At 40.1% G+C, this 144,179-nt stretch overlaps 2 protein-coding genes across 7 annotated transcripts in view; both read left to right on the forward strand.

The window, feature by feature from the left end:
* Positions 1–240: 240 nt before the first annotated feature.
* Positions 241–103,016, forward strand: LOC125311134. Of its 5 annotated transcripts, none has more exons than XM_048268898.1 (8): positions 241–445; positions 41,787–41,872; positions 51,880–51,996; positions 68,852–69,017; positions 76,837–76,938; positions 96,245–96,347; positions 99,515–99,602; positions 102,782–103,016. In XM_048268898.1, exons 1-8 carry the CDS (start codon positions 367–369, stop codon positions 102,800–102,802), a joined length of 762 nt encoding a protein of 253 aa, XP_048124855.1. In that variant the 5' UTR covers positions 241–366; the 3' UTR covers positions 102,803–103,016. The 5 variants fall into 5 exon arrangements, with proteins under 5 accessions (XP_048124855.1, XP_048124854.1, XP_048124857.1 ...); XM_048268897.1 differs by lacking the exon at positions 102,782–103,016 and adding an exon at positions 99,850–101,227; XM_048268900.1 differs by lacking the exons at positions 76,837–76,938; positions 102,782–103,016 and adding an exon at positions 99,850–101,234.
* Positions 103,017–141,047: 38,031 nt separating this feature from the next.
* The window catches only part of LOC125311968 (pro-neuregulin-3, membrane-bound isoform), an 80,837-nt gene continuing 77,705 nt past the window's right edge, over positions 141,048–144,179 (forward strand). Inside the window, exon 1 of one of the 2 annotated variants that reach the window (XM_048270379.1) lies at positions 141,048–141,906. In XM_048270379.1, the coding sequence (XP_048126336.1) occupies positions 141,204–141,906 (703 nt within the window). In that variant the 5' untranslated portion in view covers positions 141,048–141,203. The remainder of the gene's footprint in view (positions 141,907–144,179) is intronic. The other variant, XM_048270378.1, reaches the window with a different exon arrangement.

Consider the following 144,179-nt stretch of genomic DNA (forward strand, 5'->3'; position numbering starts at 1 on the left):
GAGGAAGCACTTTGAAAAAAAAAAAATGAGATTTTACCATTTTTAAGAAATACAAAGGACAAAAATACTTTTCTAAGATGACAACCATGCTAGAACACGTTAAGTGGTTTTAAATATTAATGCTGGATAGAATTGTAGGTTGTCAGCTTGTAGGCTACCCAGAGGTGTCAGAGAGTTGCAAATCAGTTTTGGCCCTCTGACTGTACGTCATAGCGCCGCGCGCAGAGTAGACCTGCCAGTCCCACCGCATCAACGATACCAGAGACGGTTAACTATAGAATCTTTGACCATATCAGGCAGGTTGGGAGAGTTTGGCCGCTAGATTATTAACGTTACTTGCGTCTCCACAGGAGAGTATTTACAAATATGAGTTTAGACACACTATTTAGGCAAATCATAATAACTGAACAGCATGTATCAAATAACTGCCGCCAGCTACAAGAAGGTAAGTTGCCAGCTCGTATAAACATCGAAGTAAATTAACAGTTAGCTACTAACTTTATGGGTTATTAACCCTAGGGTAATGATAGCTAACTTAGCTTTGTATTAAACCCTGCTTAGCTAATGTTAACTGTCAGGACCCTAGTCTACTGGAGTCTTGCATACGGGAAGGAACTGCTGTAGAGCTGTAAGATGTAGCTTATAGAAAACATGGATATATGAAATGTAAAACCTCTAACGTTAATATTAAAACGTACGTCAATGGCGCCGCTGTTGTGTGTGGTTTTTCCCACCTACTGGTTTCCGTGCGCGTGCTCGCGTTGCTCACCGCAGCTGCAGGAGTTGTCAAACATTCACAAACAAGTTGTTTTGGACGTATTTGAAGTCGCATTTCATATCTACACCATGATCACTACACTACAACCACTCGGACAAAAGACATGTAAAATATAGGCTATAGTTTTGTAAACTTTATAGCATTAAACTGGATTCGATCCTGCAATAAATACCAGGCTTATCTATACCGCCGTCTCGACCACTGTCACGTCATCCGGAGAAATAATCTTTGGTCACCGATATTTAGCGATTTGCGGCTCCCATTGAACACATGTAAACAACGCCGCTGATTTATGCCCACTTGGATTAAGCAACGTGAAGAAATCTTGGGAGGACGAAAATTGACGCTGCGTGACGGGGAGTGCTTTTCATTTCCCCTTGTCCACCACACTCTAAAAAATAATGGGGCCAGTACCGGTTCTTCAGAGCGATGCCATAGAAGAACCTTATTCAGTGCTTCAAAGAACCATCGAGGCAACAGTTAGGCAACCATTTAATGAATGGTTCTTCAAAGAACTTGTTTTAGTTCTATGAAGCACCTTTTCAAAAGGTTCTTCCAAGCTCCTATTCCCAAACGGATCTTCAAAGAACCCTCAAACAAGGATCTTCAAAGAACCAGTTGATCTAGTTCTTCAAAGAACCACTATAGGTTCATTATACACACCTCTTGATTTTATGATGGTTGCTTGGTTATGATTTTTTTTTACAACTAAATGATGCATCTATGCTTTCAGAGGAAGAATACAGACAATACTTCACACTTTTGGTCATTTTTATGTTTATTAAAAATCTTTATGTTTACAAGTTCATTAGTGATCATCAACTATACCATTGCGCGCACACATACACATATAAAGCGTTATAATCAACTGATTAAAACAGCAATCAAAATAGCAATAGCAAAAGCAAGGTGCGATCACTCTCTCACAAACACATTAGCAATGTCTTGTTGTTATTAAATTAACTGATCATTTAGACAGAAACACACATACACACACATCAAAATAGCAATGCCTGTGTTGTTATTAAATTAACTGATCATTTAGACACACAGGTGCAATCTCTCACACACACACACACACACACAACACACAACACACAACACACACACACACACACACATCAGTGAAGGGAATTGAACAGCTTCTGCACTGTCAGAGGAACAGCACTTTTCATCTGAAAGACAAAGGCCTCAAGAAAGGCCATTGTCTTTCGGAGAGGTTTGGGATAGTGAACTTGATAGACATGGAAAAGAGAAAAAGACACACCTAAGGCCAAACTGACATCAATGCTACCATCATCTAAAATCATGTTACAACCATCCATCTTCACAGCTACTTCCGTGCTGGACAGGGGGTTGGAGCCGGTCATCACGATGGTGGGTGTGGGAGAAATGGGTTCCTATAAAATCACACTGCATGTTACAAAATATTACAAACTGTTCAACCAAATACAAGCATGCAAACCAACAAACAATGAACCAGCTTTCTTGTAATATCAAATTATATCATGTGATCTACCAGTTCTAGCATTTGTGGCCACTGTATTCTAGACAACGTGGAAACAAAAGTATTCCATGAAAATGCCACATTAAAGCGATACAGTAACACAATTCTACGGACTATTTTCTAAAGAGGCCTTACCTGGTCGTTGACAAAAAGGAATGCAGGATTTTCTTTGAAAAATGATGGCAGCAAGACAATGGCTGCATTGACCATTTGAGCTATAACAAAACAAAATAAAAAACAGACAACCTTTCAATTCCAGAACCCCACATTGTTTAGTCACTAAATGGTATTCTGCTAAATAGCACTCATTTTTACTTTACACATGACATGGGTGACCGTTAACATACAAAGTTTTTTTTTGCTAATTATTGTATACATTTAGGAATATGTTTCATCTGCATACTTGTACATAACATCAGAAAACTTGCAATACAAAAGATGTCAATAATAATCAGATGATGAAGTTTTGTGGGGATATCTATTAGTTGAGGTTTATAATCTATTCCCCTATAATGTAGCTCTCCATAGGTATACTGTATTATAGACATAAACATCCTGATAAAACACTAAAGCTACCCTGAATGCAATGCTTGAGTGGTACAGATGGGCCAAATTTGGCCATCTAGTTCAAAGACTAGTAGTAGGTGACAGGGGGAAAGCATGGCTTAATGAAAAAACATACACACCTTTTCTTTCTTGTTCATCCTCACATGACTGCAGTGTCTGCAGGCAGGTGTCTTTTAAAGTACCTGTAGAAAATCAGTGATACCAAAATGTAATTACTATATTCATATTGTTCTACATATCATTAATGTAAATCTCAAAAAATAAACTGTATTTTGCATTAGAAATCAGCAGTGCTAAATTGTTTGAAAACAAGCATAATTTATTTCAGGCCCCATTTACACGTAAATGGTTATTTTGAAAAACAGACATTTTTCTTCGTTTGCGCCCTTCGTTTACACGCAAAAGGAGAATTCACATCTGAAAGCGATTCTTTCTAAAATCTCCAGCCAGAGTGGAGATTTTGGAAAACTTCGGTTGCATGTAAACTTGTAATGTAATCTTGAATTTCAATGAAGTATCCATCTATCTATCGATCTATCTAAACGGACAAAAACGGAGGTTTAGGCAGCCAACGTCACAGTAGGCCTATGCGCCAGAACTTGCACCTGCGCCAAAAGTGCAACCTATGTTTAGCCTACATTTTCATTTGGCTATGGTGATCATAGATGCATTCAGAGTAGCAGTCGCATTTTATGTTGGTGCAAACTATTTTCATCTGTTTGCAATTGCAATACAGTTTAATAGAGAAAGAGGAAGTGATTTGTTGCTGTTGTTGCTATTTTCGGGATTCTGATTGGCTAACATGGGCTTGAGCTTCTCGTTACACTGCCAACTACAGGTTTGGCATGCTTGAGATGGCATATATACATGGGTTAGTGTAAATGAAAACTTTTCTGAAAACTGACAGGTGTGCACGATGATATTTTTGAAAATGGAGAGGGTGAAATGTCAGTTTATGAAAATAGCCGGCCACGTGTAAGCGTAGCCTCAGTCAATTGCACTGAGCCCTCACAGATACGAGCTCTTTTTTTGAGTCTGCAGAGGCAGAAATTCAGACTGTGCCAATGTCTCCTCATGATCCATAAGAAATTTAAAGTAACATTATCATGCATCACTGACTGCACCTGTAAAAAAAAAAAACCTTTAGGTGCCTTTTCTAACAACTTTGGCGCAAGTTCTCCCATTTTTGTTAGGATGGTTTTATCAGCGTCGATCTGGTAGATTCTTTTCATCTCTCCAAGGAGCTGTGGTAAACACAGAGGAAAATTGATGGCTGCATAAACAAAGTTGGTTGTTCTTGCACTAGACAAACAGCAGATTTATTGTAGGTAGAAGTGGTAGTGTAATCTAGTGTAAGGGGCAGAAAAGTTGTGAAGATGCCATCACTTGCTACCCTTGAGCAAGGCACTTAACACCAAGGCGGGGTCCTAAAGCAATTTACAAATCTAAATCACTTTGGATGAAATGGATAAATGCATAAATAAATAAAATGTATTTATATTCTCCAACACATATACTTACAATATTTGGCTAAGCTAGTTATCTAACGTTCAGTAACATATAACACTCCACCCACACGAAATTAAAGACAGAGACAATGTTCAGATATTGACATTCAATCAAAAAACGTCAAACTGACCGTTGAACATGTAAGCAGCAATAACTTAGAAAAACGTTGATAAAGTTTCAAGACGCAGCTATATAGAAGCTGCTAGCTAACGTTACTCATAAAATGGCGCCCGACCTGATTGCTTTAACGTTAACGTTAGTTATGTTAAAGTTAGCTAAGGATTTTCTTTTGTAAAATTGGGATAAAGACTTCGTTTCGTCAACCCCACAAATCGCTAATGTATTTGCTTGATAATGAGACTAAGCTGGTGTACAACAAGCACTCTTAGAAACACTTACCGAAAAGTTTATATAATCTTCTGGCAGCTTCAAGGAGATGATGTGACCTCCAGCAGAAGTTCAGGCGAAGAGAAAAGACTGAGGATTAACGTTCGTGAGATGGCGGTTGCGCGCTAGAATGTTCGCAAAGATTCTGGAATCTTTGGATCTGAGGCTCGTGTTGACAGACTGAAAATTATCATTTTTGGAGGAAAGTGATCGCACACAAGACACAAAGTATAGCTATTTTTCAAACAATTTCACGCACACAGGCTTTCCCAAACCATTCAGCCTAGCTAGCCCTTTCCCTTCTCATTCCACCCTCCCAAACGAATCATGACCAAGGCTGTAGGGTTATTCAATGCACACACAACCCGCTGCGATCAAACATGTCATTCAAACAAGCGACAAGTCACAAAACAACTTTGTTGTGCCCGAGAGATTGAGGCGAGCCTAGCCCAAGTGTAGCCTGCCAATGCCAGTGGGGTCAGTGGATTGTAGGGTTACAATAAATTAACAATGAACATGAAATGATCGTACATTATGAGATGTTTTGTTTTCATTATTGATCGGTATTGAGGTCAAATTATCATACAAATACGATAATATCTGGCAACACTGGCGAGGCTGCTGCATGCCTGGCTCTAACCATGGAAATAATATGTATTTTATGCCATATTTGTGAAAGGAAAATGATGCACAAACTGTTTTAGAAATATTAACAACTATATCTGGTGACCTGATCACAATGTCCCAATGCCTAATTTGTGCATAGGCTAGTGTTCAGTGTGTGCATCATGACACCACAAGTAGGCTATAACTTCCAAATAACTTGAAATTTGTTGTTTGAGCAGTCAAGATATATTTGTGTAAACATTTGTGCTGTGCAGCCTTCATTGACCACCAAATGGCAAATTTAGCCCGTATGGTCTCTGAAGAACCATTTCCAATGTGAAGAACCTTTTGCCTGATGTCATGGTTCAACACAGAATTTTGACTCTCCGTGGAACCATCCAGAAATTTAAAGAACCATTTAAGCACCTTTATTTTTTAGAGTGCAGTCACGTATAACAGGTTACCATTATCCCTTACTTGTCAGTTAGAGCAGGGGTCCCCAACCTTTTATGTACCATGGACCGGTTTGATTCCTAATTTTTTTTCACGGACCGGCGGCGGGGGGTTGGGGGTTCCATGTTCCATATGTGTTGTGCATGCATTACTTGAAAAGAACTAGCTCCAGTTATGTATGAACAGTGAAGGTAACGATCTCTTGTGAAAAACGTGAACTTGAAGAAGTGAAAATTGAACAATATGAACTATGAATATTGAAGAACTAAACGTGCATTATGAAAATCAGTGGGAGCCCTGCTTGTTTCCCTGCAACAAGAAGCTTCCATCTGGGGGTGATGGAAGACAGTGACACCCTCAGTGTGTTTGAAATGTCCAGTCGTTTGCGCAATTTGTCTAGTTGCAGTCATTGCTAAAAACCCGCCTACCATACATGCGTGTGGGAAACGTTTTCAGCTTTTACGGCTATCTCGGGATATTCTGCTTTGGTTTTGATCCAAAAACCCGCCAGAGAGGTTTACCACAGTCATTTGCAATTTCGATCAACTGCTCTTCCTCCCGCGCTGACAAGTTAGGACTATTGGGATATTGACAAATGGGTTGGACCCACTCATTGGTTTGCCGTGAATCTTTGAAGGATGGAAGTAACACTCAAACTCATTTGAGGGCAACAAGGTGATCAGCACCAGCTGCGTAGGAGAAAGGGCCCTGCCTCAGTCTCCCAAAACCCCACTACTTTTTTGGAACATATCAAATACACCCGGTCCACTCGTCGTCCCTACAAATCAAGCTTGGCTTTAAATGCAGCGACTTTATCTGCCAGTTTAAAGACAGTCGTCATTCTCCCTGGAGTGACAGGTTGAGGTCATTAACAAACCCGAATATGTCACACAGGTAAGTTTAGTTTTGACACCCAATCCTCATCACTAAAATGTGCAGCTCTTGGTGACTTTTTTCTGCTCTCTAACTCAAACACTCTGGCCAGTGACCTGCTAAAGATGCTTGTTTTTTGTTGCTCATTCTAGCAGTTTAGCTAACCCGTGTGACACTACCGTTAGCTTAAAGAACTGATCAAGTGAAGTGAGCTGACCTGAGGCTGCGCAGCGCTGAAGGCAATATGTAAGTGTTGAAGGCGGGACAGACAGACGTAAGAAAATAGACCTTGCAAAATGCAAACATGAGTGCAATCAAACAACTGCATATAAGCCTATGCCATGTAAAAACGTGACATTATTGCGAATTAAATTGAGTTTAGTTTGCATGCATTTTTTTTTTAAACTCATGTCGTAGGCTACGGCCCGGTTAGGAATGTCCTGCGGCCCGGTGGTTGGGGACCGCTGAGTTGGAGTAATTACCAAAGATTCTAGAGCGCTACGCGCAAGATGGATTACTGGCTGGAAAATACGTTGGATATGTTGAGGTACGTTCTATGACTCTTTGGGCACCATTTTAAAGGTCTTATCTCATCGTTTTTTTTATTAATTTTGCCATGGTCTCTAGTATTAATGAATGGCCTGTTAGCCGGTTTTGGAGAAAAAATGCTCTCCTGCGTCTATTTCATGCTGTTCTAGTTTGGTGGAGAAGGTGGGAGGGGAGGAACGACAGGATTTGCCTCTTGCTCATGAATATTCATGACATGTTAATGACCTCGCCTCTGATTGGCTAACAGTACTGTGAAGCTCCCTCCAGTGCGTCCTCATCCGATTCTGCCTGTGCTATGCTCCATATTCAACTTTACAGTGCTAAAACCTGGCTAAAACTCGAGTCAAAACTGTTGCACAAAATGTCTTCGGAGATACAACTTCATGTGTTTGATCCTAGTATCTGAGTAGGAAGAAGAACCGCTTCCTGATTGTTTGTCGGTGAACGTTGGTTTAATAGAATGGTAACAATTGCATGTCAGCTTAAAATTTCTCCTAAAAGAGGTTTGTGGCAATCGATAGATAGATAGATAGATAGATAGATAGATAGATAGATAGATAGATACTTTATTGATCCCCGAGGGGAAATTCAATCGTCATCTTGCATTCAAGTAATAAACAGTTGGAAACGTTTTAAAATAAAGACCTACAGTGGGCAGTGCTTCGACTTGGCCAGCTTCACTTTCATGTCCGCGTGGGATCTGCGGTATCTTAGCGACTTTAATTTGTTTTTTTTCCAGTGAGGCGCTGCAACAACCCAAACAACGGTAGATGGCTCAAGTGAGCAGGGTGCCTCGTAAAAAGAAATGGAGCCTGGAAAACCCTACACAGACTTCACTACAGACTTTAGCAGACTGGTTTAGAAATAATTTAATAGCCAGAAATATGCCTGCCCTGCCCTAATAAAGAAATATTTGGTTAACTGCGAGTGAATCCCGTTTGCAGCCGTAGCAAAAACGCAGGACAAATTAAAACGCAGGACAAATTAAACATTCTGGTTTCCGAGTGCAACGATGATAGACAGACATCATTTGGACAAAATATAGAGCATATTAACCTCCGTTGCTCAGCCAAATGCCTTCATGTTACGTCCTGTTATCACAGAGTTACAAGCGATAAACGATTTTTGATGGTCACAAGTTTACTTCATTAGCGGTTTATTTTTTTGATTTTTTTGATTATTAAAGAGTGTTTTTCATTTAAAGGTTTGACTTCGTGCTTATTCAGTAGAGCATTTAGTGCTCTCCCCAATCCCAGACGTTCACATTGCATGTTTGTTTGTAATGGATGCAACCGCGAGATAGGCTATGCGTTTGACGGCAATGACAGACATGAACCAAGACATATAGCCCAGGAGCAATCTAGGGACTGTTCATTATTTATTGAAGGGGCCACCGGAGAAATTTTGAGTGCTTCAGTCAAAAGTTGCATCATTGCTAGGTTACGGCGACGCTGGCGAGACACACCGCCCTGTCTGGCATCATGTTTTTGTTTGTTTTTATGTAATGTTCGTAATTTTATGTAATGTCATGTTTATTTTTTGTATTGGTTTGTCTAGTTAAATGTTTTCCCTATTTATTTACGCAATTTTTGATAGTTTTCGTGTTATTCTTAGTCCTTTTTACTCCTAAGTCAGCTGATGTCGTTGACATTTGTCCATTGGGAGCTTGCTATGGCTAGCTTTTGCCCTAGCTGGGCATCGGACATCCTTCCATCTATCCGTGAGCGGTGCAGCACTTCACTGTCTGGTCGAGGGGATCTCTTGGAACAGCTGGGCCGAGGCTACTCTGCGAAAGATCTGCCGTGGCCGCCGAGCTGTTACTGACCTGCGAGCTGCCATGCCAACTGCAGACTAACTGGGCCTCTGACATCCTTCCATCCATCCATCAGTGAACAGTGCACTTCACTGTCTGGTCGAGGGGATCTCTCGGGACAGCCGGACCTAGGCTCTACTCTGCAAGAGATCTACCGTGGCCGCCGAGCTGTTGCTGACCTGCGGGCTGCCTTGCCAACTGCAGACTGGCGTTAACGGTGAGGAGCTGCATTCTCACGGAGCGGCAGACGGTCGCTGTTGGGTCCACCGAGTTGCGGATCTGTACGATCGCTCAGTACTTTGGACTGTGCTTCCATCATCTCCAGACTGCAGTCTAGCAGGCCTAGCTTCTGACGTTGGCGTTGTCTCCGGACTGCCAGTGAGTTCACCGGGTTGGTCAGTTACTGAAGAACTTTGTTGGCATTGCATCGGTTGTGAAGACACAGCTCTGTGTCCTTGGACATTTTCGGCTGGTTTGGAGATTGGACTAATTTTAACATCACTTTTTCCCCTTTTAAAATATATTTCCTTTTTTTTATTTGTTTTGTTGTCTGTCTTGTATGTCTTGGTGTCATGGGTACGCTGGCGACTACGCCGCTCCGTCCGGCATTTTTTTTATTTTTTAAATGTATTTGTCTTGTCTTGATGTCATGGGTACGCTGGCAACTACACCGCTCCATCCGGCATCTTTTGTCTTATGTTGTTATGTGTCTTGTTTGTGGAGCGCTTTGGATTGCACTATGTGCATGTTAAATGCGCTTTAAAAATAAATCTGACTTGACTTGACTTGATCCTCCCCTGCCAATTGTCGCTGTCTTCCGCCCACGCTGCTTTGCGCCACAGCCACACACTGTGATAACGTTCTTAAATCAATCTTTCCCGTGAGCTTGCATGCTACCAGTCCTTCCTTTTCAAATGTGTTGCGCCTGTTTGCACAATTTCACAAATAATCATATGTGATTAATAATATGACAAATAATCCCTGTGCACGGGGACCGAAATAATGCATGCCAACTTTTTCTGTGTTTATCACGTATTTTAACTTTCCCCCGTCTTGCCGTTTTAACGTTTTCCCGTAGAATATCCCATATTTTAATACTCTCATAACAGCCCTGCCATCGGGCCTGTCTCTGTGTTGCCCTGTTGCTACCCCTTGCCCTTCCAACGAAACGGATGTCTTCAAATCATCGTTTTCCTTGCTTGAAGGCGAACTTAGAGTGATGTTAACCTATTTAAGTTTAACGGCGTGATTGTGGTCAGAGCACGATTCATTGGCGCTTGCATGTTCGGCCTTATGTTTATGTGCGCACCTGAAGCTACTAGAGAAATAATTTCCCCTGTTTGTATGTTCACTCCCAGTTTGCCTACCATAACTTACCAACTCTGCACTGTAAACCCTAACTGGCTATTTATATTTTTCTGTGAAATAAGCAAATGTATTTGTTCAACTTTATGAAGCAGAATTACGCACTAGGCTACTTGGAACATAACACATTTGACAAAGGACAGATGTATGTTATAGTGACAAAATATTAACTTTCAGTGTTTTACGATGTCTTTGTCATGGGGAAGTTTTTTTCCCATGAATTTATTCTAGGCTACCGTCAGTGACTGCTGTGAGAGAAGTGGGTTCTGTGTTTCGTTCATGTCAGTGACTGATGCGAGAGAAGCGGGGTCTGTGTTGTGTTGCGTTAATTTATTTTCAATTGGGCATGCCGTGCCATGTCGTCCACAGCTCTTCAGTTCTGACAAAGCCGAAATTACTACTTTTGAAACAATGAGTGCGCGCGTTTGTATGGTTATATTGCTTGACAGGGGGGGATCCCAAGCAGCTTTCAGCCATAAGGCTACTTTGAGAACATTTCCTAATTCACCCGACACTAATATTCAAAATGTTGAAAACTATTTCGGCATAGCCTATAAGCAGTTTAATTAAATGTAATGTTAGTTGTAAAGAAATGGGCTACTTGGTGAGGCTTGGCCTCACAGATGCGCTCGTGCCTTAGATGGCAAGAAAAATCTTCACGATATAGGCCTATTAACTGACCACCCGATTCACGTTGACTGGGGGCAAGGGGGGGCCATCAGACATTTGATCCCAGTTAATCCAGCCCTGCCCCCAACAAATCACACCTTCCCACTAGCTGTGACAGCTTAAAAGAAGTCGAGAGGACTCCTAACTCAGACCTATTCACAAACCGGTTTTGTGGCATTTCGCCTGTTTTGAAATCCTATGCGGCTACAGGAGCTTCCAATCGTGAGGAAGCAATTTGCATTGTAGGCATAACTAACATGCAATAACGCCACCAACAACAACCAAAACTAGGCTACTCATTGTCAACATGTAAATGAAATGTAACATTATTGTGAATCAAATTAAAATGTTCTCTTTTGCAAACGTAGGCATAGGCATAGTAACAGATTAATTTAATAATGTTACAAAGATACTACATCAATCCGTATGTTTCATTAGGCTACTAGGCCAGGGGCGGAGCCAGAGGGGTGGCTTTGGGTGACACAGGGCATCCTTGAAATTCGATTGGCCACCCCAGGTGCCACCCCGAAATCCTAGTCTACGATTGGCCATTATGACGGTCTAAGGCGGGACCTTTCTTGACGCATTTGCAGCGCTAGTTTGAAGTGTCAGACAGACTTGACTTTAGCATGTGAGTTTAGGCCTACAGGCTACTGCTTGTGCTAACACGCAAAGATATCTATTTACCTATTGCATCCGCCAGTGCCTATTTATCTAGGCCTAATCACACACACAAGTAGCGTTTGTTGAATCACGTCATCCTAGACTAATTTTCCTACCTGCTTATTGTACCTAGCCTGCCCAGCCAACATTTGCTAGGTCATTAAGTGTTAACTGTGGGCCTACTTTTGTAAAAGCGTTTAATGATAATACTGTCCTAATCAAGGTTTGAAAATCGGAGGTGCATCCGACTAATAGCGATTTTCATTTAGTCAAAATAATCTTAGCATTCATAGTGCAAATTAATTTAGTCTTTTACGCAGTGGAGAAAGTGACAGCGCACGGCAAGAAAGAGCATCCAAATTCACCCATTCTTCTCTGTTGAACTACTCGCGAAGTAGCTCAGCACACAGACATTACATGTATCACATCACATGAAAGAGCTTTTTCTTAGCTTTTAAACGATGTTAGCCACTAGCTGCTGTGATAAACGGTTCGCGAGAAAAGTAACTTTAATTTAATCATATTATTATACAGTTCTGCGCCCATCTCCCTACCCATTCATCTCGGTGGAATGCTTTGCGAACTCTTCCCATATACAAACAATACATACAATCATATCAGAATAAACAGACCTTACCGAACACAAAGGTGTAAAGCATCCCCCTGTACAGATAGCAATTCCAGAGTAATCCGGTTTTGAATTTGCAGCAAATTTCTACATGCAGGTCTTCAACTTTGGGCTTTAAATTTCATAGCAGGCCCAATAAAACATAAATGTTAAATACAGCCTAGATATCTGTAAATATTAAAATCAGATGATTTACAGTTCTATGTACAGTAATATGCCATGTTTCATGTTTTTGTCATGTTTCATACAGTGATGCAGGTCTACTGCTGTGAATAGGCTAAATACAACTTTGATCATTTTTATGTATAGTTAACTTTGGCCTTGGTGCCCTGACGTGTGGCCTTTGTGCCCCCTGCCAAACATGCCCACCGATTGTGTTTCTACGTTTTCTTCTTCTTATTATGACCGGCAGAAGGAAATTTGGAGCAGCGAAAAAGAAAAAAAAAAAATAGGTTTAGTTTAGATTTTTTTTTTTTTTCTTTTTCGCATGCCCAAATTTCCGTCAATGATTCCCGGGACACTGAAAGACCGGGGGTACCACGAAACTTGGTGGGCATGTAACCCCACATGGATGGCATGGAACCATCGTTTTTCGTTTTGATCTGTAGCCCCCTGCTGAATTGGACCCCGAAAGGAGGGTAGGGCAGACACAGTTTTCTGTGAATATCTCGAAAACCGTAGGGGTTTAGGAGGACCATTTTTTTTGTATGTTGATCTCAAGGGGCCATGTCAACCCATTCCATAACCACTCATTTCATGTATAGCGCCACCTAGTTAAACACAAAAAGTAAAAAAATGAGGTGGTGTAATTGAAGGTATCTGTGACCTAACATAGTCAAAACTGCACGAAATTGGAAATGTAGGATCATTATGACACCCTCTGTATGCACGCCAAGTTTTGTGGAATTCCGTTCATGGGGGCCACACAATAAATTAATTTATGTTATTATACACCAACTGGCCTGTAGGTGGCGGAGACAGTTTTCTGTGAATATCTCGAGAACCGTGGGGCCTAGGAGGTCCACCTTTTTTGTATGTTGGTCTTAAGGGGGCATGTCAACCCATCCCATTACCACTTATTTCATGTATAACGCCACCTAGTTAAAATTAAAAAGCAAAAAAATTAGGTGTTTTCATCACAATATCTCTGGCTGACAAGGTCAAAACTGCACTAAATTAAAAGTGTAGGATCATTATGACACCCTCCGAATGCATGCCAAGTTTTGTGTACTTTTGGTCAATGGGGCCCTACAATAAAATAACTTATGTGTACATTTAGTGACGTACACCAACAAGGATTCCGGGACACTGAAAGACCGGGTACACAAAACTTGGTGGGCATGTACCCCCACATGGATAGCATGGAACCGTCATTTTTCGTTTTGATCTGCAGCCCCCCCGCTGGACTGGACCCCCCGAAAGGAGGGTAGGGCAGACACAGTTCTCTGTGGGCAGACACAGTTCTCTTTTATGGTATGTTGGTCTCAAGGGCCCACATCAACCTGGCTCATAATCACTCATTTGTGATTTGCACACCCCCCCCGGTAAAAAATGAAAATGCAATATTATTCTGCTTTAATCGCCCCTATCTTCAGTTAAGATGTTCAGAACTGCACCAAATTTTATGTGTATGATTGACCTGGCATTCTCTGGGGGTCTGGGGGTATGCCAAGTTTCGTAGAATTTCATCCATGGGGGGGTCTAAAAAAATTAGGTTATGTGTACATTTAGTGACTGTACACTCATTGGCCTGTAAATGGCGGTGCACACATATAAACATGCACACACACAGGCACCCACATACTATCGGTATTAGAACGGCCGATACATAATTACAAATTCAGTAGGATCAAAAGAAAGCCAAAATAAATATTCATCATCATCATCATGGCTGCATTTTCAGTATTGGCGATAAGTAGTCGTTTGTCCACTAGATGGCGCATCGTTGCAGTGAGACGTAATTTTGTTGGGAAGTTAAAAGTGGGTTGGGGAAAAACAATGGACACTTCCTACAAGGACTGTAATTTACGCAGCTTAACATCTAATAAGGACAGGACGATGTTCACATGAAGTGTAATTCCCATTTCTTCTTGAAGCCGAAATAAATCTGAGGAAGTTTATCGGACATGCTTGGTTTTTACTGCAGGTACGTTAATCTTGTGATATCAGTAAGGACCTAGGTAATGTTACCGTTAGCGTTGGTTGAGTGATGGAGGCCAATTTGATTGATTGCATTTGTAGAAAACTATAAATGCGGTTATACCAAGCAAATTGATAGCAGCACTGTTTGTATCTTTCGACTGTCATTTATTGCACGTGCTACAAAATCATTCTGTGCAATGGAAGATTTACCAACGTTACACCGGTCTGATACAGTTTTGCCTATACATGCGTGAGACTGAGACGCCTGTTTATTTTGTTTTAAGTGCGTGCAGGGTGTGAGAGGGGAATCGATGTGCTTTGATTCCAGCTTGGTAGCTGTAGTCTGTGAAATTAAAAAGCACGTGTGTGTGAAGTATCCAAACAATGACACCTTCATTTCATTATGGCTGCTTTTAGCAACACACCTTAAGCTACTGTGTAGTGGGTCCCATTTAGAAGTGGCTACTTCATTTGGCTTTCCTTGACTCATGGAGCTGCGTGAATGTTATTACAACTTTTCGCCCACGATATGGCAGTTTAAGTCCGCTTGATACTGTAAATTCGTAAGCCATTGGTTTCCAAAGGAGATTTTATTTGTGTCGCCAGCATAGCCTATTGACAATTTATGTTGTAAATAGGCCTACCTTATAATCCTACCTGTAGCTTAGGGAAGCTAACAGATTTCTATTAGGATCTAGTTTGTTAGTTACAGTTTTGTCATAACTCCCTAATGCATTTTTGGGTGGATGACAAATAAGCCTGAAAAAAGGAATTTAAAAAAACTTCAAATATCATCCCTAAAAAGTGTTTATATGTGTTGCTGTATCTCTAAACTTGACTAATATATATATATTTTTTTTTTTTTTAAAAAAGTGAAATATATATTTATATGTCAATTTGTCATGTTAGTGCCTAAAATTGTCATATGGTGTGACGTGAAAATAATTTGAAATAAAATGAAAATTAGATACTTTTTTCTACTTTAATTTATGTCACTGTACATTTTAATCACGTTTGCTTTGATGTGCAACATTTCCTTGTGAATATTTAGAAGAAAAACCTAAAATTTAACAAGTTATTTTGTCAAGGTGGAGAATGCTCCTAAATGTAACCAGATATTTTAGCTTAATTCTAATATTTCTTGTAAGAACTCACTCAAAATTCTTGAGGTTCTTGCAGATACCATTTCCTTTGTGTGCTATTGATGTTTTAATGATTTTTCAATTATAAAGTCTTTTTTGTGACATTATTTAATGTCACACCAAATGACATGGTGTCACGCCATATGATGAACTGCACCACTCCACCATGTGTCAGAGCAAAACAGGGTTTTTAATGACAATAAAATCATTAACAATGAATTTTGAAGTCACTGTATGAATGGTGTATGCGTGTAACAGCAAAATAGATGAAAGTTTAGTATTTATTTTTTAAACTTACATGGCATGGTAACATAAAAGAAAAAAGTATGAGAAATATGAATTGTACAGATACATTTTTTTTCCCAATTATCACAGATTTAACAAAAAACATATAATATCTGAATTTAAATAATGTTTTTACAAGAACTTTTATGTAAAAATGCAATTTGGTCATATGGTGTGACAGAAATGTCATATAGTGTGACTTGAAAAAAGCTGTCACACCATATGATGCAGCATCACACTATATGCCATTTTGACAGTTAAGCTAATTTTCTAGACAGTTAAATACAGCTAACTATTATTTAGCATGCAACTGACCACATGGCAGCAGTGCTTTTTAAGAATTCATGAAGAATATTTGTGGAAAATAGCTACTTTTTAGGCAAATGATGTCACACCATAAGACACTAAAATTTGGCCACGATTGATGATGTCCAATTCAAAGCTTTTTATATAAAAATCCAAAAAGCAGAACTCGCCTCTTGACCATGCCAATTACTCCTGACATTCTATTGTTACTTCCTGATTAAGCAGGGTCCTCTTCCCAATAATAATGTCCAAATGAATGCCCGGTCAAAATATACTATATAGTGTCACGCTATATGACAACCATTTTATGGACAAAATATATTTGATTATAACTTAGTTGGACAGCATGCATAAACATCAAAACTTTCTGTGGTTGTAAAAAACATCCAATTATTTTATATGCATGGTAAAACTTTAAAGTAATTATACTTTTTATGGATATACACTCTTTTTAGGAAGTTCGCACACATGGTGGACAGTCACACCATATAACATTTTTTATGTTTGGATGATTATTTTAAGTCAAAAGTGAAATAAAAATCCAATAAATTGAATATGACAGAACTTGAACCTACCAGACCTACAACATTTCCATATCAATTCTTAACAATTGCCATTTTTTATAAGTGTGTGACACACGGACAGTCTGAATTCTGCTATTTGTCATCTACCCTTTTGCATTTAGAATAGCCAGAGCGTGTATATCTCAATCTGAAAATTAAACAATATCGGGTGCCTATGGACTAGGCTGGGTGAACCCAGCCTGATCTGCCCGCTATTTATTTTTTGATTTCTTAAAAGATTGAGCTTGGTCTGATGAAAGCCAGACTAGCCATGGACCTCAGTTACACAATGCAAGGGAACATGAATCAGCCTATATTTGCACGAACAATAACGGACAGAAGCTCTTCAACTTTGGCCCGTTAAAATGTGTATGAACAGTCTAGCGACGCATTTCATCAAGGCCCATTTGGACATGTCGGTTATTTGCACCACTGGTTAGATGTAAAACAGCATTTCGTTTCAGACTACTGTTACTTAATTTGTGCATTAACAATAACGTTTCAGACTACTGTTACTTAATTTGTGCATTGACAATAAAGTATTACATGAACTAAAGATGACTAAAATCGTATGTAGAAGAAGAAACATTCACAAAAAATCCATCCATCCAAAAATGACCTTTTGTTTTTGATAGCTGTTGAGAACGGCATGGAACTGACAGAGATGTTTTTGTTTATAAATACATAAAAAATAAATGAATAAATAACATTATGCTGATACCTTTTGCTTTTCCCAAATACAATGTAGCCTACAGGTGTAAGTGACCTTTCATCAATCCAGTTGCAATGGATGAACTGTGATGAACTGCCCTACTTGAAATTTTAAAGGTTTTATAACAATGCTACATCTTCTTTGGCTATTCTACAATCTATTCACCTTTTCAGCACCAGTAGGCTACTTTCTGTGCAGCCGCACACACACACTCAGGCATGCCAAACAAGCATACACAAAAGTTTCAAGAGTGGGGGATGGAGTAAAATATGGAGACAAATTGAAGTGTGATTTATTTTCGCAGAATGTACAGGACTGAGCGGCGGTCATATTGTGTACCGCTATGCGGTACATCTAGTTATTATTACGATTCCGTCATTGAAGTCAATGGCAGCCCATAGAACCGTCTGGTGAAAAGTTGTGAAATTTGGCACACTGATTGGGGACAGTCTCATGATTAATTTCACCATGTTTCATACCGGCACCTTGAGCGCTCTAGCGCCACCAATAGGCCAAAGTTGGACGTGCGTTCACGCGCGTAACTTTTGACTAGATGACCCAATTGTCAAAAATGATGTATTGTTAGAATCCTTGGACCAAGCCGAGTTCAACGCATCCTATGACGTCATTTTCCGCCATGATGGATTTTCCGCCATTTTGGATTTAATCAAAAAACACTAAAAAGTTTTCACAGGTCACAAATTTTGTCCAATCGACACCAAACCTGACACGCATGATCTTCAGACCAAGCCTCACAAAAGATACTCCTTTTCGTCTTCGGAACTAAAACCGTTCACCCGTAACAGCCAATCGAAATTTGCGGCAAAGCCGCCAAACAGGAAGTGAGCTCATATCTCAGCAACGCTTTCATGTATCAAAACCAAACTTAGTACATGGTCCTCAGGACCCATCAGGAGGACGCTCAATACATTTGGTGACCTTTGACCTCTAGGGGGCTCTGGAATTGGCAAAAATGTATTTTGGCCTGTAGATTGCTGCATTATTCTGCAATGGAGGTCAATGGCAGCCCATAAAACCGTCTGGTTCATCCTGATGATGACCTTTGACCTCTATGGGGGCATTGAAATCACAGCAAGCATGATCATATCTCAATCGAGCTTTTATTTTTGATGTGAAACTGATGACCGCAAGTTCCATCCAGTTCATTCTAATGCGTGCGTGCAAGGGTGGGATGGGGTGGGATGGGGTGGGATGGGCAGGGGCGGTTGCGGCGGTGGGCTGGCTGGGGGAGGGGGCGGCGACACTCAGCCCTGGTTCAGCCCCACAAAATCAGTTATGTTTTGATGTGAAACTTGACCTTGTAACTCAGCCAATCTTGGGTTGTTTGGCATGGAACTTGCTGTGACTGCTTAATGCTATATGCCTGATGCCACAGCATTGAGTTGCATGGCAAATCTGGACTGCTGAACTGCCTGCTTGGCCCCCACATTGCTGCTTGCAGCTATATTTCTCGATGTATTTTCTTGATTTCGGATTCAGTGATTATTACTAACAACTTAGCATGTGGGACTGTATGGGTGCGTGCGTATGCATAAGAGCAGGGAAGTGAAAATACTCAAGTGACAACACCAGCACCTCCAGTTCCACTATCCTCGTGTGAGCTGCATCCAATGCACCTACCTGATGTAAACAAATAGACAAGTAGAGAAATAATGAAACAGATCACAGCACCTCTTTAAACTCAGTCCATATCAAGAATAGCTTATTTTCCTGATGCTGACATCCTGCTAAACTGTAAACAACAATGCTTATTAATTAATTACGGTACACTACAATTACTGTAGTGTGCAATGATGACATACTGTAGTAAGTTATGAGTGCTGTGACACAAAATAACATCACAATAATCTGTGTTTCAGTAAAAGGTGTATGAAATATAAATGTATGAAATAATCTCTCGTTTAGTTTAAAACAGACACACTAACACAATTTGCTGTCTAAACATAGCTAACATTACTATCTATATCTTTGCTTTGTTACCTAGGGCTATTGGGTCTGTGCAGCACTAGGTAGAGACAAACTCCACGTAGTGCATGTAGGTGGATGGAAGCTAAAATCACGTAAATATCTACTTGAAACAGAGCAGACTGGCACACAGCAGTGCTCTTTGGAGCTGCCCACGGGTTTAAGAAGCGTAAAACACTTAGAGCAACTGAAGCATTCATCTTTAGGTGTTTTTTAAAAGCGATTACAACGAGCGAGAAACGTGTGCCGTTCACCCTCCATAACTCAAACACGAAGTTCGTCTTTCATGTCATGCCGTAGGCTGGTGTATTTATCAGGCATGAAAACTCCTCACCTTTCGGCGAAATTCACCGTTTTGAATCCAAAATAGGGGACTTACGTGGTTCGCGCAGATCTGATCCGAAATATTGTAGGGGTATGGGGTTACAACTGAGTTTACAACTGAGTTTACAAATCACGCACAGACGCGAACGCATCTTGATGCGTTGTAAGACAAGAGCCCAATTAAAAAAACTTGTCTGATCCAGCAACGATTATGTGAATGCAGGCCCTATGCATTTAGCCTATTTAAACAGCGGAAGCTACATTTTGCCGCGGATGCAACGCGAACAGAATGCTTGCGCTGGAATAGCCCCCCTGTCTGTGTAACTACAGATGTGTCTGAAATGTCAGCTGGAATGTGAGCCCGGCGAGGAGAGATGCTTATTGATGTCACAGGTGGGCTAGTTGAAACGTTCAACTTCTGTCAGAAAAAAGACGTTGAGATTGGTGTAGCAACGTAGCATAGGCTGTTGTTAAATTTAGCGATATTGAACAGAAATATAGACATAACAAGTTAATTTGATGAAGAATACGTGCAGTTTGAGCCATCTAGATCGAAAAGGTGAAGCAAATAGGCATACTTTTTCAGTATAGCAAAGGCTAATGTGAATAACTAAATAGTTGATTTAAATGCTCCTAAACTGGGCTGGTGCGTTTTGTCGAGTTCAGAGACAAAAACAGTGTTTGACATGGTAATGCCATCTTTTAAGAAACGCTCAGTGGCCTGACGCACTATCACAATGCCACAATCTGTAAGTAGCCTAGCTGCAGGTTAAAACATTTCAAACCAATTTTACAAATTAAAGCCTAGTCTACCCTACCCAAGTTTATTTATTACCTGGTTTGGTCCAACAAATATTCAGACTTATTCTAATAGTTCTAAGTGTCCTTTAGGCCTATGAAATGTCTGATAACTTCAGGCACAAAGAAATAAATAAATAAAGAAAGAAAACTCATGTAGATTACTGAGGAGGATAGGAGGGCCAGGCTGAAGCATGTTGCCAAACAGCGCAAGTGGGCCTCTTCACACTTAGGCCCAAGCCAAAAAGAAGAAATAATAAGTATTTTTGTGTAAAAATTAGTCATTTTGTAGTTTGTTTTCTTCATAAATCTCTGGTTTTAGGCAACTTCATACTCCATGGAAGCTATGCACTATTGGCAACAATGTCACTCGCCCCTGTTTTGCTATGAAACGGCCATTTCCCACTTCGCGCGCCCTTCTCACCTTTTTCACCCCTGACCCGTTTTCATGCCTGATTTAGGAAAAAGGTGGAAGCTAAAATTGCGTTTAAATATGTACTTGAAACCGAACAGACTGGCACACAGCAGTGCTTCATGGAGCTGCCCACGGGTTTAAGAAGCCTAAAACACTTGCATACATTGTATTTCATACATTTTGGCACAACTGAAGCATTCATCTTTAGGTGCTTTTTAAAAGCGATTACAACGAGCGAGAAATGTGTGCCGTTCACCCACCATAACACAAACATGTACGAAGTTCGTCTTTCATATCAACAGATGACATGATGCGCGTCACTGACATAATGCGCAAATAATATAGCCTAGATATTCCAATATATTCGAATACATGTGTTTATTTTAGAGGGGATATTCGAACGTCATTTTTGAGCAATTTTGACAGCCCTAGTCCACTGTAGGCTACGCCAATCGTCTATTAACACCTTCCACCTAACCCCGGTGAGTGGGGGTCGCTATAATGCGTGTGAAATAGCACCATTGAGTAGCCTATGCGAAATAGCCTTAAAGTCGTTCCGGTGTTGTGTGCCTTCTGGTTTCTCCACCTACTGGTTTCCTTGCGCGTGCATGCGCTGCAGCAGTTGTCAGATATTCACGAACAAGTTGTTTTAGGCGGTTTGAAGTCGCTTGGCCACATTACAGCCACTCGGAAAAAAGTAAAAAATATATGTTTTGAAAACTAGCATTAAACTGGATTCGATCCCGCAAAAGCAACACACGCGTTACTCTCTCCATCCTGATTCCCTACTCTTTGAGCCAACTAATATGTTACGCGAATCAATTAACTATTGTAGGCTACCATTAATTAATAACGTAGGCAACACCCAGGTAACATTTTGTCCAGGCTATCTGAAACAAGGGGTTGCCTCTCATCTACAACAACTGGTTACCTTGGGCTGCTACAGTCGTCAGTGCACTGTGCACAGTAGGCCTATGCTACTCTTTGTGGTTGATCAACTAAAAATAAAAGATGTATTTGGTGATGACGTTATTGTAGGCCTAGTAGACCTAAATTCTGAGAAATTAAATGGTACGAGAAACGATCTACATAGCGCACCAGACCGCGATGTCTTCAAGGGTTGAATGAAGGGAGTTTGCAAAAATTAGTGTATTTTTCAAGTCAATAAACATTCTTAATTTTCAATGTCTTTGTCAGGGAACATCTGACTTTTAAAAACCATAGGCCTGGTAGTCGCTCAGACAAGGAGTTATAAGATAAAGGCAATACCATTTATGTCACCTAATGCAGTTCAGTGAATTAGCAAGATACCATCAGAAGGCAACAATCATAAAGCATAGTGTGCACGCGCTCTCTCCCCTGCGCATAAAGCTGTCTGCGTGTTGTAGGCTAGATTTGCGTGAGTTCTTTCTATCTGCTTTACTTTTGTGAGTTGCGACCACCTAGGCTATATTATAGATGTTCTATGAGGTACCAGTGTTTAGCTGTGTTTCAAAACAATAAGCTTTGTCAGACTACTTTTAAAATGATATTCAGGGCTATATACATTTTAAACATTCGGGGCTAAAGACCCGACAAAGCCTTGCGTTAATTCTTCAGGTGGGAAGTGTCAGGAATTTTCATACGAAAGACGCTCTCATTAGTGGTTAGTATATGAAGTAGGGAATTGACAGCAACATATCTAATCACATTATGAGAGATGCTGAATTTAACATAAACTGCGATGTTTGATTTTAAATGAATGTTTAAATTTAGCCGGGACTGTAAGCTGGCACACGTGGGTGCTCGATGTTTTCAGTGGGTGCCCGAGAGACGGAGCACCCACGGTATCGGCGCCTATGACAAGCGTATCTCGCGGTTGCATCCATTACAAACAAACAAAAAGATGGGGGCCAGGGCTCTACAGTGCGACCATTTCACTCGCACATGCGAGTAAAAATGATGCCGTGCGAGTGCAAAAAAATATTTAGGCGCACTGGTGCGAATGACTTCTAACCATGTCAATGTTTGTCTACAAAATACACCGCAACATCGAGAAACATTACTGGTGCAAACCATAGAATCACGTCGCAGCATACAAACTACACCTCCCATCAACGTTAGCAGTTTCGCGTTGTGACTCGCTAGTAGTCGCTTCTATCAAATCCAAGAGCGCGCAGGATGCAAAGATTGAAGAAATTAGTTCTTCTATCCACCGAATTCATTGGATATAGGAGGAACAGGATGAGATTCTGAGAATGCAGTGAGAGAAGGAACATGCCTTTTAGCCTAGTTGACGTATTGGCTGCAATATGCAAAATATAGCTGTAGCTAACCAGCACAAAAGTAGTCTTCCGTAATACTTGGACATTTTATTCAAAGGTGGAACGCTACTCACAACTCCAGGCTTCCACGCATGCTTGTTTGTTTACACCGAATACAAGCTGAAGTGCAAAACGAAAGTAGGCCAAACATTTGCCTACTGCCATCAATGCAGATATTTCAAATAAAAACTAAAAGTATAAAACATATATCCTTGATTAGCCTATGTTGGGTTTTGTGGAAGAGTAAATGGACTGTTTTAGTAGTAGTATTAGGCAGTATGCATGCAGTCAGATAGGTCACCATGGGCATATTTGGATTAGCTATAGATGGATTCACAAATAAATAAATTAGCCTACATTTGGCAGGATACTTGATATAGGCTAAATGCAAATATGGCAATGTATTATATTATTTTACATTAACAAAATGTAGGAAAATAGAATAGACTGAAAATAAAGTAGGCACTGATCTTTAAAATCCTGTTTCCTGTAGCCTAAATGTTGTCAGTCATTCTTAATATTCATGAATTGGTGCACTGGCATGTTTAACTGTTAGCTGCAGTATAATGTTAGATTATGTGTAAGTTAAGTACAGAACTGATTGTGCGCCCAAATTTTTGTCTGTGCTCCTACATTTTTTAACTTGGGCGCACAAGTGCTCCTGAAAAAAAATGTTAGTGTAGAGCCCTGGGGGCAGTATACCTCCAGAAAGTGAGTTGGTCTACCCTAGAGTTACAACCAAGAAACGTGTATTGCAGTTTGGCTGGCGGTTATGTTGCCCGTGATAACCGCCCCATGGCCTAAACTGGTATTATGACACCTGTCGGGCTGTGGCTAGTAATTTAGCATGCTAATTCAGGTTGATATCTCTGCAGCACTATACCTTGTCATTTTTTTTAATGACATCATCACCCTTATTTCTTCTCATTCTTTTGATGTGTGTAGCTCTTTTTTTGGATATTCTTACCTCAATTCTTACACATGGCACCTTTAATAATCAAAGAAATAAACACTAAGTAAACTTGTGACCATCAAAAATAGTTTATCGCCTGTAACTCCGTGATAACAGGGACGTAACAGGAAGGCATTTGGCTGAGCAACGGAGCTTAATATGCTCTATATTTTGTCCAAATGATGTCTGTCTATCATCGTTGCACTCGGAGAAAACCAGAATGTTTAATTTGTCCTGCGTTTCCTCTACGGCTGCAAGCGAGATTCACTCGCTGTTAACCAAATGTTTCTTTATTAGGGCAGGGCAGGCATATTTCTGGCTATTAAATTATTTCTAAACCAGTCTGCTAAAGTCTGTAGTGAAGTCTGTGTGGGGTTTTCCAGCTCCATTTCTTTTTACGAGACACCCTGCTCACTTGAGACCTCTGCCGGTTGTTGCAGCGTCGTTGCAGCGTCGCTGGAAAAATACAAATTAAAGTCGCGTGATGCCGCGCGCGGACCGCGAGGGAAGCTGGTCAAGTCGAAGCACTGTCCACTGTATGGAGGATGTTTTGAGTGCTGTGTCTCCTCATTAGAAAGTCTCTGCCTGGCCCCAGCAGTGGCACGACTAGCTGGGGCACCTGCACCGTACGCCGGCGACTCGGGTTCGATTCCCGCCCCGTGGTCCTTTCCGGATCCCACCCCGACTCTCTCTCCCACTCACTTCCTGTCAATCTCCACTATCCTGTCTAATTAAAGGCATAAAAAGTTAAAAAAATATACTTAAAAAAAAAAAGAAAGTCTCTGCCTATACGCACACTACGCAAGTTACTTAGGGCCCAAATTAATGAAGGCCCCCTTCCCCGTCTCCCCTTGAGTCAAACTATAGTGACAGACAAGTATACAGTTATAGCGACAGTGCCTCATACATTAAGAAGATGAACATGAAACTGAATTACCATTCAGGGCATGAAAAACAGAAGAAACGTCACGAGAATGAACAGCGGGAACAGCAGTCGGGTAAACTTGCGTTCGTTCCATGGTTTGATGTCAACATGCATCTCTGTTGCTGGCCTAGCCTAGGCCTACCTAACAGGGAAGTGAATCCCCTGATCTGTCTGTGGCTTGCTTGCCAGCCTTTCTCAGTCACAGTACTTCGTAAAGTTGTGAAATTTAATCGCATGTCCGTTTTTTTTAATGCGGGCGACTGGCTAAATTTAAAAAAGACAATAACTTTAAATGCGTTCATAATAACGTGCAGCTCGTTCAGCTTTTTCAGCAGAAACATGCGAGGACCCATCTAAACTAATAGGTGATTTCACTCTTCCCATACATTTTTAAAATAACTAGATTGTTTTACAATATTTCAGTCAAGCTTTAGTTATAGATAGCTTACAACTGAACGTATGCAGATTGGAAAGTAGCCTGTATTAACTTTAATTCGCTGTGCTGCATGGACAATAGATGCACATCGTAAATTAGGCCTTTATGAAGTATTAAAATGATTGTTTAAAATAGTCTACGTTTAAAGGAAACACATGTAAGATTATGGCCAAAACTGGTACTGCAATCACTTTCAAATTAGTAGACCGGTGTATCCCCTCCCCCCCTGACTCGAGGTTGCCAACCCAGATGCTGAAACACTACTGACTTCGTGATTAGTAGATGGAGGGTGGAGTGTGGCGCCTCAGGCCAAAACACGACATGACATGACAAAACACAACATCAACATCAGTTGAGGGCTGCAACTTCACTTTTTAAATGACAATATCCTGGCCGGACTACTGTTGTCAGTGATATAAGTATTTGAAATGAACATGATTTCTTAATGTCTAGTGACATATCAGCGCCATTTTAAGATTAATTCAAAACAGTTCTTACATACGGTTCCTTTAAAAAAAATATTGAAATAATATATAAGAGAATCAGGGGAGCCAGTTCATAGCCTATGTCTTTGGCAAGGAGCATACTACAGACACACAGGTGAAGAACAGTCAGTCACTAGGCTACTAGCACAACCAGACCCTTACAAAAAAAATAAATAACTGCATTACTTCAAGTGTCAAACTGCAGGTTTCTGAGTATGAAAACCGCAGTTTTGGAGAAAATATTTGCAGCTCTTATGCAGGGAATGCAGTATTTTAGAGGCAAAAAACGGCATTGTACTGCATAGTACTGTACCATTTTGGACATGAAAATACTATACTGCAATGTAGCCTACTTTCGTATAAGGGTCAATGACGGATAAGGTTTTTCAACTGGCCAAATTTAAAATTCTAAAAATAAGAATTTCTGTTTCAATTGTTCAAACATTAAGAATGTTGGGTAGATGAAAATCCATATTAAAATTTCAAGTAATGTGATGTTAGTGTTTTTTCATGAGAATGAATTGGTTGCGGCCTTAAAAAATGTAATGTGGTGCGACCATAGATTATCTTAAAATTAAATGTATTTCCTTAACATGCTTAAAAGTTTGTTTACAATTTCTTAATAATATGAACTGTTTAGAAACAAAGTATTTACATTTCTTTACTTTTTGTGGATATTGGACTGATATTTTTGTTCTATACTGTCATGGTCACCTTATAAAATATATTTAGAACCCTTATTTTTCCTGTAAGTTTTATAAAACTGATGGAAAAGTCTGAAAAATAGCATTGATTTAAACATACTATATGACTGATTAATAATTTAACCACAGAAATTTTATTTTTCATTTTGAATTTAACACAGTTATTGCTATTATTGGTTGCACCACATGATGAGTGGTCACACCAAATGACTCAAGGATCTCATATTGTTAAAAATATAGTAGAGTAGAGAGATTAATAAACTGTTATATTTTCATTTCATGAGGGTAATATAGTGCTTGCAAAACAAAAAAAAAACAACAATTAAATAAAAAAATAAAAGTTTTACACAAAGTAAAAGATTTTTAAGTTGCTAATGATGTTGAACATGTCTATATATTGGTAAAGGTATAAAAGATAAGCTTTGTGAGGGCATTTGAAATATAGAAGGTGATGAAAACAAACACACATAGAAAGAAACCGATAAGTGTAGACAGCTTAAGGGAGAAAAGGAGGTAAAAGTGTGTGAGTGATCGAGGGGATAAACAGAAGAAATTCAGGATGTAAAGTGAATGGGATTTAGCAGATGATTTTAAGAGATGGGGCAGGAGAAGATATTAAGATAGACAAAAGTGCATGGTTGGATGGAAAGGAAGAGATAATAAAAGATAAAGAAATTAAAAGATAGACAGACAGACAGACTAACAATGGCAGAATGAAAGCTTTTTTGAGTAAAAGAGTGAGACATAGAAGTTAGGCTAACTACATGGGGAGGCTAGAAGACAGACAGATGATGGATAAAGATAGTATGATAGATAGGTAGTGTGATAGATAGTGATCTGTGATTGATAGTGTGTTAGTGGGATAGTTAGCGTGATAGATATATTGTGATGGATACAGCGATGAAGAGAGTAATAGGCCTAGTGTTTAACAGATAGAGAGAGAGAGTGAGTGTGTGTCTGTGTGTATGTGTGTGTGTGTGAGAGAGAGAGAGAGAGATTGTGTGTACGTGTGTGTGTGAGAGAGAGAGAGAAAGTGATACAGAAATGAAATGGGGAAGTTTTCAGAGCAAACAAATTTAAACAAAAAAAGATGATTAAACAAATTTGATGATGTTGCCCAATCATCACTAATAATATAACAAATAAAAACAATACAATAATGTGAAACAAAACAAAAAAAAAGGTAACAAAATCCTATATTACAGTGTTAATGCCCCTCACCGCCACATACATAGTGATAGCCTATTTTTATGATGTTGATAATAAGTGAAATATATCTTTCTTGCTGAACAGAACACAGTGGGAGGGATAAATGATTAATAAATGTACATTTACCAAAGTAACCTTACATGTAAAATGATTTTTATTTACATTTTTGTCATTATAATGTACCAAGAGTAAATGTAAACGTTTTTTTCTGATATCTTTGAAAATGTACTCTGAATGTAAAAATTGATTCCATATAACACTAAAATAAATTGCATAGGCATATAAATCCTAAATTAAATGTAAAACCACACAAAAAAGCATTTTGTAATAGTCGCACCACATGATGTTTGGTCGCACCACATGACATTTTCAACTTGAGATCAAATTTACAGGCACAAAATTGGCCACCTACTCATAACAAACTTGATTCCTCTAAAAGGTCACTATTTCATTTCTAATCAAAAAATAAATTTGAACAAATAAATTAATATTATATAAAATAATATTCATTGTATTGTTGAGGTCATACCACATGATGTCCAAATTTGGCAACTTCTTGACCGCTGTTATTTAAGCTATGTTTTTCCAAATATAAGAGATAATTACAAACTTGTTTGCTGCCCCAATGGGTGCCTGGCAAACTAGTTTATGAATGCAACTTAAGGTCTTTGAATTAATTTTAAAATAAAAGTCTCAACATGGCAGTTTCCTGATGGTTGCACCAGATGATATTTGATTAAGTTGACATCTTCGGACAAAGTTTGTTTGTATAATGGGATGGACATAAAAAAAAAAAAATGCTGTGTCATTTTCTACAGAGCTACAAAACACTTTTGAAAAAATGCTAGATAGAGCAGAACGCACATTTGAATAGATTCAGTGTAATTTTAAAGAAGTTTCCCAAACAGCAGTCATGGTCGGACAGTCGCACCACATGATATTTTGATACTTCACATAAGAGAAAAATTAAAAATACCTAAAGATTTTTCAAAAGGTAAAGTGGTTACAAATATGGGATTGCTCTCACATATATATGGTGTGTCTTCAGGCATTCAAACCTTTTATAAACTTAAAAAATGCTGTTGGACAGAAAATCTAGACTGTAGGCTACTTTGAAAAAACTGCAGTTATTTTTTGCAAGGGGATATGTACAGCAAGCATCAAAAGCAAACAGCCCAGACCCTTTATAGGGAAAAACACTATATTTGGTAACTTTCATAGACATTCAAAATGGGGTGGGATGATCGTATTGGGAGCACTGATGTGTCAGATGATACTATACTACACTCTAAAAAATGTTGGGTTAAAAATAACCCAAATATAACCCAGCCGCTGGTTAACTATTGGACCAACACCACATTGAGTTATCCTAACCCAATGGTCTGGGTACATTATTAAACCCAGCAGATTGGGTATGATTCTAACCCAAAACACTGGGTTATATCAACACAACGTTAGTTAAATTGGCACAATAGACTGGGTAAAGGTAACCAATGTGCTGGGTTATAACTATATAAATGTTGAGTAAAATTCACACAGTACATTGGGTATAGATTCAACCCAAACCACTGGGTTATATCAACAGAACTGCTAGTTAAAATAACCAGTTGTCGGGTTTTCTAAACCCAGTATTTGGGTTGCATTGAGAGAAAATGGGCAACAAATAGCCATGCAATGAAATAAAACAGTTCGACATTATTATTTATTTGACAGTTTACTTTATTTTTGAATGGATAGCCTATTCTAAAAGCAGCATCAGCATGTGATAAGTTACTTCCATGAAGACAGCAAGATTCCACGGTCCATTTGGGGGTCAGCCCTGTCAATCAAAGAAAGAAAAAGAGTAAATTAATCACTGCTATTGACAGAACTTTAGATCAAGACTTTCACGAACCATGATCAGTGAATGATGTTGACAAACATTACAAATTCGAAGACAAAATATTAGCGCAACACACTCGGAAACCATGACCACCTCATGGAGTTGTTTAACAGCAGACTGACAAACATACGTTCAGTATTATTAACGTTAGTGGCAGTGATAGTTCTACCGTTAGCTAGCTCATGTTAACACATTCAGTTAGTTAAATTCAAGTTGTCTGTAACGTTAATGTTACCACCAAAAACCACCCAGTAAGTTACATGGCTATAATATGAAGCTACCCTGAATGAATTAATATGTTGTTTGGCATGATGTTTACCGTACGTAAAGAGACTACTTCGACTGTATACATTAGCTGACACACATGCTGCACTAACACGAAGCATTTGTTAGAGCTAGAAGCTAGCATACCAACCGTCTGCTAACGTTAACCTAGCCAGCTGTTGGTATGCTAATTTTAGTTCTTTGTAAAAGTTTGTTTTGTTTCTGTTCAGCAGTTCATACCCAGTCAACACAGAACTATGTTTTTAAGAGTCTGTCTTTGTGTAGATTTAACATTAACATGAGCAGTAATTGTAAGACTGTAAATTAATGTTAGCTAACGTTAGCTGGCTTGAATGTCACAATTCTTAACCTGTTTAGGCTGAACGAAATTGGCAGGCAGAATATCCATTCATATCACGAAGGTATCTCTGGGTGTAGGCTACTTTTAAAATCCGTCTGAATAATAATAATAAAAAAGTTAAAAGCAGATACATACCTTCCAAAATCGATTTCCACTACATGTTGAAAACTGCTGGACTGCATGGACGGTTGAAAGAATAACGATTTCCCCCGAACTCTCAAATAACCAAAGATTGTTAAGGCGGAGCAAGATACTTCGTCGTAGTTCATGTCTATGGGCGCGAAATGGGGATCGAATCCTGTCTGCATAAAGAGGCGTGTCGATGGCGTATTGTGGCGTAAATTGCAACCGCCAACAGTAGCGGCAGAAATAACCGGCGCACACCTGATATAAGGTTGATTTTCTCCAGACTGGATTGCTCAAAAATGCTAAAATGTACCTGAAATGTTCAGAAGGGTTTGAGGATCATGAAAATGTGCCCGAAATTCACATTCCTAACTCTATAGAACCAAGACCTTAGCATATGTGGTGAAATTCTGAGCTATGCCCATAGACTTCAATGGAGCAGTCGCTGCCTCTGCTCTGCATAAAGGGGGATTTTGACCCCCCCCCTCGTGCGATCCGGGTTCCCGGAAGTGGCTCCTGATGAAATATCTTGCTCCGCCTTAACAATCTTTGAAATAACTATGCAGCTGTGTTAAAGTTACCCTGGTGCTGAGTAGTGTGCTCACGTCAGGTGGGGGAGAGGAGGGGCGCTGTCCTAAACTATCAACCCAACAAGCTGGGTTACAGAAAATAACCCAACATGAGTAAAAACAACCCCACACAATGACCCAACAGTTTTAACTCAGCGTTTGGGTTGAGAAAATAACCCAGCATTTTTTAGAGTGTATAAAAAAATGGTTACATTTTGGCGCTTAGAGTAGGAGGGCCCCTTAGCAGGATTTTGCTTAGGGCCCCATGGAGGTCTGAACCGGCACTGCATACATCTGAACGCTTTATAGAATAAGATGAAATGTATACGAATAAAAAATAAATGTATTTCAAGTAGACCTAATATAAAATAGCCTATTATTGTTTCAATATGCCTCAAATATTAGGTAAGCTACATCAAATCATGAAAATATATTCAAACAGTTCAAGTTACACCTGTCCTGACCTATCACATCTCCAGGGACCCAATAATGTTGAAAAAGTGAACTGATCAATCAATCAGACCGACGTCACTGCCAAACTTTGACAAGCGCGACAGCACAATGGGTTTTAAGCATAAGTATACTCTTTTGATCCCGTGAGGGAAATTTGGTCTCTGCATTTATCCAAATCCGTGAATTAGTGAAACACACTCAGCACACAGTGAGAGGTGAAGCACAAACTAATCCCGGCGCAGTGAGCTGCCTGCAACAACAGCGGCGCTGGGGGAGCAGTGAAGGGTTAGGTGCCTTGCTCAAGGGCACTTCAGCCGTGTCTACTGGTCGGGGTTCGAACAGGCAACCCTCCGGTTATAAATCTGAAGCGCTAACCAGTAGGCCACAGCTGCCCTAGGAGGGTTTAGGGCCGTCAATGCTATATCATATTATACATAAGCCTAACGTGAAGTAAGCTACTTTTCTATGCTGATTGCTAGCAGTTAGCTAGGCCTACTTACTGTTGTTACTACTAAGCTGTAACGTATGGAACAGGGACGTGTTTAAGAGGGAGGGAGAAAGAAAGGCGCTTACTTTAGGTTACATTGGCAACGTTTTCGCTAGCATATCAAGATTAAACTTAGACAAGAACATGTTTCACCCTGCCATTTCACACATTTTAACCTAATATGGCGTTAACTAAAAAGCATAATAGATTCAAAGCCAACTCTTAACATGCCTCAAACTTGACATTAGGTTTCTAACACGACTAACTTCTGACGGATGAAAATCAACGTGGTGGTGGTTATGTCGCTAATTTGCGCACTTGCAAACTGCTGTTCATTTCTCCTTTGAGTTGTCAGATACATCATCTGTGAAGCCAAACATTATTATGTTTTGGTATAAACGTAGAGCCTTCCATATTTGCAAGTTAGCCTACCTCAGTCTGTCTCATTTGATCTGGCACTTGCTGTTGGTCTGTCGCGTCACTTGGTAACAATGATCGGTTCGCTTGAGTGACTCATGCAACAGCACCTAAGCAGATTTTCTAAAATCGTAAAGTTAACTCCTTAATATCTATGTCAAGTCATTTCAAGTCATTTGTCTCAAGTCTTAAGTCATGAATAGCAAGTCAAAGTCAAGTCTTTTATACATGTTGATCAAGCAAGTCTCAAGTCCTAAAAAATGTGACTCGAGCCCCCCATGTCTGCAGAACAGTGCATTTTCATGCACTGTAATAATAAGAAGATGACTTCGAATAACAGAACAGTGCATTTTCATGCCCTGTAATTAAACTGATCAACTGCCAGCTGCTCAACTAGGCCCCCTCAAAGAGCCAATGCCCGGTTTGCTAGCGTTATTAGCGTTTATGGAAGAATCAGTAAAAAATGGCTAACTTTGGAATTCTTTGGGTCTGGATAGGGTCACCCCTTGTCCATGACTCTATTGTGGTCATAACATAAAACCCATTTAACACTGGATTTTCCCCTTTAAATGCAAGAGTTTTAAACAAATTTGCGCAGCGTGCTAATGATTCTATCCGGATTTGGTAATTTAGCTAGTCATCTTCTATGCATCCTTGCTTTGACGATTGGGAATGTTTTATTTGCATTAAATGTGAATGCTGAGGGGCGTGTCCATGGAGCGAGAGAGAGGGAGAAAGAGAGATCGAGAGAGAAGCATACTTCTAGGCGTATACTGTTTGGCAAAATTGCATGCATAGCTCTACAATGAAAGCTAGAAGAGCTATGAAATTATGATTTTTATTATTTGTGGACAACGTAGGCCTACCGGTAGTTAAGGCGGGATAAGTGTGTTGCTTAGGTCGCTGCCTAATCTTTCGTTATTTGTCATTTATAATAGCCGTCACTTTGGGCGCCATGAAACGTTTTATGCGTATTATGACCTTGCGTATTATTACCATGACTTGCTACTTAAAAGACGCGAGGCATATTGAATATTTACTATTCAAAAAGGCCTTAATGATGAATTTAATCTCAATATTATGTTATGGTTAATTTGATGTTTTCTTTATTTGTTTTTCCTCAAGTAAAGTATTTATTTTTGCCATTTGCTCGTACAACGTACAGGTGCATTGGAATGCTTGTGCAGATCACTCAGTCATATATAAAAAAACAAAAACACTCATTTACCATTCACTAAATTAAAAATCCACTACTATAAAGCAATATAATTAATAAATAGAAAGTAGTGCTGTCAAACGTTTACAATTTTTAATCGCTGAATTCCTATAGTTAATCACGATTAATCACATATTTTATCATATGGTTAAAATTCTATTATTTTGCATTTCTGAACTTTCCAGGAGTCCATATTAACAATGCGCCATGAAACGTTTTATGCGTATTATGACCTTGCGTATTATTACCATGACTTGCTACTTAAAAGACGCGAGGCATATTGAATATTTACTATTCAAAAAGGCCTTAATGATGAATTTAATCTCAATATTATGTTATGGTTAATTTGATGTTTTCTTTATTTGTTTTTCCTCAAGTAAAGTATTTATTTTTGCCATTTGCTCGTACAACGTACAGGTGCATTGGAATGCTTGTGCAGATCACTCAGTCATATATAAAAAAACAAAAACACTCATTTACCATTCACTAAATTAAAAATCCACTACTATAAAGCAATATAATTAATAAATAGAAAGTAGTGCTGTCAAACGTTTACAATTTTTAATCGCTGAATTCCTATAGTTAATCACGATTAATCACATATTTTATCATATGGTTAAAATTCTATTATTTTGCATTTCTGAACTTTCCAGGAGTCCATATTAACAATAAAGCAATTATTGTGTATCTTGATTGGGATTCAAATGAAAGCAAAGCAGGTTACTTTATTAACTGAACTTTAAGACGTAGGTCTATTATTTCAAATCAAATTTCAAAAGATGTGCAGCAGACCTGAGGCAACACAATATATTCTTCAGAAATCTAGCTGTTAAACTGAAATAAATGCCTAGCCTACTAACGGCGCATCATCATAAAGATGCATTTAATCTGCATCACGCCCCATTTTAGAGGAAAACAAGTTAACAATATATTATTGATTCCAATGGGAAAGACAGCTAGTAATCACACGTTGACGTTACATCTATTTTTTAATTCACAGGACATTCAATCATTTTACTAACACGGCAGTTATGAAGAATTATTTTTATGTAACTTACTCATGTCGAAACTATGTACATTACCAACCTAATTCGTTTGCAATACCCCATGTTGAGAACAAATTTAGCATGTACATGTACACTTACCATAATATCCCATGCAAAACGGTTAGCTTGCTAGCTAGCTAACTGTGGAACTTCAGTATAACATAGCCAATTATCTCACCTAGTTGTAGGAAATCGGCTAAGTTCATATTACAAGTAATAGAATGAATGTGTGACTTATGTTTAGTTGATGTTATGACATGTAAAGTTAAGCTTGCTGAACTTAGTTATAGTCAGCCACGGGCAGTTTGAGTGTGCCTATCAATACATTTGTGACACTCCTGTAAACTAGAAAGAGTAAACCATAGGAACATGGTCACATTAATCCCATAAACACACAGATAACTCTTACACCAACTTTATTTTGTGCCTTTTATTTGTTTCAAGATTTAGTAAGTATAAGCCCTTTTTGCTCCCCACTTGCAGCATAGGTTTCCATTATATCAGTCATCTTTTCCCTAAAAGGTGGCAGCACATACAACGTTCCATTCTATTTGTCAGTGCGTGTTGTTTAGTTTCCGGTCTAGCTAAATCCAGTGTGGTGTTGTAGTTGTTCTAACGTTACTAGTTGTTGCAACAGCATGTGAAAAACTACAAAGTTTGTTTAACCAAAAAGAATGTTAATCTCGCGTTAAAAAAATTGACACCGTTAATAATGCGTTTAACTGACAGCACTAATAGAAAGCTTGTCCCTCCAGGGATTACACAGCAAGATGAAGTAGGTGTGTGTGTGTGTGCGTGTGTTCCTCAGTTCATTGTACGGATAGCCACAATGTTAATTAACCAGTGTAATGGCCCACTTTTGAATGGACTGTGTCCTCTCTGATTAAGTGTAGAAAAATATTGAGCTAATATCAATACATTGACTATGAGCCTATAACACAACTGGTCTGACTACCCATTATTTTTAAATGTACTAAATTATGCTTCTGCCTTTTCCTACTCGCAGGCCGTGATGGGAATACCACTTTATAAATGAATGACGTCATTCTAGAGTAGGACCTGATGGGTTAATCAACCAAACTATTTAAGGTTATGGTTGAGGTGAATGTGTGAATTTACCTGATGACGGTCTAAGACCCAAAACTAAATAAATAATTGCTTGCGAAATGGTCAGTGTGCAGGATTCTTTCTAACCTCCTGATCTGCGACATTTGGTCCTATCCAACGCACTTGTCCAACAAAAGAGGTGTGCAAAAAGCCTTCATATATATATATAATACACACATATATAAATATTTTTACCTGTTTACCTGTTTAAAGAGGTTTGTCTCTGCGATTGACTTTTGATAAAAACAAAGTAGTTAATTTGCATTCATGCGTTTTGAACTTCATTTTGCGCTACAGCGTTGATGATGCTAACCTCTAGTGAACGCCGAGCTGAACTGTCATTCGGCCACATGTTGTGCTGCAACAATCTAGTTTGTTCAGATTTGCGTGCAAGTACAGAGGAGAGGAATGGCTCTGTGTCTGTGTGTGTTGTGTGTGCGTGTGTAGAAAATATAAATACAAAATAGAAACGTATAAGTTAGGCCTAAGAATTATTGCATGTTTACAAGGCTGGAAGTTCAACAAATATGGGCCTACTTATGTGAATGAAGTAGCTCAATAAAAAATATTTAATTCATATCAATTCATGCATCAAGTAATGTCAACCTAACATATGCCTGGGTTCCAGGAAAGAACAGTTTATGTGTAATTTATCTAATATTGTGTTGCAACCAGCCAATCATTGACTGATATACCACTGTTGCTAGGCGGCTCCCATGGTGAAAGGGTCCTCTTAAAACATTGAAAATCACAGAATGATCGCACTCCAAAAATCTTTTCTTGCTTTTAATCCATTCAGCAACAGGGGTTAACAAACAAACGTTTCGGCCTGATGGCCTTCGTCAGTGTGACACCTGTCCTCATTAGCTCCGTATGAAGTCAACAGGCGCTCCGACACATCAGGCCTCACCGGCCGTTTATCAGTCGGAGCGCTTGGTGTCTCCAAAGTGCAACACAACATATTGTATACACTCAGAAAACGCAACACCACATATCTTATATACTCAGACAATGATAAACACATGGCAGACAACAAAATGTAAGATATACTCAGAATGACACAATTTCACAGAAATGACAATAAGTCAAAGTCTTCATTCAATCCATCTGGTGACCTAGAACGTTGGCGATACATCCAGAAAGCCTCCCTCTGAAGAAGCTTTCTGTCTATATCTCCTCCTCTGCGAGGTTTCTGTACGTGTTCTATACCAGTGCACTTATATGGCGAGCCAAACAAATCAAAAGCCTGGCCAACACAGACACCACCCATTCAGTTGCACTTTGCGCTATTGAGTCAAGCTGCGCTAACCTAAGACCATCGCGCGCTGTTCAATGTTACAACTGCGCTATCGAGTTGGCCGACACCACCTATTCAATCTGCGCTAACATAACCACAGACCATCGCGCGCTATCCAACAACTGCGCTATCGAGTTGTTTTGTTAATTTGTTTTGTTTTTGTTTAGATCTCCGAGGTCTAATGTAACATTTTAAGTGCATAATAGAATAATAGACAGGGGGACGGAGAGCTTCTGTTTTTTTTCTGATCGTGAGTGGTATGACACAAATACGCGTGCTGCCGCACCCCAACTTCCCACGGCTATGAGTGAGCATAAATCAGCCATTCGTAGGAATGACATAACTTCACCGGTAGCAAGACACTTCATAGAAAAGAATCACACTTTAGAAGATCTTAAGTGTATGGGAGGCCAAACAATTCAAAAGCTTAAGCAAAAAAGGACACCACCCATCCAGCTGGACGGAGCTAGCGACCCAATTGGGCAGCGCGGCGCTATCTGTTCGAACTAAGTTTATGCAAAACAGGACACCACCCATCTAGCTGAACATAGCGAGAGATCCAACTGGGCGGCGTAGCGCTATCCATATTGGAACGTTTGACCATAGCGAGAGATCCAACTGGGTGGCGCGGCGCTATCCACATTGGAACGTTTGGGCGGCGCGGCGCTATCCACATGGGAATGTTTGAACATAGCGAGAGATCCAACTAGGCTGCGCGGCGCTATCCATATTGGAACGTTTGAAATGAATTAATAAAAAAAGATTATAAAATCTTTTCTAAAACGGTTACTATACACATAGTAAAATGTCATAAGAAATAAAGTTACAATAACGACAAATTGAATGGTTTATTCATAGATAATCATTCATTGTTTCACCAAGAAATATTTCCTCTATCAGAGTGGTTGCCAAGCAACGCCTAGACTCATTCAACTTCAAAGACTGGAACTAATCAGTTTTAGGCTAAATTAATTTGGTAAACAACTCTGAACTCACACTACAGTATACTGACTTTGCACACATTCACTCCTCAGCACTCTCAAACATTTCCAAACTCTGACCCCCCCATACACACACCTACAAGACTTTTAGCTCTTTTACATCCCTCTCCATATGCTACAGACCTTTTATTTATTTTCTTATTTCATCACACGTCAAAACACACACACACACACACACACACACACACACACACACACACACACACACACACACACACACACATATCTGACTTTCTCCAACTTTTGCACATCTCCATAGAACTTTTTATTTATTATTTTTGATAAAAATAAGAATATTTATCCTATATGTGACTCATCAGACACACCTCTTTTTATAGTCACTGTATGCACACTGTATTTTATATGAATATTTTGTACAAAAAATACATTATTTCCTATATGAATGGTCCTCTTTTTTCAATACCTCCCAAGTCATGTGATCTAGTGACTCCAAACCAATGCAGAATAGTTATCCTATATGGGACTCATCGGGCACACCTCTTTTTATGATCACTGTATGCACACTGTATTTTTTATGAATATTTTAAAGAAAATACATTTTCATATTAGAAACAGTCTCATTTTTTTCAATACCTCCCAGGTCATGTGACCTAGTGACTCCAAACCAATGCAGAATAGTTATCCTATATGGGACTCATCAGACACGCCTCTTTTTATAGTCACTATATGCACACAATATTTTATATGAATATTTTAAAGAAAATACCTTATTTCCCATAAGAAATGGTCTCCTTTTTTTCAATACCTCCCAAGCCATGTGACCTAGTGACTCCAAACCAATGCAGCATATTTATCCTATATGGGACTCCTCAGACACAACTCTTTTTATAGTCACTGTACTTTATATGAATATTTTGTAAAAAAAAATACATTATATCCTATATGAATGGTCCTCTTTTTTCAATACCTCCCAAGTCATGTGATCTAGTGACTCCAAACCAATGCAGAATAGTTATCCTATATGGGACTCATCGGGCACACCTCTTTTTATGATCACTGTATGCACACTGTATTTTTTATGAATATTTTAAAGAAAATACATTATTTCATATAAGAAACAGTCTCCTTTTTTCAATACCTCCCAGGTCATGTGACCTAGTGACTCCAAACAAATTCAGAATAGTTATCCTATATGGGACTCATCAGACACACCTCTTTTTCTAGTCACTGTTTACACGCTGTATTTTATATGAATATTTTAAAGAAAATACATTATTTCCCATATGGTCTTCTGTTTTTTCAATACCTCCCAAGTCATGTGACCTAGGGACTCCAAACCAATGTAGAATAGTTATCTTATGTGGGACTAATAAGACACACCTCTTCTTAAAGTCACTGAATGCACACTGTATTTTGCCATTATGAATGGTCTCCTTTTTTCAATACCTCGCAAGCTTTTTTCTCGCTAGACATCACAGATCAACATAGAACTGTTCTGCTATGTGATACTAATCAGACACATGTCAATGTGAAATAATATTTTGCATGAACTATTATATTTAATTTTTTTTTAAGAATCATATTTATTTCCTATGGAAAACAGCTTTTTGCTCAATAGCTGCCAAATAAGGGGTCCTAGACAACACAGATCAATACAGAACTGTTCTGCTATGGGGTACTTATCAGACACACCTCAATATGAAAAATGATTTGGCATCTACTATTATATGGAAGGTATTGAGAAAACACAGGAAACAAATGGGTACTATAAAATAGTATGTGCAAAAATTATATTAATTTAAAGTGTGTCTGATTAGTCCCATAAAGGATATTCTGCATTGGTTTGGTGTCCCAACGTCACTTCTTTTGGGGGGGGGGGGGGGTATTGAAAAAGGAGACCATTTCTTATAGGAAACGAGGAATTTTCTTTAAAATATTAATATAAAATACACTGTGCATACAGTGACCATAAAAAGAGGTGTGTCTGATGAGTCCCATATAGGATAACTATTCTGCATTGGTTTGGAGTCCTTAGGTCAAATGGCTTTGGAGGTATTGAAAAAAAGGATTCTGTTTCTTATATGAAATAATGCATTTTCTTTAAAAAATTCATATAAAATACAGCGTGCATACAGTCGCTATAAAAAGAGATGTGTCTGATGAGTCCCATATAGGATAACTATTCTGCATTGGTTTGGAGTCACTAGGTCACATGACTTGGGAGGTATTGAAAAAAAGGAGTGTTTCTTATATGAAATAATGTATTTTCTTTAAAATATTCATATAAAATACAGTGTGCATACAGTGATCATAAAAAGAGGTGTGCCCGATGAGTCCCATATAGGATAACTATTCTGCATTGGTTTGGAGTCACTAGGTCACATGACCTGGGAGGTATTGAAAAAAAGGAGACTGTTTCTTATATGAAATAATGTTTTTTCTGTAAAATATTCATATAAAATACAGTGTGCATACAGTGACTGTAAAAAGAGGTGTGTCTGATGAGTCGCATATAGGATAACTATTTTGAATTGGTTTGGAGTCACTAGGTCACATTATGTCAAAGCTATTGACAAAAAAGACTATGAAGGTAATTCAGAAGGTACTTTTTAGACGGTCCCTAAGGTCGGCTGGGAGCAAGTAGACAGGTCATCTGTTTGTGCATTGTCTGCAAACACGGGGTGAAACCGGCCGCATAATTCTTTTTTTTTTTATATCTGTCGAATATCCGAATATCAAATATCAAATATCAAACTAACTTCACCTCGGTTGTTATGCATATGTTTTGAGTCAATGTGTTCTGTCTAACATGCGATAGGGTCCTTAGCCTGTTTTGACACCCATGTCAGAAGCGTCAATAATTATTAAGTTTTATTAATGTTGGTGTTCAACAGTTTTATATTTCACGTGTTCACCGTCGATTTCGGTGCAAGGCTACAGCAACTTTGTTACCTTACTAGTGTAGCGTCAGATAGCAGACGGTTACTTTGTTTGCGTTAGTATCAATCTGTGGTTTGCGACATTTTTTCTGTAGTGTAGCCATAATGTTCTTGACAGTGATGTATGCCTGTGCTGTGTGTCATGCAATGCCAGTATGCTGTTGTCCAATAACAGAGAAAGGCGTTTAAAAAAATACAATAACTTTTTTACCATTTCAATAAAGCCTATTTTTCCTGGCAAACTACCCCCCCTCCACTACAGCACCCCCAACCAAAACTCACTTCCCACGGCCCTCACAATGTTTTCCCAACATATAATAACTGGCAAGGGCATTGCAAAAGATAAAAACATTAACATGTTAGCCTACCTCAGGCATTGCTTGAGCAGCTGCGCCTCTAACCCCACCGAATTCAGCTCTCCACTGTGGTTGAATGTGGCCATTGTGACGTCTCTAGTACAAATGATAACCGAGCACGAATGATACCCACACTAGAACTTTATTAGTAGAATAAGAAAGATGCCTCCTTATCTTGTTTGACCTGATAGCACATCCATAATTTACTGTATTGAGTTTACAGACCACTATATTTTCACTCTTCCAACAGCAAAAAGTGCCATTGCAACATATTTTGAACAGGTTAAAACACACAGAGAGCAACTGAAATGCCTTGAGGATGAATTCCATCAGGAGGTAAGATCAGAAGGAATTGGCATATTCAAATAATTTTTTGTCATATTGTGTCCTTGCATTCTCAAGAATTGTACAGCATGAGGTCACGTTTGTAAATACATCATTTGGGTTATTCTAAATCAGGGATTAAAGTTTTCTGTTGCTATGACCGATATGTTGCTGGTGCTAGCTAAACTCAAACTGACTTTCACAGTGACATCCATATGAATATGCCAGAGAGAGGCAGCTAAGTTAGTCATGACAAATGGGAGGGTAGCGTGTGTAGGCTAAACTCAAAAATACTAGAGAAATGTCAATAGCGACCTAGCCATTTAAGTGTGTCAAAAGAAAAGTCTGGTGTTCATGTATCCGCTAACGCTGTATTATTTCATGTATGAAGGTTATACTGTAACAGATGTTCCTTTAAGAATTGACCTGTCGCTAAGCGCCACCCTTAGAACGCTGATGAGCCAATGACACACTAAGTGTGACGGCCGCTAACTATCCGTAAAAGCGTACCGTCACACTTTTGTATTTGAATGTTGCTACCTAAGTATTCCAATTGCTGCTTAACAATGGGCTACTACTTGGGCTGACAACAATGGCTAACATGGGCTGACATTGTACATTCTCAAAGTCAAAGGTCTCTCGCAAAATCACTTTGCCACATTTTGTTATGTCCACATTTTGCAGATCTAGTTTATATTATGATTGTGTGGTCGGAATATACATGACAAAAGTATTGGGAAGACGTTTACTTACAAGAGGCTACAGAGGTTGCTAGCTTCACTGCCATATTTCTGAATGTCAGTCATTACACCAAGCACAATAAAACTAGCAAAATAAATTATTTTCTTATATTAAAAATGATGTTATTCAGTGTTAAGTCAAATTTCATGGCCACTGGTGGCTAATTACAGTGAAATGTAAGCACAGGGAATGCTAGAAACAAACTTTGTTTATTCACAAGCTATGTGTAGCTTCGAGTATCGCACGGCTCAGTGAATATCATTTACTACATTCATGACATTAAAAACTTGCCAAAAAAATGCGCACATCTTTATCTTGTCCCATTATAATCACAACTTTATTTGCGTAATAGCAGTGCATCCACCATGTCAGTCATTGCAAAACATTACAGCGACCGGAATCTCGAATTTCATTCATTCAGAAAACCATCGTAGTATTTTACAGACAGTATACAGTATACCATAAATAATATTAGATTAGTCATGGCACATTTGAAAAGGCATTTTTACATCCAATGACTACTCTGATGTGTTGAACCTGCACCTGAGGAAAGTGACTCATCTGACGAGGAGTTGCTGGACAATTTGACAGCTCTGGAGGAAGAGGCGTCGGAGGAGACCGGGGATGTCAACTGGAGGGAAGGAAACTTTCGTCCAAAAGTATCAACTTTGCCAGGTCTTTGTCAGGGATTAGGAAGCAACCTGACAATCCGACGGAGGTGGAGTGTTTTAAAATGTTCATCACTCCCTCCACTGTGGCTACTATTATGACAGAGACCAACAGTTATGCCTAGACACTGAGGGAGAAGTTAAACTATGTTGGAAAGCTGGCAAGGTGGGTGGACACCATGATAGCTGAATTGTACCTCTTTTTGGCTGTGCTAGTTCTCATGGGTCTAGTTAAAAAGAACATCAGAGATTACTGGACCACAAATCCCCTGCTATCCACACCATTCTTTGCCACTGTGTTCTCTCAGGACCACTACCTCTTGCTACTTAGAGCTCTTCATTTCACCAGCATGACCTCAACTAACCCCCTCCAAAAAATTAGATCGGTTTTGACCCCAATTATCACATCTTTCAGCCAGATTTTTTATCCCCACCAAGACCTTTGTATTGACGATGATGAAGTGGAAAGGGCGGCTATCCTTCAAACAGTACATTCCATCAAAACAACATTGATTTGGTATCAAACTGTTTGTGTTGTGTGATGTAAAGACAGGATATGTTCACGGGGAAATCAACAGATATCACCATGTCTGAGGGTGTGGGGGTTTTGGGTCAGTTCTGACACTGCTGGAGCCTTTTCTTGATAAGGGTCACATTCTATATGTGGATAACTGGTACACTAGCCCTGCCCTTTTTAATTTTCTTTTGCAGCGTACAACTGGTGCCTGTGGTACTGTTAGAGCCAACAGTAAAGACATTTCCCAAAAAAAAATGTCTAAAGGTGATGCTGCATTTTTTAATAATGGACAAATGCTGGCTGTGAAATACCATGATAGGTGTGATGTGCATGTTTTGTCCACTGTGCACTCCGGAGACATGGTACCAACGGGCAAAGTGGACTATGCCACAGGACAAGCAGTGGTGAAGCCAGTCTGTGTGGTGGAATATAACAAGAAAATGGGCTATCTGGATAATTTAGATAAACACCTTTGTTGACTGTGCTTGAAAGTCCTTCAACTGGTACAAGAAGCTGTGTTTTTATGTGCTGGATGTGGCTGTTTTCAACAGCAATGTGATCCACCGTGAATTGACCAGGCAAGAGATGACATGCATGGTTTAGGGAGAACTTGGCACGTCAGTTGCTGGAGGAATTCCACACTGCGAGGAGGTCTTCAAGTGGTGGCCGTCCAACACTTGACAACCCAGTCTGTCTCACTGCTCGCCCCTTCCCATCACTGGTGACACACAGACATCTCAGCAGGGTATTCATACAAGGAGGCGTTGCAGGGTCTGCCAGACAACAACCAGGCGTCAACAGCTGCATAAGGCCACCAAGCTCAGAAATTTCCTCTTCAGCATATGGCAGCATGACCTCTTCCAGTATCCTGATGTACTCGAACTGATCCATGATCCCTGGTATGCGGTAAATAGGACCAACACCGTAGTAGGAGAAACATCCCCATTTCATGATGCTTGCACCACCATGCTTAATTGCCTTCACTGAGTACTGTGGCTTGAATTCGGTGTTTGCAGGGCGTCTGACATACTGGAAGAGGTCATGCTGAAGAGGAAATGCCTTTGAGGTGGACCTTTCAACAAGATAATGACCCGAAACACACCAGCAAGCGAGCAAAAGCATGGTTCCATATGAACAGGATTCAACTGATGGAGTGGCCAGCACAATCCCCGGACCTTAATCCCATAGAAAACTTGTGGGCTGACATAAAAAGTGCAGTGCATGAGGCAAAACCAAGAAACAAAGAGGAATTGTGGAATACAGTACAATTAACCTGGGCTGCAATACCTGTTGAACGATGCCAGAAGTTGGTTGACTCCATGCACCACAGATGTGAAGCAGTTATCAGAAACCGTGGTTTTGCAACAAAATATTAGTTTAGGATACTCAGCCAAGTTCACTTATCAAGAATTTCTTAGTTTGTACAGTACATTTTTGAGTTTCCAAGGAAAGATGGCAACGCTGCTATTTCTTTGAACATGGCATTTCTGACTTTCTATGAAATATCGTTATTATTATTTAAGTTTTGATGATTTTGCCCAATTGTTTTGCTTTGGAATAGAATGTACTGTGTCCCCAATGCATCTGTGTTCATGAAAGTACAATTTGTTTGAAGAATTTTGACATTTACTCATTTTTCTAAAGGCACTGCTATTTTTTTGAGCACAACTGTATGTCTTTCACTTTTTCCACTTCTGAAGTATAATCACAGGAAGTAGGCTCACAAATCTCAGCAACACTTTCACACATACAAACCAAACTGGGTATATTGACTTGGGTCCCCATCCTGAGGACACACAATACATTTGGTGACCTTTGACCACTAGGGGGTGCTAGAGTTACAGGAAGTTAGCTCATATCTAAGCACTTTCATTTATCAAAACAAAACTTGGTACAGGGACTGTCTTAAGCGTATTACTTTCAATAGGCCTATTGTATAAAAAAGTACATGTAGCCTACATGTAGGCCTACCATTTGCCTATTAACCATTAGCCTACAGGCTGCAAAAACAAGGTTGCTGTTTTATCCCACAATGGCCCACAACCTGATCTGATGTGTGAAGCTGCTCTTGGCTGGCTACTTTCATGGAAATAAGCTGTCATTGATTCAGTGGATTATAGGGAGGGGAGTGGCGGTGTTTTTAGCACGTCTTCTGAAGCGCAAAAGTCAGCCTCATATGAGGGGGGTGGTAGGCTCCAGCACTGGGGTTGGTGGCTCCCAGCTGAAACAGTTTTTAATTTAGGTACAACAGCACGTTATTTGGGTGCACCTGACATTTTTGAGATGTTTATGTGGCAGATTCAAGAGGGGAAAGTTGTAGCTGACTATGCCACCTAGGTTATTTGTCACCACTAGGAAATAACACGTCACCAATTCACACAAACCTTGCTAATTGGCAACACAGGTTCGACACATGCAGGGCAGAGAGGTTTTTAGAAAATATATTTAAAAATGGAGCTACAGGATTTGACATAAAATAATAGACAGGACAGGGGTTTGATCACTGGTGAAACAGCAGAGAGAGGGAGAGAGCTATCGTCCACACACACAATTTACACTGCACTGCAAACAAGTTATGACACTTCAACACAACTCGCACTCGCACTGCAACGTGACGAAAATTCACGTCAGACACACCAGGTGAAACCAGGGAAACAATTGTTTCATTACAATTGAAACATTACAATTGTTGCACAAAAGAAAGTAAACATCCAGAGACAAAACAGCAGCCCGTTGGTGACGGCAGGCAATGTACCAGGTGGCCAATCTTCTTGAACGATCAAATGTGCCGTCTCTACAAAAATACAAATGTTATAGTTACTCCATATAACTATTATAAAAACTGTGAGTAGGCAAGCATCAGAATGAAGGAGGTTACCTTCAAGCCGCACAGAATAAAATCCTAACGAGGGACCAGCCCTGTTCCAAACTGAACAAATCACGTCACCCAGTAGCCGCAACTCCTTAGCGCAAAACAGCGATGAGCTGGCACCACTTAGCTGTACAGCAGCCCATCAGAAAGCCAACCAGTCAGCCAAACCAGTGCATTTCGCCGACAACACCATGATCAGGTCCCCGGAAGGGGAAAAGGCAGGAGCGCTCTCACGGGAAGCACCTGCCTGCAAATATATCAGTGAAAGGCTTATGACTGGGCGGGTCTGTCAATCATGGTAATCCGTGAGAGACAGACAGCAGAGAGCAGGACCTGCTTACCCTGCCACATTTACATTAAGTATATTTTGCTTGAAACTAGGCTATACGCATCCAAAACGACTGCTGTTCGGGTGCGCGTCTGCAATATATTGGGTAGCCTACTCTTTTCACTGAATGCTTTGACAGTGCTGTGCAAATAATTATACAAATAGGGCTACATAAATTGGCTTTATTACTGCTTCTTCAGTTATGCTTCTCTGTTCAGGATCTAGAGTGAATAGAGTGGCAAATATTAAATAGGCTAAAACTTGGCTGTTTGTATAACACGGTCCAGGCAACAGTTCATATTTCCTGAAAGACGCTATATCTCCATTTCTAGAAAAAAAAAACAGGGATTTTGATGAAAACTAGTCACTGTTTAGCTTGGGATTTCCCAGGAACAGAGGCATGTAGAAATAAACGGTTTGTACCTACTGAGAGCTTAAAGTCTCACCTTTCAAACGAGCCATAGTATGTGTCCATAGCTATAACATAGAATATGCTGTGGCTCTACAAAAATCGTCAACATTTTGCCTTATTCACCCGGTGGCCATTACGAGGCTGAGTGGTACACTTGCCATTACACCTCAGTCCAGCAGATGGTGGTGGTAATGCACTCCGTTTGCAAACTGCTAAAAAAAACTCACTGAAGAAGAACAGGCCAGTGAACCCTTCTTCTTTTTCGGTGAGCTTTTTTTGGCAGTTTTTTGACCATCGACCTATACACTGTGATGATGAAGGTTTTTGAGAGACTTATTAATGATGAAGGTTTTTGAGAGACTTCATAGATGATGCTTTTGAAAAGCATCATCTACTCCTCCATCCCCAACACTATTGACCCACTGCAATTTGCTTATCGATCTAATAGATCAGTGGTTCTCAACCTTTTGTCAACAAACACCCCTGACCACATCATGATTGTCTTTACACCCCCCCCCCCCCCTTTAAAAAAAAAAAAAAAAAACAATTGACCATGCTAAAAATATCACTGCAAATTGAACTCCAAACTTTATGATTGTCAGAATGTTGGAAGCTTATGAGCTGTACGTAACTGTATTATTCATGAGTGATGTATTCTGGTGTAGGAAAGGCCTTTCTGTTTTCTGTTGATATTTTGAATATGATTAGGCAACATAGCATTTAGTCCAGGAAGCATAGAGATAATGTCTTACACAGATCTCTGCCATCCTACAGTCACCCAGACATACTGGACTGTAAACTTGTGCTCAACCCACTAGGGGAATTAATCATACTGTAGCAATCTTATTATGATAAAAACATCTTTGGTTAAGGAAACTCCTCCAAAAAAACAACTTACACTTGCTTAATATCCGATCACTGTCAAATAAAACTGCCTTGGTTAATGAAATTATTACTGACAATCATATAGATGTAATGTGCCTCACTGAAACGAATACTTTCCATTAAATGAGTCTACACCTCCCTCCCATTTGACACCTGGACAAAGAATTTAGCTTTCGCTGGATTTTTGACCCAGGGACATGGTCTGAGATTGGCATTAAAAAAGGAAGCATTAAACCCAAATGACGCCATGTCTATTTCAATTGTGGGGGTGAGAAAAATATTATTTTGGGATGTTTTTTAATCAGGGGGACTTGGTGACTTTCTCAAAGTAAACGGTAACACTAAACAAAAGGCTACATTAAGATTTAGGAGGAAAAGATCAGGCAGTGTGCCGAGAGACCTGCCCAAATAGGCGACATTTGACCATTAAACCACACAATGATCCAAAACATACAGCCAAACAAGGCAAGCAATGGTTAACAGAGAACGATATCAACATTTTAGAGTGGCTCAGCCATAGTGCAGACCTCTATCCATAAAAAAAGTGAGCACAAGGCCAGAGTGAGGAAAAATAATTGTTCCTGCCTCAAAACCCAGATTGCTGCTAAACGGTGAGGTCTAAAATCATTGTGGAAACATGAAGAGGCTTGGTAGGTATTATATAAACCATTTTGAGAGCTGTGATGGCAAATAAAGATAATAATAATAACTAGAAATGCAATTCCAAGGAATTACCAGTGCATGAAAATGCTAAAGTTGTGATGTAAAATATCATGTATAGTTAAAACAGATAATACAGAGATGGTTACTACGGTGATGCTAGGATAGACATGGTGGTTGCATAGCTTAATAAAAGTTGATAGTTTAAAAGTTTAAAAGCTGAATGTAGATAGTTTAAAAGTTGTTGATAGACAGCTAGTTTAATAGATAGTTTAATGATAGTTTAAAAGTAGACTGTTTAAAAGTTGAAGGTAAAAAGTTTAAAAGTTGTTGACAGACTGGAAGTTTAATGAATGTTGATATTCAAATAGTTTAATGGCTGTGTATAGGTAGATATTTGACGATAACTGAAAGTTGGAATGGCTCTAATGTTTGCTAGCAGTTATGCTAAGATTTTTAACTATGCTAACCATGTTACTTAGCTAATGTTTTATAGCAATGCTAACATGCCAACCATGCTACTTAGCTAACGTTTTCTAGCAGTTTTGATAAACATGCTAACTATGTTAGCAATGCTAACTATGTTAACCATGCTACTTAGCTAACTTAACTAACGTTTCTTCCAGTAGCAGCAACTGGAATCCATGCATTTTCACGGAATTATTTTTGGAATCATTCGTTCATTCGTACTAGTCGCTCGACTTATCGTGACTAAATTCAAGATGGCTGCAAACGCTAAACTTCGTGAAGATACTGTCTGTATAAATCGTCTTGTAAGTAAACTACCAGTGCTTTTTCAAAGTTCTCAATGTCTCGTTTTAAATGTCAGGGCCCTCGGAAGTCTACCAATGAAGTGTGGAGATACATTGAGCCTCGTAAATGGTGTAAAACAGTGATTTATTTGCATGGCTAGCCCGATGCCGAAGCACCACCATTGAAAAAGCTGTTGGTAGCATCGGCTAACTAGCTAGCCAGATTTTGAAGTGCAGGGGACAAGCCGAGATGGGCTATGAGACATACGTTCACACTCGGTATCATGTTTCAACACACTTTAGGTCAATATCACACCGGAATTCTCCTTTAAGTCTATGGGGATTTTTAAAAAGTTTTTCTTTAATAGTTTAAAAAGTATAAAAGTTTCAAAGTTGAAAAGACATACCAACCCGATCTGTTTGAAGACCTACGTTACAAAGTTTGAATGAAGTTTCTAAGTTAAACTGTTCAAGATAAATTGCGTACGGAAAAAGTGGTAAGCGGAATAATAATAATAATAATAAGTTGCCTAGGAAGAGCAGTACAGTGCATTTTCATGCACTGTAATAATAATAATAGTAATACATTTTATTTGTTACATAGCGCCTTTCAAAGCACCCAAGGTCACTTTACACACTAGACATTTACGCGTAAGATAAAAGATGCCAGACGGAGCGGCGTAGGTCGCCAGCGTTCCCGTGACATCAAGACAAACAAACAAATTTACAAAATAACAATGACGCACAAGACAAAAGATGCCTGATGGAGCGGCGTAATCAGCACCGTACCCGAGACACCTAACGGTAGACATACAAGACAGACAACAAACAAATTAACAAGTAATAAAATAAATAAATAAGAAATTAAAATAAAGAAAAGCCTGTGTTAACTTGTCCGACTGTCCGACTCAGTCCAATGGCAATGATATGGCATAGCTACAGCTGTGTCTTCAGATCAACCCGGAGGATTTAACGTTAACAGGCCCTACTTGTAAATAATTAGACTGCAGTCTAGATCACTGGAAGCATAACCAAAGATCCTTGATGCTCCGCTTTAACCCTCTCTGGCATAACCGTCTGAAGTCGTGGGCGACCTTGAAGATCAGCAACTCGGTAGACTTGTAACAGTGACAGTTTGATGCTCAGTCCAATGGCAATGATATGGCATAGCTACAGCTGTGTCTTCAGATCAACCCGGAGGATTTAACGTTAACAGGCCCTACTTGTAAATAGTTAGACTGCAGTCTAGATCACTGGAAGCATAACCAAAGATCCTTGATGCTCCGCTTTAACCCTCTCTGGCATAACCGTCTGAAGTCGTGGGCGACCTTGCAGATCAGCAACTCGGTAGACTTGTAACAGTGACAGTTTGATGCTCCGAGAGATTGCAGTACTTTAACGTAGTTTCAAACGTTAGCAGCTAGAAGCTAGTCTGCACAATCCAGACTCCAGGCAAGGCAGATGGCAGCTCGCAGGTCCACAGCAGCTCTACGGCCGCGGTAGATCTTTCGCAGAGTAGCATCTAGGTCCAGGTGTCCCGAGAAATCTCCTTGACCAGACAGTGAAGTGCAGCACCGCTCACGGATGGATGGATGGATGGAAGGATGTCAGTCCAGGGCAAAAGCTAACGTTAGCCATAGCAAGCTCCCAATGGACCAACGTTAACCACATCAGCCGACTTGGAAGCAGTAACGTTAAAAGGGACTAAGAATAACACAAAAATTATAAAAAATAACGTAAATAAAGAGAGAATACATTCAACTACACAGATCAATACAAAAAAATGAACATGACATTACATAAAATTGCGAACATTACATAAAAACAAACAAAAACATGATGCCAGACGGAGCGGCGTGTCTCGCCAGCGTCCCCGTAACATAGCAAGATTTTTTCAGTGATTGTTTAAAAAGGTTATAAATAATTTTGGACATGCCATTTTTCATAATAAATGTTAAAAAAGATAAAAACACTTATTTTTTTGATTCAATGTTTCTACCACATTGTCCTTAAACCTTTTGGCTTGTGGCAGTGTCATTTTGAGTCAGAACAAACATATTGGTCAAAAGAAAATCAACATTAAATAAATATTTGCCAGGGATATGAATAATTTTGTACTTCACTGTGTATGTGTGTGTATATAATATATATATATATATATATATTTTTTTTTCTCGTTTCTAGGGTCATTTTCTTTCTGAGATGATTCTGCAGTGTGATCTTTTAAAAAAGAAGCAAGAACACCTAGAACACAGAAATGATGAGCTTCAGCAACAACAGCAGAGGCTCAGAAATTATCAGGTATTTTCAAACATTTGCAAGTAGTAAGTAATAGGGGTGGGAATCTATTGGCACTTCACGATTCGATTCAATTCCGATTTAGAGGCCAACGTTTAAATTCTGAACCGATTATCGATGCATCTCGAAGCAACACTTTGCCACTTCCGACTTTTGTGATTTATCATTAAAGAAAATCAACAGATGAATTACCTTGGGACGTTGTTAATTTCGAGCCCTGAGCGGAGCAGTCATTAGATGGGCCCTGAACCTTGGCGGAGCTGTTCCTAAAGGTCCTATGGGCTCAGCAGAGCTGCTTCTGCATGGTTCCTGGGGCTAGTTGGAGCCGTCGTTGCCTGGGTCCTGTGGCTTGGTGGAGCCGTCGTTGCCTGGGTCCTGGGGCTCGGTGAAGCTGTTGCTGCATGGGGCTTTGGGCTCGGCAGAGCAGTCATTGCACGGATCTTGGGCCTTGGTGTAGCTGCTGCTGTATGGGTCGTGGAGCTCGGTGTATTTGCTGCATGGTTCTGGGGCTCAGCGAAGCCATCGTTTCATGGGTCGGGGCTCAGCGTAGCTGCTGTTGCATGGTTCTCGGGGCTTGGTGGAGTCGACGTTGCATGGGTCCTGGAGCTCAGCGTAGCTGTTGCTGCATGGCTCTTGGGGCTGAGCAAAGCAGTCATTGCATGGGTCTTGGGGCTCAGTGTAGCTGCTGTTGCATGGGTCCTGGAGCTCAACGTAGTTGTTGCTGCGTGGTTCTTGGGGCTTCAGTAAAGCAGTCGTTGCATGGGTCTTGGGGCTCAGAGTAGTTGTTGCTGCATGGTTCTTGGGGCTGAGCGAAGCAGTCGTTGCATTGGTCCTGGAGCTCGGTGTAGCTTTTGCTGCATGGGTCTTGGGGCTCGGCGGAGCTGTTGTAGCAGGGTTGCAGGAGCTCAGCAGAGCAGTTGCTGTGTGGTTCTTGGAGCTCAGCGAAGCAGTCGTTGCATGGGTCTTGGGGCTCAGATTAGTTGTTGCTGCATGGTTCTTGAGGCTCAGCGAAGCAGTCGTTGCATTGGTCCTGGAGCTCGGTGTAGCTTTTGCTGCATGGGTCTTGGGGCTCGGCGGAGCTGTTGTAGCAGGGTTGCAGGAGCTCAGCGGAGCAGTTGCTGCATGGGTCTCCCTGAAGCTGTTGTTGCATTGGGTCCAAGCTCATTCCGTACTATCTGTGGCAGCCTTAAATAATTCAACCTGGGCTGAAAGAAATCTTTTTAGAATACCATTACCTGATAAAACATGACATATTCAGCATGATACAACATACAACACATAATACATGATAGGCAGATAAGGCATGATAAGGCATGAATAGCATGAATGGTAAGTATCCAGATGGAATGAAATGGCTGTGGCTAATGAATAGCTTTTTCCTCTCACGAATAGCTGGTCGCACCGGTGCGACCTCCGATTTTTTTTAGTCACACTTTTGAAAAATTAGGTCGCATATGCGACCAAATTGGTCGCACTCTGGAGCCCTGCTAGATGGTGATATGCGCCCAAACTCCACACATTCCTCAAACTTTCCATATTAGCTTCATTAGCTTACTTGCTAGCGAACTTTGCATCATCATTGTTACTAGTTAAATAGTTGACATTACTTGCTGAAGATTTTCGTATGGATATTCTGGAGGATGTTAATTTATGTATCAGAGAAGCTGCAACTTATGTCGCATTGTGGCATAATACGTAGGTAGTTAGCTTGCTAATAACTCTGGCAGAAATCTCTGGTGTTCTTGCTCCATGTAGTTTCATGTTGCAGCCACAGGGTTGCAGCAACAGCGCGTAGTCTAGCCTACAGGAAAGCTGCTGCGCATGAACTCATTCAGAATATTTTGAAAGCGTGACAACTATTCTGTCTTCTCATTTTGTAGACGAAAATGAAGAGATTTTATCTTTCATCTTTTATCTTTTATTTTCATGCAAAACATTTTAGTCTTTTTTTTATCAACAATAAGCATGTTAGTCTTAGTCAGTGTTTCAGGACATTGGTGCAGTCTTGTCATCGTCTCGTCTAAGTCATGGATAAAAAGCTTGTTGACATCAATTTTCAATTCAATTTAAATTTATTGTGCTTATATAGTGCCAAAACATTACACATGTATCATGGCGCTTTACAGAATGTAGGCAATCAGAGAAAAAGAAAAGAGGGAGAAAAGAAAAGTAAGAAAGAAAGAAGGAAGGCCCATGGGTAACAGGGGCGAGGAAAAACTCCCTAGAATTGGAGATACATATAGGAAGAAACCTCGAGCAGATCCACGACTCAAGGGCCTGACCCATCTGCCTAGGGTCAATACGGACAGTAAGGTCTGTAAACAATGACAAATGCATATGACAGTAAGGTGTGGAGAATAGGACATGGTGTTTAAAGCACCTGAGGTGAAAGTTACAAGAGGTGGGATGATTACGTATCTGGCATGATAAAGCATTAATCATGATTTAGTGAGAGAAAGTATAATAGTCCGGCGTCGGAATTGTCCAGGAATAGGCAAGGGAGGGGGGGGGGGGTACGGCGTGGCACATGAGAAGTCCATGACAGCACTATGCTATAGCAGCATAACTAAGGCATGGTGAGGGGTAGTCGACACCAGCGCAGGTATGGTCAGTGACCGTGACAATGGGGTGCCAGTCACACGAGGACTCAGCAGGGTGGTCCATTCCAAAATCCCCGAGATGGGTGAAGTTCCACACCGCACCATACATAACTATGGGAGGCAGTAAAGAGGTATGTTTTAAGTCTAGACTTAAAAATAGGAAGGGTGTCTGCTAATCGAATTGAGAAAGGGAGATTATTCCAGAGGAGGGGTGCGCGATAGCTGAAAGCTCTGCCACCTACTGTCGTTTTTGAGATTCTTGGAATTACAAGAAGGCCAGTATTCTGTGATCGTAGCGGTCTGGGCGGGTTATATGGGACTAGGAGATCTTTAATATATTCTGGTGCCTGGCCATTAATGGCTTTGTACGTTAGAAGTAATATTTTGAAGTCAATGCGACTTTTAACAGGCAGCCAATGTAGAGATGCCAGCATATCAACATATTTTGTCTCTTCTCGTCTGACGAAATTAACACTAATATTAGTGTGTGTATACAAGTTAAAGGCGTTCTATGCAAGTTTTTTTCACCTTAATATAACAGTTTTGAAGTCATTTTGATGGTAATAGGGAGAATGGTGTGCCTTCCCGGCTATAGTTTACTCGTCTATGCAGAACCCGCCTTGCAACTTTGCTCTCCCCGACCCCAAGAATCCCCAATGAATTACTTTATTATGGCAATTGTACAATAGCCTACTATTTATAGGAAATTGTGTAATATTGTCAGTCGACATGGCTCTTTGAGATTATCTTCTGCCGCTTTGTAAACAAATCTACATGTACCCTGTCCAGGGGAAAGGTGCAAGCCATGGCAAGCAAGGCATTTATGGCAGTTGTCAACAAGCTAAGCCATTTCGTTGCTAATGCAAGTTTGAGGAATAAGCCATTCTAGCAGCTGAGAAAGTATGTCTTGAAAGTATGAACACTCAGCCCATGCCAGATGGCCAGTCTCCCGCTTTGTCAGATGCCACTTGTGCGTAAGCGTTCTACTAGTCTTTTTGAGCGCACAAGTGCCGTCTGAGAGCCTTGGAGCTGATGTTTTGTTTGGTTGCGTCTCTGCGTTGTTGATGGGTCCATCACTGTAGCCAGAGCACTATTTAAATTGTTTGAGTGTCAAGGGAGGCAGTGTTTGCACTGCAAGAATCCACTAAAGCAGGTAAGCACTCTGCCATTAAGGCCTTGGCTTTGTTGTCAGTGCAGTAGGTACCAGGGTCATAACACTTATTTGGAATACAGGAAAAGACAACTCTGGTGTTTAGGATGATAAAAGAAGAATGTGCTGTTGAGTCTGAATCTGATGTTCTGGGGGCAGGAATTTGTCAACAGTGGTGTCTGGAGCAGTGATCTCCATGAAAAGAATAAAATTATTTTTTGTGCTGAAAACTGCACCAATTCGAAATCATGAGAGAATGATCAATATGTTCAATATCCGGAATGCATGTCTTCGCCAAAAATGACAAAATACGATGTTATATTAATAATGCAAATGAAGGACAACCTCTGAAATATAATCTGAAATGAGATGTTATTATCATTGAGACAACAGGGAACATACAAAAAATTCCGATTGTAGCTTACAGCAGCCAACTATTAGGTTAAGTTTATAACGTTGTGGACGGCCACCAAGCGCCTTCTGGCCCACGGCTGCGCGCCCATCTAGTTTTGTTGGTAAATGGGAAACCCGTCTATTAGATGATGAATAAATGAATGAATAGCCAAAGAGTAAGACAAAACAAATAGCCTAGTAGCCTAATGAAAAACACTACCGATTGATGCAGTATCTTTGCAACATTTTTTAAATTAATCTGTATGAAGACTAGGGCTGTCATTTTACATTCGAAAACCGATTGCACAATCGATTGGACCAACCAACACAAGTTTCAAAAACGAAAATAGGGAATCAATTTTAACCAAATATATACACTTTTAATTTTAAACGAATTAAACAAGTAAAAAAGATAGATTCAACAAAACTCACAACCAAGCAGAAAAAGCAAAATAAAGAATTGGCGTTGCAAAAGCTAAAAAGAACATTTCCACCAATTTTACGCGCCTAGTTTCAATTGGCTGCTGCTGGTGTTTTGCCAAAAAATGGGAGGACAACGGTGATCAATGGCGACATTAAAGACGTGATAACCCCTAATAATATGAGCCCATATAGCATCACAATGAATTTGAAGCTCATGCTAAAAAGTTTACTTGTAAAAACATAAATATGTAGGTGACAAACATTCCTCTGCTGCATTGATATTCCTGAGCTGTCAAAGAGGCTACGGCACCATCACCGCACGCAGCTTCTCTGACGGGAGGTAGCCTAATGTTTTGCGCATAGCCTAGTTGCTTTAAAAATGCCTACTTGCGCTGGGAATCAAAATACTTCAACACTGGCATATGTAACATGTTCAAAAGAATGATTGTGTTTTAAGGGGGAAGACATAATTTATTGAGGCATTTGAGGACACATTGGATTTACTTGAAAGCTGACTCCATACATAAGACTAGGCCTACTTGCAATTGTGTTGTCCATGACCTGGCAGTTCCAAGGCAAGGCATTTTAACATTTAAAGATATGGCAAGCCATCTGCACTGGATAAACTTAAAAGCAGAGGAAAGATTGATTAGGCTACTTCCCATTGTGTGTGCATCCATGGAAGCCATTTTAATATTTAAAGTTATGGCAAGCCATCTGCAATTAGAAATTATGCCTAGAAGAAATGAAACTACAGATACAGTATTGATAATAAACTAAATATAGTTCAATTTCATGTTCAAATTTGTCTTTTCAATCAAAAAAAGCAATTCATGCATTCAACAAAGTACTGGTTCAGGCCCTGTTTTGGCACGGTACCGTTTTAAAAGTATTGATTTAGCACCGGTATCGGATAAAACCCAAACGATACCCAACCCTACCTCCGAGCAACAAGCAGCAGTGGCAGCCGTGATATTTGCCAAAAAAATGTCTAATCTAGAACTAACCACATCTGAGTGGTGCCTGGTTGAACAGGTGGGAGAGACACAAAACTTTTCAAAATCGCCTCCCAAGCATTGTCCACATGCAGATACCCTACATCCTCAGCTGTGCTGCTTCCGCAACATGTACTTTTTTGTCTCAAGTTAAAAAAAAAAAACAGGTCAGAGTGCTTGAGGGAAATGGTCACTAAAATGTTGCCTTGAATTTCCCCTTGGGGATCAATAAAGTATCTATCTATCTATCTATCTATCTATCTATCTATCTATCTAAAATCGAGGCAAATTTTAGCAAATTCTATGATCCCAAAAAGGAAGCGACATTTATGCTTTTGAATAAAGCTGCTTGGATCCTTGGTTTCATCTTTTAATTAATTTATCTGAGGAACAGAAGCAACAAGTGCATACAAACATTAGAGAGGAATTGGCACTGCAGTCTGGCGACAATGACGAACCCGTGGAGCCATGCAGCTCGGAATCAAGCAGGGAAATGACGGCCTTAACAGCAATGGGGTATCTGTTTGGAGTCATCTACACAAGAGGCTACGAAAGAGCGAATGATGTTGAAAGCGACCTTTTACAGCAGATGATGACTTATGAAAAGGAGCCACCATTGCCAGCTGACAGCAACCCGCTTTTGTGGTGGAAGATTGGAAGTACAAAATACCCACACCTTGCACAGCTGGTCTTATTTGCACGTTTCATTATACGCCTGCCTAGCCTAAGTGTCGGTTACGTTCAATTAAAAAAAAAAACACATGGCCTGTTCTCAAGTAAGTCCACTTAAAGTTTTATTTTTGAATAGTTGTCTATATTGGATTGAATCATTACGTAAAATAGTTTTGGAGATTTTTGAATAGCCTAAATCATAAATGCCGCCCTGTTGTAGACTGCACCAGATGTTTCTAGTCCTTTGTCTGATTTGGAGAATGTAGCGGCCCTGCGTGTTTATCTGAGCCGAACTTCACGTTCAAGGTAGGCTAGTCCTTTAGTGAATTTTAAGTTTTATTTTCAATCTCTTTTCAGGGCAATCGCCTACGTAGGCATTTTTTTTGACACTTCTAATAAACACAGCCATGTTGAAGCCTGCAGTAATGTTTTTCATTGATGTTATGGCAGTCCACTCTGCTTATTGTTTTTCGAGGATGTTGCACTCCTGTTTGTCATTGTGCACGAAACTTCACGCCAATCATCACATATTGCTGACTTGTGCGTCTCAAGCGCCCTCTTTCTGTTCATCCTAATGCCTGTTAGTTGTAGGCCTATATGTGGCGTTGAAAATGAAAACGTCTTTAGTAGGGCTGTCAAGCGATTCATTTTTTTTATTGTGATTAATCACTGAATTTCTATAGTTAATCGTGATTAATCACATATTTTATCACATGATTAAAATTCTATTATTTTGCATTTCTGAACTTTCCAGAAGTCCATAATAGCAATATAAAGCATTTATACCAGTTTATCTTGATTGGGATTCAAATGAAAGCAAAGCAAGTTATTAATTTAACTTTAAGACATAGCCTATGTCTATTTGATTATTTCAAATCAAATTTCAAAAGATGTGCAGCAGACCTGAGGCAAAACAATGTATTCTTCAGAAATATAGCTGATATAAACTGAAATAAATGCTACAGCAGAAGTGCACACATTAAAGGGCATAACAAAAAGAAAATACTCCAAATAGCCTATAGATAGATAGATAGATAGATAGATAGATAGATAGATAGATACTTTATTGATCCCCAAGGGGAAATTCATTATCTTTGAGTTCAGTTGAAAATAAGGAACTTTTTATATTGAGAAATATGAAAATATCCCTACCAGTTTGCTTACCAGTCTAACAGATCTGTGGAAGATGCCATCAGCCTAGGAGTTCACTCTATACTGCAACACCTGGAGTCAAGCAACACCTATGCACGCATGATGTTCATTGACTTTAGCTCTGCCTTTAACACCATTGATCCACTCATCCTCTTCTCTAGGTTACAAGCCATAAACATCACTGGATACTGGACTTCCTGAGGAATAGAATTCAATCAGTCAAGGTTAACAATACAATATCATGCCCTCTGACCCTCAACACTGGAGCGCCACAAGGTTGTGTGTTATCTCCTCTTCTGTTCTCCATCTACACCAGGGGTCTCAAAGTACCGGCCCGCAGGCCAAATCCGGCCCAGTTCCGGCCCGCGACTTGATGTCAAAATCATATGTAATTCGGCCCTTGAGGGTATTTTCAATTTTTGTTTTACCCCCACAATAATTATGTTAACAATATTCTTAGATGATAAAAGAAAACGTTTAATTTTAGATAGTTAAAAAAAAAACTATTTCATTAAAAAAATACTTTGGCCTATTTTAAAAATGCAAAATAGCCTAATTGCAGAAGTGCGCAGGTGTGGAACAAAACAAAATTCATGACACGGAGACAACGAGGAGGGAAAGTATGTCACTTTCAAAATCTAAGAGAAAGGTGGATAGTGAGCATAGACAGTTTCAAGAAAAATGGACATCACAATATTTTTTTGTTGAGTTCGGTGGAAATGCGATCTGCCTTATATGTAAAGAGAAACTCGCTGTTTGTAAGGAATACAATCTCAGGCGTCATGATGAGAAAGGGCGATGATGAAAGGAGACAACGAGTCGAGCAGCTACAAAAAGGACTACTATCCCAGCAAGAACTTTTCCACAAAGCCGGTAAGGACGCTGATGCTGCAGTTGAAGCAAGCTATGTGGTCAGTGAATTAATTGCCAAAGCGGGAAAACCATTCACTGAAGGGCAGTTTGTGAAGGACTGTATGTTGCGAGTTGCTGATATTCTCTGTCCTGAAAAGAGGAGCGTATTCAACAACGTTTATCTATCAGCAAACACTGTGGCCGAGCGGATTAATGGACTGTCGGGTAACATATATGAACAATTACAGAACAGAGCCCGCAGTTTAATTGCGTACTCTGTTGCGCTTGATGAAAGTACTGACAAAACAGACACTGCTCAGCTAGCAATTTTCGTCAGGTGTTTGAGGTGACAGAAGAGTTGCTGAGTTTGTGTCCAATGTATGGCCGTACCACAGCAAAAGACATATTTCAGCAGCTGTGCGGTGCGATTGAGCGGCTTGGTGTGCCGTGGAACAGACGTGTGGGCTTTACCACTGATGGAGCACCATCCATGACAGGCAGGAAAAACGGACTTGTAGCGATGGTACAGAGAAAGTTAGAGGATGAAGATGCTGATCCAGCTATTGCTCTTGCACTGCATTATACATCAACATGAACTATGTGCCAAATGCTTGAATTTTGAACATGTGATGTCTGTCGTCCTGAAATGTGTTAATTATATCAGGTCCAGAGGTCACCGTCACTTCCGGGCCTTTTTGGAAGACCTTGAGGCATCGTATGGTGATATGGCAATCACCGTCTGGTATGGGAGCTCTGACATTTGAAATTAGAGAGAGTTGTCACCAAAGCCTCCAACATCACTGGTTGTGAACTTCCATCAGTTCACTCTCTGTATGCTAAACGCAGCTGGAACCGAGCAACCAAGATCATCAGGGACGCCTCACATCCGAGCCATGATCTCTTCCAACTTCTGCCCTCTGGAAGACGCTATAGATCTCTGAAGACAGGAACGACGCGCTTCAACAACCGCTTCTACCCTTCAGCAATTAGACTCCTGAACTCCTGAAGATTGGCAACTCTACTTATCTACCCCCCCACACCGGACTGAGTTATTAGCTATGGTGGCACGTTTATTGTTTGTCTAAGTCTAAGACGCGTAAGCTTCGTAAGTATGAATGTTGTTTAACTGATAGCTACCGACTTGCGTTCCTGGCGTCGTCCTCTCGTTCCAGCTTCTGAAGGGCTGGTGGCAAAGGAGGGCTGACTAGATGCTTTGGACTGTTTATTGGTTCTGGGCGGTATTAGACCGTGCTATTATGTTAATTTGTTATGGGGGGTTTCGAGACGGTCGCAACTTCAGCAATGTAAGGTAGGCCTACCTTCCTTAACTTCGAAAAATAGCTCCGTACAGCTGAAGCCCAGTCTACAATATTTCTAAACTTTCTCTGTGGTCAGTCTTCAATCCTGATTGGCTGCATTTGTGCTAACTAACAAATTAGACGGTGTAGTGGGCGGGACAGTCCTCGACCACAGAGTAGCAAATGCAGGGAGTGAGAGATGCTTTACAGACAAAGTAGCGCGTTTCATTCTTTATCCATTTCAGTATCGGCTTATCGGTGGAAAAAATGACCGATACCAATTATTATAAAAATGCTAAATATCGGCCCGGCCGATAATTGGTCGATCCCTAAAGTGTATTGAGTGTTTTGACTGATTTGTGTTGAATTTGGTGCACTTTTGATCAATTCTGGGTTGACCAAAGGAGAGGAGTTATAAACTTCCTACATAATTATTATTTTTGTAGTCAGTAAAATAGTAGTTTGTGTGTGATTTAAGTCCTTTATTGTTTGTTATAGCTCATTTATATTGTGTGATGTTTTGGCAATAAATTACCTTTAAATAGCCAAAGTAGGCTAGATCAAGGTCAGTGTTCAAATTACTGCATATCAATCACTTAATGCTATGCAGAAGAGCCTAATCTTTAGGTCATCTGATGTAGGATACCCTAGGCCTTCCTGTGTTTATGGGATTTCTTTGACCGTTGCAAAGGGAAAAAAGTGAAGATAGTCTGTTCTGTGCTCCCAGTACTTTAATAAGTACGTTTCAACCACTATTTGGGTCTTAATCAGATAGGCCTACACCATTATTACATTACATTACATTACATTACATTTGGCTGACGCATTTTTAACCAAAGCGACTAACAACATGGTAACAGTTAAGTTTTAAAGCAATTCTCTCAACAATTTTAGGACAATTTAAAGGGACACCAGGCAAGCCTGATGCTTTTTCTCTACAAAACTCCCCCTCGCTCGGTCTGAAGCTCTTTTCCTTTTCTTTGCATCTTCCGTCAAGGGTTTTCGCTGCTTCTTCGCCGGCTCTGCCATTATACACACATTTGCAACAATCGCTAGTGTTTCGTTAGCCTCCCTCTGTGCTGAGGATGCACGATGGAACCTGAAACTGCTTCGGTCGCCGGGTACGATACACTGAACTTCTAAGCGGGATATTCTTCCTACAGGCAGTAGGGGCGGGCGAGAGAGTCTTCATTCGCCCTGTTAATGAGTCATTTAACCATATACCGACTTAAGAAGATGAGTAATTAACACGAAAACATTGCCTGGTGTCCCTTTAAAAACGGTAGAGTACAGTAAGAATAAGTGCATCAGTGAGTGCTGTTTTTAAACAGTTGAGTGTCAGTTCAAGACGGCTGATAAGTGCTAGCATCAGCAAGACTTGTTGTAAGTGGAGCTATGAAAGGAGATGTTCTCTAAAGAGCTGGGTCTTGAGGAGTTTTTTGATGACCCTGCCCTTGTAGGAACTGGCAGTGTGTTCCACCAATGAGGAACAACAGATGAGAAAAGTTTGGATTGGCCTGAGTGTATCTGTTGCAATATCTGTGTGCATTCCTACATTAGGTCTATTTCTTTGATAGTCAACATCATTTGCTACCACATAACAAATACCAATTAACAATACAAATGTTCCTTACAAACCTTCCTGCATACTTCTTAAATTTGCTGCTGTCAGATGCGGCAGTCCTAAAGACCAAGGCCGTAGTCATGATGTCAACATTGGGGGGGACCAAATCTGGTGGGGTCTGAGGGCCATGCAAATATATTATAATATTATATTATAATATATTTGCATGTTATTATTAAAAATCACAAACAAGTTGTTACAACGTTTTTTCCGACTTGTGTGCCATCGCCACATTTGATTTCTATGTTTTGCCTGCATGGATGCGCGATCGAGTGCACATCTAAATAATATGCAAGATGCAACAACCATTTCTAAGAGGCCTATAAACAGGGTAATTCCTGGCATTAGTACTAGCATATGAATGCATTATTTATGTTGAAAGACATGTGAAAGAAATGAATGACACAGGCTTGCACAAATTCATCATTTAAAATAAAACTTTTCACTTTCGCTATCATTGCGAGAATAGGTTACAATATGGAAAATGTTTCAAAGTTCCCTTTGAGTCTGATCGGCTCCAAAAATGTATGGGATTTCCTTAGCCTGTGCTACACCTTTCCAACAAGTTTTGTGAGAATTTCGAGCTTTTGCGATATTGTTGCCAGCCCTACCTCACCGCAGTAGGGTCAGAGAGGGTTAAAGCGGAGCTAGTACAGTAATCAATGATCTTTGGTAGGGTGCAGCAAATGGAAGCTTTTGATGGCGCACGCCACTAACGAAAAACTAGGGTGACCAGATGTGCTCTTTTTCCAGGACATGTCCTCTTTGAGACCTTACAAATCGTCCAGAATTTTGTTATTCTAGAGCCTCAAACGTGTTTACAGCGAAATTGCATTGCGTTTTTCTCTGTCGTTCACAAATAAGTTCAAAATAGCCTTTTGAGGCAGTGTTTTCTCTTATGTAAACAGAAAACCACCAGGTCAAACCACTCAGGGGTGTAGGCTACTCTGGAACCATCACTAGGTCACTAATTTGTGCGTTATTTATGTTTGATTACATTTCAGATGGTGGTGGTTGTTGGTTTCCTGTAGAGTTTTTTTTTTCTTTCTTTCTTTTTCTATGTCCGTATATTGGGGGGACATTTTGTTCATATTTGAATATTGGGGGGCACGTCCCCTCAATGTCTATGGTGACTACGGCCCTGCTAAAGACAACTAGATCTTGAGCATCTATTACCAGTGTTGAATGAGCAGTTTTTGCAGTGATCACTACTGGACATTCCACTGGACAGCACTTGAGTGAGGATAGACTTATTTCCACTTCACAAATAACCATCGCTATCTGCAATAGCTACAGTACAGGGACATTAATCAGTTCATAGCTGAGGATTTGTCCTAGGTCCATTTCCCTTTCAGAATATGCAGTAATGATACACTGGAGAATGTTTCTTTTTGTTGCACTATACAGGATATCTTGTCTAATTTTTTTGCAAATAATGCAATCTCCATAGCACTCTTCAGCAACCCTCATATGCACACTCTTCCATTTTTTTGCATGGCTGGAATTTGAATGATAGGAAAGAGCACCAATGAGATGTTTTAACTAGGCAAGCACAGTCGCCTTTACAGTAAAATACAGTGTAAATCCTTCATAATAGTGACAAAGTACTTTCTACAGAAAAATGAGCAGTCACCTACTATTCTATCAATTTATTATCAAGGAATCTATTTTGCTTCTAAACGTCATACTGAATTTTAACTATTATTTTAATTTATATTTTAATTTTAGCTTATTTTCATTTGCTACTTGAGTCATTGGGGTAATTCTTGGCCTGTCCTACAACATATCTGATACATAAAGAGTATATTAATGCCTTATTTTTTGCAATTCCTATGATATCTGACGGCAAAACCAAAAAGTATGTGAATTATGCTAATTATGCTAATTAGCAAGCTTAAAACTCAAAATTGAGCTTAGTAAACAAAATATTTGAATTCAGCACTCTCAAATTGTGTGAAATAACCCCTTTACCGACTTTTCCTCAAATTTGCCAACAGGACTTTTTCTGAACATTTGTTAGCTATCTGCTCTCCCTCTATTGAGCTGGAGCATGAAACTGATCTTCCCCCATCTAGTGGTAGTCAGACACTACAGGCCTGTCCCGGATAGGCTCAAATGTGTAACCCATGCTATTAAAATTACAAATGTTTGTGCATATAAAATTTGCTGCAGCTGCATTTATTGTTTTTAACGATCTCTATGCTACTCACAAAAATGTAGGCATGGGGACATGATGAAGTAGGCTATCCAACTGTCGTGTGTTAAATTATTGTGATTACGGGCCAGTGGTTTTCAAACATTATGCGTGACTCGGACAACTAAATGCAACAGGCTCATATCGTCCTCACATTTGCAAAATGAGGACCAGTGTCAAATTGCAAATAGCTATTCGTTTTAACAAATTATTATGATAGTATAAAGGGCTTTTTGTATAGGCTACTATCTTAATCTTGGAATATGGGGAGGGAAGTGGCGCGTCTGCAGTCAGCCAAATATGAATGTAATTCTGCGGCATAAAGCAGATGTAGCCTAGGCCTATTTGTACAGAAAAATAAAAATTACATGTCAAGCAGTCAATTGACTACATTGCAGTCAAGAAGTAGGGCAAAATAAGACACTGTTTTGATTTGCGTATTTGCGTTACCCCCAACACTGATAATAACGTAGACAGCAAATTAAGATATTTTTTCGTTTTGTGGAGCGGCACCGGTAGTCAAGCCTTAAGCCATACCCAAGTAGCCTTAATCGAGGTAATGTTTAATTATGCATGATTTATTTTGTTATTGAATTCGTAGCCTGGGATTCCTCTCGGTAACAATTATGTTTAAAGATAGCCTCCTGCTTTTTCAGAAGGGGTGGCAGTCAAGCTACTGACAGAGCGATGTACAGTGGCAGAGCGACGCACAGTGGCTGAAAGTGATACTAAAGCTTCACGCAGCTTCACGCCTCGTAATGCGCGACTGAAGTGGCCATTTGAAAGCGATGCTCACTGTACAATCCTGTTTATGTTGTAGTGTATGTTTTCAGCTACTGGGACCTTGAATTCCCCCTTGGGGATCAATAAAGTCTATCTATCTATCTTGTAGGGGGTTAAGGGTTGAGGCTGCCAGTCTTCCGGTCGTTGTGTTCCTTAAACGTCTGTTTACTAATTAATATAATCACAACAAATGCTAAAAACATACTAAGGCTAACCGCTTAGAGTCCACATCAACGGGGCCTAAGCATTTTGTTAGCCTAAGCACTTGCTAGTAAAGCCTAAAGTTTTTCTGATATGTTGCTGATTGGATCATAAACGACTACAGCAACAAAGAGGAAATGACTGATTATTTTCTATTATTTTGTTACATGTTCCAAATAAGATGTAATTGATTGAAATTAAAAACTTGTGTGTGTGGAGTGTGGCTGGGGTGGGGGCAGCTTCAGCGCCCATTCCCTCTCAGCAATGACTGTAATTAGCATTTGAAAAGCCAACCATCTAACTCCTGTGGCCAGGTATGTTTCTAAGGCCTAGTCCACACGTACCAGACCGATCTTTTTTTCCTCCGTCTTCCCTGGAACCGTATCAAGAATATTTGCGTCCAAACGGATCCATCTCAACTCGATCGACTCAACACGTTACTTCATACCCCAGGCCTATAGGTGGCACTGTTTCTTTACAGAATTGTTTGTGTGGACTGATGGTGAACTGTCAACTGTAGTCAACTGTAAAACTAATACACTTTATTTTACGGTTTGTGAAGGGTGCAGTCCCGTCCTTTATTTGGCTAACGCAGGTAGGCCTACTAATCACCTTTACTTTCTTTGGTTGTAGGATAGTCCATGATTCACATTAGTTTTGGCTATCACCATAGAATTAGGCTACTAAGCGCAAGGCTTACCCAAGTTCTAGGCTATTCTGTCGCCACATTTATAATATTGCTATAAAACCTTCGTTAGTAACAGTCAATACTTTTGCCTGCATCAAATCGTGCATTTGCATTCAGTGTGCTACCATCGGCTTAACGTGAGTTCTAAGTGTTTTTGTATGCTTATATCTGATTTCACTCGACTGTGAATGCATGTATATATGTTGTAAGACATGTAAAATAAATGAATGACACTGGCACTACGCACAAATTAATGTAGCCTAAACTTACACCGCACTTTCCTAATAACTTAAGTTCTCTCGCGTCACTGACAGTAGCTAGAATGCATAAAAAACACCGGGAAAAACAGTGTTCAGTCCACCAAGTCATAAGCTATCGGCGCTGCGCAGCACCAGTTGTGATATTTATCTTACGGAGTGTAATCGTAGGTAATGTCATGTATGAAAACTAGTATTGTTAGGCAATACGATAAGTGCAACTCCAGGGCAGCTGAGGTGTGGCGATGACATTATCCATACGCAAGCAGGATGTGCGGTTTCGCTGTCTAAACGAATTCAAACGGGCTACGGTTTCAGATTTTTCCACTCTGGGACCAGGTTTCAAGAAAGTGGTTTCGGGCAGTGCGTTTACAGGATTCGTTTGGACGCTCGGCCAAGACGAAGCAAAACCTCTGCGTTTAACCCAAAAAGCGTCTCCGTGTGGACAGGCCCTAAAAACGGGTGTATACAGGTGTTGCTGGCCCTGTTTGGAAAACGGGTGTATACAGGTGTTGCTGTGAACCGTTTTTTATATATATTGTATATATAAATACATATTTGGATTAGCTACAGATGGATTCACAAATAAATAAATTAGCCTACATTTGGCAGGATACTTGATATACAGGCTAAATGCAAATATGGCAATGTATTATTTTATTTTACATTAACAAAATGTAGGAAAATAGAACAGACTGAAAATAAAGTAGGCACTGATCTTTAAAATCCTGTTTCCTGTAGCCTAAATGTTGTCAGTCATTCTTAATATTCGCAATTGGTGCACTGGCATGTTTAACTGTTAGCTGCAGTATAATGTTAGATTATGTATACATTGTAGTACAGTAGTACAAGTACAGAACTCACTGTGCGCCCAAATTTTTGTCTGTGCTCCTAATTTTTTAACTTGGGCGCACAAGTGCTCCTGGAAAAAAATGTTAGTGTAGAGCCCTGGGAATATACACCCAGTGCTAGGTTTGACTGCTGTATTTGTGTATCGCGGATGTTTGCAAGTCCGTGTGACAAAGTTTTGTGGGAATTGGAATGCCTCTGCCATTCAGTAGGATAGGCGGACATTTACTTTGTCCTGATACTCCCGGATATACAACTTTTCATGCAGTCTAAGGAGCTAGGCCTGAACATTTCTGGGTTCAATTCCCGGCTTCCACTGTTAACCCCAAGTTGCTATGGGGGCAATGTCCCTGTAATGTAATTGACATCTAAATCACTTTGCAATTCTGCTTCCTGTTTGCTACCTCAATTGAAATGCAAGTGAAATTCAAGAATATAATTGGGATTTAAGAGCCAGTTTCAATTCCATTCTGGAATTTTGCAAAACCCCCTTTGAATAAATGTAAATGTAAATCCAAAGGCATCAACAATAACAAGGCAGAATGCATTTTTACTAATTGCATGGGTCCCAGTAACAGTAAATCTTACACAAGGTAAGACCATTTTAGCCCATGCCAAAGATAATACCTCACAGTGACCACACAGGTCAGCCCTTGGCTTTACTGTGGATTTTTCGTTCTCATTTATGACAAGTTCTTATTTGAAACATTTATGTTTGATTTAAAAGGAGACACAGAAGAATTGGGACATGGAACAACAAAAGATTTTTATAGCGGAAACTAAGGCTTTCAATTGTGAATATTGCCTCCTCCGCCACAGACACACTATTGTCTATCGTCAAGCTTGTGCCGAAATGCTGAGGCTCATGCAAGAAGCAGGGATTTTAAGAAAAGGTGAGTAAAAGTATGGGTAACACTCCATAATAAGATGCCATAATAAATAGCAAACTAGTAATTAGGGCTGTCACTTTTGTGAAAAAATCCTGTTCGATTCTTGAGACATAATTGTTCATTGAATCGATTGTAAAATCGTTTTTCATGTCTAAAGACGTTTCAATTTTCAACGCCAAATATAGGACAATCCACGAACAACTAACAGGCATTAGGCCTAACGCGTAGGGGCTTTGAAGATGCACAATGGCGTGAAGTTTCGCGCACAATGACAAACAGGAGTGCAACATTCTCGAAAAACAATAAGCAGAGTGGACTGCCATAAAATCAGTGAAAAACATTACTGCAGGCTTCAATGTGGCTGCGTTTACAATTAGAAATGTCAAACAAATTTCGCCTACGTAGAACTCACGACTGCACAGTTTGCTTACCGCTTTGTCCTTCTCCATAGTTTGATATACCCAAATGTTATTAGGGCCTATCACTCGTATCTCTCATGTCGCACAGGTTGATGGCGTTGTCCTCAATTTTTTGGCAAAACACTGGCAGCACAGCAGCCGATTGAAAAAGCTGTTTCCGGTGCGTAAAATTGGTGGGAATTTTCTTTTTAGCTTTCGCAATGCTTACTGCACTTCGGAATTCTTTGTTATTTTTCTGCTTGTTCCTGAGTTTTGTTACATGTATCTTTTTCATTTGTTTAATTCGTTTAAAATTAATAGTGTATATATTTGGTTAAAATCGATTCCCTATTTTAGTTTTCGAAACTTGTGTTGGTTGGTCCAATCGATTGTGCAATCGATTTTTGAACGTAAAGTGACAGCCCTAAGTAATTACCTAACCCTTTGTTAATATTTGTTAATTGTTACTAAAATATCTATTTGGCACAAGTTAATCGTTTTTTCCATCATTAATTAAATATTAGTTGTTTGCATAAAATCTGGATGTTAATGCTTTAACAAATCTATTAACTAATATTGTATTAATATTTGTTAATAGTTAACTAAATGTATTTTTGGCACTAATTAACAGTCATTTCTTGCATTTAAATGTTAAATGTTTATTTACAAACTATATTAATATAACTATACTTAACTATATAACTATAATTAACTATGTTAATATAAAAGTTAATGACATATTATTATTTATCTATTTGTTATTAAACTGTGCTTCTGCATATCCCATTATGGTTGCTTAATTAATATAATATATACAGTGCTGGCCAAAAGTATTGGCACCCATGCTAAAGTTGACTGAAAAGAGGAATATAAAATCATCTTTTGGAAATTGATCTTAATGCCTTAAGTGAAAAATGAGGAAATATCTAACCTCTAAGGACACCAATTTTCTTAGTGAATGAATAATGTATCATGAATAAAATATAGCCGCAAGCGGCAATGGCGGGCCCGAGCACCTGCGGGTCGCAACCCGTGACATGTCGGAATCCAACAAAGCACCGACGTGGTGCGTTTGTGAAATGTAAATATTTGATGCGTGTGCTATTTGTTTTTGTATTTGATTTTCTGCCACATGTACTTGCTTGGCCAGGTGGGGGCACAATGCAAGGCAGGCCCATTGGGTGTCATCATAATATATATTAACCTGAGAAATTTCAGACCATTCATTGTAAGCAAAGAACATTTCTGATACACTTTTTGGTTGGCCAGATGGTGGCGCTATGTTAGGCATGGAAATTACACATGTGAATATCATCACAATAATGATATCCAATTTTTTTGTAAACGTTCAGATCAATCAGTTAAGGCATTGTCCATTTTCTGGCACATTTCCTGCTTGACCAGGTGGTGGCGCTATGCCAGGCAGGCCCATTGGGTGTCTGGATATCATCATAATTATAATATCTATTAACATGAGAAGTTTCAGACCATTTATGCAAAGCATAGAGCATTTCTGGCACATTTCCTGCTTGGCCAGATGGTGGCGCTATCCTAGGCCTGTGAATTACGCATGTGAATATCATCACAATAATGATCATTCAATGCACTGTGATTTATGACACATTTTCTGTTTATGTGGTGAGATATTAAAATCATATCAAATATATTACAACATTCCAAAATCCATTCACAATTTAACATCAGCGACATCTTCAAATTGATCATGTGACATCAGGATAATTGTCATTCTTTCTGTTGCCAGTTGGTGGCGCTATGCCAACCACGCATTATGGGCATGTGAATATTATCATTAACATGGTCTTTAATGACCTTTGAAATTTAAAACATTTCAAGCCATGCATGGTGAATTATGACACATTTATTGTTTGTGTGGAACGGTATTAAAATTAACAATTTCGCCATTTTGTCAAATTACAACATATCAAAAAAAGGCTTCACAATTTAGAATCAGGAACATCTCGGCGTCATGTATACCAACTTTGACATGAATCGGATCAACCGTCTAGGAGGAGTATGTTAAAATTGATCATGTCCACAACGCACAAATTTTCAATTACCTCACTTCCTGTGGGCGTGGCTAATGGCATGTTAATACAAAAGTTGTTTGTTTTTGGGAGTTACATACACCCCCCAAATTTGGTGTGTGTATCTAAAACTATATGCCAACCACAAGTCACAATGACATAAGGGAGCGCTAGCGAGTCTCTGGGTCATACCCGGGGCCAAGCTTTTTTACCTAGCTGCTTTGTGTGACACCTGATGTGTGTGCCAAATCTCAAGACTTTTCGATTATGTTAACCACCTCAAAATATTTGCCAACCACGGGATCAGTCACCTAAGGGCGAGTCCCTGGGCCACGCCCGGGGTCAAGCTCTTGTATCTAACTGCGATGCGTGACACCTGACGAGTCCCTGGGCCACGCCCGGGGTCAAGCTCTTGTACCTAACTGCGATGCGTGACACCTGACGTGTGTGCCAAATTTCAAGAGTTTTCGACCATGTTGACCACCTCAAAAACAGGAAAGCAAAAAAGTAGAATAACAATAATACTGAATAATAATAATAATCCTTACAAAAACAATAGGGCCTTGCGCCCTTCGGTGCTCGGGCCCTAAATATAGCCGCAAGCGGCAATGGCGGGCCCGAGCACCTGCGGGTCGCAACCCGTGACATGTCGGAATCCAACAAAGCACCGACGTGGTGCGTTTGTGAAATGTACATATTTGATGCGTGTGCTATTTGTTTTTGTATTTGATTTTCTGCCACATGTACTTGCTTGGCCAGGTGGGGGCGCAATGCAAGGCAGGCCCATTGGGTGTCATCATAATATATATTAACCTGAGAAATTTTATGCTTTGTCACTGCGATGCGTGACACAGCATAATTGCCATTCTTTCTGTTGCCAGTTGGTGGCGCTATGCCAAACATGCATTATGGGCATGTGAATATTATCATTAACATGGTATTCAATAACCTCTGAAATTTTAAACATTTCAAGCCATGGACGATGAATTATGACACATTTACTGTTTGTGTGGAAGGGTATTAAAATTCATAGATTCACCATTTCGTCAAATTACAACATATCAAAAAAAGCTTCACAATTTAGAATCAGAAGCATATTGGCATCATATATACCAACTTTGACATGAATCGGATCAACCGTCAAGGAGGAGTATGTTAAAATTGATCATGTCCACAATGCACAAAATCCATATTACCTCACTTCCTGTGGGCGTGGCTAATGGCATGTTAATACAAAAGTTGATTGTTTTTGGGAGTTACACACACCTACCAAATTTGGTGTGTGTGTATCTAAAACTATCTGCCAACCACAAGTCACAGTGACATAAGGGGGCGCTATGGAGTTCCTGGGCCAAGCCCAGTGCCAAGGCTTTTCCCCTGTGTATTCATGGTACCTCTTGACGTGTGTGCCAAATTTCATGCGGTTTCACCGATGGGAAGAACCTCTTTTGGCATCCCAATTAATGACATTTTAGTCCGCACAAAATCCCAAATACCTCACTTCCTGTTGGGCGTGGCTAATGCATTGTACATACTAAAGTTAAAGTAAAGAGATACACACACCTACCAAATTTGATGCGTCTAGCTGAAAGTATGTGCCAACCACTGCCTCAATCACCTAAGGGGGCGCTACTGAGTCCCTGGGCCACGCCCAGGGCCAAGCTCTTGTACCTAACTGCTTTGCATGACACCTGATGTGTGTGCCAAATTTCAAGACTTCACCCATCTTAACCACCTCAAAAAAGGAAAACGCTCTGAGACAAAGTTAATGTAATAATAATAATAATAATAATAATCCTTACAAAACAATAGGGCCTTAAGCTTATTTTCAGTGCTTTCGGGCCTAATAATAATAATCCTTACAAAAACAATAGGGCCTTGCGCCCTTCGGTGCTCGGGCCCTAATAAATGTTCTTCCTTAAAATACAGGGGTCATAAGTATTGGCACCCCTATGTTAAATTCCCATAGAGACAGGCAGATTTGTATTTTTAAAGGCCAGTTATTTCATGGATCCAGAATACTGTGCATCCTGATAAAGTTACCTTGGCCTTTGGAATTAAAATAGCCCCACATCATCACATACCCTTCACCATACCTAGAGATTGGCATGGGTGTTATTTCAGTTAGCCTATTAGCTGGTTTGATGCTCATTGAGCTCAATGCAAATTAGATTAGGAATATACACAGACAGACAAAGCTTATGACATGAACAATGTTGATACAGTAGCTTATGTCTCACAATCTGACAATCCTAGTACATCCGCACAGGTGAGGTCTAGATTTGGTCGCATTCTCAAGCCAGTCGACAGACTGATTCAAACTATGTCAAGACAAGATATTGTTTACACACATTCGTCTATGCAGGCTATCTGCAGGTCAGTGTTTCAGGTTTTTCATGATTAGACATATTTAGAGTTGAGGTCATACACACGTTTGGTAACATGGTTATGTGGTCCAAGTTTTTGATTAGCTTTATGGAGAATTTATGGTTTATGGCTTTATGGTCTTGTGGGTGTATAAGTCAAGTCAAGTCAGTTTTATTTTTAAAGCGCATTTAACATGCACATAGTGCAACCCAAAGCGCTATAAGTATAAGTATAAGTATATATATATATACATACTCTTTTGATCCCGCGAGGGAAATTTGGTCTCTGCATTTATCCCAATCCGTGAATTAGTGAAACACACACAGCACACAGTGTACACACAGTGAGGTGAAGCAAACACTAATCCCGGTGCAGTGAGCTGCCTGCATCAACAGGGGCGCTCGGGGAGCAGTGAGGGGTTAGGTGCCTTGCTCAAGGGCACTTCAGCTGTGCCTACTGGTCGGGGTTCGAACCGGCAACCCTCCGGTTACAGGTCCGAAGTGCTAACCAGTAGGCCACAGCTGCCCCTAAAGACACATAACAAGACAAACGATGCCGGATGGAGCGGCGTAGTCGCCAGCGTGCCCATGACAACAAGACATGACAAATACATTTAAAAAATAACAAATACAAAAAATGCTGGACGGAGCGGCGTAGTCGCCAGCGTACCCGTAACACCAAGACATACAAGAAAGACAACAAAACAAATAAACAAATAAAAAGTGAAAAAGAAAATATATTTAAAAAGGGGAAAGGTGATGTTAAAATTAGTCCAATTTCCAAACCAGCTGAAAATGTCCAAGGGCAATGATGATCCGTGAAAACTGCACAGAGTGTCTTCACAACCGATATGCCAACAAAGTTCTTTAACGTTAGCAAATGATCAACCCGGTGAATTCACTGGCAGTCTGGAGATCACGTTAACGTTAGGCCTTGTAGACTGCAGTCTGGAGATCACTGGAAGCACAGTCTGAAGTAGTGGGCGATCGTGTAGATCCGCAACTCGGACTTCTAACAGCGACCGTCTGTTACTCCGTGAGACTGCAGCTCCTCACCGCTAGGCTAACGTTAGTCAGCAGTTGGCATGGCAGCTCGCAGGTCAGCAACAGCTCGGCGGCCACGGCAGATCTTTCGCAGAGTAGCTAACCTACAGTAGGTCCAGCTGACCTGAGAGATCCCCTCGACCAGACCGTGAAGTGTACCGTTAACGGATGGATGGAAGGATGTCAGAGGCCCAGTTAGTCTGCAGTTGGCATGGCAGCTCTCAGGTCAGCAACAGCTCGGCGGCCACGGCAGATCTCCCGCAGAGTAGCCCAGGTCCAGCTGTCCCGAGAGATCCCCTCGACCAGACAGTGAAGTGCAGCACCGCTCACGGATGGATGGAAGGATGTCCGATGCCCAGCTAGGGCAAAAGCTAGCCATAGCAAGCTCCCAATTTCAGCTGACTTTGGCAGTAAAAAGGACTAAGAATAACACGAAAACTATCAAAAATAACGTAAATAAATAGGGAAAACATTTAACTAGACAAACCAATACAAAAAAATAAATATGACTTTACATAAAATTACGAACATTACATAAAACAAACAAAACATGATGCCAGGACGGGCGGTGGTGTCAGCGTCCCGTAACCTAGCAACCTAGCACCCTACTGCCAGTGGTTGGTTGTGTGAGAGTTTGCACACCTCTTCTTCCACTTCATCCTTATTGGATACCTTTGTGGTTGGCTGTCCTGTAATTGGTGACCCTCTGTCTAGTGTTTGAAAGTAGTGTACTTTTTGCCTTTGGAAGTACTATTTGGTTGCTGCTCGAATTTGGTGAAATTCAGGGGAGGTGGGTGTAACAGAGTTAGAAATGTAGTTTAGTGTTTGTATGTGATTTTCGCCGTAATTAAGCAGCTTTATTGAGATTGGTGTTTTGGAGCCCCCTTTGGAGAAACGGTATACTGCAGCTCTGCTGCGTTTTGTCCTTGTATTGTTGCCGTACTCGATCAGAAGCGGTATGCTTTGCATTGGGGTAGGTTGACTGTACAAAGCACTCCCCACTTTGTTTTAATTTTGTATCTGTTAAATGTTGTTCAAGTTGAAAACTTCGATATATCACCTGTATTAAATTACTTTACATGTATTGTTAGGATTTGGGTGCAATTCTAGCAACTTAGAGAACGTTTATTAATGTTTTCATTATGACCACGAGTTCATACACATTGAGTCTTATGTGACTAGCTGTAAACTCCGCTAGCAACTTTCTATGCATTCAGTGTAGTTTAGTTTAGTGTGCATGGAAAGTGCAATTTAGTCTAGCAGGAAATTAATATACATTTAGTTTAGCATTATGTTTAGGCATTACCTCCGTATGGTCTACGTCTGTAAATGTTTAACTGTCGTTCTGTGCACCTGAACATTCCATGTAGCATCTCCCTTGCTAGTAGGGCTGACAGTGATGGTATAGGAATGATGCATGTAGCTTAATATAGCCCATTCAACTACTTTTTATTTTGCTTGTGCAGATACTGTTTTATGTATGCCAGTGCCTGAAGGCATGTTTTGTTTTAACTTTTCCTAAAGGAGTAAATGTGATAATCCCGTTTTGGTCTCAGTCCCTTCACCGTCTGACTAATTATATATTACTAAGATATTAATAAAGCTTAACCAACTTTATTATAAGGGTACCACATACTGATAGTTATATATTACTAATATATTAATTAAGCTTAACCAACTTTATTATAAGGGGGCCCAAGCTGACAGCTATATACTGCTAATATATTAATTAAGCTTAAACTTTATTGTAAGGGTCCTGGAGAGTGGTTCATATTGGGATAGGTAGAAGCACAGTTGAATAACAATTAGTTAAATAAATAAGTAGGAGATAACGGCCGCTGAGGTGTCCTGTTATACGGAATTAATGGACGAGGGCGAGGGGCAAAAAACTCCCCGACGCGCAGCGGCGGCGCAGCGTGTTGCCTCCGCCCGAGTCCATTAATTAAACAATGTTTAACTTTGCTTTCAGAAATGCAGTATATGACCCAAACAAATGCACATATGACCTTGAAACAAGAAAATAAAACTGTTCTTCAGTCAAATTTGACACAACTGGAGATTCAACATCGAGGTAGGTTATATTTTACATGGTAAATGAGGTAAATGCAGAGAAGCCTCCAGACTATCTCCAGCAGTCTCAGTCAATTGAAGCCAATGTCTCACCTCACCCACTCTAACAATAGTAAGACAAGGTCTGTGTGTGTTGGTTTTATTTTCATTTGACTAGAATCATGTGCCACTGTATTGTAACACATAAAATACAGGCCAGACTATTGTCATGGACCTTGTTACAACTAGTACTCCCAGTGATGTGGCACTTTTCAGGTGAAATTTTCACTCTTTCATAAAAGCATGAAACTTGGTAAACTTGTACAGTTTGCAGGGATGCAAACAGCTTGCTTTTCAGCGACTCGCTTTTTTCACTTGGGTACGCTTGGGTACTTCAAAGGAGCAGTAGCAGATAGCATCTAAGAAAATATAGGCTTCACATTGTTGGGAGGCAACTCTTAGTTCGTACTAGGCTACATTTCTTACCTCTGCAGTAGTGTTGCACGGTTTATCGATACTGAAAAGGTATCACGATGCCTTCACGCAAAAAACGATACGATTTCCAACGTTTTTAGAATCGATACTTTATTAAAATAATAACGTTATGTTTCTGTCTGAACTGCTGCTCTCACTGCTCCTTGCACACATCTAGGCAAGTGGGTGTGTCAAGCAGGCAGGTCTGAGTGAGTGAGTAAGCAGGCAACGTCAACATAGTTCTTTGCCGACAGTCCTCGGCCTTGTGGATAAAACAAAAGGTGAAATCTGGAACTATTTAGGATACATCGCGAATAGTGAAGGCAAGCCATCAGGTACACAGAGGCCCATTAGTAAAATATGTTTCAAAGTCATTTAAAAGCAGTAGGCTACGCATGGAACTTGGCTAAACACCTCGCAGACATATCCCAACATTTTTAAAGAGTTCAAAGAACAACAGGTTAACGAATATGCTATAGAAAACACGACTACATGGTTAGTGCCAAGTTCTTCTTTTCTGTTTTAGTCTAGCCTAAGTGAAACGAGTATGGTTCTCTGGGATAAAGCGAACCTTCCTTCATCAATGAATTTTGACGAGACATAACGAGCTGTAATCATTTTGATGAGACATAACAAGCTGTAATCATAGGGTGCTAACGTGATGAAAGCGCAATGTTCACGCCAGAATAACATTACCATAACTTGTAAACAATCTATTTCATGTTCGGTGAGTACTACTGGTAATATTTGTCATGGCATGTAGACTACAATTTATTCAATAATTATTGCTCAGATGTAGAATAGGCTACCCGAAATGCACTAATTAAAGCCCACAGCATATAATACCACCAAAGCGTGTTGAGTCCTAAATTGCTATTAAATCCGCTTAGCATCGTGACCATGCTGCACAAATTTGCAGCATTAAAACTGCTACATTAAAGTTAAAGTAAACTCTGCTAAGGTCTTATCACAACATAGTACATTGAGGAGACTGAACTAAGTTAAGTTACAGTATGCAATCAAGCAGTATCTCAAAGCTAACGTTAGAATACTGTTTGGGTGTCAAGTTTAGCATGCTTACTTGCAGCTGCTTATTCGTTACTCATGCAGGGCTCATTTTATTGACTCTGAATGTTTGCAAAATCCCGATGTAAATGGAAAAGTGTTTTCCAACACTCAAAAGTGCTTGTCCAAAGGAGAAGTACGAACCGTTATTTGAACTAACTACGTTATGAATTGCATGCATCCACACATCAGCAGCCTTTAACTGTGTTAATGTTAATTGCAAGGATTCCCACACGAATGTCTTAAAATGACAGGCACTCAATTAGACATACACTACTGAACTTTATTGAATGCTACCTCTGACTAAGAATGCATTACTTTGCACTTGTATAGTCTTTTATTTTGGAATCTTAAGAGCAATAAACATATATTGCAATGTTAAAGAATTCTTTTTTTTTTTCATTCAGATGTGTAAATAAACATGTATAAGTTGCTATTAGTGAATTAATGGGGAGATAATCGAATCTAATCGAAATCGAATCGGTCTGAAAAAATTAATCGTTTAAAAAATAATCGTTTATCCCAGCCCTACAGGTATTGTATCGAAGTCATAATTTTGGTATCATGACAACACTACTCTGCAGTAAATCTAATTCAGCTGGAAGTTTTAACCCGCCACTGTGGACTTGATTAGTTTGTAAGCTTTTGTTCAGCTGACGCTGGCATCTGTGGGGTGTACTACGAATCTCGATTAGTGGGTTAGCGAGGTATGTTGCGCTCAAAGCCAGGCTATGCTGTGACACGAAAGTGGATCTGTTTTAGTGTCGCTGTATCACCATAGTATCTTATGCTGTCAACCAAACCTGGTCAGGAGGAGGTTATGTGCTAAGTTATAGCTGAAATCGTGTAATCTACTGCACACTGACCAATCAATTGTCTTAAAAACGAAGTTCTCTCACGTGTAGGATTCTGTCATATATCTTACAGGTGGAGCTCCGCCTCTACTAACATTGTGGATCTCTAATGTGCTTTAATAGTGCTGTGCGTGCAAATATCCCACTATGGACGTGCATACCATACAACTACTGATGACAATTGATTTATTTGATGTTATAGGTTAGACACAAAAAAATGCCGCAGTGTAGATTAAGCTATCGCTCATGAATGCGGAAGTAATTGTTTTTAAATAGAGGCGGACAAATATATCACATAACTGCAATCGTAGTATCACTTAACGTATACCCCTGAGTCAAGGCTTTGTCAAGCCTCGATATGTCTACATAGCCTAGATATGTCTAACGTGCTTCGTAGTATACCCCACTGGCGTTGGTGCTGCCACCTGATTGTGATCATCCGAACCGTAGGCTACAATAATAAAAATGTTCCACCTATGAGCCTATCAGTAACAAAATTCGATCTGCGCAAATAGCAGTACCCTGTATTCTATTTAAAAAGGGTGTCAACAAAATTAACATAGTAACCGACAACATTTTGTAGCTGAGGCCTAGTAATGTTATGTGGGAATTGCAAGAAAACGAGTAAAAACAATTCCTTACTTTAACCACTCAAGTGCAACGGTAGGAAAACTATAAATCAAAGACGGCGCTGTCCATCAACAAAAACACTATAGAGTTAAATTGTGATTTTAAGGATCTGGCCTGGACTGAATGTGTTTGTGCCATCCTAGTGGCCATTCTCTGTACTTTGTGTTTGTGTCCAGAGGTCCGTTGCACAAAAGCAGAATTAAGACATCCGGGATAAGTTACTGAGCTGCGCTCAATGAATCCAAAACAAGAGCGTACAGGCTTAATTGGTTGCACAACGAGCAAGCCAGGATGAGCAGACACGGATTCACCAAGCCAGGTGAAACCTATCCTGGATAAGTGCGCGCTCACGGCTCCCTCAAATAGACCCCGCCACCGATCACAGATTCACTGATTCACCATGGCAACTAGAGGGGTCATTGCTTCTTCTACGGTGTGAAGTAGGTAGCGATACCCTTTTCATGTCTACCCTTTTCGTTCCCTTGTTTCCATGTGCTTTGTGTTTACCTGTCTGTCATCTGTCTTTGTCTCCACCCATCTCCTTATTTGGTCTGTACTTCCTGTCTTGTTAGTTTTCCCTCCATTTTCTGCTCCCACCTGTTCCCAGTTATTGTCTTGTTAGTCTGGTCCAGTCCTGTCTTTCTGATAATTAGTCTGTGTATTTCAACCCCCCTGTTGCTGTCTTTTGTCGGTTTTGTCGCTTAGGTCCTATCCTGACATTTAAAGGGACAGCGATTACTCAAGACATAGGCCTACATCACAACTGAGGGATGAACATGAAATGCTTTGAATAGCATTCACATTTAAAGCATTCAATAGCCTAAAGAAAGCTTGAATTAAAATAGCCCCACATCATCACATACCCTTCACCATACCTAGAGATTGGCATGGGTGTTATTTCAGTTAGCCTATTAGTTGGTTTGATGCTCATTGAGCTCAATGCAAATCAAACCAGCTAATAGGCTAACTGAAATAACACACATGCCAATCTCTAGGTATGGTGAAGGGTATGTAATGATGTGGGGCTATTTTAATTCCAAAGGCCAAGGTAACTTTATCAGGATGCACAGTATTCTGGATCCATGAAATAACTGGCCTTTAAAAATAAAAATCTGCCTGTCTCTATGGGAATTTAACCTAGGGGTGCTAATACTTATGACCCCTGTATTTTAAGGAAGAACATTTATTTATTTATGATACATTATTCATTCACTAAGCAAATTGGTGTCCTTAAAGGTTAGATATTTCCTCATTTTTCACAAGATTTCCAAAAGATGATTTTATATTCCTCTTTTCAGTCAACTTTAGCATGGGTGCCAATACTTTTGGCCAGCACTGTAGATTAGTTTCCCGTCACTGCTCCACTCCCCTCCCGCCCACACACACATCTTCACTGTCATCACTCACATACATTACATACAGTACTCTGCTTGCAATAGTAAGTCCATGAAGTCCAGAACGAAGTCTAGCTGTAAAGTTACTAACCTATGTGTTGTAGGTGTCATTACAGTGCATGAAAATGCACTGTACTGTTCTTCCTAGGCAACTTATTACAGTGCATGAAAATGCACTGTACTGTTCTTCCTAGGCAACTTCTACTTCTTATTATTATTATTCCGCTTACCACTTTTTCCGTACGCAATTTCTCTTGAACAGTTTAACTTCATTCAAACTTTGTAACGTAGGTCTTCAAACAGATCGGGTTGGTATGACTTTTCAACTTTGAAACTTTTATACTTTTTAAACTATTAAAGAAAAACTTTTTAAAAATCCCCATAGACTTAACATTGCCGACAGACATCATAATACGGCCGTTAAGCAATTAGAATCCTATGGCAGGTGTTCAGGCCACCTGCAGCCTCAGGCTTTAAGCATACAATCTGGGTCAATTAAGACTACACATCCTATTCAACTGTTTCCTCTGCCCAAAACTGTTTCAAAATAAAAGTCCTCACTACAATAATCCACTGTTAAACAATGTAACCCATTAAACTACTGAACTTTTTACATTTAACTTTTAAACTATCATTAAACTATCTATCTATTAAACTAACTGTCTATCAACAACTTTTAAACTATCTACATTCAACTTTTAAACTATACACATTCACTAGCTGTCTATCAACAACTTTTAACTTGTTATCAACTACGTCAACACTTTTCATCAACTATGACTCCTACCCACTGTAGCTAGTTAGCATGGTTAATAAAGTTAGCATGTTAGCATTGTTAGCATTTTTGACAAAACTGCTAAAAATGATAAGCTTGGTTAGCTAAGTCACATGGTTAACATAGTTAGCATTGCTAGCATATTTAACATGTTTAGCAAAACTGCTAGAAAACGTTAGCTAAGTAACATGGTTAGCATGTTAGCATTGCTAGCACTGCTATAAAACATTAGCTAAGTAGCATGGTTAGCAAAATTAAAAATCTTAGCATAACTGCTAGCAAACATTAGAGCCATTCCAACTTTCAGTTATCATCAAATATCTACCTATACACAGCCATTAAACTATTTGAATATCAACATTCATTAAACTTCCAGTCTGTCAACAACTTTTAAACTATTTACCTTCAACTTTTAAACGGTCTACTTTTAAACTATCTATTAAACTAGCTGTCTATCAACAACTTTTAAACTATCTACTGGCTATCAACAACTTGTAAACTATCTACATTCAGCTTTTAAACAGTCTACTTTTAAACTATCAACTTTTATTAAGCTATGCAACCACCATGTCTATCCTAGCATCACCGTAGTAACCATCTCTGTATTATCTGTTTTAACTATACATGATATTTTACATCACAACTTTAGCATTTTCATGCACTGGTAATTCCTTGGAATTGCATTTCTAGTTCATTTTACTCTACAGACTGACATTTTAAGTTTACAGGGTTACAGCTGCATTTCTGTTTATTTGAGAACAATGTGTCATATTGTCAACAACACAGTTCTTGGGGAACTGTCTTGTAAGCTACTGTTCAAGTATGGCATTTACATGTTTATGTGAAAATATTATGCTACTTAATAAATGTGCCATGTTTTGAAATAATTTAAATATTTTTCATGAGTTAATGTCTATTTCTAAAATTTGGATTTTGGATTTGGTAAGTTACATTTATTTTCTTGAACATGCAGACACAAATAAAATATTTAAGAATCAACATAGACAACAAAAATAAAAATGAAAAGTCACATTTTGTTGTGCTTGTAGGTACCTACCCCCATCTTTCAGTTAAAGATGAACTGAACTGGAATTTGAAGTAAAGGTGATATAACAGATGTATTTTATTTCTTCTCATTGGTACAATGATTAAAAACATGGCTGAATTTATTAAAAAGGATAAAATTGTACGTTGAAAGTGGTGGTGTTGTTACACGGGCGCCGCCATGTTGGATTTCAATAATCGGCTACGTCACTGGCATGGTAAGCTACTCTGCACTAGCACTAGCAGCCATAGCAGATAATGAGTCTGAGGCTAGCTGACATGGCTGAGGAAACTAACATTAGGCCTAGCTGAGTTACATATTGGCCATAAGCCATTTATCAGGCTAGCCTACATCACAAAATCTCATACAAAATGAAACCAAACTAGTGAAACAAAGGCGAACACTTTAACAGGGTGAATCATACTGAACGCTATTTTGTCAATGAGCAGAAACACACACGACATTCAAACTATTGATAAGATGTGCACTATGGAAACTGGCCTGTAACTTTGGACGAATAAATGCCATTTACTTGCCATATCCTGACTTAAAAAACCCTTTTCTTGCTTACTTTATCGCAAACTCGGTGGGGCAGCTCTAGTCTTTTTCAATTCATAGAAGGGCGAGCCCACAGTCTATGTGCCATGGAGCCGAAGTTTCAACTTCGGCTTCGTTCACCCAATGCAGTCACTGGTCGCAATTACAAAGTCCGGGAAGATTCGTTCAATCGTTTAAAGTTTTAAGTGCAGTAGCCTATCTTTCCCCTTTGGAATAATATCTCGAAGTAGCCTCAAATGAGGTCCAGTGTTAGATAGGCTACCATACGATCCAGAGTAGGAAGGGCTAGCAGCTAAACACCTTGGAAACACTCTTATGTCAAACTCCACAAGCTAGAACTCCGACCATAGAGAGTATAAACCATGACTCCGACGATATCACAGATCGATAATAATGCTTTTACTAGCTGGTAACTAACAGGGTTCCCGCGGGGTCTTAAAAAGTCTTAAAAAGCCTAAAATTCAGAACTTTAAATTTAAGGCCTTAAAACCATAAGGCCTTAAGGCCATATTTTCATTCCGAGGTCTTAGAATTAATTTAGTCAGGTCTAAAAAATATTTTACCATCGTTCATTTCCAGAAACGCTGGCCGCAGAAAGTAGAAAAAAAGTATTGAATCGTAGCTTGCAAAGCAGAGCTCTAGCGTCTTTGCTACCTTTTGTAACAAAACCAGCAGAATGCTCAGAACATTGGTTCAGTGTGTTGTAGTTCTTTCTGGGGGATATTGGTGTTGGTACGTAGCCTACGCAGTGATAAATCTACAAATCCTGTGATAAATGCAATACCTGCCATAAAATAGCCTACATCTGCGTCTCCTCAGAACTTGTTAAAGTTCATTTCACGTGTGGAAAATGGGAAAGTGTAGGCCTACTTTCAACGAGACATGGCTAGATCCAGTGATGCCGCGTTACTCTATTTTGACCACTTTTTTCGGTAGCGAGTCTAACGCGCTACTATTTCTAGCAATCAGATTTAGGTTACTTATCCAAGTCACTGTGCGCTAGGCCTACTATTTTTGTCATTTACCTTAGTAAAAGATATATTCTTAGCTTTTTTCTTGTCTCGGGGATTAACGCTCACGTTTTCAGCATGATGACGTGTAATACCACGCAGCAACACAAACATAAACAACAATAGAGGGAGGAGAGAGATGCGCATTTTAGCTATAGGCTACAGTCATTATTTTGAGTTTGTGTCCGCTAAACATGATAACATTAAGGTACGTTGTACACTCGTGCTGGTGACAACGTGCTGTCTAGCTAGACATCCCAAGTCTCCCGAAGTTCTGGGAGTCTTCCGATAGCGGCTTCCTGACGCCCGCAATTAGATAAAATCTCCCGGAAACTAGAACGAACAAGAGCACGCAGCCAGACCGGGAATTAAAATCGCATGTGCATCTGAGTTTAGCGTGCAAACGATGGAGAGGGAGAGAGAGAGGGGTGGTGCGTGTGTGCCTGAAGCACATCCAAGACAGAGAACATCCTGGCCTGTTTTGCTAAATCAACCAATCAATTTACAGTGTAGGTGGGCTTTTATCTTTTTTCTCCCGAACTAAATTAATCAGTTCAGTGTATCTAGGAACAGGAGCGTCATGGCAGAGTCAGTGGCCCCCAAAAAGGAACATTTAAGACCCATTTCACATCAGACTACACAAAAGTGTACCCTTGTCTCATAAGAGTAAAACATAATGATAGTCTTGCACACTGCACTGTTTGTAGCATTGCCCATGGCTGCAAAAGACTTGTTGAGGTGAGTTTAACAAGTGTCATTTAATTTGCTATTATTCAGGCCTATACTAAATGGCTAGTTGCCAAGGCTACATGAAAAGCCTTTTCTTTGCAAACACTGCACTCTCCCGTTTGTTCTCTTTTTGAAAATGAAAAGCCCAAACTACCAAAATCTACATATTCTATCATAACAATTTCTATCTATAGGCCTTCCTTATTTGGTGTACTGAATCTGAATTTCAGTATCTAAGTAGGCTAAAGGGCTACCTCCCTAAAATTACTTTTTTTCAGGTTCGGATGTCTGCATTGTTGACATTACTGTTAAAATGCATTTCCAATTAAGTGAGTATTGGCAAAACCGGTTGTCATTTTTATGTTGAGGCGGTGGGGGGTGTTGTCGGCAGCTGCTGAAAGTAACTAATAAAGTAACTTGTAATCTAACTCAGTTACTTTACTGATTACTTGAAGGAGTAATCAGATTACTTTTTCAAGGTAACTGTGGCAACACTGGCTAGATCACAGCGATGTCTGCTGTTGGTTACAAGTGGTACCCAGCTCCAGGTACGAGGCTCGCTGCAAACTTTACAAAAAAACTATTCAATTCTGGGTGTGAAGGCGCTGGAGTCACAAGCCAGGGCCCACTTCCCCGATAACGACGGAGACACGCTCTTAAGAGGGTTTTCTACGATTCATCTTACAATCGTTCGTTTGGTTTTTCCGACTGTTTCCCAAACATGCTCGTAGCGTGAACGCGCATGCACTGCTCTTAAGATGCTCTTAAGGGGAGCTGTCCACGTTAATAGTTCTGAAATATCCTCTGATTTGACGGTGATGTCAGGTGACTGCACGTCACAGCTATCGGATCTACACATTAATTCACATCAATACGAAAATAGAAACACTTTGACATCTGCATGTAAGCATCCCAAGTAGGTTATATACCACACAGAGACATAAATAATTGTAATTATTTTAAGATTAGATTGTTGCACCATGCAATAATTTTTTTGTGGTGCCACTTAAGAACACGTTTGAAGATAAGAAAGAAGTCGAGTAAGAAAGAGAGGAAATGTGTAGGCTTAGATTTTGATGCAGTAGGCTACAGACTAAACCACATGTTGCTTTCTCTGCTTTTTACCTCATAGGCCTAATAAAATATTCACTTAGCAAAGATAATGTCAAACTATTCTGGCAACGTCTCGTTTCATAACTTGATTGCATTTTTGTCCGCTTTTCATCACATTATTATGACCATTAAATGTAGGCTATTTTGCATTCATCACAGGTAAACACAATAAAGAATGGGAACGTAAATTGGATTATGTATTCTAAGTTGTAATTCCTCTGTATGTCCTGTTGGTGACCTCAGTGAGAAGTACTGTTAAGACGCTCTTAGCCGGTAACGAGTACTCTGGAGCACTCGTAGATCTACAAGTGTTTTCACGATGCTCTTAAGCTACGATGGTTTCGGGAAACAGTCGGCAAATCTTAAGACGTTCGTAAGAGGGACTTTACGACGCTCTTAGGCTTAAGATGCTTTCGGGGAAGTGGGCCCTGAGCATGCAGATTACTCCGTGAGCAATTCAACAGAGAATAATGGAAGTGGATTTGGACGCATATTAATACTTTATCTTTAGGAGGGCTTTTGATCATCTTTGGGTGGTTTCAGCTTCAGTGTCCACCCAAAACACACTTTCACACCCAGTTTCAACTCGTCTCATTTTTGACTTCCTTGCTGAAATCTATTCTATTTGAGGGCTAGTTTGTTTTAGATTATTTTCATTTTGGGCTTAAGGTTTAGGGCATTTGGTACGTGACACAGATATTTTTCCTTAGTATACTACAAGTGAGCAATGTAAAAATCAGTTGGGTTGTAGACGTTGGGTGTGGAAGGTTACTAGTTTGATTGTTTTATCTGTAAATGAAATTAAAGGAACCGTATGTAAGAAAAATATTTCAATTAATCATAAAATGTCCCTGATATGTCACTAGACATTAAGAAATCAGGTTCATTTCAAATACTTATATCACTGACAACAGTAGTCCGGCCAGGATATTGTCATTTAAAAAGTGAAGTTGCAGCCCTCAACTGATGTTGATGTTGTGTTTTGTCATGTCATGTTGTGTTTTGCCCTGATGCGCCACCCTCCACCCATCTACTAATCACGAAGTCAGTAGTGTTTCGGCATCCGGGTTGGCAACCTCGAGTCAGGGGGGAGGGGGAGGGGATACACCGCTCTTCAGTATTTTGAAAGTGATTGCAGTACCAGTTTTGGCCACAATCTTACATATGGTTCCTTTAATGCTTTTTCAACGACTTTTCAATGATTTTTTCAGAATTTCTTTAAATTGAATATTTTTTGGTAATGCGTCGTGTAGGTCTTAAATTTCAATCTTTATGGTCTTAAAATGTCTTAAAAAGGTCTTACATTTGACTTATTGAAACCTGCAAGAACCCTGAACTAAACCACAGCGGGTCTGTAAACAGAATCCAATGTCCCTTTCTACTCACCCTGAAGCCAGTTGTTCACCGTCTTAGGGCAGATTGTTGATGCGAGGGAGTTTAACTTCGCCAGTGCTGCTATCCAAGAGACTCGTGCAATATCAACATCCACAAGGTAAAAATCTGCAAACTCTCCACTAAGGTTAGCCTAAAATAAACTTGGGGTAACAAAGTTTTTAACAGTTTCAAGGGAGGGAGAGAGAGAGAGCCCTTGTGAGTTGCTGTTTCGAGTGCCAGTAGTCCATACTGCGTTAGCCTACATTGACGTGACAATGCGTGTTATATAGCTTATTTGTATATGCACCGTAGCCTCTCGTGATAGGCCTAATGTAGTGGTGGTGAGTGAGTATGCAGTTGTGTGGAGGATGTACAGTAGGCAATGTGTGTGTGTGAGGGATGGAGGGAGACAGAGAGACAGCGTGCGTGTTGCTGTCTCAAGCGCCCCTCGTCCAGTTTTCTACATGACCTGTAGGCTAGGTCTACAGCAGCCTATGTTGTGCCGCACAAAATGTATCTATGTTGTACATTGCACAAAATGTATACCCCGAAATAAACACATACATAAATAAACATATTTTTCCCGTAACTTTGGCTTCCTTGAACATTTTTCCCTACGTTTTCGCCACTGCTTTGCAACAGATAGATTCCAGTGTCCATGCTCCGCAGAACTTTTACACAGTCATTTTCACCCAAATGATCCTACTGAAGGTTGAGCTGGAGCCTGAAACCCATCTAGTGGTAGTCAAGACACTACAGGCCTGTCCCTCACAGGCTCAAATTTGTAACCCATGCCATTAAAATTACTAATTTTCGTGTATACATAATATGCTGCAGCTGTTGCCTATAGAACTTCTCAGGTCCTACCATGCCAGTGACGTCATTGAAACTGGCAGCGTTCTAATACTAACAAAGCGCCAATTTTGGTGTTGCTAAAAAAAAGGCTAATTATTGATTTTTTTTAATAATTTTTTTTAGTGTCATTTATTTTTAATTGTCATAATCAACACATTATCAATTTCAGTTCAGTTCATCTTTAAATGAATCTTTTACATGATCAACGTTAAGTATTTATATATTTACAAACCTTTTTCTTATACTTGCACATTTTACAGACATACCTCCTATGTTTATTTATATTCACAAATAATATATATTACGTTGAAGATTAAAATCACTCCTATGTACACATACACACCCACACACACACACACACACACACACACACACACACACATACATACATAGCCTTTAATGAGTACAATTTAAGATGGTAAAGTACTTGTCATTTCCATCACTGAATATTTTCACTAATATTTTGCTATTGTGTATAATTTAAGATGCTTTTTAAACTGTGCAATATGTTTGCAATCTTTGATCTTATCTGGTAAGTTGTTCCACAACTTTACCCCACAGACAGATATGCACCTGCTTTTGAGTGTAGAGTGTACCGTTGGTTGCCTCAGTTTCAGTCTCCCGCTTAAATTATAATCTCCTAGTCTGTCACTAAACCATCTTTGAATGTGTCCTGGAAGTAGGCTGTTTCTTGCTTTAAATACAATTTGTGAAGTTTTAAAATCTTTTAAATCCATAAACTTTAATATTTTTAATTTCAGAAATAATTTGTTAGTGTGTTCATAGTACCCCACATTATTAACTATCCTTATTGCTTTTTTTTTTAATTGTGCATAGGGTGGCTGTAGGGTGCTTTTGTAGGTATTACCCCACACTTCCACACAGTAACTCAAATAGGGGGAAAACAGTGTACAGTACAGTGTATGCATAGCCTAGAAATCTAGATGCACCCTAATGGCAGCAGGGCTAGTCTAGCAACTCTCTGTTGGCTTGTGAGCTCGAAAAATTAAACTTCTATCAGGCCAATCAAATCGTGTATAGAGTCGTTAGGCGGGCTTAACATAATGATTGATGGTAGAGTTGCAACGGTTTGGCTTGAATTCCCTCCTACTTGAAAACAAATAAGATGGATGTTGCTGTTGGCGAACAGTGTGACACAAGTTAAGCTTTTATTAAGTTGGCAAAAGTTTGAACTAGCCAACTAGCTCCGCTGGTGGAAAACGCATGGGACTCATAGCGCTGTCCTATTGTGTGCAGAGGGAATTTGAAAGACAACCGATTATCCTGCCCCTCGGACTGAGCACTGCGAATGGTGAGTGCCCAGACCCTACATTTTAATGTGGGTCTGGCTCGTCAGGCTAGTGTATGCAGTGATTTTATATTCAATATATGTCTTACTTTGACTAGTATCCCTACACATCGTGCCAATTTTGAGTGTACACGGGTGACCTGAGGTTTCCAGCAGAGCTTGTGGTCTATCATTACACCTAGAAAGGAGTTTTCAAACACCCTTATATTATCGATCTTTAGTTCAATGTGTGTGTTTGCTTGTGTGTTACGTTTGCCAAAAAACATAAATTTGGTTTTCTTTACGTTAAGTGATAATCTATTTATATCAAACCACAATTTCAACTTGGTTAACTCAGTAGAGACAACATCCAACAAGGAGGTTCCCTCCTTCACAGAATATATTTGTGTCATCAGCAAAAATCACATTTTTCAGGAACATAGAAGCATTACTTAAGTCATTTATATATATAATGAATAGTTTTGGTCCCAGTATTGACCCTTGCGTCACACCACAGGTAATATTCATTTGGGTGGACCTGTTATCCCCTATCTGCACAAACTGTTTTCTTTGTCCTATGTAGCTTTTTAAGTCCAACCCCTCTGATCCCATAACTTTCCAGTTTGTGTAGCAATATATCATGGTTTATTGTGTCAAATGCCTTCTTCAGATCTATGAAGACCCCTATTGCAAACTTTTTGTTATCTATTGTGCTTGTCAGTTCTTCTACTGTCCATGAGTGCCAATGATGTTGATCGGTTTGTCCTAAAACCGTATTGACTATCTATGAGTAATTCATGTTTGTCTATGAAACTGTCCAACCTAGAAGCAAATATTTTTTCCAAATTTTTGGAAAACTGGGAGAGCAGGGAAACTGGTCTGTAGTTATTGTAGAGATTTTTTTCACCTTCTTTGAAGATCGAAATTACCTTAGCAGCAGGGCTCTCAAGTTTTGAAGTTTGCAAGGAGTGAGACTTTTTTTCTCTGTGCACAGTGCCATGCCCCCTCCCCCCTGATCGAAGTACATGAAAGTCCTACGTCTGCTTGAACTACTCGTGGCGCCACGCCCCCTCCCCCCTGATCAACAGACACACCCTCCCCATGTCCCATCGACCCAGCTTCATGAGAGAGCACAAATTCCATTATTTCAAACACACTATTTTATTTATTCTAGAACCCTATAGTAAATAATAATAAATAATAATAACATAAATTATAATAATAATTTTACCCAAATGGGCCCTTTGAACAGCAGTGGCTCATTCTGCTCTAAACAAACAGAAAACAACCAAATGAGAAAAAGCACATGTAGCCCCAAAATGGTCTCTTGAACAGTGGTGGTTCTGTCCGTGTGTGTGTGTGTGTGTTTATGAATGATGTTGTGTGTTGTAAGTGTTTGTGGCAGATTTTGATGCCTTGATGACTGAACCACAGTGCTTTAAATGGGAGCCCCCAATATCAATGTCAGCCATTTTCACAGTCATGAGGCCATCCATAAAAATATTCTTGTTTTCAGTAACAGCCAAAAAAATAAAAAAATGGGTCGGTAGGTAGGTCAATATTTTTTTTTCAAGATTCAAAGTAAAAAAAAAGTACAGTTTTGGTCATGGTGATTACGTAGGTATGAATTTAAACAAATATGCATATTGTGACATAACTGACTGGGTCCTCAACACGTGCCTTCAGGTGCATCACTGCAAACCTCAATGTAGACCAGCCTTTCTCAAACTTCTTTGACCTGAGGCCCAGTCATGGCAGACTTTGGGGTCATAGGGCTCATTTACACGTACCCAACCCCACTCCCTCCAAATCGAATTGTCATCATCATTATCACAATCATTATTATGCCTATATTGTTATACATGCACTTTCACTTAAATGTTTTGTGACATGCACATCAGAGGACTGCTTTACTAATGTAAGATATAATTAGTTTCATTGCTTTTGCATGGTTGCATGATGCTTGCATAAGAAAAGAAATTATATGGAATTATATGGGTGCTATTGTTTTGGGATGTTTCCCTCATGCAACCATCATACATTGGTAGGAAAAGGAGAAAAAAAACCGTGTTTTTAATTAAGTTTAATTTGAATTCCTGAATGTAAGGATTCAGGAAACACAATACCAGCTTTTTTGGCGAGCAGATGGGCGTAAATCACTGATCTGTTGATCTTTAACAGATAGAAAGAAGGCTACAATAGCTTTTGGCCACGTTATATTCAAATTTGACTATACAATACTCAGTGCTATACAGTGTATTATACAGTCTCTGCTCTGTTTCTATGGAAGTTCCAAAAATCAACATTGTTCTATTAAGTGTCGTTAAACAATTAAATAGCATTCAACAGGTTGAAGCGGAGCTTTGATACCAACGTTATCAATTAGTTTCAGTTTCTCTCCCGCAGACGCCTGCATTGAATGAACGCTCATACCACCACTTTATTATATGGCTCCATGTTTAATGACATCGATAGCAGAAACGTTTGTTTTCTTTTTTTGTCGGTCCGCGGTATCTGCGATCAACTGCGATTATCAGCTGAAGCACCGGGCCTAATTTCACTCCACGACTCCGCGGAACAGCAGTCTCCACGTTGCGGACCCACATCAAAATCTCAACAATCTCAACATCAACTATTTCCTGATTGGTTGAGAACACACACACATTTCAATGACTTCACACGATCACACGCCACACATGGCATTTCTCACTCCGAGAAATTATTAACTTACCCGCACAGAAATTTATAAGGGCTATATTTTACAAACGTGTCACAACGTTGCTGTCTGTGCGCTCATTCAGCTCAGAGAGCTGCTGTTCAGTTACTAACCTATGGGCCAATCAGAAAATAGGATTTCTCAACCAATCAGGAAATAGTTGATGTTGAGATTTTGATGTGGGTCCAAGCGTGGAGACTGCTGTTCCGCTGAGTCGTGGAGTGAAATTGGGCCCGATTGCCCGGCTGATAATCGCAGTTGATCATAAATACCAGCGGACCCAAAAAAAAGAAAACAAACATTTCTGCTATCGATGTCATTAAACATGGAGCCATATAATAAAGTGGTGGTATGGCGTTCATTCAATGCAGGCGTCTGCGGGGAGAGAAACTGAAACTAATTGATAGCGTTGGTATCAAAGCCCGCTTCAACCTGTTGAATGCTATTTAATTGTTTAACGACACTTAATAGAACAATGTTGATTTTTGGAACTTCCATAGAAACAGAGCAGAGACTGTATAATACACTGTATAGCACTGAGTATTGTATAGTCAAATTTGAATATAATGTGGCCAAAAGCTATTGTAGCCTTCTTTCTATCTGTTAAAGATCAACAGATCAGTGATTTACGCCCATCTGCTCGCCAAAAAAGCTGGTATTGTGTTTCCTGAATCCTTACATTCAGGCATTCAAATTCAACTTAATTAAAAACACATGTTTTTTTTTCCTCCTTTTCCTACCAATGTATGATGGTTGCATGAGGGAAACATCCCAAAATAATAGCACCCATATAATTGTTGCTGTTTTCAGAAGTATTTCTTTTATTATGCAAGCATCATGCAACCATGCAAAAGCAATGAAACTAATTATATCTTACATTAGTAAAGCAGTCCTCTGATGTGCATGTCACAAAACATTTAAGTGAAAGTGCATGTATAACAATATAGGCATAATAATGATTGTGATAATGATGATGACAATTAGATTTGGAGGGTGGGGTTGGAATGCGTGTAGATGAGCCCTATGACCCCCAAAGTCTGCCATGACTGGGCCTCAGGTCAAAAAAGAAGTTTGAGAGAGGCTGGTCTACATAACCTGCATCAGATTGAGGTTTGCAGTGATCGCCTGAAGGCGCGGGTTGAGGGACCCAGTCAGTTCGTCACAATATGCACATTTGTTTAAATTCATACCTACGTAATCACCATGACCAAAACTGTACTTTTTTTTTACTTTGAATCTTGAAAAAAAATATTGACCTACCTACCGACCCATTTTTTTATTTTTGGCTGTTACTGAAAACAAGAATATTTTAAGGATGGCCTCATGACTGTGAAAATGGCTGACATTGATACTGGGGGCTCCCATTTAAAGCACTGTGGTTCAGTCATCAAGGCATCAAAATCTGCCACAAACACTTACAACACACAACATCACTCATAAACACACACACACACGGACAGAACCACCACTGTTCAAGAGAACATTTTGGGGCTACATGTGCTTTTTCTCATTTGGTTGTTTTCTGTTTGTTTAGAGCAGAATGAGCCACTGCTGTTCAAAGGGCCCATTTGGGTAAAATTATTATTATAATTTATGTTATTATTATTTATTATTATTTACTATAGGGTTCTAGAATAAATAAAATAGTGTGTTTGAAATAATGGAATTTGTGCTCTCTCATGAAGCTGGGTCGATGGGACATGGGGAGGGTGTGTCTGGGGGGAGGGGGCGTGGCGCCACGAGTAGTTCAAGCAGACGTAGGACTTTCATGTACTTCGATCAGGGGGGAGGGGGCGTGGCACTGTGCACAGAGAAAAAAAGTCTCACTCCTTGCAAACTTCAAAACTTGAGAGCCCTGGTTGCGTGATTAGGCCTGTGAGCAAAACATCCGTCGAAGTAGGCTACCTTGTTTTACGCCATATATCTATCGTAGGCCTATCATCAGTAGGAACATTGCCTGTAAATTGCAAACAGTCACAAACGGGCTGTTGCTTAACCTCATCGTTGGCAACCTAACGTATTACCACCCGCCAGTTAGCAGGTTCATGGCTAGCTACCGGTTGCTAGTTAAAGGGACCCCGTGTGGCAACTTTCCAAAAGGTTGACATGCACCAACCGGACCTTTTTTTGACTGATTGATCTTGCTCGACACACTTTTTTCATATATTGGGAAACTAGTTTTGAGTAGGTGGTACATAACTTTGGCTTGCATTTATGTAAAATTATGAAACAATAATGGTTGGCAGGATTGAAAATTTGTAACATTGTTACAAATAAGCACGTCATTACTGTACACTGTTTTGTGTAAACCAGTAGATTAACACAAACTACATAATTTACATAATTTAAGTCACCACAATTTGCATGACAACAATCCCATGATTCAGTGCAAAATACAGAAACACATTTAAATGCAACAGTAGCACTACTGTAGGCTACTTTTGTAAACAGTAGACTACCACAATTTCCCCCAATAAGTTACCACAAATTGTATGAACTTTTATTTTAATGCCCACAGTGCAAAGCAAACTACAGTAAGACACTGCTTATTAATGACATGGTATTTTACTGGGTATTTAGTGTAAAATAACTGGGAATGTACAGCCAAGTCTAACAGTGTATAGTACAGTTTATGAATGTACTCACCCCTGAAGGTAAATTTGGAGGCATACCTCCTAAGACTTAACCTCTGAGTCTTGTTGCTCTCTATTGGATATTATCCATGGTGGATGAAGTTGAAAACCTCATCGTACCGTTTGTCCATTGCTATGGAGACGTAATTAATTAGGATCCCTTCATTGACCCCCACCACCTCCCCCCAATCACAAACACATCAAACATGATGGACACATTCTGACAACACAGGAGGGAGCGGGAAACACAGACACTCGCGCACACCCACACACACGCGCTCAGACCGGGAAAACGCTTACATTTTTTTATGTATATTAAGGATCTTTGATGGTAGCATAACTCGACGGGTAGCCCAGTTCAACACGACACCGGCAAGTGTTGCCCATTGACAGACTAAATTGTCATTAGTTTTGCAGTATTAGCTATAGTGTGTAATTTTGTTCAATTTTCGGTTGGTGGTGTGATTCTTGTGATTGGTGATTTTTTTTAATGTAAAAAATGTACCGTGGCTCAAAAAAGGTTGGAAAACACTGGATTAGGCTACTTCGCGAGTAGTCCAACAGAGAAGAAGAATTGCCGCTGTGAATGCTAGGATTATTTTGACATGCCAAAGGCTAAATACAAATTGCTATTAGTCGGACGCAAAGCAGAATAAGGGGGCACTAAGGCCACAGTGACCTGTGAACTTCAGATTTTCAAAAAGGGCATCAGAGCCAACACAAGGGGCAGCGAAGGCCATGGCCGTCCAACCCTGGTGAGGATCACTGTCTACTGTCGATAATGGATGTCATAACTTATGTCATATTTTCTCTAGAGTTGGAGACTGAAGTTGAAGAGGCAGCATCTCTGACAAGCTCTCTGAAAGTGGAGAAAACGGCAGTTACCAAGAAACCCGTTTTAGACAAACTTTGCCTAAGGTAATCTGCAGCTGCATTTGAATTCAGCAAAGGTTTGGGCCAATGTTGGTCCTTGAGAGATTGATGAAAAACAGTTGAATATTGTAAGTGGCGATTGCAAGTTTATGAAATTCAGATATTTATAATGGTTTATATTGACTGCTGAATTTAATAAGCTGTTGACTGCCATTTTTAAGAGTGAGCAAAGTCATTTTTTGGCAAGTCCCTCCACTCTGCGGCCATTTTGTAACACTTTTTGGGTACTTATCGGGCATCTATTTTGGCAGAAATGCATGTACACAAGGCTTCACGACACTAACCTTGCTCCAGCAGCGAGATCACAACACATGATTGACATGATGTTTTCACAACACATGATTGACATGATGTTTTCACAACACATGATTGACATGATGTTTTCACAACACACCACATGACTGGCACAACTATTCACAGTCGACACAAACTGACTAATGACCGACAAACCTTGAGGGGAGACAGAGGGTTTAAATACACAGGGGAAGGAGACACAAATACTGAAACAATAATCAGGTACAGGTGAACTTAACAAGGGACTAACAGGACTAATGATAAGAAACAGGTGAGGGGCGGAGACAAGAATAACAAACAGGAGCAAATGGAAAGGGTAAACAAAGGAGCACATGGAACAGGACACAGGAAGTAAACAAAGCAACCAGGAAGACACAAGTGGAGCAGACAAGATGGAAAAAACACGACACAGGGTAAACAAGACAAGAACAGCTCCTTACAGCATGACTGAGCAGCGGTTATATTTTGTACCACTTTGCAGTAAATCTAGTTTAGTAAGTAGTAAGAAAATAAGTCTATATAGGACTTTTTCTATGCACAAAAAACCCAAAGCGTTCCACACACAGACACCAAGACATAAAAACATATTTTAAAACGTGAATATAGACAACACACACACACTCGCTTACATATACATAGCTTGACACCTGACACTCAATCCTCATCATATGTCAAAAGGATGTCTGCCGCCTCTTGTCCGAGAAACCCTCCACCACTGGACTGACTACAGACCTGTGGCCTTGACTTCAGTCACCATGAAGTCCTTTGAATACCTGGTGCTGACCCACCTCAAAAACATCACAGGTCACCAGCTGGACCCCCTGCAGTTTGCCTACAGGGCAAACAGGTCAGTGGATGATGGGAACATGGGGCTGCACTTCATCCTGCAATACCTTGACCAGCCATCTGTCAGTGGATCTCTATCTTCCTGACTGAAAGGAGTCAGCATGTGCGGCTAAGAGATCTCAGATCTGGAACACGGACAACCAGCACTGGTGCACCATAGAGGTGTGTCCTTTCCCCACTGCTCTTCTCCATCTACACAAATGACTGTACCTCCAAGGATCCAAATGTCAAACTCTTAAAATGTGCAGATGACACCACTGTCATTGGGCTCATCCAGTATGGTGATGAGTCTGCATATTGGCAAGATATTGATAAGTTGGTGCTCTGGTGCGGTAAACACAAGCTAGAGCTTGTGAACACTGACTTGAACACGGACTCGAACCTGGACTCGGATTCGAGGCATAGTGACTTGACTACAACACTGCATCAACGTCATCCTTAAAGGCTCACAGGGATCCGTCAATAGACAGATTTCTGTCAATTTGATTTTAGAAATCCCATATTTGAAATCGATGCAGATCCGATGAGAAAAAATGGGGGTCTCTTACCACTTTTTCTTTTTGTAAGGCAACTATAAATATTAGGTTGATTTGAGATGTTTAATGGAGTGGAGCGTGGATAAATGAGCACCAGCTCATAAATATACATGTAATGAGCAGCAGAAACAGCACACTCTGAAAGGGACTGAAATAGAGGGTAATAGAAGTAGGTAAGATTCTTTTCCTACAAGCTATTTCCAGCAAACAACTTCAGAAACATGTTTTCTGGAACTCATAGACCTATTTTAACTTGTTGAAAAATAGTCATAAGTCCATAAGCTATCTTGAAAAGGTGGTTTTTAAGAGCCGTTTTGTATTGTGAGATGGAGTCGAGAGTACGAATGCTTGAGGGGAGTGAGTTCCACAGTTTGGGTCTGTGCTTAATCTGTGCTGCAGTGCTGAGTTTTGAATGAGTTGGAGGCGATGGATGAGTTTGTTTTGGATGCCTGTCAGGATTGCATTGCAGTAGTCAATGCGAGATGTTACAAGGGTGTTGACAAGCACTTCAGCGGAGCATTGTGTGAGTGCAGGGCCCAGTCTGGAGATGTTCCTGAGGTGAAAAAAACGCTGTCCGAGAGACATTATTGATGTGGTTGGAAAATGAAAGGGTCCAGGATAACGCCAAGGCTCTTCACATGTTTGGAGACAGGTATGGTGGTCTCACCAAAAGAGATTGAGGAGATACTGTTTTTTGCAAGCGTAGATGTGGTGCCAATGAGTAACAGTTCAGTTTTCTTAATAGTTTCTTTACTATTTGTCTACTGAATGTAAAATGTACTACTACATGTCTACTTGTTACTACTACATGTCTATTTGTTGAATGTGTAGTTAACACCTACCAAAGTCAAATTCCTTGTATATATTTATACTTGGCCAATAAAACTGATTCTGATAAAATGTTCACTTGTGATGAAGTCTTGGATCTGTTATTCATCTATTCTAATTCTGAAGGAGAATATCTGACTTTGGGAGATGGCTACAGTACGTCCCAATCCTCGGGGTGTTGAACAGAGTAGCTCTTTATGGTGGTCTTCAAGATTTGATGATATCGCTTAATCACACCCTGAGATTGAGGATGGAAAGCAGTAATTAATTAGCAGAAAGTAATTTGTTCAATGCCCAGTTCACACATTACTTCCTGAAATACATTAGACATGCAATTGGTGCCTCAATCAGACTGCAGTTGCCTTGGGAGGTCAAAACAAGAGAAAAAGCTAACTAGAGCATGAAGAATGGGTTTTGCTTTAATATCTCTCAGAGGCACAGCCTCATGAAATCGAATGGTAATATCCATGATAGTTAGCAGCTTAGAATGGTTTGATAGTGACCATTATGAAATTGTGCTAGGTTTTCCCCTGCATATTAATTCTCTGTCTATTACTTAGAGGGCCCAGGCCTCCGCCTCTATATGGCACTTATGCATGGTGTGTTCTACAGATGTTATCAGATTGTATTTATTTGGTTTTATTACAGGCTGAAGGACGAGGTGGGTATGCATAAGGAGGGAAACCTTGAACTTAAGCATCAAATGCTCTCAGCTAAAATTCAGCTTCTGCAAAAGGTAAGAGTAATATATAACAAAGGTAATTTTGCTCTGGATTTGCATTATGAACAGAAACTTAATTAGCCTGACCATGCTCTATTGAGGATTGTTTCCAGTCTTTTCTTTTCTACTGAACGTACACTTGGGTTGACTTTAAAACCATTGGACCTGCCTTTTACTCTCCATAGCAAGTATGGCATTTAGTCTGGAATTCCTACTTTACCAGTAACAGTGCAAACTTATGTTTTGCCCACCCTGTTGGCAGGAAGGAAACCATGGACCTCATTCACCAGTATCTTCCAAATAATAAGAGATAGTCTGTTGTACTCACAACCTAGGGTTTATTAATGGATGATAACGAGTTCAAACATTTGTTTGGGAGCCAGATTACGGTAATTGAAGTTTTGAGCTACACCGTTGCGTGCTCTAGCAACAAAATGCCTGTAGCAGCAGGCATCGAGCCAAGTCAAAATAAATCACTATTTTCAAACCACTACCAAGGCTCTAAATATGCTTACACCCGAAAAACACCAGGTTTGCAACTGAAGTGCTCCATTTGCGTAGCAGAAAAACTGTTTTAGAAGACTGGTCTTATTTTTTCGAATGTACGCGAATGTTCGTCTGATGAGTGCAGGGCTCTACAGTGCGCTCATTTAAAATTATGACATGCGAGTGCAAACAAAAATGTATGCACACTAGTGTTAGTGACTTCTAACCATGTGACCAAGTTGTCTAGAAAATCACTGCAACATCAGAAAACATTATAATGCGAATCATACACTGATGTCGCAAATGCAGCATAAAACTACACCTCCCATAGATGTTAGCGGTTTAGCGTTACCGTACTGTACCTCAAGCTTCTAACTCGTATGGAAAAGCAACAGTTTAGGCTAGCCTACCATGCAGTATAACCAAATTCATTGGGATAGTATATACCAACAATTAATAAAGATACAGAAGGAACAGGAAGGAGATGAGATTCTGGAAATGCAGAGAAGGAAATGGGATACATGTCGTTGAGGGATTGGCTGGATTATAAAAATATATCTGTAGTGCACAGATACAAAAGTAGCCTAATATTTCAGTTTTCTCCAAAGGTAGAATGCTATCAACAACTCCAGACTTTCATGCACACTTGTTAACACAGAATACAAGCTTAAGTAGGCTACAAAACGAAACAACACTTGCCTATTGCCCCCGCCAATGCAGTCAGATATTTCAAATACATATGGATATATTTCAGTAGGCTATTTTATATTTTGTGGAAGTGAAAATGGGCTAATAGTAGTAGTAGGCAGTATGAACTCTGACAGGTTAAGGTCACCATTGACCATCTATTTGGAAAATATGAAATATGCTGTTCTTCTTGTATTTCTTCTTTAGCTTTGGTTTTGACTGGATTCAAGTAAACTTGGCCGTGGCAATATAATGCTGGTGTTTGTAAATATAAATTCTTTGTCTGTTGTGTTAATGTAATTGCTATGTATATTTGTTTTCAACAATCACAATTGAGAGCTCCATTTCAAAATGCAATGTTTGTATGATGCATCGGTTACATCAGGCAATTCAGGAAATAGGCAATTTTACAACCATGTTATTCTCATAAATTAGTTTACAGTAATTTGTTTCTGAAGTTGTTACTGCATTGTGAATTACCCCAGCCAAAGCATTTCTTCATTTAGCTACAAATAAATAATAATAATAATAATAAGCTTTATTTGTATAGCACCTTTCATACACAAAATGCAGCTCAAAGTGCTTTATATTTGGAACATTTCACACAATAATAGAGAAGAAAATAATAATAATAATAATAGATTTTGAGGCTAACACAGCAAGTTGTTGTGGTAGTATATAAGCTTTGCTAGCAAATGCTTACATAACCATACAAACCGCAAGCCCTTGTTGCGGGCCCCCACAAATACCAACAATTTCCTACAACTTCTTCAGTCATTCCTCTTCATTGCTATTGCCGTTTATGATCCAATCAGCAACATATATACCAAGCAATATCAGAAATACTTCAGCAATGCAGTGGTCATGTCCTTAGTATGCTCTTAGTATTTGTTGAGATTACATGAATTTATATACAGACGTTTAAGCTCGAAAACAGGCAGCCTTAACTGTTAACCCCCTACAAGCATGTCATATGGCAACAGTGGCAAGGAAAAACTCCCAGATTCTCCCATAAACTCTCATAAACCTTGAGCTGAACCCAACTTAATGGGGGAGCCCATCTGCTTCTGGCTGGCTGCAGCTCTAATAGCAGCAGTCAAATGTAGAATCATCTGAAAAAGTAGTCTATAAGATAAAACAAGTTAACTAAAGCTCTCGTATATAGGCATGTTTTCTGGTCTTTTTAAAAGATATTCACTGAACTCGCCTGTTTGATGTACAGAGGCAGGGTGTTCCATAGCTTTGGTGCATAATGGATAAAAGCAGCTTCTCCACTTTGCTTGTGGAGCACTTTGGGTACAATTAAAAGATTAGCATCGGAAAATCTAAGTTTCCTTTGTGGTTGATAAGATATTAAAAGCTCAGTGATATATGAAGGTGCTATGCCATTCAGAGTAAGTAATTAACATAACCTTAAAATCCAATTCTATAGCAGACAGTGAGCCAGTGCAGTTCAGCTAACACAGGGGTGATGTGCTCTCTCTTCTTGGTCTTAGTTAAAAATCTAGCAGCAGAGTTATGTATGAGTTCCACTTTCTTTATATGTTTCTGTGGGAGACCAGTAAAAAGTGCATTGCAGTAATCTAACCTAGGCATGGATTAGTTTTTTAAAGTACTTTGATTTTTCGTAATCCTTCTTTCTTATTATTTTGAATAAGAATATCAAGATGATCAGTGTGATTTTGGTCTTACTACCCTTAGTTTCCCTTAATTAAAAAAAAAAAAAGAAATATCGCAACTATTTTCACAATTTTCACTTCCTCCCGCAAATTCTTTGCAACAAACGCCTAAAAACACTGGCACAATATCAGGCATTTTGGGCCGCAACGATCTCAAAAAAGGCCCTTGAAATCCTGGAGGGACTGTTTTAAAGTGTCATAAAATTGTATGAACTCGCCATATCTAATTCTGTGATATTCAAGTTGTTCCTCTGAATTATCACATATTATGTCAAGTATTGGCTCTTCAATTAAACATGTTGTTTGTAAAACACAGTTGTAGACTGTATGTATTCATCCTAGAAATTGCGCCAGAAGATTTGAACATACTGAAGAACAGTGGAAGGCAATGTAAGCAGCATTCAGAGTATACATTTGAAAGATCAACAAATTTCCCAAGGAACATACTTTGGACAATTTACATGTTATGTCTAAAGTGGACTCATCTTGAATTTTATTTTAAATGTTTATTGTTATCTATATATGTTATCTTGTATGAGATGGGCTAAATTAATCAGTAGTGTTTCAACATCAGTCATGTACCTACATATATGTTAACAATAAATGTTTTGACATTATTTAAATCCTTTCTTTGCAGTGCAGTGTGTGTGTGTGTGTGTGTGTGTGTATTATTGTTATTATTAGATGGTCCTTGACTTTATGGTTACTTACTGTAGCAGACACTTTTGACATCATAACATTAAGCAATGCACTGAAACAGTAAGAACATCAATCATAGTAAAACAATTATTAGAAATTGAAAATAGGATAATAATAATTATAATAGTAAAAACAGGGGAATTAAAGTGGAATCATAGTGTTCAGATAAGATGGTGCTGATCCAGTGGTTATCCAAGTGTGAGGGAATTTAATTTATTAAACTACTAACTTGGTGTAAATAGTACTGCAGCACTTACTTCATCAGTAAATAGCAGGTAGTAACGCGTTACAAGTTATGCACATGAGTAAAAAAGTATTTTTTTCGTGGAACGGCAACTTTCCATATTCTTTTTTCAAAACGGTACTTCTACTCTTACTCAAGTACATTTTTGAGCCAGCAATCTACTCTTTACTCTGCTACATTTTCAATTGCCTTTCCTTATGAGTACAAGTTTATTATCGGAGGAGAATTATCTCGTGGGATAAAAGCACACCTCTACCTTGGTGCACAACGGCGTGGGAGAAAAGAAACTGGGCTTCAGAATGCATTGCTACGTTTCCCCACAATTATAAGTAGTAAGTAATGACTGGCCTATGTAGAATCAATCAGATCATGTTGTAGCCTACTATACGGAAGTAGATGTTCTATATATCTAACAGCTCAGTTAACGCAATGACGTCCTGCCAGTTGCTGCATCTTCTGGTGAGACAGAGTAGCAACAAAATGAGAGGTAGCCTACGACATGACTTTCGCCTATATTCATTTCTGGCCAGCATCGTTCAACAATCACATTGGACAAGGAAAGTAGGCCTACAAATTAATTTACAAGCAAAGTAAATGCACTGGAATTCGAGCACACAAGTTAGAAAAAACCTAGCATTTGTTTATGTACCCTCAATGTTGCAGGACATGACAAAGACGGTCGGCTAAGAAAACAGATAGCCTACTCTGTCGCTCTGTCCCAGTGGATATGCCTAGGCTATATGTAGCCTAAATATAGGTCTACCCATAATATAGCATTGATTTTAGGTTACATTGTCTGTATGGTGAAGTTATAACCAGACTTCTATCGATGCAAAGCAGAAGAATCAACTGGCAATGGATTTGAAGTGACTGCTTTTCAATCCGTAGCCATTTACTGCTTATTCCGGCTATGCCAAGATGGTCTACACAAGTGTGTCAGATAAGATTATATAAGATTATATATTTAAGATTATATTTTATATATTTGAAATGGGCTGTTATGATTAGTCTATATGATTAGTCTACAAAGGAGGAGAAAAGCAAACAGGCGTGAAGGCCTACTTTTAAATCAAAAATATAAAAATGTTACTTGAGTAATTTATTAACAAAGTATTTTTTTTACTTTTACTTGAGTAGATTTCTCAGATGGTAATATTTACTTTTACTCAAGTAATTTTTGAAGTGAGTAATTGTACTTTTACTTGAGTATAGATTTTCAGTACTCTACCCACCCCTGGTAAATAGTCACATTCACAAACGCCCCTCGAGTAAAAACTGCCTTCCACATTTGTTAGAACGTTTTACACAACCCACCAACAGCTCATTGGGTGAATGAATGTTAAGTCAGCTAACAGCAACCATTAACTACATGGACTATCTTTTACTTTTAGATAGCTAGCATAGTTTACTAATCACTACTGATTACAGCTCATGCATGGTGAAGACAGCAAATAGACTATTTGCCACCGATTAAAAACAAACTTTCTTAGTCTTACCAACTTCTTATTCAGACACACATTTCTTGTAACTACAAATTGGCAGATAAGTGATGTTACTGACTGGCTTGACACCGAAACGCATTTGTAGTCAAGGGCATGGCACAATAAATCCTTTTAAAAGTATAATACACAAGAGTGCAGTTTCCTCCACTTCAAGAATGACATTTTTAACTCGCACCCAAAATACTTTATTGCTGAGAAGTTACATCAGCCATCTGAACATGCTCAAACATACAAAGCATGCTCGACACATGTTACCAGACTGAGGACAGTAGGCTCACCTCGGTGATCCACTAGCATGCGATGCGAACTCCGCGACGCAATACCAAATCGCAACGCTTTTGATGTTTTGGCGGTAACCACACTACCGGAAAATTAGGTTTTGTTTAGGCTACGTGATGATGGACCTCCCCTGCATATTGCTCTGCTATTGGATACTCGCCTCGTGATGGACGGATTAATTTGCATAAAGTTGGGGATTGCTGAACTTTTGGACGCGCCACAGCCACAGATCTCGACGCACCGCATACCCAGAATCCTATGCGGGTGCGGAATTCGCTTCTCATAGAAATGAATCTATCGCGCGTCGCGGAGTTCACATCGCAGGCGAGTGGATCCCCGGCGTCAGGCAACGTTCAGGCAGTGGCACCTCTGCACAGCGTGTGTGGGCTCAGTTGGAATTTGTTTTCAAGAAATACAGATTTTTTATTTAGAATATCTTGAACAAGTTCAAGTTCATGCTTTCAAGTTATAATAAACAGTTGGAAATGTGTTTCTGTGAAGACGTGTTTCTTTACACTATTAACAGTCTTTGTAATCTTACTGGTAGATATTTTACTTCACAACACAGGTTAAGCTGTGCTGCTAAATGCAGTCCAGCCACTGACCTAGCTTAATCGTATGCTAGTTACGGCTTGAATTCCAGGATACCATCATTCAAAGACCATTTGATCATAGCCCACCAAATATATAGATCTAAATGTTCTAAACAAACACACCTACCTACCTATATTTTGCTAGGTGCACTTGCGGGAATTGCACCAAAATGCCCACAGAAGCAGAGAATGTGTGCTGCAAGACTCCTCCGGACTATGGCATGGCTTTGGTTCAGGGGCGGACTGGACATCTGGCATACTGGGCATTTTCCCGGTGGGCCGATAGAATAGGCTATATATATAATTTAATTATTTTAGCCAACGATCGGCCCAAAGGAAGGACAATCAGCGGCCCATTGGTTACATTTCCATATTGACACTGGACTGATCCAATAACAGCTCACATCAGGCCCCACCCCTCCCATTTTGGCTCACAGCCAGGATTCTGTGAGCGCATCTAAAGTTAATCGAAGTAGCCTACACAAAATTGTGGCGGGTACTGGTAGTGACAATTGTGGAGAAATAACACCAATGTAGAAGCTTCATAAATACAATATTGCAAGTAGGCTAGCATATATCAGCAACATGTTGAAGTTTGTTGAGTTTGAACGAGAAGATGTAAGCAAGCATACAGAGCAGAGGGACAGTTGTAACGTGACTAATCTGATTTTTTATATTTAAATGTTGTAGGGGCACTACGTTGTACATAATTCACAGCCAGCCATTACGTGTTCACTTGAATGGTATTGTTGCAGTCACAGCCTGTGCTTTTATCTGTTGAGTTGTTGTGTACTGTCAGAGAATGTCTAATAAGGGGAGAACTGCCACTCTCGGAAAACTTCCGGTTTCTGAACTGGTTGCAGTTCCTTCTGTGGTTCCACATGAGGAAATTTCGTCCACGAAAGTGCAGAATGCATGGAGGTCTATGGAGCTGTACCCCTCAAAATCCACTTTTCTCGGGATATAATTTTTTTTTCAAGTAATTTAAATATTGTATTCGAAAGGGGAGGCAAAGAAAATACACTTGGTTGAGTATTATATTTTTTAAAGTCACTTATTGTTCTAAAAAGCCTTTCAAATGTGTCAATGACGTCATTCATTAGCACAATGCTAGCGTGTTATGGGCAACAACGACCCAACCTGTAAGAAATCAAAAGGACATAAGTACTCGTTCATTCAACTTTTGACCTATAACCCATGTTGAAGTTATACAAACTACAATCAAATCTGAGATTTGTCAACGACAATCAGGTGAAAGAGACTAATTTAGCCGTCTAGCTCCATTGACTCCCATTCATTCTGCACTCATGGCGATCGCCCCCAGTGGAACTCTGGTGGAACTGCAACCAAAAACTTAACCACTTAATACGGAGTGGCCAGGCTCTCCCTAGACGGGCTCTGGTACTGTTTACTGTGTCGTGTTCTGATGACGTTCGCTGGCGCAACTTGTGTGTAACTTTAAACTGACATGCGAGCTAAGTTACGAGGATTAAAGTTTCCCTGAGTTCGGGCTTTTTAACCTATTCGCTGTATCCGTGTCTCCCCATAGTGTCGACTCCTTTACACTGGTGACCCCGACAACTCTTTGGACGTTAATTCTGAGTTTTTAATATGACGACTAACGCCATTGCACTTAAGCTACTGGAGTTTTGGGAAGGACATGCGGCAGTGTGGTTTGCTCAGGCAGAGGCTCAATTCGCGATCAGAAGGATAATGGACGATGCTGCGAAATATTATTATGTGGTCGCGGCCCTGGGTAGCTCAATCGCTGTCAGAGTGGTGAGTTTGCAGCAAAATCTTCCGGATGCCTTAAAGAGCTTTTGCTGGGGACTTTTGAGCTGAACGATTCCGAACGAGCCCGCCGTTTGCTTTCATTGAGCGGCTTAGGTGATGCAAAGCCATCGGAACTAATGGACCACATGCTATGTAGGACATGGCAATGTTTGCAATGCCTGGAAATCTTTGGCTTGTACCTTTCCAATAATCAGCAAGGTCCAAGGAAGCTGAGAGGCCTTCATTTTTGATACAGTGTTGATATGCTGCCCACTCCTCACTGAACTCTGGAGATGTGGTCCTCAATTCCCACAGTGTGCCATAGGCTTAAATCAGCCTTTTCATAGCAGGAGCCTGTCTGGGATCAAACACTCTGATCATCTTGTATATTTGTTTGGCATTATGGACATCCCAGTGCTTTGAGATTTTTTCAAATGCAATATGAAATTCATCGTGAAGGTGATCCAACACATCCCTTTTCTTTGGCATTTTCATTTGGTTCAGCAGCTCATCGGTTTTGACCCCAAAGCCATGGGTTTTGGCTGTTTTATTAACTAAAAGAAGGAGCCAAGATCTTCCATGATGTTGTATGCAGAGACTGCTACAGGAGTGTGGAAGCCCTCTGCACTGTCAGAGCTGTAACCAGTTTCCCACACCCTTCAGAGATGAAGGTCAGCTTTAAGTGGAGGGCCTCTTGTTTTTCATCGTTTCAACCAACTCAATGATGTTTCTTATTGCCTGAGCAGAAGACTTCTCAGATAAGAAGAACTTCTTGTACAGGTGGTCATGTTCAGCATGGTATTTAACTGCTTCAAAACATGTGGTGTTAACAATGCATATGAAAGTTTTGTGATGGTATTTGCTTCTTCCAACATGACGGGCCAGGCTGTTGATGAAGTAATTGAAAGGGAGAAGAGTAATCCAAGGGAGTCCAGTGGAGGAGTTTGATTTAATGTGAATTATGCTGAGGATTTGGTCATCTGTCAAAATGATGCGTCTGTTGTGTTTAAGTTCAGTAAAGTGTTGTATTGGGCAACAACAAAGGGGTTTGTTATTGATGGTAAATAGTTGTAAGTGAACAGGTCTGATGACCCATATGTGTTGGGACATTGTGTTTCTTGAAGTAGAATGTTGTTCTGATTGAATCCATATGTTTTCAGTATGTCTTGAAGGACATACACATTGCAATTTTTGCACCATAACTCAATGATGAGTGATTTCCGAGTCCCTGTGTATGAAAGTGTCAGAATTTATATTTGTGATGACTTAAAGATAGTTTAAGGAAGATAAATAGTAAATAAGCTATATGGATAAACCAATTAATACTTACCAATTGTATGTATGGGTTGACTGATAGTACATCCTTCGTTAATTTGCTCGGTGGCACAGTTGGTACTTTGTTGTGTTTCACTGCATGAGGGTTGTATGCATGGAGCATTTTGGGGGGCATTTAGAAGGTTTGTCCAGGTCTGGTGGTTGTGTATGGTGAGTTTGCTGAGTGTGTATGGTGAGTTTGGTGTATATTTGCTGTTAATGTTTTCATTGAAATCTCCAATAACAACTGTTGAGAGGCAGTTGTGAGTATTGGACAGTTGATGTAGAATAGATGGTAACTTCATCAGTTCTTTGATGGGTGTAGATGGAGGCCTGGTAGAATATGGTGGGAAAGAAAAAACAAAATTGGTCAATAGATCATATTATAATGAGAGTTAGAGAATTAATAATAATAAATATTATATATGTAGGTTTATATTGTAGTGAAATAAACTTACTCACCTGTAAATGGCAGCAATGAGAATTGAGCATTTTTGACACATAAAATTTCATTGCTGTGTTCATCTGTAGCTTCATAAAGAACTGTTGCCTCCTCCATGTTTATTTTGTCTATCTTGTCTGATTGTGCTGAAACCTGTAAAATTTGATTGATTACTGCGGTGTTACATTTTTGCTCTAACAATTTTGAAATCCAACAGTTTAGGTTGTTGTTATTTAATGTAATTACTTTAAGCTTACTGTATAAATGATATCAGATATATAATGATTCTTTATGCAATAATGCAATATTTGTAACATTGGATAAGCATTACCTGGTAAAGTGAGGGAATCTGTTGATATTTGTGAGTGTAGCCATGTCTCTGATAAAACCAGTATGGAGGAATGAAGGAGGTCTTCTTGTACTTGAAGATCTTGGTAGTGTTTAGGTAAGGATTGTACATTGAGGTGTGATATGATGAAGTGATTGTGGTGAATATCTGTTGTCATGAAGTGCTGAAGCGGTGTAAGACTTTCTTGTGGAATTTTTTTTAAGGTCCACAACAACTGTTCGTAGTGTTGCTTCTAGGACTTTATGTATAGTACTGGCAAATGCCAGTTTCAGAGGGTATTGTGAGTTTTTTTTTGCCACGTTGAATTGATTGGGAATGATGTGGTTTTAGAAGGACCCATTTGGGTTGCATGCCTTGAAGGACCGGTTGTTTTTTTAATGCGTTGAGTACCAACTTTCTCATTGTCAAACTGTATGGCAATGTATTCAGGCAAATCAAATGGTTTTTGCCCATCGTATATCAACTTGATGATACCCATTGCTCCATTCAAAATTCCATCTGAAACAAGAGAATATTTGTTTAGTCAGTTTATATTTTTTTGTAGTGCTGTCAAACAATTAAACATTTTAATCACGATTAATCGCTGAATTCCTATAGTTAATCACGATTAATCACATATTTAATCGCATGATTAAAATTCTATTATTTTGCATTTCTGAACTTTCCAGGAGTCCATGTTAACAATATAAAGCAATTATTGTGTATCTTGATTAGGATTCAAATGAAAGCAAAGCAAGTTACTTCATTAACTTAACTTTAAGATGTAGGTCTATTTGATTATTTCAAATCAAATTTCAAAAGATGTGCAGCAGACCTGAGGCAACACAATATATTCTTCAGAAATATAGCTAATAAAGGGCATAACAAACATAAAATACTATTCATTATCTTTGAGTTCAGTTGAAAATAAGGAACTTTTCGACATGAGTGCACTGCCATTTTATAGGCCTACAGTCTATGGTGCACTGTCACTTGCCACACACATCAGCGCCGAAGTTTTTAACACGCAAACACTGGATAAACACTGGATTTTCTGGAGCAGCGTTGACCAAATATAACTGAATCGTGATTTACACGGTGGCAAAGTGCGATGCTGGTGTGCAGAGTTGTATTGAAAAGAATGGAATCTAATGTACAGTAAATGAATGTCGAAAGCAGAGTGCATCGCACTCATGTCGGCATCGGTGTCCACAGCAATTTAAAACACCATTCAGCTGACCGGGAGTTCAGAACTGCGTTGGTGTTTATTGTACGAATCGACTCTTTGGCCGGCTCGTAAGCCCAAACAAGTGTGTGCAGCATGCCTTTACGTAGCCTACTAAAGGCGCATCATCATAAAGATAGGCTACATTTAATCTGCATCACACCCCATTTTAGCGGAAAACAAGTTAACATACATATATCATTGATTCTAATGGGAAAGACAGATAGCCTAATCACACATTGACGTTACATCTAGTTATTCATTTACAGGCCATTCAATAATTTTACTAACACGGCAGTTATAAAGAATTATGTGTATGTAACTTAGTCGTGTCAAAACGATGTAGGCTACATTACAACCCATTCAGAACATTATTTCAGCTACACTTTACCATATCCCATGTAAACGGTTAGCTTTGCTAGCTAGCTAACTGTGGAACTTCAGTATAACAGGCATAGCCAATTATCTCACCTAGTTGTAGGAAAAAGGCTACGTTCATATTACAAGTGATAGAATGAATGTGTGACTTATGTTTAGTTGATGTTATGACATGTAAAGTTATAGTCAGCCACGGGCAGTTTGACTTCGTGACACTCCTGTTAGTAGGCTAAACTGGAAAGAGCAAGAAATAGGAACATAATGGTCACATTAATCCCATAAACACACAGATAACTCTTACACCAACCTTATTTTGTGCCTTTTATTCACGTTTGTTTCAAGATTTAGTAGGCTAAGTATAACCCCTTTTCGCTCCCCGCTTCTATGCAGCATAGGTTTCCATTATCCAAACAGCTCCCTTTCCCCTAAAAGGGGGCGTGTACATGCAGCACGGTCTAGCTAGATCCAGTGTGGTGTTGTAGTTGTTCTTACGTTACTAGTTGTTGCAACAGCTTTACACCAAAAAGAACGTTAATCTCGCGATAAAAACATTGACGCCGTTAAAATAAGTTTACGTTAACGCCGTTAATACCGCGTTTAATTCTTCTCAGCCCCTACCCTTTACATCTCATTCGCACACCACATTACACACCTATTCCTCCACCCCCCCTTCCCCCTCTCCTATCTAACTGACACCTGCACACACTCTCACACACACAATACCCACCTTATCAAACATTTTCATAACTGTACAATCACAACATGGTAACACATTTTACATTCCTGACCTGGAACATCCGTGGGATTGATCTCAGGCAAAGAGGCTGAAAATCTTAAATCATTTGGATAGTTTAAAAGCTGACATATGTCTCCTACAAGAAACTCATCTCTCAGAATTAGACTACACCCGCATCAAATCAAGACAATTCAATCACATTTTCTCATCTCATTACAATACAAAACAAAGGGAGTTTGCATTCTGATTAACAAAAGAATCTCATTCATCCATAACGCCACCATCACAGACCCAGAAGGACGTTTTGTCATCATAAACATCTCAATTCACAATACCCCTGTAACAATTGTTAATGTTTATGGCCCTAATACAGACAACCCAGTTTTCTTTCAGAACCTCTTCACCTCCATCTCAACTCTATCGGGCTGTCCATCATAATTGCAGGCGACTTTAATACAGTGTTAGACCCCACATTTGACAGATCTGATCACTCTAAAAGCAAACGAATCTGGCAATCCACAAAAACAATAAAACAGTTCATGAGCGATTCTGGCCTTGGCGATTGTTGGCGGCTTCAGCACCCAGACTCCAAATGCTACTCTTTTTTCTCTCCGGTCCACCACTCCTATTCCCGTATTGATTATTTTCTAACCAGCAACTCTATAATGAAAAATATCTCTGATTCAACTATTCATCCCATAGTCATTAGCGATCATCATGCCCCAGTTACAATTAAATGGAACATAACGAACCAACAGCCACCAATTAGCAAATGGCGTTTTTAATACATCCCTCTTACAAGACCCAAATTTCATCAGTTTTGTTGGGAGAGAGTGGGCATTCTTTCTAGAAATGAACGGCTCTGAATCATCTCCTTCCTTCTGTGGGAAACAGGAAAAGCAGTACTCAGAGGAAGAATCATCTCATATTCAGTATACAAAAAAAAAAAAAGAAGGAAAAGAACAGGAAGTAGAACTCAACAATAAAATTAAACAGTTAGAAGAAACCAATGCAAGCAACCCAACTGAAGAAACACAGGCAAAACTTAGGAAACATAAATTCAAACTCAATGAAATACTCAATAAACACACTCAATTTATGATTCACCGCCTAAGGCAGGAAAACTTCCACCATAGCAATAAATCAGGTAAATACTTAGCAAATCAAATCCAACGTAACAAAGAAAAATCAACAATCCGGTCATAAAGAACTCAGCAGGAAGCTAACCAGCTCACCTGAAGAAATAAATCATGTTTTTACCAGTTTTACAATAAACTATATTCTTCAGAAATAAACCCCAACCAGAATTCATAGACTCTTTTCCTAAACAGCATCGAATTACCACAACTCAATGAGACCGAAATAAAAACCTAGAATCACCTATAACTCAACAAGAACTGTTTGATGCTCTGAAACAGATGCCCGATAATAAAGCACCAGGTCCGATGGCTTTCCTGCTGAGTTCTACAAACAATTTTGGACCATCTTAGCTCCACTTTTCATCAGAATGATTAATGAATCAAAACAGAAAGGACGCCTTCCAACTAGTTCCACCACAGCCTCAATTTCACTGCTCCTCAAGCCCAATAAGGACCCAACATTGCCATCCAGCTACCGACCAATTTCTCTCCCTCAATGTGGACAATAAGATAATCGCAAAAATGCTAGCACACAGATTAGCAGAGGTCACCCCATCCATTATCCACCCAGACCAAACAGGCTTCATTAAAGGTAGAATTTCATCCACCAACACCAAGTAGACTGTTAAATATAATGTATCACTCTACAAATTTTCAAGATAATACCATCATAGCAACTCTGGACCCAGAAAAAGCTTTTTGATAGGGTGAACTGGAATTTCCTGTTTTCCACATTAGGGAGGTTTGGCTTCGGGAGTCCGTTCATTAACTGGATTAAACTTCTATATACCTCTCCTTCAGCCACAGTAATCACCAATGGACTAACATCACAAAGTTTCACTCTTCACTGGGAACTAGACAGGGTGCCTCCTCTCCCCTCACTATTTACAATCTTCATTGAACCCCTAGTAGTTGCCATCCGCCAGAACCCCTCATCAAAGGTGTCCAGACTCCATATATGCATCACAAAATCAGCCTTTTATGCTGACATTCTTTTCTTTCTTCAAGACCCCACAACATCATCAGTAGAAGAAACCATCAAACTCATTGACACATTCTCTAAAATTTCTGAATACTCAATCAATTGGAATAAATCTGCAGTTCTCCCATTACATCCCAACAGCTGGGATGTGACAGCCAACTCTTCACCTATCCCACTCTGCACTAACTATATCACTTACTTAGGGATAAAAGTCTCCCCCAGGCTGTCAGACTTATTTAGCCTAAATTATTCCCCTACTCACTTCAATAGATGATGACCTTCAACGCTGGAAGAACCTCCATTATCCATCATGGGCAGAATCTCAGTAATCAAAATGACAATACTGCCCAAAATAAACTATCTATTCTCTATGATTCCAACCCAGCCCACCACCCTCTGGTTTAAGTCTCTCGATTCATTAATCACTAAATTCTACTGGAAAGATAAGACCCCAAGGATCAAACTCGCCACTCTCCAAAACCAAAAGCAATGGGAGGACTAGAGGCCCCACACTTCCAGCACTATGCCCTGGCCAACCAGCTCCACTTCATCCACAAATGGCTACACCCCACCCCTCAGACAACACCTGGTTAGACCTAGAACAAACAATCTGTAAAGAAATTAAAATCTCAGATCTCCCTTTCTGCAGTCAGTCGGTCAAAACATCCATCCTTCAAAGCCCCAACAATTTCAGCTACTCTGACAGCCTGGTGGAGATTCTACCACATCACTAATTCACCTATAGCACCATCAATTGCACCTCGATTTGAATAACCCAGATTTCAATCAATAAAAAAACACTTAACTTTCACACATGGATGGGAAAGGGCATCACTCACCTTCAACACATTCTTCAAGACAATAATCTGGCCTCATTTTCCTGTTTGGTCCAGAAGCACGCATCGAGAGTAAACACTTCTTACAATACCTGCAAATTAAATCATCTATCCTAGGAAAAAAAATTAACATCCAGACAGCTAACCTTGACATTCCCCACCAATCTCAGAGCTGCTTAATATTCCTCTCCCAAAAAAAATACCTCCCAAATTTACAAAATTATATCTTGTTCAGAAAAAACAATTGGCCTGCCATATCACAAATGGGAATCAGACTTATCAATTACTCCCGTGCCGACTTCTGACCAAAATGCAAAAACATCTACCTCATGACAAAGAATAGTAATCTACAACTAATACAATACAAGGTTCTTCACAGATTCCACTACACTGCACATAAATTGGCAAAATGGGGTTTGGCTCGATCTTTGCACTCACTGCACACAAAATAACCCAGATACATACATTCATGCGGTTTGGCATTGCACTCCAATCAACCACTTCTGGGTGAGTGTCACAAAATCTCTCTCTTCCATCTTTGGCTGTCACATCCCAGCATCCCCTTCCTTATGCATACTTGGTGATACATCCACAGTCAATTTAGCAACTCCGCAATAAAACACTACTGGTAGCGCTTGACTATCGCCAAGAAAACAATCCTCATGAACTGGAAATCTAGGAAAAAGCTCACATCACTCATTGGAAAAACTTGTTAACAGACTATATATCATTAGAAAACCTATCAACTACAAACTTAATCAATACTCAGGATACAACCTCTCCTTGGTACCCCTTTATCACCTACTTACAGTCCTGACCCTCTTTGCCTGAGTTCCATCTCCACACGATCATAACACACTTCATCAACAGATACACATATCATCGAACACTAGGCAGGAGGGTAGCTGGAACTATTATTGTTATTATTATTATTATTATTAGTAGTAATATAAATAGCATCCCCTTCTTTCCCTCCCCTTTTATTTACATTCTCTGATAACTTTACTAATTTCACTTTTTCTCTGCCTCTCCCATTGTTATTCTGCCGGGGCCCCATTGGATGGCTTGGGAGACTGGTCCTGGCGGGTCGCTGTGTGGTTTGGCATTGGTTGGGTCCTGTGGGTTATCTATTGGCCCTGGGCCCCGGTGTGCACCCTCCTCATACGCCATGCACACGCCTTGTCCTGGAAGCACACAGCACGCTTTACTCTTTTTAATCGCAGCACTACATGTTAGGTGACATACATAAACAAAAACTACAAAACAGGCTAGGGTAAGAGTGGAGTGCAGGTAGATGCCTCATCAGGTGTCTATCTGCATGCCTCACTTATTTTAATGCACACATTGTTGAGGCATACATCTTACACAGGGTAAGTGTGGTGTGCATGGGGAAATCCTGACAGATATTCACCATGCATGCCCACTTCTTTTAATGCTACATTCTAGATAGACCCCTCAACCCAGCCATTCACATACTGTACATATTTAGGTCAAGAGTGGCGGTTGGGGTGAAGGTCTGGGGCTGAGGTGTGGTTGGTCGTGGTAGTGGGGATGTGTGCATATGCTGGGGGCCTGAGGCGATGGGTGGCACGCAGGTCCTCCCCTCTGTCAGCCTGTCGCAGTATAACTGCAGGGGCTGGGTGGAACTGTGGCCATTAATGGGTGCCCAGGTTGGCAATCAGTCAGGCAATCAACCAGGCAATCAGTTATTCCTATTATTATACTTATCATTAATAGAATAATTACAACTCCTCTCCTGAAACCCCCCTCCTCTATGTTCCAGCTTCTCTCCTCCTGGCCCAACAGCAAACCAGCCTTATACATATGCGCACACACACACACACACACACACACATCCATCCTCACATACTCACTACCCCTCACCCCCCCCCCCCCCCCCATCCCATCCAACACCACCTCATTCACACTCTTAGAGCTACCATCCCCCCCCCCCCCCCCATCCCCCCTTCTTTTCATTCCGGTCATCAATTTCATCCCTGATAATCATATCTGTAATCATCCTGGACGCAAATCATCCTTAATCTTTCTGTTATTAATGTTATGTTGTGTTATGTTTGTGGAAGCCAAGTCAATGTGATGTCTTGTTAAGTTACAGTATGTGTTTATGTAATGTACGTCTGTTTGTCGTATGTAGTATTCATGCATGTGCATGTCGAGTGTTGCATTTTCTGTAATGTCAATGATGTTTGCAAATAAAAAAAAAAAAAAAAAAAAAAAAAAAAAATTAATAGATCTAATAATAGGATAAAGGAAAAAAAAAAATACCGCGTTTAACTGACAGCACTAATTTTTGGTATTGTTTTTTACAGCAAATATTGATTAATGATATGCTGGAATTGTGTAAAAACATTATTTGTATACTAACCATTAACATCTTTGTGGCAATCACCATGACTGCATTTTGGAGCTATTGTCAATGTCTCTGGCAACATGCAAGCTTCTGAAGCATGGAACTGAATTGGTGTTTGTTTTGTTATTGTTTTCCCTCTCATTGATGTTGAAGTGTCATGGGCAACAAGAGTGATGGTTGTGTTAAATGTTGTCATCATCTTTGCATTGTAGTCATCAACTGCTTTGTTGGTAGCATATACATGCAAAATGAATGGGTCTGGATTGTTGTTGGATATGCAACGTGGAAGGAGATGTTGTTTATCTTTCTCTGACAGATGGGCATATTTGGTCAGGGTTCGAATGCAATTAAGTAATCCAGCAAAATCATGGTCATCCTTTTGTCGCATGATTTGTTTGAGTAAAAATGTGTAAGTCATGCCACAGACATGGAGTTAATGACACAGGATCATGAAATAAAAGTGATGATCCACGTACAGGAGCAAGTTGATAGAAGTCTCCAAGTAGCCTAATACAACAGGTAAATTGCCAAATGTAGCTGCTGATGACGGTTTAAAAATTTGGTTCAACCTAAGGCTGACTTTGTCCAATATATTTGTTGAAACCATGGACACCTGAGGGTTACAGAATGACGACAACATTTTTAGTATAGCAATAGAAAATTATTTAGTACATTTATGTGCACAGTACTTGTTACATGACAATACAATTATGATATAAAGGAGAAGTAATAATACATGATGGAAAAATGTATTCACCTCATCTATGATCAGCATTTGCAAAGAGTTGTACTGCATGCGTAATGTGTTTGCAGTGTCTTCACTTAAAGGAGTGTAGTGATGTTGTTGTACAGGAAGACCAAAAGCTTTGTAGTGTACGGTCACCAATGTTAAAATCAGCAGTCTAAAAATAGAATGTTATTGTAAATGAGAAAGTACAATTCATTCTTTTGATAATTCAAGTTTCACTTTAATTGATATAAAATACTACTGGTTTGTGGAAATGCTAATAATAATTTCTTGTAACTACTTTTTGACCAAAACATATTATCTGAGATCTGTGTGTGCCTCTGGACTTTTGGACCGTTGTTCGTGCACACAAGTGTTTTTTGCACTTGAAATTGTATTGCTTTCTCATGAGAAGACTTGTCCCTGTACCTTGAAAGAGAGACATTATTAAAGCCATTATTATTTGTAAATGTTAAAGTTATTTATAAAATTCAAACTAATGATTGTCATACCTTCTACAGGTTTATTATTGTGTACAGAGTATAGAGATTTGTATTGTCTAGTTGTAATGTCTAAGTGTCTAGTTAAGGCGAGACACTACAGGTGAATAGGGTAATTTTTTTAACAAGCAGATATCACTATGAAACTTCCCCAGTTGATTACTTACATTAATATGAGAAAAAAATGTATTACAAGTTTGCTGTAATTTAATGTTTACATATGCAAATTAGGCATTATCTAATTAAATATGCGCTAATTTGCATACATTTTAAGGCACGAAACCTGAGCATTGGATACAGCCAGGTTCAAAATTATGTTTTCATTGTGTTCAGAAATTAGATGGGGAAACATTTACAGAGGGATTTATGAATATCTACTTTTGTTATCCTGTAAATCAGAAAATGATGTCACTAGCCCTAAAAAATCGATTTTTTCCATGTTTTTAGGCATAAAATGCCATTTAAGTCAGGCTAGGAATAATATATCAACAAACCCCTCTGTAGAAATCTTCGACATATAGTTAGGCATAAGTCTAGAAAGTTTGGTGTATGTAATGCTTCTGAAGTGGAGTTTTTGAGCTCAGAGGTGAGAGGAAACTAATTTTGAGAAAACAGCCTTGAAAGACAGCCAATGAGATTTCCGTTCTCAGCCTAGACTCGCCTTTGAACTTTCGCGATTAGTTGCTGATACAAAGGAAGTGTCCATATATGGATCACATAGCGTGATACAGGAAAAACAGAGCTTTCCAACGGTAGTACACATGATATGTTTTGGACCACGGTGAGGAGTCCATGCAAGGTTAGAATGCTAACTTTTGCTGAATTTAGGAGAAATATACAGGCCGAGTAGACACAATATAATGAAATAAACACCTACATGTGTAAATCGGACTTTTTGTTGTAGTAGTGTGATAGAATACATGCTAAAGTAACATACTAGCTCAAAATCTCGAAATTGACCAGTGCATGAAAAAACGATGTTTTCACCTGCCGTGTCTCGCCTTAACATGTGTTCTGTGGTTAGCTTCTGCATAGTATCACAATATTATAACAAGTCAGATGAATAGCATAATTCTTACCAGCACCTCCAGATGCGCAATGGACAGACCTCGTAGTTGTTGGACTTGTGGTAGCACCATGTCATGATGTAACTGAAAATGTTTTTTTGTTCAGTATTCAAGCTGTAAATTAATTTCAAACCTTCATCAGACATGGATTTGCGGGATTTCTCAGTTGTGTATGAAGATTAGTGCTGTCAAACAATTAAAATTTTTAATCGCGATTAATTGCTGAATTCCTATAGTTAATCACGATTAATCACAGCTCGGGAAAGGCATATAAAGATATTCCAATCCACCACATCTCAGAAATGCTGGGACCTTAAAAATGCCAAGCACTGCCCCTCTTCCACATGTTCACAGGATGTGACGTTGTATCAGCAATGTATGGAATTGGCAAAAATTGAAAAATGGAATGCGTGGGCAGCTTACCCAGAAGTCACAGACACCCTCATTCTGATCACCAAGGCCCAACCAGCCTTACACTGGAATCAGTGCACATGCAAGTTCTCAAACGCTGGACTGTACTCATGTATTGTAAGAACTGCGGTGTCGAGTCAGTCAATGAAACTCAGAAGCTTCTTTTCACTCATGGCCTCAAGTCCCTGGATTCAATCCCCCCGACCCATCATGCCTTATTCCAGCATGGAAAGCGTGCCCTGCACACTGCTGCTTTTGTCTGGAAGCAGTCCCTGTCCAAAACTCCAGATTCCAGACCCCAGTGAGTGGGGTTGGGAATGGAATGACAGAACCAAAGTCTGGGTGCCATATTGGACAGATCTGGAAGATGCCAGCAAAGGATGCTCACTCCTCCTCAACTGTGGCTGTGTGGTTGCCTGTATGGGCAACTGTAAGTGCCACCGAGCTGGACTTTGCTGTACCACATTGTGCAAGGGTGAGGGAGGCTGCACTAATAATGATGAAGAGTGAAACCAAAAATCTTTGAATAAATACATGATGTTTAAGCAAAGTCCTTTTAGGCAAGTCCCTCCACTCGGCGGCCATATTGCAACGCTTTTTGGGCACTAATCGGGCATCCATTTCGGCAGAAATGCGCGTGCGCAAGGCTTCACGACACCAATCTTGCTCCAGCGGTGAGAACACATGACTGACACGATGTCTTCACAACACACCACATTATTGGCTCAACGTATTCACAACACAGCACATGATTGGCTCAATGTATTCACATGTCAACATTTTGCCACGGAAGGGGTGTGATTTGCGTAGACAACTGCCATATTGCCGTTACAAACTAAGCTCATGCATTTCTATGGAGGATTTTTTGAGTGCTGTGTCTCCTCATTAGAACGTCTCTGGTTGAAGTATGAATTGTTTTTTTTTGTGTGTTATTTGACTAAAATGTAATATTGATCCTTAACATGGTGAAAAGCTTAATATACTATAACTTTTCACTGTGGCATAGTTCTGAATTTGTGTTTATTTAAGGCCTCGACAATGGTCCTTTTGGTCACAACATGTGATTTTTGACACTATAGTGATAGTGACCTGTCCAATCAACAAAGAAAAGCATACCTTGGAGGTAAAATATGGGTCTAGGGACCTGAGTAATATTTGAATGTGACTTTTTCAAAGATATTGACAGTTTATGAGCTAAATATGACTATGATACTAGATTTAACATGGAAATGGACTTAAAATAAGAAGAACATGTCAAAATTGGATTCCTTGTATCAAACAAAGTAGAGAAAATGCATTATACAACAATTTAAGACTAAAGGAAGCTGAGATATAACCTTTTCTCTTTTCGGCGGGGGCCATTTTGGATTTTATAGATAACTGCCACTAGGGTGGCCACCCCAACTTGTGTCCATGGATTTTTGAAAACCTTAGGCCTATACCTAACACCCTGCCAAAAATCGAAAACTTATCCAGAAGTGCCCAATCTTCATGATTTTTCCCATATTCCTTCCCAGCTAATGGGGGTTAGCAGAGAAGTGGTCCCTCCAGCTTACATTGATTCTTCTACTTCCGGGAATTCGCCTGCCCCCTTGGAGCTTCCTGAAAACTTTGAAAAAAAAGGTTGAGCTTGAATCGAAGCTCTGGGTGTCTGCCAACTAGTGGTCAAGAGTACAAATGAGATTTTACACTGTACTCGCGTCTATCGTCTGTTTTATTCGGTAATGACGCGTGTCGCAATATTGCGACATGGGCGGTTAGAGGGTTAAGAAAACTTATGATTATTTGATGCAGTATTTTTTATATTCGGTCATGCAGGCTATTAAGCCTGTGCCCTTGTCACCCATTACTGTAGCGGATAACCCTTTCGACCACCTTATAGTTGATTGTGTTGGTCCCCTTCTGAAGTCTAAGTCTGGAAATAGGTATCTTTTGACCGTCATGTGCCAGACAACTCGCTATCCAGCTGCCTATCCCCTGCGCTCGATCAAAGTAAAACCGATTGTGAAGGCTTTGACTCAGTTCATCTCGAACTTCGGGATACCGAAGGTCATACAGACTGATAAGGGCTCGAACTTCACCTCGCGTATTTTTGGGGAAGTGTTGTGTCTATTAAAGATTAAGCATAACCAGGCGTCCGCTTATCACCCGCAGAGTCAGGGAGCGTTAGAGCGCTTCCACCAGACATAAAAATCTTTGCTTAGGGCATATTGCGTGGAGCTCGCTGGTGATTGGGAGGAGGGACTCCCTTGGCTACTGCTAGCTGCTAGAGAGGTAACTCAGGAGAGCACTGGATTCAGTCCAAATGCTCAGGTGTTTGGTCATTCAGTGTGTGGGCAGCTAGCCGCATTGCGGGAACAATGGGCTGCTGTAGAGCCTCCGAAAAAACTCACCGATTATGTTGATGGTTTTAAACGGAGATTATATGAGGCTGGGCGGGTCGCTCGTGAAAACTTAGAGAAGGCCCAGGAAAAAATGAAAAAAACGTTATGACCGTCGGTCTGTCTGATGCGAGTTTAAAACTGGGGACGGGGTCCTAGCTTTATTACCAGTGGCCGGTTCCCCGTTTCAAGCCAAATCCGATGGCCCTTACCATGTACTATGCAAGTATGGCAAGTGTCTAATGAAAATTATGTTATTGCGACTCCAAATAGGCGTAAGTCCACACAACTTTGCCATGTCAATTTGTTAAAGGCATACTATGAGCGGGAGGATGCTAAAGGCCTATCTGTATTGCCGGCTCCAGAACTCTCTTCTTCTTTTCCAGTCAGCTCTGAGGTTATATTGGAGGGGGAGGAGCTGCATGGCCCAGACGATGCAGTGTTGAGGGCGTGTTTGAAGAACTCAGAGTCCCTGAATAACCTGCCAGAGGTTCTTAGCCACTTGCCCGTTGAAATGCGCTCAGAGTTAATTAGTGTAATTAATGAATTCAAATGTTTGTGTGCAGACAGGCCATCTCAGACATCACTCATACAACGTGACATTGACGTGAGTGTTGCTGAGCCCATCAGGCAGCGTTTTTACCGAGTCTCCACAGACAAACAGAGCCATCTTAAGTATGAAGTTAAGCATCCCTATGTTCCCCAGGTCCTATGTTCCCCGCTCGGGATTAGGGTTAGGGTTAGGATTATGGTTATGGTTAGGGTTTTAAAAAAGGGTCCTATGTTCCCCGGTCCCATACAAAGCGGGAAACATAGGACCCGGGGAACATAGGTATGCTCCCTTCTTGACAATGACCTCGCCGAGCCCTCTTCTTCTAGCTGGGCCTCTCCGTGTGTCTTGGTGAATAAACCTGACGGTACATTCCGTTTTTGCACGGACTATCGTAAAGTAAATGCCGTGACTAAGCCAGACTCGTTCCCGTTACCAGGGCAAAGTGCGTCCTGTGCGAGCGAAGGTCGACGCGATTGACCGCTTTCCTCCGCCGACCTCCAAGAAAGAACTGATGCGGTTCCTAGGCATGATAGGCTTCTACCGGTGCTTCTGTAAAACATTCTCCACGTTTGTGGAGCCTCTAACTGGTCTCTTGAAGGCGTCAGCTAAGTTCCTCTGGTCTGCCTCCTGTCAGAACGCGTTTGAATCAGTCAAACGACTCCTCACGACCTCTCCAGTTCTAATGGCTCCTCAATTTTCGAATGCCCTTCCAACTTGAGGTGGACGCTAGTAACGTTGGGGCTGGGGCAGTGCTCTTGCAGGAAGATGAAAATGGCCTTCGCCGGGCCATTTCTTACTTCTCCAGAAAATTCACGCCATATGTACGCTGTTATTGAGAAGGAAGCACTGGCCCTCATTTGGGCCTTACAGCACTTCAAAGTATATGTCGGAGGACACACACCTCTTGTAATATATAGCGATCATAACCCCTTGACGTTTTTGAATTCCCTGCAAAATCCAAACCAACGCCTTATGCGTTGGTTATTATTCTTGCAGCCATATCACTTGGAGATCGGTCACGTGAAAGGTGCGAACATCGTAGTGGCGGATGCTCTGTCTCGCGCTCTCGCATAAAGTCCTACTGTTTCCTTATGCTTGTTCTGCCTTTGGTCTGCCTTTGGTCTCCCAGGGCCCGGGATTAGGCTAAAGGACTGATACATAAAGAGTTTTAAAGAAACTGGACAGATGAGTATTACCTCATACACTTTTGAATTATTATTTGTTGGTGTTAGGTGGTTGTATAAAGAAAGTATTATGTATGTGTGCTGTTTATGTCGATATAGGCCTCTATGTGGTGTTTTGTGTATTTTGACTGATGACTTTGGGGTCAACTTTGTATGGGGGGGATGTGACGAACTCTGCAGGTTTGTCTGCTTCCCCTGGTGGTTGTTTTGTTTTTCAGTTTCCCACAGACGCTGCCGTCCCTAATTGGTCCTATTGAGTACCTGTAGGAGGCCTGCCAGGCTGAACAAAAAGGGCTCTCCCGCGGTCTTGGGGAGAGATTACTTTGAGCGGCGTTAAATATAAAAAAACACCACTAGACAATAAAGAGAAATACTAAAATACTAAATATACTAAATAAAACTAAATCAGATACCCATATAGTGTGCTTGGATGATTAAGCATGAGGTGCTTTGCAGTGACAGGGCAGGGACTGAGCCTGTGATTCTGTATGCATGGTAAGGTGCTCTAAGAGACTGAGTGTCATGGTGATGGTGCAAATAAGAAAGTCCAACAGTGCAAGAATAAAGTCTAGAGACTAGCATAAAATAAATATGGACATATAAGAGAAACACAATGTTATTACGTTGAACTGACATATCTTGCCACAGCAATAGATTTATTCAACATAATCATGTCAGATCAATGTGAAGCACCTAAGTAGGCTACTGAACCAGCAAGGCAGGGAAAGTAATCTCATCGCCACCTACTGGTTGCGTTCCTAGAGTTTAGCGGAGTGGATGGGATTTTGTTTTAGAAAAAATATATCTCGGTGCACATTGGGATCTTAATTTAATGCCTTCCATATGTTAGGCACTGGGGTCACCTCTATTGCTTCTAGTGGTCATACCTTATTTTTAGGATCAGTTGAATTGTTTTGAGTTTTTGTCTTAACATGGTAATAACGAACTACAGTTGCATGTGACACAAAGGTTTGGGCGCTTAATCTCTAACTGATCAATACGGCAATTTGCTTAACTGGCTTAACATATTTTTGTAATAACGGAGCATGATGTAAACTGTGTGGTGATTACCTTTATATCTGGATAACTGGTGTTGTGCTTCGACTCACATGAAGAGCTGGCAGTAAGTGTCAATGCTAACCAGGCTAATAAACAAACCATGCTACCGTGAGTAACGTCGAAGGGTAAAGTCACGTGACTTCTTTTGTAATCCGTTTATTAAACAAAAGGAGCAATTTCGATTTTTTAAAATAAGGCAAAATAGGGCCTTTTCACAGTTAGAAGATTATTACTGTATATACACTGAACAATATTTTTGGTGGATAACTTAGCTGATTTGGTATTTTTTTAAAAATAGGTCTATGGGACTTAACATTGGATCTGCTCTTCGATAGGAACGCAACCACTTGGGGCGCTGGTTTTCACTTTCCCTCCCTATTTGCCTTGCTGGTTCAGTAGCCTATTTAGGTGCTTCACATTGATCTGACATGATTATGTTGAATCAATCTATTGCTGTGGCAAGATATGTCAGTTCAACGTAATATGATGATTCATTGCACTCACAATGAAAACAATGAGGAAAAATCCACTCAAAAGAACATTTATTCTGAGAAAAAGGAAAATCTCATAAAGAAATAAATATTTTTAATGAAAATATTTGAAAGAAAGATGAGTTTGTTTAATTTCATGTTTTGTGTTTAGTAAATGTGACAAACCCTCTATTTCCCTTTTCCCCAGTATATACGGTTACCAACTTGATTCAATTAGAAAACATGGATTGCTCAATTGACATTACTATTTGAACACAATATGGCTGTGTTTCATTCAAAACTAGACTGCTGCATGTGATTGTAACATTATATAGTTTGATAAATTGGACAGCCCTGACTTTTCCTTTTTTAAAGTGTATGTAATGAATTAATTTTTATTTTTTAATCCCTTGACAGCCCTAAAAAAGTAATCAAATGTAGTTTTAGGTTATCAACTGTCTCCCTCACAAATGGCTCTCCAAATGATAAAGTGTCAAATAGTATCCTAAGTAACCATTAATACAAAGATACAATGTTTTTTAAAAAATATACAGTGCCCTCCAGAATTATTGGCACCTTGGGTAAAGTTGACTAAAAACAGGTATAAAAAATAATCTTTTGATGATTCATTGTACTCTCACAATTCAAACTCTTGAAGGGAAGAACATTTATTCTGAGAAAAAGGAAAATCTCATAAAGAAATAAATATTTTTAATGAAAACACGTTGCTCACAATTATTGGCACCCCTAGAAAAATCTTATATACAAAACCTAACAAAAGACTTTTCGTATCTAATTTCAACATATTTAAGTTAATCAGAGTGTCTGTGAACTTTCAGAAGTAGTTCATGACTTTCTTTTTCACTAAGGTATGAAAATAAAGTGACACAGAGACTAAATCCTCTAGTCATTTGTCAACATCAGAAAGACAAGAGAATACACTAAATTTAAATGAAAAGAAAGTGTGTTGACATTTGTAAGTCAGGGAATGTCTATAAAAAACTAGTTACTTTGTTGAAAATGCCTATATTTACAGTTAAAACAATGATTAAATGGTTCTAATCAACTGGAAATGTGTCAAACATGCTTGGACAAAGACCCAAGGTTATCTTGCCCCCACGTACAATATGGAGAATGGTAAAATCCATAAGAACCACTATTGGAGAGTTACACAGAAAGGTGTCATCTTGGGGTCACCAAGTCCCCCAAAAAATCTTCGAAAGTGACCTCATTGCTAATAGCTTGTTTAGAGGGCATGCTAGGTAACATCCTGTCCAGTCATTTAATTACCAATGTAAACGACAGGAGTTACTTAATGGTACAGTGACTTTGTCTGGAAGTGTGGTGTATTGTCAAATGAAATGAAAATTGCACTCTTTGGCTAGAAACACGTTAGGTGTGTTTGACATATATAGAGAACTAGACTGAATCCCATACCTAATGAGAATTACGGTGGAGGCGCTGTGCTATTGTGGGGCTGTTTTTATTCCCAAAGGCCTTGGGAATCTAATTAAGGTGCACGGTATCCTGAACAACAAGAAAAACCTGAACATTTTCAAAGGACATCTAAAAGTTGGTCATGATTGGATCATTCATCAGGTCAATGAACCAAAACAATCGTCCAGATCGAAACAAATATGGTTTACTGAACACAAAATCAAGCTTCGGCCATTGCCATCTCAGTCCCCTGATCTAAACTCCATAGAGAAATAGTGGGGTGAGTCAAAGAGGAGAATGCACGAGAATGCAAAGTGTGGACCTAGAAATCTGGACGATCTGGGGAGATTTTGTAAAGACGAACGGTCTTAAATCTCTTGCTTTGTATTCTCCAACTTTATGGGGTGTCATAGGTGAATATTAAGCTGTTTTATTGGCAAAGGGAGGCTTAAGAAGGTATTATAAGCAGGGGTGCCAATAATTGTGAGCAATGTGTTTTTGTTAAAAATATTTATTTCTTTTGAGATTTTCCTTTTTCTCAAAATAAATTTGCTTCCCTTCAAGGTTGGATTTTTCCTATTTTTTTTTTTCATTGTGAGATTACAATAAATCACCAACAGATTATTTTTTATACCCGTTTTTTAATCAACTTTAGCAGGGGTGCCAATAATTCTGGAGGGTACTGTATATTATACCAGGCCTACCTCTGTTTTAGGCTATCAGGCCAGAAAGGCACCACATGCGACAGAGGAGTAGACTATGTAAGTTGATGTGTAAGTGCATTGGAATGGCCAGTAAAAAGAGTATGGCACTCGCCGATTCGGGGTAGGCGCCGTCTCGGTATGGGATATTTTGGTGTCAGATGGTGTGCGTGCTGAATGTCAGACATTTACAGTAACTTCGATAAGCTGAAACTGCACTGTTGGTAGGCCTAAACTTCGTTATCTGTCCAAACAACAACTAGGCTACTGCATCTTTTCGGCTTAGTATTCTTTCTTTAGCGAATTGAATACAACAAATTCAATAGTGCATTTGGTGGAAGACTGGACAGAATCTTGCATGAATATAGCGACCCACAACCGAATGTGCTATAGGCACTTTGACAATGTCTGATGCGTATATTTAACTTTACAGTAATAATTTGAAACTGCACTGTAGGTGAACTTCAGTACTAAACAAAGTGTCAGCGCTTGCAACTCTTATTTTAACTTTTAGTTTTAATAAATGAAGAATTATTTTCCAAAATGCTATCCACAATTTTAATGCCTTTTCATAAATCACTTTTTAAATGTGGGTTTCCAAGTAATTACAAGTAATTTACCATTGTTCTTCCAAACACCAAGCTTTCTGTCCATTTTTGTGATTGATTATTAGAACTACCCTTTCTAGAAACACCACACCACACGACAGTTCCAACTACCAAGATTGTGGTGGAAGTAAATCCAGCAACCCTTTCTAGAAACAAAACCCAGAACAATTCTATATATTTTCAGTGAACAAATGCAACCATGTGTTTTTTTTCACCAAGTGCAGCCCATATGTCAAGAGGAAATGGCATGGCCACAATGTGAAAAATATGGATTCCATTGAATATTACATATGTAAAGCATTTACCAAAGGGTCAGTCATTTCGGCAAGTTGTTAAAATGTACTACTTTCACTGTTATTGTTGACACACAGCATCTTTCTATGTCCTTCCTATTTTAGCCTAAATATTTTTATTTATTATACAGCTTAGCTTACATCATATATGATAAATAATAAATTAGCTGTATTACACATTGTAAATATATTTACACAACAAGAAAGAAGGTTTACATGTAAAGTTTTAACAGATAAATAGATAAACAGTAATAGAGTAAAATTGTAATATATTGTATCTTCGCAATGCTAGTAGAATGCTGCATTGTCTTGAATGGGATTTCCCAATGTTCTGTAAAATATGCACAATGTAAATACCGCTGAAACATACAGTATCATTTTGTGCTTGTCTTTCATAATACTCCACAAGTAGTCCCATCACTTCTTGCAATGTAATTTCGTTCAAAAATGAAAGCAGACAGTTGATCAAGTTCTTGTGTTCTAAAGAATGTTTGATTTAAGTTCAGCAAAGTGTTTGTTTCTCACTATTTATTTCTCAGCAAAAGCCATGGTGAAACGGTAACAAATAAATGTAAAAAGAATCAACCCGAGATCTGAAGATTGTAGACAGACCCCTACCCACCGGTGTGGCCAGCCGGAGAGCGAGGATTTGCCTACAAAGATTGAATTGACTGACTGACCACCAAATCTCAACCAGATTCCAGATAAGATCTTTTAAGATTGTGCATACTGAAAGAGACATTGATTCACACATTCAAGAACTTTCATACACACACACACATATACATACATATTTTATTTATTTTGTTTTTTGGGGAAGAGCTCTTTGGGTGGTTTAATTTTATATTACTGTCTGCACTTTATAGTGCTCTGATCTGTAGACAATAAAATTGTCACCTGTTCAATTGTAACCAACTTGAATGACTTTATTGTTTATTTGTTACTCATTTTATTTGTTTACTTGTCATTCATACTATTTCTAATAACCTTATACCAGCTCCTAGAACCTAGCAGATACTGTAGTTCACATTGTTCTTATTATTAATTTAAGGAGCAAGAGTGCTACATAAAACTTAGCGAGCCAGCCAACGAGTTGGTTGATCTAAAAATTGAACAGCTTGACATTTTTATTTTCTCATTGTTTGAATTTTAATGAATCTAATTACAAACAATCTCTGGTAACATTGCAAACATGGATGTGGTTAGGACTGAAAACATAAAAGTTCCTAATGCAGTTCTAGTTAGTGGTCTAACTGGTGAATCCATTGATGATGAAGTATTCCAGCATTTAGAGCAGTACGGTAAGATTGAAAGAATTGTTGAGGTACCTAGCACTGCAGCTAAGTTACCAGACTCATCCATAGTAGAATTTAGTTTGGGTGACTCTATAGAGCTTTTAAAGGATATTTTACCATGTAACAGGCCTACTAGTGAGCCGGAGGTTACATATCACATTCAGCTTCTGTCTGATTTATATAATGCCGATCGAGGGTCTTCCTTAAACCAGACCTATCTAGCCGAACTGCAGAATGTTGCCAAACTTAGTGGAACAGACTTTGGAAAAGTTTTATTAGATGAATTAGCTAGAATTCAAAAATCTACTCAGACACAGTCAACTGAACCAGACTCATCAAAATTAAATAAAGAGATCCCGCCCACTAATGGCCATGATCCAGCACTTAATGCTAGCGTTAGAGCCCGCTCCTTTAAACATGACACTCCCTCACCTGACTCAGGCGCACAGGCATTCCCCTTGCCTCAGAACAAACCCCTGTACATACCCCCTGATTACTTGACCCCCCCTGAAGTGCAAAAAGTTGTGGTTGAGCATGTCATTAGGAGTGCTGATGTATCACCTCAGTATCATGGAAACACCAGAATCAGACCCTTCTCGGGGAAGATACCATGCCCAAATGCAGAGTCTGACTATGAGACATGGCGCAGCAATGTAGAATTCCAACTCGGAGACCCCACTGTGTCCGACAAACACAACACCCGCAAAATCGCCGAGAGCCTCCTCCCGCCTGCTGCCAATATCGTCAAGCATCTAGGTCCTAGTTCCACCCCTCATGAGTATCTTGCCCTGCTCGACTCGGCATATGGCGTTGTCGAGGACGGAGATTAACTTTTTGCCAAGTTCCTTACCACCAACCAGGACTCTGGAGAGAAGCCATCTGCCTATGTGCAGCGCTTGCAGGCAACACTGTGCAAAGTAGTCAAGAGAGGTGGCCTAGCTTCTAGTGAAACAGATAGCCAGCTGCTCAAACAGTTCTTCCGGGGCTGCTGGGACAATGCTCTGATAACCAGTCTCCAGTTAGAGCAAAAGAAAACGAAGCCGCCTCTCCGAGCTGCTCCTCTGGCTACGTACTGAGGAGGACCGCCAAGCTGCTAAATCCAGCCGGATGAGACAGCACTTGGGCCTCAACAAAGCGAAAGCCCAGTTAAACTCCCTCACATCAAACGAATATGTCCCTGACATCAGTGCATCGGCAAGTGAGGCGTACCCCAGTCACACTCAAAAGCTTGAAAAACAGATGGAAGCACTACAAGCGCAGATAGCCTCTCTGAAAGCATCTTTGACCTCACAGCAAGGCCAGTCCAAGAATAAACCAAAGTCCCAAACCAAACCCTCCACTGAGGACAGACCCTCAAGCTCTGCAGAATCGAACCACAAAAGGAAACCGCGACCATGGTATTGTTTCAAATGTGGTGAGAACGGCCATATCAAGCCATCTTGCACTAGTGAGCCAAATCCTGGACTGGTTGAGCAGAAAAATAAAGAACTGAAACAAAAGCAGGCAGCTTGGGAAAATTTAAACGAGAGTCAGTTCCTGTTGAGGGGCTATCAGGAGCTGTAAATGATAAATGTCCCAAACCAAAAACTAGAGCATCCATCCACTCCCACAGAGCAGACACTCAAACTAGATTACCTCAGAGACTTGTAGGACAGAAATGTGTAGCTAATGTTATTGTGTCAGGAATTGATTGTAATTGCCTTCTCGACTCAGGGTCTCAGGTTACCACAATATCTAGCTCCTTCTACAATAAGCATCTCTCAGAACTTCCCATTCAACCCCTCACAACCTTAGATGTTGAGGGTGCAAATGGTCAGAATGTCCCGTACTTAGGCTATGTTCCCATTAGTCTTAAATTCCCAAAAGAATTTGTTGAAACAGAACCTGAAATCTCTGCCTTAGCTTTAGTTGTTCCAGACATCCGCAGTAATATTGACTCACCTGTACTTATTGGCACAAATGCACTTGACATTTTGTATGAAGAACACTGTAATGATAGAAATCCAAACAAACTGTCCTCCGTCTATGGTTATAGACAGATTATCCGTGTACTTAAGATCAGAAATAGAGAGAATTCTTCAGGGTTGATAGGCCTAACAACTCTCAAAGACAAAGTGCAGCAAGTCATCCCTGCTCAAGACAGAGTCTGCCTTGAAGGATTTATGAGAGCCAACACCACTAGTCAGTATGCTGTAATTGAACAACCAGAATCATCCACCTTGCTTGGAGGAGTCTTTGTAGAGAGTTGTCTTGTCACTCTGCCTAGGCAGCGACCCTGCAGATTATCTGTGTGGGTCAGGAATGAGAATGAGCATGCTGTGACCCTTCCTTCCAACTGTGTCATCGCTGAGCTGCACACTCCAAAAGCAATCCACGACAGCCCACCAGACTCCAACAATGGCACAGAGACCGTAGTGTGTTGTGCAATCTCTCCAGACACAGGCAAGGAACCTGCAAAAAAAGGACTCACCTTTGACTTCCATGATTCCCCTCTCCCTGAGGAATGGAAGGACAGGATAACAAAGAGTCTCAATGACTACAGCGTATGGGAGTGATCCGTGAATCAGAGTCGCCATACGCTTTACCCATCGTCGTTGTGAAAAAGAAAAGTGGAGAGGTCCATCTTTGCATCGACTACCGCAAGCTCAACATGCTTACCATCAAAGACGCTTATGCACTCCCCAACCTCGAGGAAGCCTTCTCAGTCCTTGCTGGATCAAAATGGTTTTCCGTGATGGATCTAAAATCCGGATATTACCAGATCGAGATGGAGGAACGTGATAAGCCCAAGACCGCTTTTGTCTGCCCCCTGGGGTTTTACGAGTTCAACCGCATGCCCCAAGGCATAACTAATGCACCTAGCACCTTCCAACGTCTCATGGAGAAAGTGATGGGCAGCATCAATCTGAAGGAAGTGTTGGTGTTCCTCGATGACATCATCGTGTTTTCAAGCACACTAGAAGAACACGAGACCAGGCTGAAGCACGTCCTTCAACAAATGAGAGAAAACGGCCTAAGACTATCTCCCAAGAAATGCCACTCCAAAGTGCGCTATTTAGGCCACATTGTCTCAAGTAGAGGAGTTGAGACCGACCCTGACAAAGTGAGTGCCCTCCGCACCTGGCCAAGACCCCAAACCCTCAGTGAGCTCAAGTCCTTCCTCGGGTTCGCAGGGTATTACCGCCGCTTTATCCGAGACTATTCAAAAATAGTCAGACCCCTAAATGACCTCACTGGGGGCTACCCACCTCACAAGAAGGGCCAGAAAGCCTCTAGTCGGGGGGGTTACTACAACCCCAAAGAACCATTTAACGAGCGGTAGACGGCTCCATGCCAATCAGCATTCGTGTCAGACACCAAACAGGACGAGGACCACAAAAGCGTCACGTTAGAATGTTTATTTAAGGGTTGGGGGTTACAGGGGTTTCAGGGGTTCGGGGAGTTCAAGAGTCTGCGTGTGTGTGTTCCCCAATAGCCGAGCAGCAATGGCAGGAGCTGGATGATCCGGGAAGTCCTGGGGAAACACACACACAACAGCAATTGAAACGAAGCAGCAGTACAGTCAAGGGCTAGGCTGTATTTCAGTAGAAGAGAGACGGAAGGCAGGTCAAGATTACCGGGCTGGAGATCAAAGAGGTAGTCGGCGGGTCTGGGTTCACAGGCAAAGAGTCAGAGTCGTTTTCCAAGACAGGCAGGTAACTGGTGCGGGTTTGCAGACGATCTGACAAATGTGGACTGAAAAGCAAGGCTTTAAATACAGGGCATGATGAGTGGTGAATGCAGTGCAGCTGGTAGGTAAACAAGGGTGAGGCAGAGCAGAGCAGGAACAGGTGGAGGTCATCAGGCTTCAATCAGCGCGTGTTACCAGGCAGAGAGAGAGAGCTCATGACAATTCGAAACAATCATTGAGAAACTTACCTCCGCACCTGTCCTTGACTTTGCTGATCCAAAATGCCCATATGTTCTCCACACAGACGCAAGCACTTCAGGTCTAGGGGCTGCCCTCTACCAAGAACAAGAAGGGGAGATGAGAGTCATCGCTTATGCAAGCAGGGGGCTTTCATCAAGTGAAAAGAGATATCCAGCCCATAAACTAGAATTTCTGGCTCTGAAGTGGTCCATTGTGGAGAAATTCCAAGACTACCTCTACGGGAACCCATTCACGGTTGTAACTGACAACAACCCACTGACGTATGTCCTGAAGTCTGCTAAACTGGATGCTGCCAGCTACCGTTGGCTAGCTGCCCTCTCCACCTTTGACTTCAACATAAAGTACCGAGCTGGAAAAAGCAACCAGGATGCAGATGGTCTTTCCAGGTGGCCTCATGATCCTCTGGCTGATGACGATGTGTCTCTGGAAGAGAGAGAACGGATCAAACAGTTCACTTCACACCATCTTTCTTCATCTCCCAACCAACAAGGCCTACCAGCGGACACAGTTGCTGTCTTGTGTCAACGCCATCTCCTATCTGAAAGTGATGACAACTTGGCCATTCACCCTGATGCAGTACCAGATGTCTTCGGAGAAGAGAGAATCCCTGGGCTGTTGCAGCATACCTTCGTACAGCCAAGTGGAACTCCAACAGCATCAGAGGTCCGACCCAGTGATTGGGCAGGTCATCACGGTCTTGGAGGCTGGAGGTGATGCCAGACCCGACTTTGTTCCTGACTCCCCAGAACTCAAGCTAATGCTAAAGGAATGGAAGAAGTTGGAATTGAGAGATGGTCTTCTCTACCGAACTCGTCAATCAGACAACGACACAACTTACCAGTTCGTGGCTCCTAAGTCTTTGAGACCCGCCATTCTCACGTGCCTGCATGACGATATGGGGCATATGGGTTTGGAACGAACTCAGGCTTGGTCAGGTCAAGATTCTATTGGCCTAAATTGGCTGCGGACGTGGAGATGAAAATCAAATCATGTGGACGTTGTGTCAGAAGGAAAACACCACCTGAAAAGTCAGCACCTCTTGTAAACATCCACACAACTCGTCCCATGGAACTGTTTTGCATGGATTACCTGTCCCTGGAGCCCGACAGTCACAATACCAAAGACATCTTGGTCATAACAGACCATTTTACCAAGTACGCCGTGGCCATACCCACAAAAGATCAAAAGGCCACTACTGTTGCAAAGACCCTGTGGGAACAGTTCTTGGTCTACAACGGGTTTCCAGAGCGACTGCTGAGTGATCAGGGCCGGAATTTTGAGTCTCAACTCATTAAAGAACTGTGTGCTCTTGCGGGCATCACTAAAGTGCGTACAAGTCCCCATCACCCAAGGGGAAACCCAGTGGAAAGGTTCAATAGAACTCTTTTAGGCATGTTGGGAACCTTGAAATACAAACAGAAAAGTCATTGGCGCGACTATGTCAAACCACTTACCCATGCCTACAATTGTACCAAGAACGATGTCACTGGTTTCAGCCCCTATGAGCTATTGTTCGGGTGACAACCCCGTCTAACAGTGGACATTGCCTTCCGCCTACTTGCAAAGCATGGTTCTCCAAAGTCCTATTCCGAATATGTCAAGAAACTGAAAGCGAGGCTTCAAGAGAGTTATCGGATTGCCAAGGAAAACTCACAAAAGGTTGCTGCCCGGAACAAGCGCCGCTTCGATGAAGCAGTTAGAGAATCAACACTGGAGGAAGGAGATCAAGTGTTGGTGAGAAACCTGCGGCTGCGGAACAAACAAACTCGCTGACAAGTGGGAGTCCACTATGTACAAAGTTCTGGAAAGGATGGGAGACCTACCTGTGTACAAAGTCCAGCCTATCAGTGGAGGTGGCCCTGTCCGAACCCTGCATAGGGATCTCTTACTTGCCTGCGGTGACCTAACTGAAGAAGAGGAAGAAAAACCCAGCGAACCCACAGTTTGTCGCCCAAGAACCCGGAAAAGTCACCCCCGACTCTCGCAAAATCCCTCTGAGTCTGAGAACGACATACTTACTGAGTCTGATGATGACCTACTTACCTGTCCAGTCCCGTCATCTGTCTTACCTGAGGAGAGAATTGTGAAAGTGTGTGACATCCCAAGGAGAAAACAACAGAGTGCGCCTCCAGCTCAAGACGACTACTTACCATCCTCCTCTGCGAACCCCTCAACTTCTCAGCCCCAGGATGAGCGTGATGTTAGCTCTCTTCGCTCTGAACCTCAGACTGAGATCGTGGCTGAGCAGCCCTGTACTGGAAACACTGCAGATGAAGGATGGGAGCAGACTGCAAATGGAGAAATGGACTCTGGAGATGGAGGACCCGTGAAAGTTCACCAGGATGCTGAGTCCATTGAGGCACCCATCTCTCGCACAACCGACGAGAAAAAGGAAAGTGACAATCCCATAGGTGACAACTCCATTCGCAGATCTGAAAGAACTTGACAACCTCCTGAACGCTTCTGATTCTCCCAGTGGGGAAAGCCCTTTATCTCATTTGCCCAGAAATTCTTGGAAAACTTTGACCAAGCAATTGAAAGGATAGTAGATATATAACTATGATAGTTATCCTATTTGAGCTCCAGACTAGCTCATGAAGGGACTCATGCTGATTCAAGACGGGAGGGTGTAACCCATATGAAATGGTTACTATTGAGCCATTATTAGCATGAAAAGACGTCGTAGCATAGTTTGACCTCAGGGTAGTGCACGCGCCACATATTCAGCTGTTGTTATGCCAATGTCAGTTTGTCGTTACGCTTTCATACTGGAGAAAAAACCCAAGCCTAACGTCCGAAAGGAAAAAAAGGTACTAAATACTTTGAAATTGCTCAGTTCTTTCATAAATGTAGTGAAATTCAATATTAATTAGTTATTTTATATCAAAGATCAACCCAGAAGTGAAAACCAACTTGAAGCCAGTGCTCAACGTTATACTTTTCACTACGAAGCTCCGGTAAGCAGAGCTACTTGCTACAAAATACTTTGACATCGCTCAATTCTTTCCTAAATGTAATTAAATACAATACTAATTAGTTATTTCATATCAAAGATGCTTGTTTCCCTGCAACAAGAAGCTTCCATCTGGGGGTGATGGAAGACAGTGACACCCTCAGTGTGTTTGAAATGTCCAGTCGATTGCGCAATTTGGTCTTAGTTGCAGTCATTGCGAAAACCCGGCCTCGCATAGATGCACGTGGTGGGAAACGTTTTCAGCTTTTACGGCTATCTCAGGATATTCTGCTTTGGTTTTGATCCAAAACCCGCCAGAGAGGTTTCCTTTATACACACTCTTAAGACCACCGTCATTTTGCAATTTCGATCAACTGCTCTTCCTCCTCCGCTGACAAGTTAGGACTATTCGGGATATTGACAAATGGGTTGCGGACCCACTCATTGGTTTGCCGTGGATCTTTGGAGGATGGGAAGTAGCGCTCAAACTCATTTGAAAGCGCAACAAGGTGATCAGCGCACCAGCTGAGAGAATGGGCCCTGCTTCAGTCTCTCCCAAAAACCCCACTACTGTTTGGAACATATCAAATACACCCGGTCCACTCGTCGTCCCCACAAATCAAGCTTGCTTTAAATGCAGCGACTTTATCTGCCAGTTTAAAGACAGTCGTCATTCTCCCTGGAGTGACAGGTTGAGGTCATTAAGCAACCCGAATATGTCACACAGGTATCGAAGTTTTGACACCCAGTCCTCATCACTAAAATGTGCAGCTAACGGTGACTTTTTTTCTGTAAGAAATCTCTGCAGCGGCTCTCGCAACTCAAACACTCTGGCCAGTGACCTGCTAAAGATGCTTGTTTTTTGTTGCTCATTCTAGCAGTTTAGCTAACTTCGTGTGACACTACCGTTCGCCAAGAACTGATCAAGTGAAGTGAGCTGACCTGAGGCTGCGCGGGCGCTGAAGGCAATATGTAAAAGTGTTGAAGGCGGGACAGACAGACGTAAGAAAATAGACCTTGCAAAATGCAAACATGCGTGCAATCAAACAACTGCATATAGACCTATGCCATGTAAAAACGTGACATTATTGCGAATTAAATTTAGTTTAGTTCGCATGCATTTTTTTTAAACTCATGTCGTAGGCTACGGCCCGGTTAGGAATGTCCTGCGGCCCGGTGGTTGGGGACCGCTGCTCTAGAGGTTGATTCTCTGGTTCACACTCTTTGTTGTTTTGTTTTGATCCACTATTTTTATGTAAAGAAGTAATGAAACTATTCATATAAATAAGCTTAGCTTACATCATATATGATAAATAATAAATTAGCTGTATTACACATTGTAAATATATTTACACAACAAGAAAGAAGGTTTACATGTAAAGTTTTAACAGATAAATAGATAAACAGTAATAGAGTAAAATTGTAATATATTGTAATTTAGATACTGTACTGCTGTGAATGGTAATAAGACAATCCATTTGTTTACATTCAAATACCATTTATTAATTTTGTTGATGGTGATAGCCAATCCATTTTGCTTACCAAAATGGTATTCATTGTATTCATTCATTTCATGATTGAACAGCTGTATTTTATGTTTTGGTTATATCACATGATTAGATTGTTTGATTTGATAGAGAAGTCAGTGTTATAGATCCAAGATTAATTTCTTGCATTCTGCACTATGTGTAGATTGTTTTTTTTATTGACTCCTGACCAGAACCGATTCTGAACCGTGCGGTTCAGTGGCGAGCCAACCCAAGATCTGAAGATTGTAGACAGACCCTTACCCACCGGTGTGGCCAGCCGGAGAGTGAGGATTTGCCTACAAAGATTGAATTGACTGACTTGACTGACTGACCACCAAATCTCAACCAGATTCCAGATAAGATCTTTTAAGATTGTGCATAATGAAAGAGACATTGATTCACACATTCAAGAACTTCCATACACACACACACATATACATACATATTTTATTTATTTTGTTTTTTTGGGAAGAGCTCTTTGGGTGGTTTAATTTTATATTACTGTCTGCACTTTATAGTGCTCTGATCTGTAGACAATAAAATTGTCACCTGTTCAATTGTAACCAACTTGAATGACTTTATTGTTTATTTGTTACTCTCCTAGTCATTCATACGATTTCTAATAACCTTATACCAGCTCCTAGAACCTAGCAGATACGGTAGTTCCCATTCTTATTATTAATTTAAGGAGCAAGAGCGCTACACACTGAACTAGTATAATAGACAACCTCAGTACAATCATGTTACAAAATGCAAATGAATGCATGCAAAATTTGTATTATTTAAACACGCTGATATATAGCAGCCCGCATACAAACAAATGGCCTATTGGAAAGCCCTGTCATTAATAAACCTGCATCTGCTCTATTCCAATGAAAATGTGTAGGTGACTGCAATGGCAAAACTGCAGCATGATGAAGAAAAAAAAAGAGAAACAGAGAATAGGCATGTATCACGTTTAGGAAGTGAGTCTCCCATCCTTTATTCTTGTTTGTATGTGAAACAGAGGGAGGGGCAGAAAGGGGTTCCTTTATTGGAGGGACACTGAGGCAGACTGTGCTAGCCTATGAACTGTTGAAGACATCTAATGCATCATAACAAGAGTTTCTCGTTTGCTCATGTTGCCACCATGCAATACCTCACGTTTTTTTTCTGATCTGTCTCTTTCAACCTCATTCAGTCTGAGCAAATTGTCTCCCATCTGTACATATCTCCTCTGTCTGCCTTGGTGCACTGACATTTTAACTGATCTATCCTTCTCTCATATCCTTTCCATTTTAACTGATCTATCCTTCTCTCACTTTATTATTCTGAGCACACATGTCTCTCACATATACACACTCACAGCCCCTCCCATGATGGAGGCGGAGAATATTTTCTGAGCTGGTGGAAGGAGCAGGTGCAGAGCCCCCAACCCCCATCCCCCTCACCCCACACACACACAGCCTGATCCATCCCTGCTTCGTGGCGCCCATTTTCTCTCCTTTTTCCACCCAGCATAAGCTGCAGAGGGAAGCAGCTGTCTCCTCCCGAGTATCATCATAGCTACAGGAAGGCTGGAACACTAGATAAACACTGCAAGGGATCGGGGAGTGCCATTGCTGCAAAATCCAGACATGGCTTAGTCATTGACCTGTCATTATTGTGAGTGAGGGGAGCCAAATGATACCCCAAATCATGAACTGGACTGCAGCTTTTTGTCCTAAAGAAAAGAACCATCAACCATCCCCCGCTCTCTTACTCTATTTTCCTCTCTCCCCCTCTATTTTCAATGGGCTGTTCCCTGTCCTACCCCTCCCTTTTTCCTCTCTCTCTTTTTCTCCCTCTGTGGCGGAATGTCGCAAGCGGATGCACACAAGCTACCCACCAAAGGCTGCATTAGCAGGCATTGGAAAAGCACTGCTTCACAGACCTAACTGCACCAGGGGACCATAGCTTTTAGTGGACAGATGTGACAGGATTACTCTGGAGATTGGTTTGGTGACACATTGTCTGTCCATTTCTCTGCTCCCTTTTGATTTTTTTTTTCCGCTTGAATGTCAAACCGAAGACTGTTGTATATGTGTCTTTTCTGCGACGCTTGCATTTTATATTCATGAAAAGCGGATATTGGATATGAAGATATACCACAGCTAAGTGGTCTAGTCCAGAATGGTGATCAAATGAGGTGGTGTATTCTCCAGCCAAAAAGAAGAGGCTTTCCAGGACCTGGTGAGCTGACTCAGCGTTAGGAGCAGTAGCAACACCGAGAATGGGCTGCAAATCAATTTTATCCAAACAGGTTTTTAAACGGGCTACTGTAAAGCCAAAAAAATGGAAATAATGTCATGCTTTTGGGTCAAATTGTGGGGCTAATTCAATTCAGGAAAATATAGCACTCAGAAATACATGGGGATGTGTAATCTGCTTGGGTGTAGCAGGGTCAAGGAGCGACAACAGGATCCACAAAAGGATTATTTTTTTTAGATTATAATGAAAGGTTCTTTCATTTACTTTGTATCTGTCCTTTCTACTGAGATGTTACAATTTTAGGTTTGACACACCTTTGCAGCTGGATATTGGACAAAGGATTAATCCACCATTGCGACACTGCCAAATGTCTATGTCTGTGAGGGTGTGTATGGTGTGCGGTGCATATATATATAAAATATATATATATATATATATATATATATATATATAAATGCTGTGAGTAAATGTCTGTTGCTGGTTTACGGATTGCAGCTGTTGGACAGCACTGCATCACCATAATTTTAGTATTTGATGTTAACATCGATAATTCCAACTAGCAAATGAGATTAACCCATGCTGCACTGCTGGAAAGATGAGTGAGAGTTCTGGTGTGGGTGTTACCTCCGGGGCCATGATTCTGGAGGAACCAGAAGAAAACAGGAGACCTGGGAGCAACCAGCAAGCTCCTGCCAGGGGACAGAGACACCTGCGCTGTGGTCCCTGTGCCCTGTGGCCCCGGCAGCAGACATGGTTGTGTGTAGTACCACTCTTCATCGGATTCATTGGCCTTGGACTGAGCTTGATGCTTCTCAAGTGGATTGTGGTGGGCTCAGTGCGAGATTATGTGCCCACAGATCTGGTTAATGCCAAGGGCATTGGGCAGGATCCTATTTTCCTGTCAAAGCCCAGTACCTTCCCAAAGAGCTTCGATACTACTACCACCACTGCTGTCACACATTTAGTCAGCTCGACGATGTCGTATAGCACTACAGCTACTGTGGTGCGAAGCAGAACAAGGCCTGGTGTTCACCCAGTAAGCTCCACCACAAGCAAGGGTACTATGCCAGGCAAACAAGCTACACAAGGGAGCACTACCATGCGTCATGGGCCTCACACCCCCATGTTCACCACCACCAGTGCAGTTAGCACCAACTCCAATGAGGGCATCTCAACTTCCAGTACGAAGACCTCCAACCCAACAGTGCTACATGACTCCACACAACTATGGACACAGAATCAAAACACCAAGTTGTTGGCCATCACGTCCACACCAACACACAACAGAGGAACAACACGTGAGTTTGCATTCTAAATGGGATTTGAAATAAATATAGGATGGATGACCATATATGTGTCACACATGTTTGCACCTACAAATATTTCAGTCCATTCTTTAGCTTTGTCAAGGCATATGACGAATTCTGTTATTGCCATTTATTTTTTAGATAGATAGATAGATAGCTTTTTGTATTATATATAAGCATACTTGCTAATTCTTTCACATATTTCAGCAATACTTACTTATTCCCTCACTTATTTAGAGGGAAAATGGCAACAATAATCATTTGAAGCCTCCCCTTAATTGTACTTTTCTCAGATTGATGAGCAAGTCTGAGTTCATGATTATTCCAGTTAGATGAATATCTGATTCTAGCCTACAAATTGACTGTACAGTGGGGCATGTCTTGTGCATTAGATGGCTGAATCCAAATTATGAAGTAGGCTATTGTGACTAGAATATGGACACTGTGGCATTAACTCTTGTTTGAGCTTGAACTACCAACACAACTTCAGAATGCCAGTATGATTTTAATACCTCATTAAAGGTCAATTCACTTGCTCTGGCCTAAAGTAAAAGCCATACCTTAATCAATATGAAATTAATTGAACATGTTACCTATTTATTCTGTAGTTCTGATTATAATGCAACAAGGTCACTCTGATTTCTGACATCAGAACTATTACTTATGATATACCTTGGACCAACGTTCATTGTTCAGCAATGATTTAGAGGTTTTGTTATAGGGTCTCCTCCTATCAAAATTCATTCATATGAAATTAAATACCAGGGAATGCAGGAAGGAAGGGTAGAAAGAGCATGGGAAAAGCCCCCAAAAAAAAAAAAAAAAAAAAAAAAAAAAAAAAAAAAAGATTAAGGCAGTATACCAATGTATCTAAAAATCAGATGTACTTGCTGGCATATATCTAAAATATAACTGCTATGTTAAAGACAATGGTTAAAATAATGAACTACTAGGATACTTGGTGCAAGTCCAATGGGTGCCCAAATAGGAACCAATGTTGAGCTCATACTGACCTTTTGCATACTGTAGGGCACCAAGTGTCAGAGGGGGCACCAACATTTCCCCAATGAATAGGAGTAGCTTTAGGCTTCTGCAAACTGCTTCTCACTCTTACTCAAGAGCATCTACAATTTTCAAATGTTACATTAGGATGCTCAATTATTTTTATTCACATGCGCACCGTACCAAGCCTAAAATGTAGTCTACTTTTTACTACATAAACATAGGCCTGGCCTCTGATTAATATATCAACAGCGCTGCTAGGGCACTGGACAGGGGAACTAACTTAGTAGGTTAACTAGCTCTAATGCTAATTAGATTATTATTATTGGTAATATAAGAATTTCAAAGAAGAGGTCCTGGTCACTGTTTGGCTTAGTCAAATTTGTATATTTATGTTGTTGGAATTGGTAACAGCGACTCTTAACTTTATGATGTTAATTTTCATGTCATGTACTCACTCCCCTGATTTCTGCTATGAAATATTTACCCATAGCATGATCTGTCATTTGTTGGTTATAAATACAGAAACACATAGATAGATGCTTTATTGATCCCAGGGATATAGGCATTCAGTGGTTTAAATACGACACATACAAAATCAAGAAAAACATACAAGAAAATAAATCAATGGTAAAGTGATATTATATCCTCCAGAGTAAATATAGAATGCTGTCACTATGATAGTGTATATCAGTGAAAGCAATGCATTATACACCTTGATAGAGCATATGTTAATGAAGGTAGTACAAATGATGATTACAGTAAAAAAGAGGACCATGGAAGTTAGTCAGTAGGGCAAAAATAATAATTTTGACCACAATTATTATTAAATATGAATCATTTTTCACATTTCATTTGGTAAACAATACCTGGACAATGGTATTGACACATGAAACAGTGCACCTGTACAAATGAAGAATTTCGGCCCCAAGCGCAAACCCCCCCTTTACTGCTCTGGGTCTCCAAAGTCATGGTAAACCCTCTGTTTTGCAAGTTAATTTATTGAGGAAGACTGAGGACAGTTGTAATTCGCATAATTTCTCAGGTACTGTCTAAAATGCTGTGATGAAACTCACAGACAATGGGCCCTATCTTGACGGTCTGAAACACATGGTCTGAGATGTATGGTTTAAGCACAGGTTGTGTCCAGTCCGAAATTGCTATCTTGATGGTGTAATATGATCGGCAGGCGCATTGTTTAAAAAGAGTTGTAGGTATGTTTCTTAATTAGTCACAAGTGTGTTTTGGCCGTAACATCTATT

This window comes from Alosa alosa, chromosome 18, assembly GCF_017589495.1.
Source record: "Alosa alosa isolate M-15738 ecotype Scorff River chromosome 18, AALO_Geno_1.1, whole genome shotgun sequence".
Lineage (NCBI taxonomy): Eukaryota > Metazoa > Chordata > Actinopteri > Clupeiformes > Clupeidae > Alosa > Alosa alosa.

Coding starts and splice junctions, on each gene's coding strand:
- LOC125311134 (XM_048268897.1), top strand. CDS start 367: ATGAGTTTAGACACACTATTTAGGCAAATCATAATAACTGAACAGCAT. Junction 446..41,786: donor CTGCCGCCAGCTACAAGAAG/GTAAGTTGCCAG, acceptor CTCTTCCAACAG/CAAAAAGTGCCATTGCAACA. Junction 76,939..96,244: donor ACTGGAGATTCAACATCGAG/GTAGGTTATATT, acceptor TATTTTCTCTAG/AGTTGGAGACTGAAGTTGAA.